The sequence below is a fragment of the Typopeltis vanoorti genome, chromosome 2, assembly GCF_054136105.1.
Source record: "Typopeltis vanoorti isolate ZY-2024b chromosome 2, IOZ_Tvanoo_1.0, whole genome shotgun sequence".
Classification (NCBI taxonomy): domain Eukaryota; kingdom Metazoa; phylum Arthropoda; class Arachnida; order Uropygi; family Thelyphonidae; genus Typopeltis; species Typopeltis vanoorti.
The window spans coordinates 73,058,760-73,188,723 of record NC_143550.1 but is presented as its reverse complement, the minus strand read 5'-3'; the positions used below and the strand labels follow the sequence as shown (position 1 = coordinate 73,188,723).

Genomic DNA, 129,964 nt, shown 5'->3' with positions numbered 1-129,964 from the left:
TCAAACTATAAAGTTGTTTTCACAATTAGTTATAAAATGCAAAACTATCAGAAATAAAATAATATTAACAGAGTCTGGTACTGTATATTCCAATATTAAAAAAATGCTTATAACTTCTAAAATTATCAGCCATTATCTTTGCTGATCTGCATCCACTGTGAGTTCAGTGCGGTTCAAACACCAGGCCGTTTCACATGACCACGATTTCAGCATTTATTTCCTAACCATACAATATGAAAAATTATAAACAAAACGATACCAACCGAAATAAAATAAATCCAGGGATTGAAATATCAGTGCGTGCTGTGTAACTAAAAATATCCCTAAAATCGAAAAAAAAAATTAACCTCCAAAACAATAAATTAAACTACGATGGACAGAAATTCTCCCAATGACTGATCAATGTATCATAAACCTTCAGAGACTGTAGTAATATTGACTACCTAAAAATTGGATATCGAAATAGCCATACTTATTTCAAACCTCAGCGAGATCTCATAGGTAATCAAAGTCCGTACATTTATTTCAATTATTCATTCTTTCATTTTTACAAGTTTCACAGAACTATAAACAGGTTTCTAAAGACAGGTTTTATACATCTAATCGCCAATTACAGGATAAGTTCCTGCAGTGGGCGATTAGAATAGAACATATAAGAATCTCCATACTATGTTTACAGTACAGAGATTCTTATAGGTTCTATTCTAATCGCCCATTACAGGAACTTTTCCAAGTTTTTTTTTTTGGGGGGGGGGGGTGACCTGAGTTACTCGATCTTTGGAGCAGGCGAGAAGAAACTCTGGTCTTTAACCCCCCCCCCCCCCCCAGCTCAAAATCGATTGTAGAACACAAGAGATCATAATGATCAGAAACATCTCCTTCTATCTAGCAATCTTCCACGTCTTCTGGGAATATATTCAATGTAATTGATGGAGAGAAGTGGTGACCAGCTTACTATTGATTTCCTTAAAAAAAGCTAGGATTTAAAAGAGTGGCACATGCTCGATTAGGGGAACAACCACAAATCATAAGAATATTTGTTTATTTGTAATCGACCTGGATTCAAATGGCAGTTTTTAAAAACTAGTAATGATTTTGAGATTTTTAAAATGCACAAAGTTGCTGTCGCTATGAATCTATTTCTAAAAATGTGAATTTTTTTAAGAAAATGCTTTGTGATGTAACATCACTTCAAATATACTTTTTCCCCCTTCTATATTTCTCTCTTGTCCTAGTCACATCCTCCCTTCACTAAGAATGTGATGTTATTTAAGGACGAGCTTTATTTAATTTTAAATAGGGCTCATACTTAAATGATTTAGTTTCCCTATTTCTCCTAGTCCCTATTTAGTTTAATTTAGAAAATTATAACTAGCTATGAATTTCGGCCAAATAACTTCACTTAATTAAATTAATATATTTATTTAACAATATTTATTTGGCGAAAAATCAACGGCTACGAAATTAGCGAAACCTATCTGATATTCTGTTATATATTTGGTCGTGGTTAATAATTATTATTTTCTTGTTATATTCAATTAGAAAAATATACAGCGAAAGGTTAATAAGAAACATATTTGGTAGAAAACAATAACGAGCTTTTCAAAATATCTAAATTAGTCCAACTTAAAAACAAACAAACAAGCAAACAAAAAAAAAAAAAACTAGAGATCAAGGAAAAGTTCGTCGAGCTGTCAACAGTATTTCAACGCGAGACGCAGGACATATATGGCGCAGAGGGTGAAGCTTGACGCTTTTCATATTCCCTGTTGTCTGTTTCGGGAGCAGTGATGGGAGAGATCTGTGAGCTATTTTAGCTCGCCCTGAGTGGGCAGAAGTGGTTATTCGTCGTTGCAAAGTGTTAGGATGGCTTTCGGTCTTTTATTTTTCCAGTGGTCATTACCGTCATAGTTTCCGGCTTGCTGTATTAGTTGATTTGGATGCGTAGATGTCTTCATAAAGAATTTTTCTGCTAGGGAGCGTAGTAATGGAGAGATGTAGGGAATATTTATGTCCCGGTGGATCTGGGCGTTCCTGATGAACTACGGGGAGTCCAGTATCATTCGCAGGCACTTGTTCTGTAGTCTTTGTAGCTTGAGGATGTTTGTCTTGGAGGTATGGCTCCAGGCTAGGGAGGCGTATATAACTGTGGGACGGATCACTGTCTTGTACAGTAGAATTTTGTTTCTTGAGTTTAGTTTATTGTGTCTGTTGATCAACGGGTATAGCTGGGCGATAACCTTTGAAGCTTTGGTGCATATGCTCTTGATGTGGCTGTTGAAGCATAATCGCTTATCGAGAATTATTCCGAGGTATTTTGCTTCAGTTTTCCAGGGAATTTTGGAGTTGAACAGAGTGATGTCTCATTTGGGAGATGCTCGTCTTCTTGGGAAGAGTATCGTTTTGCTTTTCTAGGGGTTTAATTGTAGTCGCCAGTCTTTAACACTTTCATTGCCAAGCTGAAAATTGGAATTTCGTGTGGTGGCCAAATTTGTTTTTTATTTTTTATTCAGTTAGCGACGTACACGCGATAACGCGTGATCGGCCGTTCGGTGAGAACTCGCATCGCGCGATATCGCGTGATTGGCAATGAACATGTTAAACCATTTCTCTAGATTCAGGATGGTGTCTTGTAGTTTTTTGGTAACGAGATATGGTTGTCGAGATCTGGCTAGAATAGCCGTGTCATCTGCATAAAGAGCAATGGTGGATGTGGGAGGATTTTGAGGGATGTCTGCCATATAGATGTTGAACAGGATCGGGGCTAGCAGTGATCCTTGAGGAACTCCAGCGAGGATTTTCCGTTGGGTTAAGACTGTTTCATTGATTTTGACTTGCATCCTCCTGTTGGAGAGGTATGATTTGATCAGGTGTATCATGTTTAGAGGAAGGTTAGCGATGATAAGTTTGTAGAGGAGTCCTTGGTGCCAGATCTTATCGAAGGCCTTTGAGATGTCTAGGAAGACAGCTCCAGTGTGTTGATTCCAGTTAAATCCTGTGGTGATGTATTCTACCACTATATGGATCTGTTGGGTGTTGCTGTGATTTTTACGGAAGCCAAATTTTTCTTGTGGAATGATATTTAGTTGGTTGACATGATCTTGGAGTCTGATGAGGATGATTTTATCAGCTATTTTCCCTAAATTGGATAGCAGGCTGATGGGATAGTAATTTTCAGGTAGGTGTGGGTCTGACTGGTTTGTGAATTGGGATGATGTCAGCTATTTTCCATGACTGGGGAAAGTGCTGCCATTTGAGGATGGAGTTTATGATGTTTGCCAGATGTGCTATGGCTTTGCGTGGTAGTGCCTTGATGACTTGGTTAGTGATGCCGTCAGGACCAGGGGCTTTTTTGATCTTGAGATGGTTGATGATGCCGATTATTTCGGTAGGTGAGGTAGCCATTATAGGGCTTGGATTGACATCGAGACGATTTACTGTGAACCTGACTTTACGATGGATCTTGTATACATGGCTGATGTTTAGGTTCTCATATGCAGGACTGCATTGTTTCTCTAGGTTTCTTGCTATGGCTTCGGCTTTGTCAGCATCTGTGTATGCAGGGTGTTGTTCTGCTTGCAGAGGGGGAGGGATTTGCGCTTGCTCTTGAGGTTGTTTAGGAATTTCCATATGGAATGATCTGCTGTGGAGATGGAGGTGAGCTTGTCCCATTGTTGGTTCCTGTGGTTCTGGAGAGCTTCTCGGACAGATTTGTTTGATCTATTGAGGGCTGTTTTGTCCTGGGGAGCACAAGTGTTGATATCTTTTTCTTTGTCTGTTTTTTTTCCCCTTATTAAGTCCATGATTTCTTCCGGGAGAGGATTTTGCTTGTAGGTAATCGTGGATACTGTGGCTGCTGTTATGGCTTTATTGATTTGATTGGTGAGGTTCATTATTGCCGTGTCTATTTCTTCCTTGGCTTTTATATGGGGAACCGGACCAATGTGTTCTGGTAGCACTTTCCTAAGTTTCTCCCAGACAATGGAGGTTTGGGGGGGGGTAACTGGTCTTTGTTCCCTAAGTGAAGTAGGATTGGGTTGCGGTCTGATGATAATTCGTTCAGTGCTTGAATGCTGTGCTGGTATTTGATGTTGTGTAGGATGGCGATGTCTAGGATGTCGGCTGTGCCAGTTGGGCTGTGGTGGGTTGGTTCAGTGGGTCCTGTTAAGACAACGTTGCTTAATCCTGTGTAGCTGAAGAGGATACGGCCATTTTTATTTGTGGTTCTGCTGTTCCAGGAGGGATGTTTGGAGTTTAAGTCCCCAGCGACGATGATGGATTCATTTGTGCCTAGTACAGCATCCAAGTCAGATAATAGCAGGGTCCTAGCAGGGGAGTTGTAGGTGGCGTAGATTTTAAGTCTTCCAGTTGAGTTTGTGTGGACTTCGACACCGGTGAGTTCTAGGTTGGAGGTTGGGGCGGTGAGTATTCCATTGTGCCTGATGCAGTTCCTGAAAAATATGGCTGTACCACCACCTCTGTAGTCCAGTCGGTCATTTCTATATAGTATGTAGCCTCTCAGTTTTGGATTGTCTGCAGGTCTTAGATGAGTTTCATTAATTAGGATGATGTCAGGGTTGTATCTGTGAGAGAATTGTTGAAGCTCCAGTGTCTTGTTTTTCAGGCAATTGGCGTTCCAAGCGGCGATCTGTAGTGAGCCTGGGAGTAATATAGTTTTATTCATTAACAAGCATTGATAATATGGTTTGAGTTTCTTTTAGAAATCTTTTTGTGGAGTTTGATGAAGGGTTTGACTTACTGACGTCTTGAAGCATGTTTGCCAAATGAGGCTGTGATGACTGTTGTCATGTTTGGAAGAATTTGGTCCTGCTGGATATCTTTGGATGAGCGGGCTACTTAGGCGTATGTCCTGCTTCGACGGTGGCTTTCCAGACTGTTGATATTTTCCATTTGTGAGAGCTGGTATTTTGTTGTCTTTTGTTGTGTGTCACGCAACTGGGGAGCGTCAACTCTGGTGCCTGTGGGCAGGGTTGAGAGATCTGTTTCCTTTTGTTGTCTGTTTTATTCTTAGGGTAGTGACTGCAGCCTCTGTATTTTGCCGGGTGGGGGAACCAGCAGTTCGCGCATTTGGCTGGTGTGGTCCTGGATTTTGAGCAGGTTGCTGTGGGGTGGTTTTGCCCACATTTGAGGCATTTGTAGTCTGCTCTGCAGAGTTTCTGTGCGTGTCCGTACTTCTGACATCTGTAGCACTGGCCAGACGAGGCTCTTTTCTTTAGTGGTTCTGTTGTGATTTTCAGACCACAAATCGTTGTTATGTTGTATATGTTTTTGTGTGCTTTGGGTATCTCAACAAGTACTAGGGGCATTGGACTCTTGTCAGCCCGTAGCATTCTGCTAACCTTGGCAGGTGGGAGATCGTGGAGGCAGAAGTCTTCAGTAATTTCATCTGTGCAGATGTTTTCTGTTACTCCCCTGAGTACAACTTTTAGGTTTTTCTCCGACTTCAGTGAGTAAGTATGATATTTAATATTTAACTCATCCATGGTTTTTGTGAGGACTCTGTAGTCGCCTACTGTGGCAGGCTGGATTTTAACTCCGTCGTCTACGTTTTTTGCCCATGAATAGGCAATTTGGTGGTTTTGCATAATAGGCCTAAGGGCCGTCCAACGTTCTTTTCCCCGTAGAACAATTGGAGGAACTTTTTCGTTGTTGGGTGTGGGGAGGTCAGTGTTGGGGTTATCTTCTTCCATCCCCTCGTTTATCCGAGTCTCCACTGTTTTACGTTTTTTTCCGAGCATGGGTTTCTGTATCATGTTTTGGAGTGGGAGCAGAGATTATCAGGTTCATCTTCCCTTCTTCCCCTGGTGTTGAGTTGTCCCCTTCTGTGGAGTCTTCTGTCGCTGAATATAGGTTTAGAAACCCTGGCTACTCTTCCTCAAATTTCTTCAACAGTTTTTTGAGGAGGTCGAGTGCCAGCTTCTTATTCAACGATTGGATAAAGTCATCGGGACTTAAATTGTTCATGTTTAAAATATTCAAATATATGCTTACCTGAGCTGGATCTCAAGGACTTCCGTATATCGTATAAACACAAAATACATCACACTAAAGGACTATCGTGAGACCGCAATCAACACTCAAAAACACTCGAATGACAATGAAACGCGCGACTTGGAAATATAGACTTTACGGAGAATTCTCATGATAAACGAAGTCTTTACATGTTCCCACGGTAGCTCTAAAACCAGATATCACCATTAATAACATCTAACTTACGATACGAATGCACATCCTATAAAATCTTAACCGAACTCTAACCAGTCGTTTCCAATAGTATTTCAACGCTCTTCGAAATGGCAGATATACGAGATGTATATCCTATTAACTGTGGTATGCACATAAACAAAAGCCGTTTTGATAACATTTTAAGTAGAAAAAAAAAAACAGAAAAAAATTGAATTTTATAACTTAATGATTAAATTTTAATTTTAATCAGTTTTCATTACTTTAAATTGAGTTTAATTTAATTTGCTTCTTAAATTAACTTAAACAACAGACATTTCGAAATAAAAGTTTCTGGTAACTCACTAGACATCCTCTGCGTAGCTCCAAAGTGAGGAAGTATGAAATAGTAAGCTCCCGCATAAAGGAAGCCAAAGATTCCTCCAGATATCCCGCAAGCCCGAAATGCAAATCGTGCGCCATATTTATTCATGACATTACCACCAATGAGACTTCCAGACCCTCTACCTACATATCAATAAATTAGACAGGTTATGAATGATATTCTCGTTGTTTTAAATATTTCAGAATTTGCATATTTTATTCATGTTCGGTCATAAAGTACTATGCTGTTAATAACATAAAGGTTAAAACAAAAGAGTGGAACGGTTAGAATGGATTCGAATTCAACCTTCAAATTCGAATCCAACTTTAGTATGAAGATTTGAAAATGTCTTTCGATGATAGATGATTTTCATTGTTCTATGTGACACCTAATCACTCTACTTACTGGCGGTATGAAAGGGTTTAAAATTGAACGACAGGTTATTCAGTAGGGTATTGAAATCCACAATCATATCAAGCTATGATCATAGCACGAGCGTTAGTAAAAGTTGATAAAGACGCAGGAAGCTTTCGGCTAATAATTTTCACAGGTTCGAGAAAGAAAAGGAAACTGCTGACAAACTTCGTTTCGGATAACCTCAAAATTGTAACAGTCTGCGGCCACAGAAGATGTACTCACATTTACTTTTCAACGTAGCTCAGATTAGAGAATCTGCTTAATTAAAGAACAAAGGTAATGTTATTAACATATACAGTAGATGACATAAAATATGTGATCTTACAAATTTTATAAGTTGCCAGCTATTAATAAAAATGTATCATTAGTAATAAATAAAACTAAGCAAGAATCATGTTACAAGAATCGTTCAAATACAACATACAGTGCTTGGTTTTCATTAAACATTTTATATCATTCAGACTTTGCTTTCTGATGAATACTCCCCTGATCAGCTTATATATAACTGTGGTATTATAATTTTAGGAGCAGCCTTCCAAAAGAAAATAAATTCATATCACTGTATGTAGACGATTTTTATGCAAATCTCACTCATTTATCACCTTTCAAAAAGGTTACAAAGATATAATATTCACCTTACCTAACGACTTTTATTTTCAAGAGTAGACAAAACTTTTTTAGAACTAACATTTTGTTTGGACAAATTTGGACACCCTTAGCTCTCAGTGACACCTGAGCCAAACGCTATCAGTTATTTCATACGTATCAAGGGAAAGAGTACAGCAACCAACCAACTACCTCCACTGGTGGTCAAACCGCTTACAGTCGATTCCATGTTCGATTTTTTTTAGTTGTGAGACTGAAAACCAGTTTCATGGAGATAAAAACGTCTACTTGATTGTCAATGATAGACTAACTGAGGAACAGACTGAAAAAAAAAGCATAGAAAACGCTTTTCCAGTCGAATTTGAACTGATAAAGATCCTTCTTCCGGAGCGACCGTTATAGGTTCGAGAGACTAAACATGGAATATTTTCAAGCTGCTTCTTGCTTCCAGTAGGCAGGAAAGTCTTACACCGGATGATGCCATTGATCTACTACCTAAAGGCATGTACAAACATCCACGACGACTGTGGATTCAAATCCACAGCCTTTGGTTGGATAGTGGAGAAACTATCGCTTTTGTCTAACCAGACTAACCAGACAGGCATAGAATACAATGATTAGACTTGCAAAAAAATTGTGCCCCATGTCGCTGTAGAATTATTACACTATTTCCCTGTTAAACTCTTCAGAGAAGGATTACCTGTTCTTGTTCGACGCATGCCCATTCACAGAAACCTTTTGAAGGATGACATCACATTACATTTCCACACTTCTCTTCTTGACAACACTTACTCTTAGTGGTACACGTCAATTCACGGTTGGTGTAAAGCAGTAGCGTAGCCACAGATACGATCAGGGGCGGCGGAAGCGGACATGCAGGGTATGCGGTGCATGCGGGCGCCGCTACGAAGGAGATGCGCAGTTGGGGCATGGTTCATAAGTTCATTTTTAAGAAACAAATTTTTTATCATAAAAACAAAAAATTCTTTGAATGATCAATATTAAAATAAATAAGACCGGATTCACCGAATAAAAATTAAAAAAATTGTATATTGCCGCCGCTTTGATCAGCCGGCTGTTTACAATTTTGTAGCGAGAGCAGTCTAAATGCTTGCCTGCAGAACGTTTTGTCTACTGAAGTCTATCTAAAGTGAAACGGTGAACGGTTTTCATGCGCAGAAACGAATTTTCGTACATAACATTTGTTGCTAGTTAACCAGTCATATGGTACGCATCTCATAAGGCTACTGACAGTAGTAGCGCAGTGCGGGCTATTATTTCGTCTCTGTGTCGTGTTGTGTAATAATTTCTTGTGGGTATAAAATAGAAATGGAATCAAAAATTAAAAATAACTTATCCCGTGCACAAAATCATAAGTGTCATGCTGCGAAAGAAGCAAATATTAAGAAACGAATTGGGGCTCTTAATAAATTTGTTAAAATATTAAAATATTCTGATGCAGATTGTAACCAACTCGCTACATCAGAAATCAAAGTTGAAGAACCGTGCACATCATCCAGTTTGTATGAAAGTACTATTGCAACTATTGAACAAGATAACAAGACGTGTGATTTAAGTGAAAAACAGTTAGGAGAAGACGTAGTTGACCATGAAACTAACACATTCTTAGTCTCTGTAAATTTAAAAGATGAATAGAGAAATATTGATGAAAAATTACGAGTTGTTTTAATTGAAATGGAGCCTGTTCAAAAGAAAAATATAATATATCCCAGAGATACACATATGGTCGTAAATTTAGCGACACGTATTATAATAGAAAAATGGAAAACGGGGAGCTCGTGCCAAGAACATGGCTCATTTATTCCGAAACTTTAAATTCTGTTTTTTTGCTTTTGTTGCAAACTTTTAGCACCTACTGAATCAAGTAGTCTTGTAGAAGGTTATAACGATTGGAGAAATGTAAGTACAACTTTGCATAGACACGAGCCTAGTTTAACTCACATGAAAAATTTCTTAAAATGGAAGGAACGTGAAAAAATTTAAAAAACAAAACAACTATTGTTTGCCAGACTCAAAGCATGTATGAAATAGAAAAGAAACATTTGACGAGTGATTTAGAACGCTTTATTGAAATTATAAAATTCCTTGGTAGCCAAAATTTAGCTTTTCGCGGATCATCTCATAAATTATATGAAAGGAATAACGGCAATTTTTTTAAATTAGTGGAACTGTTTGCGAAGTTTGATCACGTTACGGAAAATTATGTTGAAAGGGCCCTACAACGAAACAATAGCGTACACTATTTGAGTAAAGACAGTCAAAATGAAATATTGGAAACTTTAAGTAACGCAATCGGGGATACAATTTTATTATCAATTCGAAAATCTAAATATTATTCCATAATTTTCGACTACACACCTCATTCATGTAAAACAAAACAAATGACCATTATCATTCGCTTTGTTTCCTGTGACAATGGAATCGCCAAGATCAGGGAAAACGTTTTAGGTTTTGTAGATATATCAGATTCCACAGGACGTGGTTTATATGTGCAACAATAATGGAACAACTGGACAAAAGGAACATTCCCATTGAAATAATGTAAGGTCAAGAGTATGACAATGGGGAAAATATGAAAGGCAAAAAATATGGGCTCCAAAATTTGCTTTTAAACAAACATCCTCGAGTTTTTACGTGCCGTGTGCTGCTCATTCTCTAAATTTAATCATTAACGATGCAGACAAAGTGAATGCAGATGCAATTAGTTTCTTTGCAATTATTCAAGAAATATGCAATTTCTTTTCATTCTCTTACAAACGTTGGGCAATCCTTTTAGAGTTCGTAAAACATTTAACATTGAAACAGCCATCAGAAACGCGATGGGAAAGTAAAATTAATGCAATCCGCCCTCTACAATATCAGTTAGGAGAAATTCAATGCACGTTTTGAAATTATAAATAATGAACATTTTAATAAAGAAACTCAGCATGAAGCACAGACATTATGTGCTAAAATAAAGGACTACAAATGTATTTGATCTCTTATAACTTGGCATGATTTACTTAACAGAATAAACCCTGTGAGTAAAATGCTTCAAGACAAAAATATGAACATTACACTTGCTTTAGAATCTATCGAAAACTTAAAAATATTCTTACAAGAGTATCGATGAGATACAAATTTTAAAGAAGTTCTAAAACGGCAAAAAGAACTGAGGGAAGAGGTGGACGGAGAACAAGAATTTAAAACTGGTACGGAAGTCTGATGATGAAAGAAGACACGCCAATTTGACTACGAGCATCATGACGAAACGCCACGATCGCCAGAATATAAATTTAGAGTGAATGTGTTTCATCCACTTCTAGACGTTGCAACGTGTTCGTTAATAGAAAGTTTTGAACAACTAAAAACATATTATGATAATTTCAATTTCTTGTATAGATTACTACAAATTAATAACGAAGATTTACGAAAAAATTGTGACGATTTAGACACTGTACTTTCCGGGATATTTTCCGGAAGGATAATTTAAATATTCAAAACCCTTTCGATATTCTTAATTTTATTGTGTCCAATAATTAATCTTTCCCTAACTTTTCAATTTCTTTAAGAATACTATTAACCTTACCTGTTAGTGTAGCGAGCAGTGAACGTTCCTTTTCCAAGTTGAAATTGATTAAAACCTACTTAAGAACAAGAATGTCACAAAAAGACTTGTTAGTTTGGCGTTAATAGTTATTGAAAATTATATATGTGCGGAATTAGACGTTAAGACCATTATTTCTAATTTTGTGAATATGAAATCAAAAACCGTAAAATTTTAATTTAAAAAATTTCAAGTATATTTATGTAATTTAATTTATTTTCTGTTATTCTGTAAATATACTTATATTAAATGTTCTAATTAAGTCTGAATTCTTTTCTTATTTTCTCATCAATCTTGAGTTTCTTTTATTTTCCTACAAGATAGTTTCACTTATAAAAATTATTAAAAATTTTTTACAAGTTACTAAGAATTTAGTGACTTGTAAAATGCAAGAGATTTTTAAACTTTAGTTCAAATAAATTTTAACTTTAATTAAAATTCATTCGAATTTTTGTTAGCGATTCGGGTCGGTGAGAAGGCTATAATCCCTGTATCATTATATTCAACGATTAAGGTGAAGTGTCTTTATCAAAATTTGCTTTAACGTTTCAGAAGTTTTTGAATATTCGGGTTTTTAGCGATTATCCTGCCTAGGTTCTTTACATTTAGTGAACCAACGTGTGGCCGTTCTGTCAAAATTTAAATGTTTATTATCGTTAAAGAACCACACACGCCCGATCGTTACAAGGGGACTTAAATAGAAATTGCATGCGGGCGACAAAGACCCTAGAGCCGATCCTGGATACGATCTAGTCTTTTGGGGTCAACATTCCAATGTAATGTGTAAATCTTACGTAACACTGTACTACAGCCATATGGAGGTTACAAAGTTTACTCAAGACAGTTTACAACAAATAAACGACATACTATTTTAGTCATTCGATATTCAAGGCACCTTCGATGTTGCATGGTGGCCAGCCATAATTACTCAATTAAGATATTTAGAATGTCCGAAAAACCTTCTGTGCCTTACAGAAGTTATTTTAAAGGCAGAAGAGCCTTTGAAAACCACAACTGTACCGAAAGACGTCAAACGAGGCTGCCCACAACAGTCTTGTAGACCAGGTTTCTGAAACATCCAGTACGACTTGTATTCCAACTTTCTTTTACTACTGAAACCAAAGTCATAGATTTTGCCGATGATGATGTGATGACAATGATTTGGGGACGCGACGGCTTATACTTAGAAGTAACGGCCAACTTTTTAAAATTGCGAAGTGGGCGCTTAAGAAGAAAGTTACTTTCAACAGCGCCAAGTTTGAAGGGCTCCACAAAGCGTGCAAACAATCAAAACAGCCTGCAACAGTGTTCCTAAACGGAGATGTTCTAGAGGTAGCCACTGAGTTAAAATATCTAGTAGTATTCCATACCTTCTAGCTAGGTCGGCGAGCATAAACTGGGGACTAAGTCAACGAGCGCTAAAAACAATATATACGGCAGCTATACTACTGATATCGTACGCTGCACCCGTTTGGAAAAATGCACTAAAATTTAAAAAAAAAGTTAAACAAAGTTCAAGTCACACGAATAATTAAAGAATACAGGACAATATCTTACGAAGCAGCTTGCATTATTGCAACCAAACACCGATCTACCGAAGATGAAAGAATTATGTCTACTATATGAAGTCACTTTTGGAAGATATAACAGAAATGCCAACATTTATACAAACTTCTACGAACTCCCAATTTACTACTTAGTAAGTGGCCTCACCCAGCAAAGAAAACATATATTAAAGAGAAGGAAAGCACTGAAAGTGACAGATACCACATATTGTATAGACTACACAGACTGGAGTAAAACAGAAGGAAACGTCGGTTGTTTCCTCATAGTATGTTATAGACAGTTCATTATACAGAAACGCTGTTTTTAGGCTGCATTCCCTCTGTTCAAACAACCAATCAGAACAACATGCTATAGTTGTTCTCCGGGAATTGCAGTAGAACTCAACACCTGTCATCAAAAGACCGCAACAATTTAGAGTGACAGTAGAAGTGCTAATTACGAAAAAAAAATCAGGGATAATAGAATATGAAAGAGCCGATCAGCTGGCTAAAGAAACTGGTAAAAATGAACGATTAAAAATAATTTATCAAACGTATCCAAAATCTGCTATAAAACACTGGCAGAAGAAATAAGCCTAAGCTTAAGCCTAAGAGTGAAGTGTGCTGCAATAAAAACAAAACGTTATTAATTAAAATAATATTAAAACATCGACAGATTTAAAACGAATTTTATAAATGAGATATATACAAAGAGACATTCAAAATAAAACTCTGAAGACGATCCTCAAATTTATTATTCTGAACCATTGATATTCATGAAACGGAAATAGTCCATTTCAAAGGTTTATTTCATCTCTGGAAAATTAATTATCAACCTTTACTTTTTTAATTCTTTAGAAATAAGTTAGAGAGGATTATTAACTAACCTCAAGCATGCATGTTATAACAAGATTGCCTTAGAGTTCATTCTTGGGTAAGAAATTCTTGTGTTTATGTCAGCGCAATAGTTACTTATGACCTATTTAAAAGATGGACATTTGGAGAACTGTCAAGTACTCCAACTTGAAAACCTATATAGATGGCGCTTATGAATAAGTAATGTTAAACCTGTGCTCCCGCATTTTATCATAATTGCAATTGTTTTTTGTGCAAAATAAGCAGTAAAAGGAAAAGTAACAGAAGGTACTAAGCAGCTGATTACTTCAGCACAACTCGCAAGTACCCATAGTCAATTAAATCAGCTATTTGTTACAACTAAAAACAGCCACGTGAAAGCGCTGGGCCTACCGTGCGAAGTAAAGATGACGGCAACAAAGAGCAACGACGGAAGATTACCTCGAGTCCCATCAGCGTAGCTTCGCCGATCACCAACAAACCGAATGACATTACGAAGTGCCACAGCTGTGAAACCGAAGTTAAAGAAAGGAAAAAAGTTAAATTGTGTGATTTTTGTTGCAACTGGCTACATATTTCCTGCGCGAAAAATAAACGAATCGGCGAACTAACAAGCTTTTTAACAATCTTAATCAGCCCTACTTCTGTACGATGTGCCTCCCTTCCGTAAAACAGCTACTAAACCTAAGCAAAAGGTTGAAAAGCTCGAGCAACAGCTTAATACTATGATCAATACTTTCTCCTCCAAATCGGAAAGTCGGAAATTAAGCTCCAGGTGCTAAGTGCGCCCGTGCCTGCTAACGAACTTCGTGAACTAATCGCATCAACGGTACACGAGTCGCTCGAGGAGGAAAATAAGAAACTCAACGCCGTTATCCTGAACTTTCCGACAGAAAACGGTGAATCCTTAAAAGAAGACGTCGGCAAACCAGCAGGAGAATGCAATGTCGATCCTAGAAATATCGTCAAATGCCATCGTTTCGGATCCATGAACAAAAGAAAGGACTGAACGAACTTTCTACGTCTCGTGAAAGTGACCTGCGACACATCAACAAACACATCCAAATTTATAACGGCGATAAACAACAAGATAAAGGACACTTGCCCCCAGTCGCGCATACGTGCTCGACCTTAACCTTTGCCCAGAGAGAACAAAGAAGCCAACTCCGAAGACAACTAGAAGATGGAGACAACAGTTGGATGACAAAATGGAGACAACAGTTGGATGACAGACTACAAACAAACCAAACAGTTCAAAAACCAAGTGATGCCACTAGTAGCCACCAAGGACACCAATATGCAGGCACTGCATAGGAAACGTGTAATACCCTTGAGGTCAAATCTATGCCTCACAGAACCTTGCATATCCACTTCACCAAAATCCGTTTCCTCATCTCCAACCTTAACAGCGTCCACTACCATCTGCAGTCCACCAATCCCAACTTACGCTTTTTAACAGAAACGCAATTCTCACCTTCCCCCAGCACTATTTATCTCACCCTTCCTAACTACTTAACTCCTTTCTCCCCAAGGGTGGCGTCTATGCATATATCGGCTCTGACATATCTTGTCATAGAGCAATTAACTTAAATCGCCCAACTTCGACCATCTTTGGCTGAAGATATCCCTCCCCCACTCAGTCAAATTCATCTGTTGTCTCTATCGCTCTCCTAATACCACCAATCACTCTGAGCTCTTTCATATCCTCTCCTTAAAGGTTGATTTTCTCGAGTTCCACTCTTCTAACAGCGAAATCATCCTCCTGGGTGATTTCAACGTCTACAACAGCAATTGGTTTTCCTCTTGGAAAACCAATTGCTGTTGTAGACGTTGAAATCGCAAATGTTGTAGACGTTGAAATTGCAAATGTTTCAGAATCTCTGCCAATGGCAGAGATGCTGAAACATGTGCAATCACTAATGACTTTATACAAATTGTTGAAAAACCGACCAGAATACCAGATAACCGTAACCACTCCCCCAGATACCCCAGATCTCTTCCTTACTAATGATCCCTCTAAATATGCAGTGAATGTAGTGAGCCCCCTGGGTAATTTTGACCAAAACCCAGTTCTCATCTCCTCCCCCATGCAACAACGCTTACACAGTCACTCCCACACAAGAGTAGTTTGGCATTATAACAGTGCCAAATGGGACAGTCTCCGAGACTACTATGCTTCATTCCCATGGTTGGACTATTGTTTCCGGTCTTCCAGTCCAAACATATGCACCGAACGTATCACCAAAGTAATCCTCACTGGCATGAAAATACTCAGAACTGCCATCCCCTAACTAAACCCTGGATCTCCAAAAGATGTGTCAAGGCTGTACAAAGGAAAAATCAGGCATACCACAACTCGCTCAAATCAAGAACGACATCCTCATTCAATGCCTATACTAAAGCCCGAAACAGATGCAAGAAAATTATCAGTGCTTCTAACACAGAATTTGAAAGGGGCAAAAAGCAAAAAGCTAACTTCCTGCTTTCACATTTTGCCTCCAATGCACACATAACTGACAATGGCAAATGCCCTCCTGTCATTCCAGCTGCCCAACATACAATGCCCCCTGTATCCTTTTACCAAAACGATATCACAAACCTGTTGTCAAAATTAGACACAAAAATATTTCCTGGCCCTGATGGCATTCCTCCAATTATCCTGAAGGTCTGTTCAGCAGAACTGACTCCTATCGTATGCCATCTATACACACTCTCTTACTCCACTGGTGTATATCCCAAAGCCTGATAACTGTCCTATATTCAACCTATTCCTAAAAAAGGGTGACAAATCATTGCCATCTCACTACCGCCCTATCTCACTCACTTCAGTCCTATCTAAAGAATGGAGAAAACCATCAACTCTCAACTCCTAATCTACTTTGAAGGTACTCGGCTATTAAGGGTCCACCAGTACGGATTCCGTCGAAGCCGTTAAACAGGAGATCTGCTCTCATACATCACCCATCGCTGAACAAACGCCATGGAGAAATTCGGTGAATCCCAAGTAGTTGCACTTGATATCTCTAAAGCCTTTGAACGAGTCTGGCACAAAGGCTTACTAAGCAAATTCCCATCATTTCGACTGCCGACTTCTGCAGATGGATTGCCAGCTTCTTATCTGGACGCACACTATGTGCGATGGTAAACGTCTCCCTATCCTCTCACCATCCAACTAATGCTGGGGTTCCACAAGGTTCAGTTCTCTCACCGATCCTATTCCTTCTATATATCAATGACCTACTTCAGTTGACCTCTAATCCAATACACAGTTTTTCAGATGACAGCACATTACAATCCCTTTCATTTAACAAACCCTACTGTACACAACTCACTTCGACTCACAGAACATCAACCACCACTGCCCTTAATTCCGATCTCCAAGCCATCCACCAATGGGCTCAGATGAGCAACTTCAACGCTAGTAAAACCTGTCTTATTTCTCACAAAAAGAATCATTTCCCCCCAGCATTGTTTTCGATAACATTCAAATTCCCAGACGAGATGAAATTTTTCTACTCGGAATTACTCTGACATCAAGTCTCTCCTAGCATAAACACATCACAACCATTGCATCCTCAGCTTCCAAAAAACTGGGTTTTCTCTTTCGCTCAAGACGCTACTTCACCTCTAAACAGCAATTGGTTTTCCTTAGCATTATACAAATCAAAAATCTGCATAGTTATCGAATATTGCTCTCACATCTGGAGTGGGGCTCTCCTAAAAGCTCCCTCAAAACGCTTGACCCAATACAGAGTAGAGCAATTAGACTGATAAGTGACCCATCTCTCACCAGCTCGCTCCTCTCACTTTCACATAGACGCTTGGTCTCTGCAATCTGTGTATTCCATAAATATTTCCATGGAAAATGTTCATCTGAAACAGCATCAATAATCCCCCCAGTCTGTACTAAGCCCATTGGAACACGTACAGCCCGCCCAACATCCTTTCACAGTACATCTTGAAACCCACAGAACGAGTTTCCTTTCCTCCTCATTCATTCCTGCCACTGCTGTTCCACGTACCGCAAGGAATACAACATACAGGCGTTTAAATCAAATGTAAACAAGTTACTCCTTTCCCAACTCATATACGGTACTAACGCACTATAGTTTGACCAGCTAACCTCTCGTATATGGGCCCAACATAAAAAAAAACTCAAATATATTTCATTCTCGTGGAGGAAGTTACCAACATTTATAACTAGTTAACTAAATGCGAGTTAGCCAGATTCCAGGAATGGTGGCAGTGCTTTACTCCAGAAAAGAGGTTTCTACTTCATCCAAACAGACTGCTGGAGAAACAGACTGATTGTTGACAGCCATTATGTTTCTTTGGTATAATTTAAAGAAGCAGACAGTTAACTAAAATGAATGTTGCTGATAACGTCGAATTAAGATCTTACTTATTAAGATCTATATAATATATAGATCTTAATAAGTAGATATATAATAATATATCTACTTATTAAGATATATTAAGATCTTACAGTGCTCATGCACTGTTTCTCCATTACTACTTCAATGACATTTCGAGATGAAAACCCTATGCTAAATTTGAGAGGTATCGAATTATATTCCGTTAGCATATGATTTGAAAAACAGAAAGATGGATAGCTAACAGACCATAAAAATGGAAATAAGAAGGGTAAAATGATTCAGAGAAAAGTAGACAATGAGGAAGTATAGAATTGCAAGTAATAGTGCATGGAAAAAATATAATTACATGACGCAAAACTCTTAGAATACGACATAACGACTTCGTAGAATCTTATAATAGAAATAAAAAGCTGGAAGCACGATCAGGACTTTGAAATTAGACTGAGGATATCTAATTTCAATTTAAAAATACTAAATTGTATATTATCCTGACAGAAAGAATTCCTGTTCATCATCATTTGAAAACATTGGAAATTGGACAATAAACCATAAGGTACTCAAAATTCTTAATTCAAAATTCTTAAATTCAATTGGTAACACTAACTAGTTCTTTTGTTCGTTTCGGAAAACAATTGAGAGTGTGAATGTGTAAAGAAGGTCGAAACAAATACTGACTATAGGTAATTTAATTTACCAATTAAGTTCTTACATATAAGAACTTATATAACTTAAAACAAGTTATATAATTTATGCAATTACATTATGCTATATTATTAGAGAAGTAACTATATAACTTATATAATTTATTAATTTTAATGGTTATAAAATTTCTTGATCATTATAAGAATAAGTGTTATTCTTGTAATTGACTCACTTTATAACATGGTGAATGGAATTTTTTTTTGTCTAATAAGAAACTTGGGGATCTCTAAGTAATAAACTGTTTATGAAGAGTTGTGTTCGTCCTTTGGTCTGTATCTCCCCAACACATAAATATAAATCCACTTGCATTGAACTCAGATGCCGAGATTGGAACGAGTTGTTCGTCTCAGAGATAATTATGCTACAATCTAATTTGAGGCATCTGAGAGATATTATTGAGTCCATAGGATCGGTCAGAATAAGGTTGGCAACGCTTTGGTACCTCATGAAGTCAATGTTTCTGAAAAGGTGAGGTTTCTAAAAGTTGGGAGGGAGGGGGGGATTATGACTCATTAATAGGTAGCTATTAATGAGTCATAATATACTAAATGTATATGTATATCTACTAAACTGCTAATTAATTGTAAAATAACCATTTCCTTTAACATCAGTTGTATTTTCACTTCTATGTTTCGACTAATGTGAGTAAACATTTCACTTCTAGGTTTCAACTAAAGTTACAGGGAGCATATCTTCAGAGATGCTTCCTGTAACTTTCTGCATCAAGACATTGTTTAACCTGTTCCACTTTTAGAAATGCAACTGCAAGAATAATTCTGGACAAAAGAAAAAAAAAAGATGCATGACAGAGACCGCAATGCAAATTACACCATCAGGTATGCGAGCTGCTTCAAACGATTACAATTAAGTTTAGGAAAGGTTCCAAAGTGTGTATCTCTACAAGAGCTCTCTCTCTCTCTCTGACACTTTACAAGAGATGACAACATCTATCTAATGTAACCTAAGCGTTTCAAAAGAATAATTCGGAGATCTTGAAAGAGTTCCAACACGTTCCAGTACGTCCTCTATCAGCACATTCCCATGACTCGGGTTTTACCGATAATACTGAATCGAAACATGGAAATACTGAATTCATGTTTAAGGTTTGACGCATCCTGTGAGACAAAAAAAAAGTAAATAAAATAAAATAATATATGCAGGGTGGTTCAAAATTCCACTTACAAACTTTGAGGGGATATAGAGAACATCAAAAGCAACCATATTTACATAGGAAAGAATGATCGGAAACGCCACCCGAAAGTGATAGGTGGCACTATTCGCCAGCACTCCAGGTGAGCAATTGGGGCTTCCTCATTCAAGCTTTCGACGTCGTACGAAGAACATACGTCATTTTAAGAACGCTGAGATGGCAGACACATGCACCTCGTTTACGGGTTAGCTGACGGTAATGGACGAGCCGCTGTACGAACGTATCACGAAAGGTACCGAAACAGACGTGTACCTCATCACCAAATGTTTGCGCATTTGCACCAGAATTTGTGTGACTATGGATCATTAGTTCAGGAATCGCAGGCATGATAGTGGGCGCCCACGATCGACGCGAAATCCGCCATGGAAGAGATGTTTTTGCATGCGATGGACAATAATTCAGAGACAAGCACACATGATGGCCGAAGATTATCCTCGACATGTGGAATTCGCGCAGTATTTTCTGCAAAAAAGTGCCGTAGACCCGGATTTTCCAACTTGTGTTTTGTTCACGGATGAAGCTTCATTTACCCGCGAATGGGTCCTCAATCACCACAATGCTCAAGTGTGGGCCCATGAGAACCCACACGCTGTGCGATCACATGCTGCACAACAACGCTTCGCCATTAATGCATGGACAGGTATCGTCGCTGACTGTTTAGTCGGCCCATATCTGTTACCACTCCGACTGAGCTCCCAGAAGTATCGGACATTTCTGGAAGAAGTTCTGCAGGATTTACTGAACAATGTTCCAATGACTGTGGATGCGTCAGCAGATGTGGTTCTCTCACGACAGGGCTCCAGCCCATTTTGGCATTTCTGTGCGTCATTTTTTGGACAGGTTCTTTGCCGCTCGATGGATTGGGCATGGTGGACCCTTCGCATGGCCCCGCACTCACCTGATTTATCGAGCATTGCTTTCTTTCTGTGTGGAGGACCCTTAAAGCCATGGTGTACGAAACGCCTATTGCCTCTGACATGGACTTCGTGGCAAGATTCGCCATAGTTTCTGCTAATATCCGGGAAACTCCAGGTATTTTCGAAAATGTACGGCAATCAATGCGTCGTCGGTGTCAGGCATGCATTACTGCTAATGGTCGTAACTTTGAGCACCTGGTGTGAAACCATATTATGTATCCAACTACTACTGAACTGTTCAGTTACATCTAATAAAGTTTTTACACTACTTACTGCCTTGTGTTATTTCTGTATCTTTGTGTCCCTGTTAGTACCTTCCGGTGACGTTTCTGGTCCCGGTCAAGTTTGTGTACCTGGAATTTTAAACCACCGTGTGTATGTACAGTATATATATATAGAACGCTTTTTACTTTGGGTATAATATACGTTAAAGATACCAAGCTATTTTAAACCTGGTTTTAATACGTTTCACAAGCAAGCAAACAGACAAGTAAGCTAGTTTGCGCCTGCAAGTAGTGCAATGATCCGCACGTAGTAAGTCTTAGGCAACTCGTGGTAAAGGTGGAATAAGATCTGATCACACGATCTATCTCTCATCCTGAGATTTTTATTTTTATTTAATAAGATTAAAGCACCTTATGGTAACTTGTTTTGGTAAAATACTTATACGCTCTGTATTACTTAAACCTTGGTATTTCTAAGCCTGGCTCCCACTGATGAGACCTCAATAAAGGTCGAAACCGGTCTGGGTAGTGGCCCCCTGCCTTTAATGCATAGCATCATAAATCTCCTTAAGGGCATCAGAGCTTATTCTACCTTTACCACGAGTTGCCTAAGACTTGCACTACGTGCGGGTCACCCATATATATATATATATATATATATATATATATATATATATATATATATTAGTGCAAGTCAAGGCAACTCATGGTAAAAGTAGAATAAGCTCTGATTACTATTCTTAATATTTACCCTTAATGCACAGCCCATCTCCTTGAGGAGATGTGTATGATGATGTGTATTAAAGGCAAGGTTCTACTTTTACCATGAGTTGCCTTGACTTGCACTACTTATATATATACTTGCACTATATATATATATATCATTGGGGTTTGGCAGGAGTTTCCTTCCGGGAAACACACATATTTTCGTCCCACAAAAAAAGGAAAACTAAGGCTATAGAGGCCAGTTGCTTCCCTCATGATCACAACCAGTTAATCTATCCCGTCCTCAATTCCTGGCGGTTTCTGCCACAAGAACTAGACAGTGTAGTGTTACACAGAGAAGAAGGACTACTCATGCTCAAGCGTATCCTACAGTTGGCTCAGAATTTCCCGAGGAAGATACCTGTCGCTAAGAGTTTGTTCCAACTCATTCCACAGAGACTCAGTTGGCGTGAGATTCAGTGAGTGAGCAGCCCAATGATATGGTAAACTCGCTCTCATATTCTTGGAATAATTGTGAACGATCAGTACCTCTTCTCTCGGAGAGAATTATTCCACTGGAAATATTACCATATGCGTTAACTGGGATCAGGAAGGATACCTGGTCAGAAAAATGCCCAGTTAGATTCAACAAGTTGTCTCGAACTGAAAAGAATGATAGTGGTGGGATGTTTTCTGGTTATTAAATCATTTTCCATATATTCTAGATATTGTTTTGGGTAAGCATCACAGAGGGATGACAGTTTCATGATATTAACACTGAGACATGTGTGCCAACTCTCTTGCTGGTTTTCATTCACTTCAGTCAAACTATTGTTGGTTCATTAATCGTTTTAAACTGAGCACGCACGCGAGCCCACACGGTGAATATATAATATGGGACTGAATATTCTTCGGATCATGCCCATGAAATTCAATGAAAATCTTCAGTTTCGTCTTGTACTATCCAATTCAATTACGAAATGGATAGTATGATAAAAGAATTAACTTCAGATGAAAGGTAATAGTAAAGCTATTACCTTTCATCTGAAGATGAAATGTATCATAATCTTATCACTGGTTAGGTTATCTAACCCAAAAATTCTTTTCCATTACTTAATAATGTAAGTTTATTATTTTTAAAGATGCACTGTAATATTATAACCAGCGCTCTCGCATTACGTAGATGATCTCTTCCGTCTAAAGAAACAATAAAAATATTTATAACTTCATTTCAGTATTATTTAAGAATATAACAGTAATAGTGTAATTAAATTAATCAAAATCTAGATAACTTAAAAACATCAAAATAATTTACAGTGTTTAAATTACTTTTGCTCACCTGCAGACCTGAAAAAAAAAATAGAATTTTTAATGGCACAAGTGGCTTGTTGATTTTCAACCTGTGAAGAATTCCTTTCCATTTCGGAACTTCTGGTGAACTCCACAACAGAAAACTGCAATTATATTGTGCATTTACTCTACGCATTAAAACTAAAGTAAGGCGTTCTCAATGAGGACTGTACACACACACACACACACACACATATATATATATACATGTCATTTCATTCTTTATTATCACAGAGCGAAGTGAAGGAAGTGAAACGAGCCTCTTTTTTTTTTATTATTCTGAGGTCATAATGCACGAGTACTTCTTCGCGGGTCGGAAGGAAATTTCTAACTATGGGAAGCAAGATACTTATTGACTAAACGGGTAATTGGGAAAAATCATGGTGTGTGCGTAATTTTCGGAGTGTATTCATTCACTCAATGATCAGTTAAATTTTTAGATAATTATAAAATATAACAATTAGGTATGCGACATTTTTCTATTTAAATATTACTTAAGAAATTATAAACTTGCTTTTAAAATTTAAGCATAACCAAATTCTTCTGTTATGGTTGTGTGATTCAATATATATTCTAAAGACAGAAAAGTAAAATGTTTATTCTTCCAAACCTTCTGCGCTAACACTTAGGAAGTAAAGGACTACTTTAATCTTGAGGATTATCCGTTCGTATTGGTTTAGCTGAGTTCCTTGTTGAGAACTGTTGACGAAAATATTATTATTATTACATAACACCTCCAGGGAGCACAAAGACTCATCGAGGGAGAGTACCTACTCTACAACTCTTCGTCTCCACCACTCCACCAGCCGTAACTTCCTTCCTCATTTACACTAACGCCATCTACTTGCGACCACCACCACCACCACTAGTATTTTCACAAACAAACATCCATTCGCACGGCGGGATTCGAACCCACAGCCCTTTGACTGGAAAGCGGATACGCTAACCACTTGGCCAACCAGGCCGGCAACCTGGTTGCCGGCCTGGTTGGCTGTATTTTCGTCAATATTAGCTGGAAGAATTTTTTGAACTGGAAGATCAACAACTTCTTCCGACTAATACAATAAAATTGGTTTCTTTATAAATACAAACATTCCTTTCTTAATTAATCTAGGAGGATCAAAAGCATACATTAAATTAATAAGTAACTGTCTTCGTTATTTTAGATAGATTACCGAGAAAATTAATTTTTTAAAAAATTATTTAATTTTCGCAATGTACTTTGCTTTTTTGTCATTAACTTTGTTTTAAATTCGCAAACCTTCACACTCATCTCGTAGATTAGTATTTTCATTGACAATGTTATTATTATTATCTTTTGTAAGGCTCTTATAAAGTGTAAACTTCACAAATTACCAAATACTACTTTGGTTTGAAGCAAACTTAACACTACAAAAGATTTCAAAGTCGGTTTAATGTTTTTCAATGGAGAAAATCAGAAGATGTGCAAAAACAGACCTCAAGACTACAATCTGAGATCGGATAACACAATGCTGGAGTTTTTTAAATAATATAATTAGTATATCTTCACAGATAATTTCCATAAGGATTTATAAATAATAAATGAATCCAATAACGCCTTTTATTCCTCAAGTGTGTGGATATAAAATATAATCTTATACTTACCCTTTTGACTTCCATCGTTCAGTTATTTTGCTAAGAGAAGAAAAATCTACAATTGAAGTTAGGAAAAAATTAACCAAAGTTTATTTACAAAAATAAATAAATGAAGAATTGTTGATTTTAACTGGCTTTAACTGATTTTTTTAAAAAACAAAGAAAAATAAGACAAACGTTTTGCGGTAATTGGAGGATGTCAGGAGAGCGCTACTTGCCAGAATGTGTTGTACCAATGGTGAAGTTTGGTATGGTTGTTTCTGAGGTTGTTTTTAATGGTTCAGGATGGTCTCCTTAGTTCTATTGGCGGGAAATCTAGAAAAATCTGTACTTCCACCTTTGTGACAAAAGTTTGGTAAAGTCCTCCTGTATCAACACAAAAGTGCCCACGTCCACAAAGCGAGGTCTGTGCAGGAATGGTTTGATGAGATGGGTGTTAAAGAACTTAACTGGCCGGCACAGAGTAATCATCTCAACTCTATCCAACACTCCTGAAATGAACTGAAAATGTTTCCATTCATTCAATTCAAATGTTTCAACTTCTAATTCCACTGAAATGAATTGCATAAGTGACAAATCTCATTAATCCTCACAGACCCCACAGCAAAGCACAAAAATCTAGATCCACGCACTAAAGGTTGAAAAACCCTGTAACACGTCAATGCTGTGTGTGTGTGTGTGTGTGTGTGTGTGTGTGTGTGTGTGTGTGTGTGTGTGTGAGAGAGAGAGAGAGAGAGAGAGAGAGAGAGAGAGAGAGAGAAAGAGAGAGAGAAAGAGAAAGAGAGAGAAAGAGAGAGAGAGAGAGAGAAAGAGAGAGAGAGAGAGAGAAAGAGAAAGAGAGAGAGAAAGAGAGTGAGAGATAGAAAGAGAGAGAAAGAGAGAGAGAGAGAGAGAGAGAGAGAGAGAGAGAGAGAGAGAGAGTAGAATTCCGATTTGGATTCTAATATGCCCTCGCCACTAACATACTACTGATGCTCATAACTTCAAAAATAAAATGATCCCCATTAAACTAGAAATCATGCAACTCTCGCCATCAGATAAATTACAATAAAGTCCAATAGATATATCAGATAAAGCGTGACACTATCAGATGAATCAAGAGATAAATGCTGAAGGAAAATCGCTCTTGAAAATGTATCTATAGTACTCTATCTTTGGATTTTAGATATTACATAAAGCAAATGGCTAGCAGATTGTTGTGAATTAACATCATTCCCTAATATAGAGTTGATTTAAGGGGGAAAAAATAGTTTGCGCCCTTAAAATTAAATCCTGGTATTTCCTGGATTAAATATCATAAAATTTATGATATTTAATCCAGGAAAAGGTCTAAAGTTTCTCATAGTCCTCGATCTGCAAGGATTTATCAGCATGGAATTTTTTAGAATTGATCATAAATGGAAATTCAACAAATGAGCGAGAATAATGTTTGACAATTTTTCCCCGATGATATTGTCACATAGACTAATATGTGTGTGGGGGGGGGGGGGTGGCATGCGCGCGCATAATAATAGATGCGTAGAAGGAAGAGCACTCACTAGAGAGACACCATATACTCCACTGTGTTGCATTATTAGACCCATTTCATACTTACTTGATAGATTTAATAATCTGATTTGTTTAAATTCCTTTCTGTTTAATAAAGTTGTGTGGTTTGCTGTTATCTAAAGAGTGTATAACATTATATTGTGTTTCAATGCAACGATAGTTATTTTAGATCTATCTTTGGACCAAATGGTACTTTAAATGGATATTTTTTTCATTTGTTTGTTATGAACACTTGATATGCAAATGCAAATCATTGAGGTAATTATGCGCGGAAGTAAGTTAATTGCATAGAGTTTCTGTTATGGGATAATATATATCGGAATATCAGGGTTTAAAGCTGTATTCTTTGAGACCAGAAGAACAAGGAGGCCCTTAGGCACGTATAGTACCAGCTTTTAAAGTCTTTAATTCCACTAAAGTTTTTTTTTTTTCCTTTTATTATCATGAAACGCAATCTTGATTATTTCGTTTTCATTCTAAAATTAATCACTTAATAATTGATTTAAATTTTATAATCCCTTTCTATATTGTTATTTTGAAATTTTAGAAATATTTTATGATTAGCATACTCACACTTCAGAAATAAGAGCTATTTTCAGATCTTCAGTAATCGTTACGATCTGCGTGTGATTGCCATATTAGTAAAAAAAAAAAAAAAAAAAGCGTTTTTTTTTTTTTCAGAATTAAATAGTGGTTTGTGATTGAAAACTATGAAATTCAAAACAACTGTATTTATTGTTAAATGACTGTATGTATTTCGGCAATAACAAGTCAGAGATGTTAGTTCTTTTTAATAACTTTATTATCAGGTAAACACACCTTTCTTTCATAGCAAACGGGGTAGGGTCGTTTTTCACAAGTGCGTTTATAAATAAATGACACCCCTTTCAAGTGACAAGGCTGATGCAAACGGTCTGTTAAAATGGGTCACCTGATGTGCTCAACTATACTTTGTTTATATGACATCTGCAGCTAATTTTTATTATTATAATTTTTGCAGAAATAGAAATTTTCAGACATAAATCGAATATTAATTTATTTGCGTTTGAGACTGTTTCCTGTAATTTTGCAGTTTTAAAATATTACATTCAGTATTTAAGTGTTTCGGATATTTAATAAAAATTACCAAACACTTGCAGTGAATTAACTGATGCGTACAATTTATGTGATTGTATTTGTTTTCCTGTCTTCAGAATTGTGACTAATGCACTGAAATTATAGTGAGAATAGTGCGATAGGATTATCTGGGAGATGTAAAATTTCACGTGACCAGGATTTCTGACTTATATTTTCAAGAACCGTGTTCATATTTGAGAATTTTAATATAGTAGTAAATAGTCAACTCTTTCTAATAAGATCAGAATTATTTTGCTGGAGTAGCAACATTACAGTGTTAGTTATAGTTAAATTCATCTATCAAAAAGGGTCGAATTCGTAATTCCTTCAATAATAAAGTCAACTGAGAACAGAGAACTTCATACTTTAACATACTTTATATGTTAAAGTATGAAGTGCGTAATTCTAAATGAACTAATAAAAGGCAAACCAAGACAACTCCCATGCCGAAAGTCGTATTTTCATAAAATCTCGGGGAAATTTTAATCTGGCTGTAAAAATTTAAATCAATATATAATATACTTTACATAAATACTATATATTCTATAGAATAACAAATAGGCTTAGATAAAGCATTGAGTCATAAGTTATTTTGTACATTATCTAGGTTATACAGAATAACTATGAACATAACTATAATATAATAACTATGAATTATTTAGAATATATATTTTATATATTGTGTATAATAAATTATATACTTGTAAAATAACTATATGGATTTCGTTAAATAATTTAATGAGTACTTTTTATTGTACAGTTTAACTGAGTATATAAAACATATTTTGTAATCCAAACTTACTCTAGGCATGTGCTAATGACGGCGGATGTGTCAAGCTCTGAATGTTGGTTAATAGTTTCTTGATATACGTATACTATTTGAAGCACCCTATACTCTTTCTTCTTAATTATGATACAGAATTTTAAATAAAAAAAAAATAATAATAAAAATAAATAAATAAATAGAAAAATAATAGAAAAATTTCCGAGATATATTGCCAGCTTTCAAAATTGTATATTGCAATCCAAGGCACAGTCGAAGTCAGGATAGTGTGGAAAGCGCAATCAGGATATTGACAATATAGTGATGACATGGATGTAGGATAATATACTACAGATAAATGGATTAAGACGCTGTCATTCGGCCTATTTATGAAAAATAGGCCCACCACTCGGGTATTGAAATAATTCTCTACGAAACTATGTTCGGCAATGCACTAAAGGTAGGTTTGCGTATTTCAATATTATATCACGATATATTTTGGAGTATAAAAGATGAGGATTTAAACAACGCTTCGATAAACATTCAAAATAAAAACAATTTTCCGATAAACATAAACATGAAGAAAAAAACTTTGAAATTTCTACAGCTGATACAAATATAAATGAAAATGTACATATTGAGACTGATGAAAGTTCTAACAAAATATGAAATGTATAGTGTGCTTTAATGAATGCACATTGGGAAGCATATGTACCGACTGCAAAATGCTGGTGATGCACTAGCAATTTCATGTAATAGTATAGATGTAGATGATGAGTCTGATAGGTTGGGCTCAAAACCGTCTGTGTGTGATTTTATAATAAAAAGAAACTATTTTAAAGTAACGAGTAGAACCAGACCAGACCAGAACAAAGAAGGTTTAATTTTGCAAACAAACAAACAAACAAAAAAAAGAAAAATATTAAAAAAAGACTTTCGACTCTCTAGTCTTCGTAATGCTTGTATAAGTTCAACCTTCCATATTAAAGTTCTTGAATTAGACAGAGGAAAAGTTGAGTTTTGCTCTGTGTTGGTTATCATAATTGGCAAAATCTGAAAATGGTTTTATAAATTAGGCACTAGGATTTAATAATAAAACAATTATACGGAAGGTCATAATTTGGTGTTTGTGAAGAAAAACATTTCCCCCGAAGAACTGCCGCAGAAAAAAAAACATCTCTTCGAACGGTATCTATAAGGCAATCAACTGGTACAGGTCAGGGTTTTGCGAAATGTCTACGCAACAGCAAAGATATCAGACTACAAAATGTTTGTGTGAAAAGAATGCTTCTTGCCGTTCGAAATGCGGTTATAGTTCGTATTTCATGTGCAAATAAACAATTGCTTCTTTTTGCATTATTTATATTAACATATTATTTCATGCTTAATTTGTAATAATCGAAACTATAAATAAATTTAAGAAAGTAAAACACTATGTTGTTTTTTAGAAAGAAAACGGTCCATTGAAACATTTTACCAACTAACATGTATTTTTTTATTCTTCAATTACAACTAATTGAGATATTCAGTAGAGTACCTAGGCATTTCATAAATTACACAGATAAAGAATGAAATGAAATTATTATTTCATACTTTAACTAAACTGATCTGTTATTCTATCTATAGAATAACTGAATTATATAACACAATATACACAGGAGGTACTGGAACTCAAAAAGAAAGAGTGAGTTCCCAAACTTTCTATGCACTTCTTAAAATTTGTACAGTCAGATATATTGATTTTGTTTAATCACTTACTATTTCGTTACTTCATTTATACACTATAATAACTGGTGATTATTTTACAAGATTTTTTTAAAAGGATTAATGAAAAACGTCGGTACTCAAGGTATTACTATATGCATTGTGCATATTGAGAGTGAGGGAATGTCTGTTCAGTTCCAGTAACAGCCGATTTGAATATATTTATTATTTACGGGAACTTCATGCGAACAAATAAACATGTAATCTGACAATATGATTTATCACATCACGCGAAGTCAATGATTTATTTGACCTTTAAAATCAGTGATATTTTATCGGATATTAACAGAAACGATGAGTGAAGAGCTTTTAGATGACTATCATACATAATCCCATTAAGTGTATTAGCGACAGCATTTTATTTTTTTGAAAACATGAAATATTCTAAGAAACTATAATAGCACTTAATAAGTGAAGTTCAAATGAGATTTCCTAACTCAGAATGTTTTCCGAACTCTCATAAACAAATGCAGTTATTTATTGCACTGTTGATGAAGAATCAGTTTCTGATTCTGGTTGGTGATTCATGGTTGATAAAGTAAAAATCAATTCACTTTTTTTTGTGTATAACTTAAAGAATAATGTAAGTTGTTTTCAAAAGAAATAAAGAAATAAACCGCTCAATATGCAGATTTTAGAACAATGAATAAGATAAGCAGCCTTCTCGGAATTTAATTTTATTTTGAATACTGCACGATGAGCCCTCAGAAACTGTCTTTCAGAGGAAAACGATAGTCGGATGTTATTTAGGAAAATGGCCTGTACGTGTTTTGCGCATAACTTAAGTATTCCAGTCCGGTAACACCGAACCCAGGATGCAACTATCTAAGTCTAAAAATACTCATACAAGCCCCGAAACCTCTCTACATACTACACAATACATACTAGAGTATTCTAAATCTGACGACGTGTGGATCTCCAATATATTCCATAGGTTTTTACAAGACACGAAGAGAGTTGAGATGAGAATGTTTGCAAGGAAGCTGCATCCCAAAACCTTTATTAAAAACAACGAATATAAACCATCCATTGGAATGGGACAAGATACAGAGCTTGGACTGTCAAGGAATGGAAATTGATCATATGGAGTGACGAATCAAACTATCTCTCTCTCGAGTCTGAGCGATGATCGGGGAATAATGTTTTATCTGTGTATGTTGTCCAAATGTTGTCCACATGAGTGTTCGTGTTCGACTTGCATTGTACTTGCATAGTTCTATGCAGCAAAATGCAGTAGTGCCAAGAGAACATTACCTAACATAGTGTATTGTTCTTTGTCTTGCATGGTAAAAGTGGCGGTTTTGATATGGGGATACTCCTTCTGGTTTGGACTGTAATATCTTATTTCAAGAAATGGAAAGAAAAAGTTATAGTCCCAGCTCAGAATTCCAATCATGGTCCGCAATCATTAGCATTTTGGGAAGAGTTGGAACGTCAGTTCAAGAGGAGACTGACATCTCCAATTTGACTACATAGCAGAGAACTGGCTGTTTTTTGTTTTGTTTGGTAGAGGAATGACCGAAATGTCCGCGAGAATTTATGTGAAGGAAGAGTGACTGACACCTGCAATCAAGTCCAAAGATTGTTGCAAAACAAAAGTATTTTATGAGACATTCAGGTGTCTTGATAATTTTTGCAACATAATGTGTATTTCCTTAATAAAAGCAAGAGTGTATGTAGCGTATTAGAAATGGGCATAATGTTCAATTAGAATGACACTTAGAACTAGAAAAGAAATGCTTATAAACACTCGACATCCAACTGCTTAAAATATGTCATATCTCATAATAATGTAATTTGGGCGTTTTTATGTATTTATCTCTTTCATTTCTTCATTATAATCACCAGCTATCTGGACAGTCTTTTCTCGTCTGCTTATAACAGATACATTCATTTTGCAGAGTTGTGGTTCTGAATGATCGCAAGATAACAAATCTTGAACATCTGATCTACCAGCTTTCACATCCATTTAGCCTCCCCAAAAGCTGACAGACTCAAACCATTCTTCAGTTTCCATTAGAGAGACGAGGTGTTTCATTATTGTTTCCTGAATAACGGAACGAACACATCAAGACACATCACCCCAAGTATCATGACCTCTACGTAAGGCTTCGTGCGATGAAGGATATATTCAGTATACTCCGGACGATCGTTTATTTATTTCCAGATGTTGTTCTCAATTTGTGTTATATTGAATAAGGCTACTAAATTTCTAGCGCAGCAAGATTATCTCCATCTTCACTAAATGCTGCGCCTGTCCCAATTACAAATTCAGTTAGTCATATGATCCGATTTAAACCACACTGGTTTTGCGTAATTCACTATTTTTTCGACAAAACTCGCATCATCATTCACACGTGAAAAGTGAAAACAATAATAAACGTTTAACGTCCATAACTGGATTTATAATAATTATATCTATAATTATAGATTAGAATTGCCCACTCAGTCTCCAAAAGCTAGATGGGGTTAAAAGGCCTCGCCTACTCCCTATAAGGGAATAAAAGGCGTTAGCTTATTTATTTATTTTTATTATTTATAATTATAAAAATTGTTTCTAAATGAATAATATAGAAAATAATGGTGAACAGGAAAATTACTGGAACCCAAAAAGAAATTTTACTTATTGATATTTTGTGATGCAGATTATTGCACATTGAAAATTCTATTTATCAGTAATACACACACACAGTAGGATTAAAGCACAGCAATCAACCTACGACACAGTAATCCGCTTAGCTGGATCACTGTCCGTTACTTATCACTCGTAACATTAGATCTACAAGATAATAGTAGACCAGGACACTGTTCCCTTCTTATTCAGTTATGACACACATTTAATACTGTTGAGAAGAATACGCACAAAAAGCAACACCATCTGCAAGATTTGAAGATTCGATTTTTAATACAAGTATTTGAATGAAGTTATGAACACAAACATTGGAAATTGAACACAATTTCTAATGTTTATATCTAAAATGCAGAAATATAATAATAATTGAAACTTTAATTGTTTTTATTTATAATTACACTTATCTTCCCAAGTTGCAATCAAACACACGAAGCTTCATTTACCGATAGGAAGATTATCAACAACGCTGCCTTGAATGTTAAAAGCTTGTTCAATTTCTGCTGAATTCGATTTGTGTGCCGACACAAATCGAACTTAAAGGTTCTAGAAAACTCACCACACATTTTAACCATTTATACCGTTTATTGAAATTTTAGAGTGAGCAGAATTCAGGACGATATAATCTGTTCACATTGTTAGGTCACTCTGACCAGCAACAGCATCCCATACAAGCCTATCTGATATCTGAGGTACAAAGTGCATAAAAAGTTTTGATAAGAAATGGATCCAGACGTTATTCACGAGTAAATGAAAACTTCATCAGAGAAATTTCTTAACTATTTGGGGAAACATGATACAGGATAAAGTCACTTTGCTTGTCCTCACATCGGAAATTAAGCTAAAAAAAGCAAATGTATTAACAGAAATAAAATACAGTTAACAAAGGATATGGAAATATAATGGTATATCGCTTTAAATTAGCTTAATGCGTACATTTGTGCTATTTTAGAAATAAATCTGTGCAAAAGTGAACAAAGGGTCTACACAGTTCACAATGACTAAAACGCACAACCATAGACATATAACTACTGCTATATCAAATGTGGTACAAAGATTTTGATTTAGAGTTTTGAAACTTGAGCGAAATCATGCATATACAAACAAAAAAATTCCGAGAGCCCAAAAAATTATCCAAAGTAATTCGATCTGAAGATACATTTAGCACATTTCTCTATTTTCATTATTTCTTTTCTGTAAACGAGATAATTATTCATTAGGTGTGTCAATTATGAATTTATGATTTAAGTAATATGTTGGTTGTGTTTGTTAATTTGTGTTTGTTAAGCAGATCAATCACCTGCAGGTTCTGGTGTATTGGTATTGACCATGACATTGAATCAACAGAAAATTAAAGATGAACATAGGAATTTTGAAGTGAACTGCAAAAGTAAACACTTTTTTTGTTTCTAACAAAAAGCACTTTCATTATGAAAGAATAAGAGGCGTGATTAAAGATGAAACATAAAGAAAAATTTAACAGCTTGGTAGCTGAATTTAGGAAAAATACAATCGTTATTCTGGGAAGTTTCTTTAAGGCTAAGAACAAAATATCTTTAAGAGACACCAGGTTCGCAAAATTTCACATAGTCTGTTTCCGGACTATGTGAAATTAAAAAAAAAATGATATTTAATAAATAACATTAATTTTTCTACTATTGAGAAGAACGATGGCTGAATACAGGTTTATTATTATGATGATTAATTTTCCCTTATCATTTGAAATAAATGTTTCTTGAGATAAATGAGCAAGGTGTAGTTATCTGATGATAAATAAATCGATTCTAGATCTATTTTGATGTGGACATAATGACATACTTTAAGTAGCTTAATTTAAAAATTCAGGAAAAACGTAATTTACTGTCTGGTATGTTTTTGTGTTAAAGTCTTCGAAGTAAAATTATAATTATTAAAATAACTTTTCGTTTTTTAAGATGGCCTGAGATCCCAAGTCTTAAAATCTAAAGCAAAATAATGATATAAAGTATTTCGGGACTCAGTCGGTATTCTCGTAGATGATGCTCTTTGGTTGGAGAACTTAATGAATACCATTTAGTAAGTGAGTGGAACATTCATAATGGATTGTCAACTGAAGACGATGTAGCAGAAATTATAGCATTTTTTTCCTTCCAGAGAATTGGAATTTCCACCCCTTAAACAGGCAAACTCTTCGGAAAAGTGCATTTCGTTCACATAAAGCATTTAAGCAAGCGAAAATAATTTGAATGATTTATCTCTCTATCCTTTTAAACAACACTTTTATGGAAATTTTACAGAAATAAATAATAAATGGGTTAATACAATTATTATTTACAAAATTACATGCTCTTTAACGAAACCAAAATACAGATCTATGATTCAACACGTAATTGACTGTTAACAATGATCACATCATCACCATTTTCAAAGGAATTAAAATTAGCTTTCAGTTTTTATCAATGTTGCAAAACACCAAAAGCAACCATTAACAATCTAATTCTTTAATTCACACACACATCATTAACTGGAATAGACATTCTCCTGAGTATTGTCTGTTATTTTTAATGCTCCAACGGTTGTTACAGGTTCTGAATTTCGGTTTTCGTTGGTCATTTCAATTTCTTCTTTACTCCCGATTCTTCTAATTATCCTCTCTGGTTTCGAATTGTTCTCTTTAACTATAATATAAAATAAAGTGAGACGACAGAAACTATTTTTTTTATGGAATATCATTAATTTGCTGTAAATTATGAATTGGAATATCATTCTATAAGCAGTAACAGATGGTAAGCTAATTTTTCTTTTTCTGCAAGAGTTAAAAAAGATAACATTTTAAAATAGTGTTAAGAAAATTCTAGAATTGCTCATGCTATGCACGGGCTTCATGCTGACATTCCAGTGCATAGCATGAGTAATTCTCTGACATTCCATTACGTAATAATAAACAGATTAAAAATAAAATTAAAAGTAAATATGCATAAATAAGAACCAACACAGGATACATGCTTAACTCTTAATAACAATAAAGAATTGACACCAACTACAGAGATTCCTAGTTACAAATGAAGCTGTAAATTAACCAGGATTTCGGAACACAGAGCATTGCATTACATTCCTTGAATGCTGATTTTTAACTCCTGAATATCTATTCTAAGGAGTATAATACTAGATACTAACAGAGGACAAAGAAATTTCCTTTTATTTTTTGAACAAGCCATCATGAGATTTTGCAAAATTTGTTCATGACCAGTGGTTCATAGCCGATGGATACAAAAAAGTTTCTGTATTTTAAGATTATCATATATTAGAAGGACGAATGTTTTTTCAGTAACAATAGTGTCCAACTTATTTGGAAAAGGGTATCAAATTATCAATGCAAGGTAACATTTTCCCATAACCATCAGTATTCGCAACAATCCTGATCAGCTCGGGAGTCTGTCTGTCTCATGTTATCAGTTACTGAATGGAAAATATATCAGCAATGTACAGCGATCTTTTTTATTTTATTCTGTTTATTATTAGTGATACTGCACAAAACCACTGCTTTCCCATAAGAAAATATAGTCAACACCTTCGTTTTGTTTATAGATGATAATATTTGTATATTTCTAAATATTCAGAAACCCATCATGAATAACATATTTTGAAACATTCAAATTATAAAGTTGTTTTCACAATTAATTATAAAATGCAAAACTATCAGAAGTAAAACAATATTAATAGAGTCTTGTGCTGTATATTACAATATTAAAAAAAAATACATTTTATAACTTCTAAAATTATCAGCCATTAATTTTGCTGATCTGCATCCACTGTGAGTTCAGCCTGGTTCAAAACACTAGGCTGTTTCGCATGACCACGATTTCAGCACTTATTTCCTGACCATCTAAATGAACAATAAGAAATATTATGAACAAAAGGATACCAACCGAAATAAAATAAATCCAGTGATTGAAATATCAGGGCGTGCTGTGTAATGGAAAATATCCCTAAAATCGAAAAAAAAAATTAACTTCCAAAACAATAAATTAAACTGCGATGGACAGAAATTCTCACACTGACTGATCATTGTGCCATGAACTTTCATAGACCGTAGTAATATTGACTACCTAAATACTGGATATCGAAACGACCATACTTATTTAATAAGTATATTCACAGCACTAAATACAGGTTTCTAAAGACATGTTTTGTACATCTATCTTAGGAATAGAAAGACAAAAATTACATCTTTCATCTTACCAGCCAATCAGATTCGTGGTATGTTTTCTCCATTTTTTCTTAAAATTACTTAATATCCTACTTATTTAATGGAAAATTTACTAGCATAAGGTTTGCCGCCACTAGTATTAATTAACTAAGATCAGTATGAACTGCAAGTTAGTTAATTAATGCTAGTTATACATATGTTACAATCAGCATACTGTTCATTAATTTTCAGTCAGGTTGAAACGTTGATAGTCGAAGGCCAAATATACTTGTAACTTTCATTATACTATGTTTACTGTACAGAGATTCTTATAGGTTCTATTCTAATCGCCCATTACAGGAACTTTTCCAAGTTTTTCTTTTGGGGCGAACCTGAGTTACTCGATCTTTTTTTAGCAGACGGCAAGAAACTCAGGTTTTTAACTTCAAAAATCGATTGTAGAACGCAAGAGATCATAATGGTCAGAAACCTCCTTCTATTTAGCAATCTTCCACGTCTTCTGGGAATATATTCAATCTAATTGATGGAGAGAAGTGGTGACCAGCTTACTATCGAATTCCTTAAAAATAGCTAGGATTTAAAAGAGTGGCACATGATTGCTTAGGGGAACAACCACAAAGCATAAGAATATTTGTTTATTTGTAATCGACCTGAATTATTTATTAATGTGGCAGTTTTTAAAACACTTGTAATGATTTTGAGATTTTTAAAATGTACCAAAGTTGCTGTTGCTGTGAATCTAATTCTAAAAATTTGATTTTTTTGAGAAAATGCTTTATGATGTAACATCACTTCAAATATACTCTTTTCCCCTTCTATATTTCTCTCTTGTCACAGTCACATCTTCCCTTCACTAAGAATGTGATGTTATTTAAGGATGAGGTTTATTTAATTTTAATAGGGCTCATACTTAAATGATTTAGTTTCCCTATTTCTCACTATTTAGTTTAATTTAGAAAACTATAACTAGCTATGAATTTCGGCCAAATAACTTCACTTAATTAAATTAATATATTTATTTAACAATATTTACTTGGCGAAAAATCAACGGCTACGAAATTAACTAAACCTATCTGATATTCTGTAATATATTTGGTCGTGGTTAATAATTTTTCATATCTTGTTATATTCAATTAGAAAAATATACAGCAAAAGGTTAATAAGAAACATATTTGGTAGAAAATAATAATCAGCTTTTCAAAATATCTAAATTAGTCCAACTTTAAAACAAACAAACAAGCAAACAAAAATACTAGCGATCAAGGAAAAGTTTGTCGAGCTCTCAATAGTATTTCAACGCTCTTCGAAATGGCGGATATACGAGATGTATATCCTATTAACTGTGGCATGCACATAATCAGAAGCCGTTGTGATAACAACAAAAAAACAACAGAAAACAGAAAAGTAATAACAAGTATAAATTTTATAACTTAATGATTAAATGTAAAGTTTAATCAGTTTTCATTATTTTAAATTGAACTGAGTTTAATTTGCTTCTTAAATTAGCTTAAACAACAGACATTTCGAAATAAAAGTTTCTGGTAACTCACTAGACATCCTCTGCTTAGCTCCAAAGTGAGGAAGTATGAAATAGTACGCTCCCGCATAAAGGAAGCCGAAGATTCCTGCAGCTATCCCGCAAGCCCGAAATGCAAATCGTGCGCCATATTTATTCATTAGATTACCACCAATGAGACTTCCAGACCCTCTACCTACATATCAATAAACACATGAATTAGATAGGTTATGAATGGTATTCTCGTGTTTTAAATATTTCAGAATTAGCATATTTTATTCATGTTCAGTCGTAATGTACTATGCTGGTAATAACAAATAAAAAGGTTAAAACAAAAGAGTAGAACTGTTAGAATGGATTCGAATTCAACCTTCAAATTCGAATCCAACTTTAGTATGAATATTTGAAAATGTCTTTCGATGATAAATGATTTTCATTGTCCTATGTGACACATCATCACTCAACTTACTGGCGGTATGAAAGGGTTTAAAATTGAACGACACGTTATTCATTAGGGTATTGAAATCCACAATCATATCAAGCTATGATCATAGCACGAGCGTTAGTAAAAGTTGATAAAGACGCAGGAAGCTTTCGGCTAATTTTCACAGGTTCGAGAAAGAAAAGGAAACTGCTGACAAACTCCGTTTCGGATAGCCTCAAAATTGTAACAGTCTGCGGTAACAGGTGATGTACTCACATTTATCTTCAAAGTAACTCAGATTAGAGCATCTGCTTAATTAAAGAACAAAGGTAATATTATTAACATATAAATGACATAAAACATGTGATCTTACAAATTTTATAAGTGGCCAGTTCCTAATAAAAATGTATAGTAAACAATAATTGGTAATAAATAAAACTAAGAATGAATTACATTACAAGAATCATTAAAATACAACATACTTCGTTTTCATTAAAAAATTATATCATTCAGACTTTGTTTTCTGACTGAATACTCCCTCTGATCATCTTTTATATAACTGTGATATTATAAGTTTAGGAGCTACCTTCCAAAAGAAAACAAATTCATATCACTGTATGTAAACGATTTGTATGTATGCAAATCTCACTCATTTATCACCTTTCAAAAAGGTTATAAATCTATAATGTCCGCCTTACCTAACGACTTTTATTTTCAAGAGTAGACGAAAATTTTTGAGAACTAACATTTTGTTTGGACAATTTTGGACACCCTTAGCTCTCACTGACACCTGAGCCAAATGCTATAAGTTATTTCATAAGTATCGAGTGAAAGAGTACAACAGGCAACCAACTACCTCCACTGGTGGCCCAAATTCCTAATTCCATAGTCGAATTTTTTAATTGTGAGACTAAAAACCAGTTTCATGGAGATAAGAACGTCTACTTGATTGTCAAAGATAGACTAACTGGTGTACAGACTGAAAAAAAAAAGCATAGAAAAATTTTTTTCCAGTTAGATTTGAACTGATAACAATCCTTCTTCGTGGAGCGACCGTTATAGTTTAGGGAGATCAAACACGGAACATTTTCAAGCCGCTTCTTGCTTCCAGTAAGCAGGAAAGTCTTACACCGGATGATGCCATTTATCTACTACCTAAAGGCATTCACAAACATCCACGACGACTGTCGATTCAAATCCACAGCCTTTCGTTGGATAGAGGAAACACTATCGCTCTCGACTAACCAGACAGGCATAGAATAGAATGATCAGACTTGCAAATAAATTGTGCCCCATATCGCTGTAGAATTATTATGCTATTTACCTGTTAAAATCTCCATTCAGAGAAGGATTACCTGTTCTTTTTCGACGCATGCCCATTCATAGAATGCTTTTGAAGAATGACATCAGATTATATGTCCACACTTCTTTTCTTGACAACACCTCTGCTTAGTGATATACGTCAATTCACGGTTGGTGCAAAGCAGTAGCGTAGCCACAGATCCGATCCAGTCTATTTTTGGGGGTCAACACTCGAACATAATGTGTAAATCTTACGTAAAATCTGTACTGCAGCCACCATATGGAGCAATATGGAGGTTACAACGTTTACTCAAGATAGTTTACAACAAATAAATGACATACTATTGTACTCATTCGATATTCAAGGTACCTCCGATATTGCATGGCGGCCAACCATAATTACTCAATTAAGAGATTTAGAATGTCAAAAAAACCTACTGTGCCTTACAGAAGTTATTTCAAAGTTATTTGAAAGGCAGAAGAGCCTTTTAAAACCACAACTGACTGTAATGAAAAACGTCAAACGAGGCTGCCCACAACTGTCTTGTTGTAGACCAGGTTTTTGAAACACCCTGGACAACATTTCAATATCTTATTAATACTTTTAAGTGTCTGCGCTGTTAGCCTAGTGGCTGTGCGCTTCGCAACAATATGCCTGAGGAAGGAATGTCCTACGTTCGATTCCCGTCAATGACATGAGCTGAAAGTTCTTCCTCAGCCATAGCCAAGTTAGCCGGTCTTGGGCAGTAGGGATTTTTCCCAGTTTATCCTGGGGTTTTTCATCCTGCAAAGCAGGCAAACCGGCCTCGAGAACTCAACACTACAGACATAGGATATAACGGGGCGTAGGGCTGACCACCTTATCCTGTGAACGGTTTGAGGTCCGATGATTAATGAACCCTCAACACCTCAAGGTAAAAGAGGGAAAGGAAGATGAGATGAGATATTTTTAAGTATTAATTAAATTTTCCCTTTTGTGTTAGGCTCAATGTCTGTCACAGTCAAGAGATATGGCTTCTTAGAAACCTACTTATCTTTTACGACAGGGCAGTAAATCCTATCTGTACCATTTGCTATCTGTAAATTTCATGTGTTTATTTGACTGGTTTGCCTGTTTACAGGATGAAAAAAAACCCTGAAAGCTGAGTGTCTTGGAGGAAAAACCTATGTTAGAAGCTTAATGCAAGCAAAGCCCGTGTTAATAGCTTAATTGAGTAAACCAGTGAGAAAGGATTAAGTCTTAACACAAGGGATGAAAAATCCTGATAAAGGTTCTTCACATTCAAGACTGGATTCGAACCCTGGTCTCTCCAACCAGAGTGCATTGTCAATACTCAATCAACTACATAGGCCCACTTTTATCTATTAAAATTTTAATTTGAAATTAGAATACCGAAATGATCCAGACGAAGACAAAGAGCAAAATTGTCATTAATAGTGTGTGTGTTAGCCAGTTAATGATCGAAGAAGAGAATAAACATTGGAAAGACTTTTATTGGGATTATATTGATCAAGTGCATATAATAAACAACAAAGTTATACCAACTAGTTTCACCAACTAAGTCTGTTGACATCTTCAGGGTACATAACTGATGTACGGCATTAAAAGTAAGAAACTGTTACAAACTATAATCAACCGATTCCAATTATATTAAACAAAGAACAGAGCGCGTACAATACATTCATAGAGCGTGGATGATATCACTTGTTGTTATTTAGGAACGTTCTGTAGTTGGCACTATAATTCAGTTCTGGCGAGTTGAAGGATCTGATAAGGGTATTCCAGATCACGAGCAAGATTAGTCCTTGGTTCCTGTTAAGGTTTTGTATACAGCGGGCAACTGTTGTGGCCTCCTTAAAATTTCGGGAGCCGAAGTCCTCCTCCATGTAAGGAATTGTGCTTCTATCCCACTCTATGGTATGGTTCGTTCTTGAGAAATGAAAAGCTAACCCCGATTTTTCTTCTCTGTTATTATTCACATCACCTATGTGTTCGTTTTGCCTAATTTCAAGGCTCCTTGAAGTTTGGCGGATGTAATTCAAGCCGCACGAGCATGGTATGTTATAAACTCCAGCATATTTGGAGAAAGGATAGCTATCTTTTGGAGATCTTAAGAATTGTCTAATCGTTTCTGTGGGTTTAAAGGCCACTCTTATTTTATGTGGTCTAAGGAGTCTAGCAATCTTATTGGAAACTGTCCCTAAGTATGGAATGACGATGGTAGAAATATAACGTTCATCATCTTGTTGTCTTTGTCGGGGTTCCGAGAAAAGTATCTTGTGGACGAGTCTTCGAGGAAATCCATTCATGGTAAGGTTGGTGGATATCAGGGATAGTTCTTCCTGGAGGTGTTGTTGATCTGTTGTAAGGAGAGAGGCACAGTTCTACAACATGTGTACAATACTAAGTTTCTGAGAAATGTGGTGTGAGGAAGTGAAATGTAAATAACGTCCTGTATTGGTAGGTTTTCGGTAAACTGAGAGCTTGATACCACCATTCGGAAGCTTCTTAATTAAAGTGTCCAGAAATGATAATTGGTTATCTTCTTCAAGTTCTAGAGTGAATTTGATTGTGTGGTGGAGAGAGTTGATTTTGTTAAGAAAGTCGAAAGGTCCTTTTTTGTGTGGTTCCAAACGATAAAGATATCATCCACGTATCTCCACCATACTGTGGGTTTAGGGTCTGTTGGAGTTAAGATTTTACTTTCAAAATCCTCCATAAAGAGATCAGCACAAGATGGAGAGAGGGGGCTACCCATTGCAAGGCCAGTCAATTGTTGATATATGGTTTTATTCCATAAGAAAAAGTTTGATGTTAAACAATGACGGAACAGAGAAGTAATGTCTTGTGTGAGCAAACTTCCTAAAATGTTGATGACTTCCCCCACAGGGATGTTAGTGAATAGAGATGTAATATCCAGGCTGGCGAGTAAATCCGTATTGGAGATAGAGATGTTGTTCAGTTTCTCAACGAAATGTTGCGAATTTCGTATATAAGTATCTGAATTATGGATGTGAGGTTTGAGTAGGCCTGCCAGGTGTTTAGATAACAGATAAGTTGGCGAATTGATTCCATCCACAATCGGGCGTAGTGGTATTCCATTTTTGTGTACCTTAGGAGCGCCATATAGTCTTGGTGTTAGTGGATGCATGGATTTCAATCTTCGTTTTAAGTCTATAGACCAGTTCTCCATATGACGTATTAAATCGTTGGTATCATTGTGGTTCTTTAGTGTTGGGTCTGTGACTAGGACACGGTAGTTTGATGTATCCGACAATAAGCTGTTAATCTTATCTTCGTAATCACTGGTGTTTAAAATCACTGTTGAATTTCCCTTATCTGCCTTCAATATGATAATGTCTTTCTTTTTCTTCAAACTATACAATGTTCTTTTTTCCAGAGTAGTGATGTTTTTGTTAGGAGTTCTGGAAGATGAGAGGATGATACTACTTTTTAATCTAATATCATTAGCAATGGGTTCTGGGTTCCGGTAACGACGAGACTGCCTTTTCTATATTACAAATGATATCCACTTTAGGGACATTATGAGGTGTTATCGCAAAATTGAACCCTTTTTTAAGTATATTGATCTCTGGTTTTGTTAATACATGATCCGATAAATTAAAAATAACTTTGCTGTCTGGTAGAGAAGGTTTTGACTTAAAACGTTTTGTATAAAGATCGTTAAATTTTTTGATTTGGATTCGTTTGCTTGTTGTAAAGGCTTTATCATACCTAGTAGTGACCATTCTGTCCAAATGTGACAATATGTCTTGATCAAAAGTACTAGAAATATCGTCATAAATCTGATAACAGTCTAAATCTATTTGGCTTAAAAGAAATCTGGTATGCTGTATCCGTTCACTTAGAAGTGCCAAAGATGTTTTAAAATAAATATGTTTCGCTCGTCTTGAATGGAATTGTTCTTTTAAAAATAGAAACTTTGGAACAATCTTGTTATCTTTACATCTTTTCAAAAACGTGAGGTGATTTAATAGTTTGGCTTTTTTACATTTAAGGAATTCAAAACGGCGTACCTTTCGTTTGGTTTCCCCATGGATTCTATTCATGTTAAAAAAAGTTTAATTTTCTTGACCAAAAAGCTTTGGAAAGACTTTTATATTATATTGATCAAGTGCATATAATAAACAACTAAGTTATACCAACTACTTTCTCCAACTAAGTCTGTTGGCATCTTCAGGGTACATAACTGATGTACGGCACTAAAAAGTAAAAACAAACTGTTACAAACTATAATCAACCGATTCCAATTATATTAAACAAAGAACAGAGCGCGTACAATACATTCATAGAGCGTGGATGATATCACTTGTTGTTATTTAGGAACGTTCTACGGAAGGTTCTGATAAGGGTTTTTATTCTCTCGCCATAACGTTCAAGAAAGTGATCTCACACCAGATAATGGTTTCATTCATCTAAAAATCTTGAAATTAGGCAAAAAGAACACATACGTGACGTCAATAATAACAGAGAAGAAAAATCGGGGTTAGCTTTCATTTCTCAAGAACGAACCATACCATAGAGTGGGATAGAAGCACAATTCCTTACATGGAGGAGGACTTCCGCTCCCTAATTTTTAAGGAGGCCACAACAGTTGCCTGCTGTATACAAAACCTTAACAGGAACCAAGGACTAATCTTGCTTGTGATCTGGAAGACCCTTATCAGATCCTTCAACTCGCCAGAACTGAATTATAGTGCCAACTACAGAACGTTCCTAAATAACAACAAGTGATATCATCCACGCTCTATGAATGTATTGTACGCGCTCTGTTCTTTGTTTAATATAATTGGAATCGGTTGATTATAGTTTGTAACAGTTTTTTACTTTTTAGTGCCGTATATCAGTTATGTACCCTGAAGACGTCAACAGACTTAGTTGGTGAAAGTGGTTGGTATAACTTAGTTGTTTATTATATTCACTTGATCAATATAATCCCAATAAAAGTCTTTCCAGACCTTTTTGGTCATGTTAAAAAACGTTTTTTTAACATGAAGAGACATGTTTTTCATGCTGCTTACCTCAATTAAAACAAGGTAGTGATCTCACGCCAGATAATGGTTTCATCTAAACATTTTCAGAGTCCATGGCACATCAGAATTAGAAACTACTGGTGATTGTACAGCAGAAGCATTATTGCCTCGATTTGACACAATGTCAAATCATATAAGAGAATGTGGATAATCTCGAAACATAATCAGCTAAACTATAAATAGATAAGCAGAAACATTTTTCATCACTAAATTAAAGCAAGCCTCTCAATAATGCATACAAAGAATGTGGTGGTGGTGATGGCTATGCAATGACAAAATTATGTACATAAAGGATAATATCAATTCATGTAGTAAACCCTACAGCACATGAATCAAAAGTACAATTCTCAAATTCATTATTTATAAAGCTGAGTGGTTAGCATATTGGCTCTCCAATCAACAGATCTTTGAATTCTGTTGTGGTCATGAATGTTGGTGATTGTCTTCAGGTGAGAGATGAACCTCATTACCTTGTGTGGGACACCACCACTGTACTTACTGGAGGACTGAAGTGCCGAAAAAGTTTCAGGTTTGGTCTCTAGAGTACAGTTTTTTCCAGACAAGGGGAAAAAATAAAATACAAAAAATGTATAAAATGAATAAATAAAGGAAAAAAAATCCATAGCCCATCTAAGTCAAAATGTACTATAGATTTACAAAAAAAACTTTGATGGGTGGAAGCCACATAAAAAAATAATTTTTTTATGAGAATTAATGGTTTTAGATGGTTTTATGCATTATGATCCTCACCCCTTTCAGATAAGATATTTTGATACTGTATGACTCAGACAAATTCTGCATTCAAATTATACTCCATTCAGATGTGTCATTTTAAGGATATCCTCATAAAATTATTATCATACCCTCAGCTCTTCAAATCTTAACCTTCAATCAACTACAAATCTATCAGTTAGAATTTCCTTCACTTTATTTCATATTTGCTCAGTTTTTACAATAGCATCACAGGAGAGCTGGATTAGGAAAATATACAATTGTACTGCTGGAATTTTGTCAATACATTTGACAGAATTTCACATAACAGGTTATAATACAAACTCAAGTGGATGGTCATGCCAAAATAGGCTTATTACATTGCTAGGAAAGTGGTGGATTTTGGTTGGTTCAAAAACAGCAATGGTCATTCTGTGCCATAGTAAAGGTTACAACAATACATAAATAGTCAGAGACAAAGTAGTAAATAATATGCATGTACAAAAAAACCAAGCCAAGCAATGAGGCCACTGCATATAAATAAAATTACAGCAAAAGATAGAGCAATACATAAAAGTCAAAGAGATATTAATAAGCAATATGCATGCAAAAAAATTAAGTTCAGCAATGCAATATCTATACATAAACAAAGTTACACCAAAGGTTATAGCAATACATAAGGTTAAAAGTCATAGCAATATAAATAGTCAAAGAGATATTAATAAGCAATATGCATGCACAAAAATCAAGTTCAGCAATGCAGTATCTACATATAAACATATAGCAAAGATCACAGCAATACAGTCAACGGCTATAGCAGTGCATAAATAGTCAAAAATAAACAAGTATATAATATATAATATGCATGTATGTACAAAAATGAAGTTAAACAATGCAGTATTCTAAATATAAATATAAAATTACAGCAAAGGTTACAGCACTACATAAGTGCAAATTGAATGGTGTAACTCTGCTGCATAATTACTGCAATCGAGTGGGGATCTGGTTGGAGACAGTAATGTCAGGAAACACAGCAGCACAGTCAACATATTTATAAGTTAAGATGAAAAGCCAAAACGGCTATTTTTTCTGGCGTGGTTGATAAGATAAGAGGATAAAAATCCCTTATTGGTTTTCAGCCAGTAAGCGAAACTAAGATCGAAAACTACGATCTGAACGTTTCATGCCGACGGACTGTCGGAGGATCCAAGCGTAAGTGACCACTTGGTAGTGCCACACCACAGCAACTCGTTGCAAAGGTGGAGCAAGTTCCTTCACTAGTCTTGATATTTTCTCATAATATCCGCCGACAGTCAGTCGGCATGAAACGTTCAGATCGTAGTTTTCGATCTTAGTTTCGCTTACTGGCTGAAAAACAATAAGGGATTTTTATCCCCTTATCTTATCAACCTCGCCTGAAAAAATAGCCATTTTGGCTTTTCATCTTAGTTATCATATGATATAACATAATAGAGTGACACACCTTTCTGGCAATCGTATAGCAAAAGTATGTAAGTTCTTTTCACTTAAACTCTGATATTCTAGGTCTAGCTACTTACTGATGAAGCCTCAAAAAGGGGTGAAACCGGTGGGGGATATTATGATTTTGCTCCCTTGGGGATTTTGCCTTAAGGGAGCAATTTTAGTCTCCGGGGTGAGGGTTCTCCGGCACGGCCCGCTGAGGGGTTCTTGTCGGTGAATTATTTTCTTCGGAATGAGCGGATCGGCTCGGTGGTTGAGTTTCACTGAGTGGAACCAACGCGGAAATTTAGACGGACTTTCGTCCACGAATGAGTGGCCTAGAGATAGAGATCGTCTGATTTTATGAGATTTTACCTCTTTACTTAAACAGAGGGTGAAACCGGTGGGGGCTATTATGAGTTCGCTCTCTTGGGGTTTTTGCCTTAAGGGAGCAATTTGAGTCTCTGGGGATGTGTTCTCTGGCACGGCCCGCTGAAAGGCTTTGTCGGTGAATGATTTTCTTCGGAATTTGAGCGGTTATGCTCGGTAGTGGCATGTGGGTGGAAGGCCATCACTGAGTGGAGCCAACGCTGAGATGGACGGTCTTTCGCCCACGATTGAGTGGCCTAGGGATCGTCCGGATTTTTAGAGACGGCTTTACTTACTCATAAGGCTGAAACCGGTGGGGGCTATTATGAGTTCGCTCCCTTGGGGTTTTTTACTTAAGGGAGCAATTTGAATCTCCGGGGAAAGTGTTCTCCGGCGCGGTCCGCTGAGGGGCTTTGTCGGTGAATGATTTTCTTCGGAATTTGTGCTGTTCTGCTCGGTGGTGGCGTGTGGGTGCAAAGCCATCACTCAGTGGAGCCAACGTTGAGAAGGACGGTCTTTCGCCCACGATTGAGTGGCCTAGAGATCGTCCGAATTTTTAGAGACGGCTTACTCATAAGGCTGAAAAGGGTGAGGGCTAATATGAGTTCCCTCCCTTGGGGTTTTTGCCTTAAGGGAGCAATTTGAGTCTCCGGGGAAAAGTGTTCTCCGGCACGGCCCGTTCAGGAGCTTTGTCGGTGAATGCTTTTCTTCGGAATTTGAGCGGTTCTGCTCGGTGGTGGCGTGTGGGTGGAAGGCCATCACTGAGTGGAGTCAACGCTGAGATGGACGGTCTTTCGCCCACGATGAGTGGCCTAGGGATCATCCGAATTTTTAGAGACGGCTTTACTTATTCATAAGGTTGAAACCGGTCTGGTTAGTGACCTCTCCTCATAATGTAAAACAGTACTACATCTCCTAGGAGCTGTGTGTTTTACATTATGAGAAAATATCAAGAATAGTGAAGGACTTGCTCCACCTTTGCAACGAGTTGCCGTGGTGTGGCTCTACGAAGTGGTCACTTACGCCTGGATCCGCCGACAGTCCGTCGGCATGAAACGTTCAGATCGTAGTTTTCGATCTTAGTTACGCTTACTGGCTGAAAAACAATAAGGGATTTTTATCCCCTTATCTTATATTTATAAGTTCTTGAGCCATCAGTATAGATGGGCAAGAAATCAGAGTGGGATGCTTTGTGTGCATTAAACAATTGCAGGTAGACAGATAATAGAGTATGCAACTTCTGTAATTGTCAAAGAGAGGTTGCAGGATGGAGTGAAAACCTGCCATGGAGGGATACTGTTATGTTTTTTGTAAGCAATGTTTCAACATTCATGCCAGCAGCCTGCACAGTCTCTTTTATACGCATACCAATACAAAATATGGCAGTCTGATGTGTGAGATATAGAGACTTCCAAAAAAAAAAGAGACTAGTCCATGTAGGATGATCTGGAAGAGATTATCTTTAGGACATAACTAAGAGACAACTGTTTCCATCTAAGCAATAGAACCAGTTCATTCAACATAAAATAAAACCTTGAATGGGTGAGGTGCAAAAGGCACAAGTAGCTATCCATATACTCTGATGATGGGTGGGATCCAAACATTGCAGGTTATTCTGCCTTGCAGAACCATAGACTTGAAATGTATAAGCTTTGAACACATAAGCACATGATAAAGAGGAAGCAATAAAGATCATTTAGCATCCCCATTCAGTAGAGAATAGAGTGCAAAGGAGATTCAGTGCTCTCTTTTCCACTTTTCTCTTAGCTGACAAACATATGCAAGTAATGTAAGTTTGCTGTCCATAGCAAGAAGCTACAGAAGCCAAGAACATGGCTTCTGTTACCAAATGCTTTCTCTATGATATCAGTACGTAGTCATGACTTTGTTAGCCCCTAAAACATTTGAAGATGAAGAATTCATACTGAAGGATTTTTTGGTTCGGTGACAGAGCTCCCCAGAGCTGCACACAGATGTCCACTGACTGGCAAGCAATGCCACACTTGGAAGGGGAATGCCAGTGCTACCCCGAATACTGCGTGAAGAGGATAAGTAAGTAAACTAAGGAATGGGCTTGAGGGAAATATCCAGTTATATGTCAATGATTCAAAGTTTGTCAGTTGATAAGGAAATAAATTTGATATACAATCATTGCAGGCAAATGTTAAAAGACTGATTCTATTGGAAAATATAAATAAATATAATTTAATATTGTTAACTGCTAAGTTATAGATTTTGGACTGGGTCAAACCTAGAAGCTGAGTAAGGGTGTGGTCAGGAAGCAGATGACGCCTATTTTCATGTCATCTAATGCGTGAATGGAATAAGCAGACACGGACTGAGGCATGATAAGTCATCAGGCAATGTATGACCTGCAAGACTGCTCCTCTCCAGAATTTCTGGCTCCCTGGAAATGCCAATATAATAATAATGTTTCTAGCAAAATATATACATTTTAAGTGAAGAATCGTCATCCGGATTACCCCCCCCCCCTTTTTTTTTCAAATAAGTCTGCCTGCCAGTGGCTGTAATTATTACTCTAAAATGAAAATGATGTTTTGAGAATACTTGTGCCATAACATTTCTTAGAATTCACATGATAACACAATAAAAGAATAAATAAAATTTAATTAAAAGCCATATATTTCATTTTGAAAATTACAAACTGAAATGTATGATCGAAATTACAAATCGTCAGTGGTATTAAATAATAGAATACAAGGTAAAACTAGAACAATGGACAAATTTAAAACAGAAAACTGAGGAAAATTATGGATGCATATAACTCTGACTCAAATAATAAGGAAACAGTGCACAGAATTCCTATTTCATACATTGCTGGCAGTTCAGAACCTCAAGAATAATCTAGTGAAAATGTTTATTAGTCAACGAACTGTTTTCATAGTTTCCATTTTAAAGATAAATGCTCCTCAAATCTCCCTGACATCTACCAAATTCCAAATGATTGTCACCTCTTTTATTTTGGCTAAACTGGTAATTCAGCAGAGAAAATAATACAAAAACACCAGTCCTACATCATCAACAGGAAACCTGAGAAATCTGGCCTTTAAGATCATGGAATAAATACTGATCACAAGATCTTGTGATCTGAAACATGAATGCTCCATCGGTCTCACCACAAATTCAAACATTTATTTAAAGGAAGTGTCAAAGCCTTAGTCAATCACCTAAAGTTGAATCGGAATGACTACTTTTCACTTTCAAAAATATAGGAAAGTTTTATTCTAATCACATAAGTTTTATAAGTTTCTTTTTTAAAAAAATAATTAATAATACAATTAAGTAATAACTAATAATACTATATTTCCTCAATTTTTACCAAGACATCTTTATGGAGTACAAGTAACACTAATAACAGACATACAAAGACAACACAATTCTCAATGCTACAACTCTCAGTCCTATCTGTGTGTCCTCTATGGGTGTTTGTAGGTAGTCCAGGTTGTAAATTGGGACCTATGATGATTAATCTTTCCCAAATTTTGGGAAGTTTTTTGCATCCATATTTGTTTAAATTCAGTTGATTTCTGAGTACCACTGCAGATTCCAAAAACACTTTCCGTTTAAATTTACTGTGATGGAGCATGGTGGTTTTCTTCCAAAAGATCCTATGAGTGGTATCCAATACATAGTCTTTAATTCTTTCTTAGTGCTGTCAATGTTCCATTAAACATCCCATGATATCTTCTGAGCACTTAAATCTTAATACATGGATACATAAAAACAAAAATTACTGGGAAAGATTTTTGGATCACCTTACAATCATGGAATAATTACAATATCTGCTTTGAAGCTCAAACATTCTATCATTTACAAGAATTAAGAGGACACATTGGGAAGATGGGAAGATAAGCGACTGATAAAACGAGTACAGAAAAATTGAACTGATAAGAAAAGACATGGAATGAACAAGACAGGTAGCAATAAAGAATTTAATCTTACAATCATGGAATAACTACAATATCTGCTTTGAAGCTCAAACATTCTATCATTTACAAGAATTAAGAGGACACATTGGGAAGATGGGAAGATAAGCGACTGATAAAACGAGTACCGAAAAATTGAACTGATAAGAAAAGACATGGAATGAACAAGACAGGTAGCAATAAAGAATTTAACACAAGTTAATGAGCACAGCTTACTTGAGATGTGGCTTATAATAGAGAAAGATTGAGAAACATGGTTGTGGTAGTGGTATTGGATCTAATCATCATCATCTGTTCATTGCTTTTCCACAGATATCGTATGGTCACTGCGATGCTTGGTGATGTACCACACCAGTCCTTGCCATGTGGTCAAATCTCCGAAGATCAGTACTCCACACACACACACACACACACACACACACACACACACACACACACACACACACACACACACACACACACACACACACACACACACACACACACACACACACACACACACACACACACACACACACACACACACACACACACACACACACACACACACACACACACACACACACAATCCTGGATTTCGTTCAAAACCATCTTTCTAGTATAGACCGAGAACATATCATAATAGCTGGAGACTTTAATTGCACTCTTGACCAAGAAAAAGACAGGCGTCAGTGTGCTAAACATCGTAGCAAATTAATAAACAAACTTCAAACACTGGTAAACGATAAAGAATTCATCGACGTCTTTCGGCATCAACATCCTGATAAGAAATCCTACACATGGAGGTCAGTAATCACAGCGACAAATAGGCCACTCTACGAATCACAACTGGACAGATACTACATTTCCAAACACACCTTGCCTCTAGTTAGAAACATCTCACACATCCCTTCCTACATTTCAGATCATTGCTTCGTCAAGCTGCAACTTTCATTATCTTTGGAAGCATCCAAATCAGGAAGTGCCTATTGGATCTTCAACAATACTCTCCTGAAAGATCCAGCTTATATAATAAACACTCAGGCTTTAATAACCAACCTCACTCACTTGAAAGTGGATACAGAATCAATGAAAACATGGTGGCCCCACTTAAAATCACCAATGAAATCCTTTACGGAGATCTACAGTCACCAGAAAAATCAATAGAGGAACATTAGAATTCGACAACTTGAAGAACAGCTCACGTGTTTCCCAGAAGAAAGCCCTGAACATCATTCTGCCTTCCAAGCCATGCAAAGACAGGCAAAAGTATCGGCAAAAGGTGCCCTGGTCAGATTGCGGCATTCGCAAATAAAACTTTCAGACGTCCCCACAAAATATTTTTTCTCTTTGGAAAAAAAATGACAGGCAGCAAATTTCATCTCTGCTATCAGACTTCAAGATGAGAGCATCACAGAAGATCCAAGTAAAATCAGTTCTGAAATCCTACAATACTACAAGAATGCATACAGCACTGCAGAAACATCCCATCATGCCATTCACGAAATACTGAAAGAAACAAAAAAAATCTCTGCAACAGATCGGAACCACTTAGAAAACAAAATCCCGCTAGATGAACTGAAAACTGCATGCACATCTTTGCCAAAGAACAAATTTCCTGGCCTTGATGGTCTCACGTCAGAGTTTTTCCAAGTCTTCTGGAATCAACTCGGACCACTTCTCCTCAAAACACTGCACGAAGCCTACATCAATGGCCTCCCACAATCCGTCACGACCACAGTAGCATGATTGATACCAAAGAAGGGATACCACACGAATATCCGAAACTGGCATCCTATCTCCCTAATTAATACCGATTGCAAAATCATTTCCAAAGTTATAGCAAACCAAATAAAGCCAACACTGCCTGAATTTAATGGCCAACATCAAACGTACACTGTCCCAGGAAGATCAATACATGATAACCTCCATTTAATAAGAGATCTCATCCACATCGCAAACAGCCAATATAAAAACCTAGCACTCGTCAGCCTTGGCTTTCAGCAGGTTAGAGCACGAGTACATTTACGAAGTTCCAAGGGCATTTGGCTATGGTCCTCTCATCATTGAAACAGTGCAATTGCTTTACAGAGGTGCACACTTCTGTTGAAAAATCAACAACAGGCTCACTCGCACTTTGTCATACTCTCGAGAGATCAAGCAAGGATGTCCCCTCTCCGGTCAGTTATACACACTGGCCATAGAACCCTTCTTAAAAAGAGCACACGATACCATCATCTCCAAACGAACCAGGATACTAGAACCACATCAAAAAATTACCCTATTAGCATATGCCGATGACGTCACTGTAATAGTCCTAAATGTTGAAATGGCAGTAATCGAGGAAGTACACAGACTATATGCACAAACCTCAGGAGCCAAATTAAATTCTGAAAAAACCACGGGCTTGTGGTCAGGCAAATGGGAGTCTAGAAATGATTCTCCAATCGAATGTACCTGGTCAAGCGAAGGACAAAGATACTTAGGTGTGCACCTTGGCAACACCAAATATATAACACACTGAACTGGACACAGCTGCACAACCCTTTTAAACAGGTGCTAGGTAAATGGAACAGTGTTTGTTCGATGTCTTCACTTAGAGGAAGAGCACTAATAGTTAACCTGATGGCTGCGAGTGTCTTATGGCATACCCTCAAAGTACTCACACCGCCTGAAGAATTTCTCTACCACATTCAAAAGAAAATCGAATGTTTCGTTTGGAACAAAACTCACTGGACATCATATCGTCAACTCTGCAAGCCACTCAGCAAGGGCGGTCAAAGCCTGATTTCCCTTGAAAACAAGATTAGATCCTTCAGGATAATGCTCCTCCTAAAGCCACTTCAATGCAATGACACTTATGTAACCACCTTCCATTACATCACGAAATCATCCACTAGATGACTTTTCACAATCCCCCTGAATGGCCAGTGCTGCACCATCTCCTCCTAAACTACATCATTTTTACAAAGATGCTCTATAGCGATGGAAAAACACAGGACTTCGTCACACACTTACAGGATCAACAGAGTCAGCTGTACTTACAGAACCACTATTTTCGAACAGAAACATAACAAGTCTCACACCACGCCAGTCTTTTCTTTTCCCTACATGGAACTGGGCAGGAATAAGAGTCATGGGGGACCTCCTAATCCACACCCTAAAGTGGAAAGCATTCACAAGCCTACCAATGAAGAACCCAAAAACTGAAAAGCAATATCAACATCTGCAAGCCTCCATTATGAAAACCTATCCAGATATCGGTACACCTCAGTAAATCCGTATTTCTTCTAGAAACTGCTCGGGGCCGATATTTCAACTTGTACAATCTGAAGCCTCACTTCCAATTCTTCCCTCCAACTACAAGAAAATGTACCACTTCCTCATGTCAGTGTCTCCAATCTCGCCCTTCTTATTTTCATCCTTAACTCTTTCATCTACAAGGCTGCATATGCCACTCAGTTTTCAGTGGGATCTGCCATATAAATCAAAGTGTGCCAAACCAGATTCCGACATACTGTCGAGACTATGGCATAACATCTTGCCAACTCCTTCTAAGCTCTGCAAATTTTAGCTAAGAGAAACGGATCTGTGTCTATTCTGTGACGTTTCAGGTACCTTGGAACACACATATCTGACCTGTCCAGGAAACATAGCGATGATCACCTACGTCCTGAATAATGCCTTTAGTACCTGTAACTACGCACACAGCCAAGAAGAAGACTACTGGTATGTAGTCCACACACAGAAGAAAACAGACACAGAACATGCAATTTCCTCTTTATCTGCGCTAAGACCGTCATCTACAGGTTCTACCTAAAACAGACAAGAAATAACCAGCACCCATCCATCACTGAAACGGCACAAACCCTCATATATATATCCTCCGTCGGAAACTAAAAAGCTGGCTTTTATTGGAACTTGAATACTTCAAAGAAACAAGAACTCGCGAAATTCATCGAGGAGTGGAATCCAACTGGTACCCTCTTCTAGATTGACGACGACAATACGCTTCATCTGAAAGATTACTCAGACTGAAACTGAACTGTAAATTTTGAATTCATTTATTGCATTCTCTGTTATATACCCGAAAGGAAAATGTTTTCTTTCTCTGTAATGTATATACTTATATACTTATAATATGTAAATAGTCCTTGTTACCTATCGTCTAATGTATATTTTAACAAGCTAAATAAAATAAAAAAAATCTTGCTTCACGAAAAAGGTAGGTATTAAACAAGGCTGTCCACTTTCTGGTCCTCTTTACACAATTGCCATTGAACCCTTTTGTGTAGACTCAGCATGCTGCTTAGGGCATCCCGACCTAAACCTCCATACCAAACCATAACCCTGACAGCATATGCTGATGATGTTACAATCATAGCCCGTAAAGAAGAGGACTTCCATAACATACAAATGGCATACCAACAATATCAGGCAGCCTCAGGAGCCAAACTGAACACACATAAAACCACTGGACTGTGGTGTGGCAAATCGACAAACCGAAAGGATTCCCCAATGTCTGGTACCTGATCTGCAGAGGGAAACAAATACCTGGGGATTTACCTAGGAAACACGCCCTCTTATGTGGATTAGAACTGGGAAACACTAAACAAACGTTAAGAACTGGGAAACACTAAACAAACGGTAGAAATACGAGCCTCTGCTCCACAAGAGGGAAAACAATAATCGTTAATAACCAAATAGCCAGCAGTGTCCTTTGGCATACACTAAAGATTTTCACGGCACCAGTGCAATTCATCAAACAAATAAAGTCAACCATCTCTCGATTCATATGGAACAAAACAAACTGGCTTTCCTAGTCCAAGCTATGTACTTCTCTCAAAGATGGAGGACAAAATTTGTCCTCCATTAACAACAGGATAACAACGTTCCGCGCTCAATTTCTCCTTAATACCCTACAAGAAGAAATATCACACAAATGCACCACTGAATATATTTTTAACTTCTGCCACTAGAGGTCTCTCTCTCTCTCCACAACCTTAAGAATGACAACAGCTCAAGTGCCAGTAAATTTAACAAACTTCTACAAAGATGCCCTTCGACGATGGAAGAAGCTAAACCTCCAGCACACAGTGAAGACAGCATCCCTACCTGAAATCCTCATGGAATCCATCTTCCACAACATGATGGTAAGAAGCCCGATCACTCAGAAAGAGATTTTCTTTCCTCCATGGAGCTGGCGATGCGTGAGGGATCTTGGGTGACATTCTTTCTCCAAGCCTCACCTGGTGCTTTCCAAAATCGCTCGAATACCTGGAACATGGAAATCAGTCTGAGCAAATACACACTGTAAAGGCCGCTTTTCAAGCCACAATGCCTGATAGCATAACAGAAGTGGGGCTCAGCCCTCCCAACTCAGAAGATCCAGCCACTATCTTTCTGATAAAAACCAATAACTCATGGGAGAAACTTACACCCAGCAACACCAACAAAATCTACAGCACTCTAAAACAACAGTCGAACCAAAGCATTTTACTGGGAAATCCTGAATCATCTGATCAAATACTATTTCAATGGGACCTACCATATCGCACAAGAGCCATCAAACCTGACGCAGATATTCAGTGGAGAATGTGGCACAATGTATTACCCACTCCTACTATATTACGAAAATTTAACTCAAACGTCTCAGATAACTGCCTGTTCTGCTACCAATTAGGAACAGTCCGGTATATCTACTTGGAATGCCCAGTCAACACTAAATTAATCAGTTTGACTCGGGAAACCGCAGTTCTAACCTGTGGTAGTCTTCATACAGAAGAGGAGTATATCAGTCTCATCCATGCGAGGGCAAATGACCATTCATTCTGCAATTACCACTTCATCACCGTGAAAGCGGTAATATACAACATCTACCTCAGAACCTACAAGACCAGACAGCACAGCAACTTCACAGAGAGAGGCAACTGACCAACTCATTGCAGCCTTCAAACAAAAGGTGGGAAGTCGGATCCTACACGAGCATCACCACAATAGGAAAAACAACACCTTAGATCTTTTCCACCAAGACTGGAATCTACGGCATCAAATCCTGACTGAGCAGGGCAACTGCATCATAGTCCACTTTCCAGCATAGAAGTGACATCATTCCCCCCCGAAAAAAAAAAGTAAGGGAGAGGAAGGATTGTTGTGCTTAACAGTGCGAAAATTAATCAGCTGGCACTCGCACATGTAAATAGATAATATTATGCTATAGTAACTCTTATGTTCTTCCACATTTATGTTCTTATACAGTATCATGTCAAAATAACTTCTAATGGCATTCATTTTTAAAAAACAAAATGTAATTCGCCTTATAAATGACTTCGATGTAACATACTTCAACAAGAGTACGAGTATGTAACCTCTCTGCCTGACTGCAGAGAACCCAAAACTGGTTAATTCTGTATATAAGATTGTTATGTTCACAATAAAAAAACTCGCTTCACCTCACTAGCACGATTGATACCAAAGACCACACGGATATCCGAAACTGGCGTCTAATCTCCCTAATTAACACCGATTGCAAAATCATTTCCAAAGTTATAGCAAACCGAATAAATCCAACGCTGTCGGAAGTTATTGGCCAACATCAAACGTACTCTATCCCAGGAAGATCAATACATGATAACCTCCATTTAATAAGAGATCTCATCAACATCGCAAACAGCCAACATGAAAACCTAGCACTCGTCAGCCTTGATCAGGAGACGGCTTTCGACAGTGTAAAGCACGAGTATACCTTTATGAAATCCTAAAGGCATTTGGCTATGGTCCTCTCATCATTGAAACAGTGCAACTGCTTTACAGAGATGCACAATTCTGTTTAAAAATCAACAACAGGCTCACTCGCACTTTGTCATACTCTCGAGAGATCAAGCAAGGATGTTCCCTCTCCGGACAATTATACACACTGGCCATAGAACCCTTCTTAAAAAGAGCACACGATACCATCATCTCCAAACGAACCAGGATACTAGAACCACATCAAAAAATTACATTATTAGCATATGCCGATGATGTCACTGTAATAGTCCTAAATGTAGAGATGGCAGTAACCGAGGAAGCACACAGACTATATGCACAAGCCTCAGGGGCCAAATTAAATTCTGCAAAAACCAAGGGATTGTGGTCAGGCAAATGGGAGTCTAGAAATGATTCTCCGATCGAATGTACCTGGTCAAGCGAAGGACAAAGATACTTAGGTGTGCACCTTTACAACATCAAAATATATAACACACTGAACTGGACACAGCTGCACAACCGTTTTAAATATGTTCTAGGTAAATGGAACAGCGTTTGTTCGATGTCTTCACTTAGAGGAAGAGCACTAATAGTTAACCTGATGGCTGCGAGTGTCTTATGGCATACCCTCAAAGTACTCACACCGCCTGAAGAATTTCTCTACCACATTCAAAAGAAAGTCGAATGTTTCGTTTGGAACAAAACTCACTGGACATCATATTGTCAACTCTGCAAGCCACTCAGCAAGGGCGGTCAAGGCCTGATTTCCCATGAAAACAAGATTAGATCCTTCAGGATAATGCTCCTCCTAAAGCCACTTCAATGCAATGACACTTATGTAACCACCTTCCATTACATCACGAAATCATCCACCAGAGGACTTTCCACAATCCTCCGAATGACCAGTGCTGCACCATCTCCTCCTAAACTACATCATTTTTACAAAGATGCTCTATAGCGATGGAAAAACACAGGACTTCGTCACACACTTACAGGATCAACAGAGTCAGCTGTACTTACAGAACCACTATTTTCGAACAGAAACATAACAAGTCTCACACCAGCCCTTTCTTTTCCCTACATCGAACTGGGCAAGAATAAGAGTTATAGGGGACCTCCTGACCCAGACCCTAAAGTGGAAAACATTCGCAAGCCTACCAATGAAGAAACCAAAAACTGAAAAGCAATATCAACAGCTGCCAGCCTCCATTATAAAAGCCTATCCAGATATCGCTACACCTCAGGAAATCCGTATTCCTTCTAGAGATTGCTCGGGGCCGATATTTCAACTTGTACAATCTGAAGCCTTACTTCAAATTCTTCCCCCCCACTACAAGAAAATGTACCACTTCCTCATATCAGTGTCTCCAACCCCGCCCTTCTTATATCCATCCTTAACCCTCTCATCTACAAGGCTGTATGTGCCACTCGGTTTTCAGTGGGAGCTTGAATATAAATCGAATTCTGTCAAACCAGATTCCGACATTCAGTGGAGACTATGGCATAACATCTTGCCAACTCCTAAGCTCTGCAAATTTTAGCTAAGAGAAACGGATCTGTGTCTATTCTGTGACGTTTCAGGTACCTTGGAACACATATATCTAATCTGTCTCGCAAACAAAGTGATAATCACCTATGTCCTGAATACTGCATCCAGCACCTGTAACTACGCACACAGCCAAGAAGACTACTGGAATTTAGTCCACGCAGAAGAAAACAGACACAGAACAAGCAATTTCCTCTTCATCTGCGCTAAGGCCTTCATCTGCAGCTTATACCTAAAACAGACAAGAAATAACCAGCACCCATCCATCACTGAAGCTGCACAAACCCTCATATATATATCCTCCGTCGGAAACTAAAAAGCTGGCTTTTATTGGAACTTGAACACTTCAAAGAAACAAGAACTGTCGCGAAATTCATAGAGGAGTGGAATCCAAATGGCTAGATTGACGACGACAATACGCTTCATCTGAAAGATAACTCAGACTGAAACTGAACTGTAAAGTTTGAATTCATTTATTGCAATCTCTGTTGTATACCCGAAAGGAAAATGTTTTCTTTCTCTGTAATATATATACTTATGTACTTATAATATGTAGATATTTCTTGTCACCTATCGTCTAATGTATTTTTTAGAAGTTAAATTTAAAAAAAAATAAAAAAATATCTTGCTTTGTTTATCTCCGCTATTAGACTTCAAGATGGCAGCATCACAGGAGATTCATGTTAAATCACTTTTGAAATCCTACAAGACTACAAGCTACACGAATGCATATATATGTATGCATATGTAGCCCTACAGGAACATATTTTCACGCCATTTACCAAATACTGAAAGAAACAAAAAGAACCTTTGCAACAGATCGGAACCACATAGAAAAAAATCACTCTAGATAAACTGAGAACTGTATGCACAACCTTGCCAAAGAACAATCTCCCGTCCTTTATGGTCTCACCACAGAGTTATTTCAAGTCTTCTGGAATCAACTCGGACCACTTCTTAAAACACTGCAAGAAGCCTACCTCAATGGATCCCACAATCAGTCAGGACCTCATTAGTAGGACTGATACCAATGAAACGAGACCACACGGATATCCGAAACTGGCGTCCTATCTCACTAATTAATACCGATTTCAAAATCATTTCCAAAGTTATAGCGAACCGAATAAAGCCAACACTACTTGACGTTATTGGCCTACATCAAACCTATTCTGTTCCAGGAAGATCAATACATGATAGACTCCATATAATAAGACATCTCATCCACATTGCAAACAGCCAAAATGAAAACCTGGCACTCGTCAGCTTTGATCAGGAGAAGGCTTTCGACAGAGTAGAGCACGAGTACCTTTATGAAGTCCTAAAGGCATTCGGCTATGGTCCTCTCATTACTGAAACAATGCAATCGCTATACAAAGATGCACTCTTCTGTTTAAAAATCAACAACAGGCTCACCCGCACTTTGTCATACTCTCGAGGGATCAAGCAAAGATGTCCTCTCTCTGGACAATTATACACACTGACCGTTGAACCCTTCTTAAAAAGAGTACACAACACCATCGTCTCCAAACGAACCAGCATAATAGAATCACATATAAAAATAACCATGTTGGCATATGCCGATGACTTCACTGTAATAGTCCGAAATGAAAAAGAAATGACAGTAACTGAGGAAGCGCACAGATTATAGGCAGAAGCCTCGGTTCAGTCATCTGTCTGACCACTGGCTTGTGGTCAAGCAGATGGAAGTCTAGAACTGATTCTTCGATCGAATGTAAACTATCTCATTTTTACAAAGATGCTCTATAGCCGTGGAAAAATACAGAACTTCACCACACACTGACAGATCAACAGAGTCAGCTCTCCTTAGAGAACCACAATTTTCGAACAGAAACATTATAGGTCTCGCAACTGACCAACCCTTGATTTTCCCTACATGGAACTGGGCAGGAATAAGAATCATAGGAGACTTCCTGACCCAGAACCTAAAGTGGGAAAACATTCATATGCCTACCACTGAAAAATCCAAAAACTGAAAAGCAACATCAACAGATGAAAGCTGCTATTATAAACGCCTATCTAGATATCGCCACACCTCAGGGATTCCGTATGCCTTCTAGAAACTGCGCGGAGCCTATCTTGTATCGATCACCGGAAGCCTCACTTCCAATTCTTTCATCCAAATATAAGAACATATATACCACTTCTTAATATGAGTGCCTCCAACCCCGCCCTTCGTATGTTCATCCTTCACCCTCTCATCTACAATGCTGCACATACCACCCAGTTTTCAGTGGGATCTTTCATATAAATCGAAGTGTGCCAAAGCAGATTCTGACATATAGTGGAGACTATGGCATGACACACCTTGCCATCCCCTTCTAAGCCCTACAAATTTCAACTTAGAGAAAGGGATCTGTGTCTATTCCGCGAAGTTTCAGATACCTTTTAACACACATATCTAACCTCTCCTGATAATAACGCAACTACGCACACAGCCAAGAAGACTACTGGAATTTAGTCCATACAGAAGAGAACAGACATACAGAATATGCAATTTCCTCTTCATCTGCGCCAAGGCCGTCATTTACGATTTCTGCCTTAAGAAAACGAGAAATAACCAGCACCCATCCATCACTGAATCGGAACAAACCCTGTGTGTGTGTGTGTGTGTGTGTGTGTGTGTGTGTGTGTGTGTGTGTGTGTGTGTGTGTGTGTGTGTGTGTGTGTGTGTGTGTGTGTGGCCTACGTCGGAAAATAAAAAGCAGACTTTCACTGGAACTTCATTATTACAAAGAAACCAGAACTGTCGCAAAATTCACAGAATAATGGAATCCATCTGGTACCTGTTCTGTATTGCCGACGACGAAACACTTCATCTGAAAAGTAACTAAAAGTGATATTGAACTGTAATGTAATATTGATACATTACTGTGATGTACTGTACTGTAATGTAATATTGATAGTACATTAGTACGGGTGGGGTAGAAAAGCCAGTTTGAAAGTGAGTGAGTGGAGTGAATTGGTAAGGGATTGGTCATTAATGACCAATCTCTTACCAATTAGGCACCTCTGTCGTAAGTCAAGTATTGTTAGAGCTCTCTTAGTGGCATCACTCCCAAATGTGAGCGTGCTACTCAATTGTTGGTTAGACAGTTTTTAGTGTTTGTATAGAATTAACAGCTGTTCAGAGTAAAGTATCATCTTGAGTGAAAGAGAGAAAACAATTTTTTGGACATTAGGGAGGCAAAAATGTTAAGCCATTCTGAAATCAAATTTGAATGAGTTGATAATATGTTTAAATCAAGAAAAGTTTTGTTTTTTGCAAAAAATAAGGCAAAAAAGGCAAAAAGAACATATAGGTGACGTCAATAATAACAGAGAAGAAAAATCGGGTTTAGCTTTTCATTTCTCAAGAACGAACCATACCATAGAGTGGGATAGAAGCACAATTCCTTACATGGAGGAGGACTTCCGCTCCCGAATTTTTAAGGAGGCCACAGCAGTTGCCCGCTGTACACAAAACCTTAACAGGAACCAAGGACTAATCTTGCCCGTGATCTGGAAAACCCTTATTAGATCTTTCAACTCGCCAGAACTGAATTATAGTGCCAACTATAGAACGTTCCTAAATAACAACAAGTGAGATCATCCACGCTCTGTGAATGTATTGTACGCGCTCTGTTCTTTGTTTAATATAATTGGAATCGGTTGATTTTAGTGTGTAACAGTTTTTTACTTTTTAGTGCCTTACATCAGTTATGTACCCTGAAGATGCCAACAGACTTAGTTGGTGAAACTAGTTGGTATAACTTAGTTGTTTATTATATACACTTGATCAATATAGTCCCAATAAAAGTTTTTCCAGACAGTATTGAGTTTTACTAGCAGTGAAATTCAGAAGGTTACACCCGATTGAAGAATGGTTTGAAAATCAGAATTTTGGAATTCTGGATACTTGTCAAATGAGAAATAGGAGAGCAGTGCACTGTCATCAGAAAAACCGTGGATTTAAAATGCAATCAAGTGGGAAAATTTGTTAATACAAAAAATGTGAACGAACTGAGTCTTGGTGAAAGCCAGAATTAGTTGTGAAGTTTGAGGATAAAGCTCCGTTATCCTTTACAATTAATGTATGTACAGACAAAAACTAGGATCCCATTGCAGAAGTCAGAAGACAGAACGTTTATTTAGTAGGCCTTTGTCTCAAATGCCATCAAATTCTTTTGACATATCAAGAGCAACATCTTGAGATTCCCCAATTTTTTTTTTCATGACATTTGTTCAAACGAGGTTACATAAAGTAGGAGATTCTTTGTTTTTCGTCAACTGAATCCATGCTAGTGATCATTTATTAACTAAGAGATTTTCAGATAAGGCAGAACATGAGCGTTAATGGTTTCTTCATAATTTTAGAAAGAAATGAAGTGGGAAAAGTTTAAAGGAAGAAATTTGTCTTCTTCACAGGAAAAATTTAAATATGGTCTGATTTACAAAGTACAAGATATATACCCATGGGATTGGATGTAATTAAAAGGAATAAAAAGTCAATCCTGAAGCAAAGATCTTTAGAACAATCGGATAAATACCCGCATGATCAGTAGAATTTTTGGCATCCAATCTGGACAGAATTCTTCTGATCTCTTTCTAGCAAAAAGTCAAACGGGGAAGCGAGTGTTGAATGTTTGGGATTATGTGAAAAATTTGAACTCAGGAGTTCGGCTTATCCTGAAGGTAAGGAAAACAGCAAACCGTTTTGGGAATACCCGAGGTGGGAGTAGTTTTGGTCAAGTGTTACAGGCAATAGTTTTGACAAAAACTAGAATGCGCGATTGCCACCATTTGAACAGATGCAAGTATATGTTTTAGCCCTTCTGAAATCAAATTTGAATGCGTTTATAATTTGCTTGCAGCAATTGTAGGGCTTCTGTATAAACAGAAAAGAAAGATGGAAATTTCGATGAAATCCAACTGTCATACGTCTTGCAGCTTTGTCATACGTCTTGGAGGACGAAGGAATGACAAAGAATAGAAATTTAAAGTGGACTGAGTAATGAATATTTCCATACCATTGACTTATTTAAGTGATTCGTTCAGTGCAGATGTTTAAATAAGATGACTGAAATACTACTGCAACAAAGCAAATGGGCCATAGAGGACATGAAGACCACTCCACCTATATTTTTCTCTGATTGTAGACAACACGAGAGACAAAACCCGCATCGACACTAGATCGTAGTTTGAATTGCCTAGAAGACTAATAACATCTAAAATATGTTCAGAAGGGACACTAGCGTAGAAGAAATCTACACGAGTAGGTCCCTTCTACACTGTTTGGAAAGTGGTTAGGATCATCTAGTTGCTTTCTAAGGACACAGTTTATGCAACGGGATAGCATAAGTGATAGCAATCGAGTCTGCATTTATACCTGCGAGATTGGTGGCGTTGAAGAAAAGAAAACCAGATGCAGTTTTGAGTATTAATTTCTCCAAATTGACTTTCAGACTCAGAAAATTGAGACTGTTGATAAATCAACATTTAAATAAAACTAATTCGCTAATGACTTTTATTCTCCAAACAGAGTAGTAGACTATGTCGTTTTAGCTCTTACTAACTTTCTTTTCAAGACGGATGGCCAGACAATCAGACAATCTCCTTAGTCACGAATGACAGCTGGCCCATGACTATCAGGCTACTGTATTAATGATTCAAAGATATCCTGGAAGGAGAATATGGCAGAAAAGTGTCGCCATCTCGTAGTCCAAGTCTCTAAAATTATATATTATTTTCCGAAATGATGTGAGTTCTGCTGTCGTTTTTCTCGAGTTGCATGGCAAAAACTTGAGTTTAGATGAGGAAAAATCCCTATTTGTTCTTGTTAAAACTCAGGAACCAGCTACAAATTCCAGAAAAAGTTCCTATAGTTGGCAGGTAGAATCGAATATACGGTTGGTGCTAAATTTGCGAAGTGAATCTGAAAAGGTTTTGGAGGTTTGTCAATAGTCGCATGCATATATCTGTTTATTTTTTTCATGACTTTTCAAGATGGTTGTCTTAAAGTGAATCAAGATAAGACCAGGAAAGCCATGGAATATAGTAATTGATTATATACTAAGCAATTCATATGAAGAATTTCATCCAATTCCTCTGAAAATCGTGGTTCCGGCATCACCCTTCTTACAGTACCTCTTTCTGAATCGCTTCCACACATGCGCACAGGCAGAAGTGATGCGGATAGCTTATATTAATAGTAGTAGTAGGATGATTATTCGTAGCTGACTTGGAGCTTCCTAAAGAGTTGTCCAGTCTCCTGTGTATGGATAACGGTCCTTTCTGATCAAAAGGTGAATCCACCTGTTGATTGGAAAGGGAGATACGCTAATAATTTTCTGAGTTCGATCCTTGCCTTGGCCATGAATGTTTATTATGTCTTTAAGTAGGAGACGAATTCGTTCAATTTGAGGAATTCTGCTTACTGGAGACCTGAAGTGGCTTGAAAAACTTCCCTGCTTGGTCTCTAGATGAGAGTTTCGGAATTATCTAGCATTTATCCCCTAACTACCTACTGATATCAATGTACTGTAGACTAACAGTGTTTTGCGGTTGAAAAATGTCCCCCCCCCCAAACAAAAAGAAGCGTTGGGACGCTGTCTTGCCTAACGTAATTCTGAAAACAACATTGATTTGCATACTCGAAGAAATGCAGATGATTAAAGCAGGTGTTTGCTCAGCAGTGTGTAATCATGGTTTCTTAGACACTTCAAGCCCGCAGTAAGCAAAGTGCGACTATGAAATTCTTCTGCGGTACTCTGCATCACAAGTTAGCAGAGTACCACAGAAGTTCAACCCTTTCCTCTGAGGAGTGTAGAAGCCATTCCTACATCCTGGTGAATGTGTTCATTCTTCGATAGTTTCCTGCAGTTTGATAATTTAGTGCCTGCAGATTGGATAAGGGCTATTAACAAGCAAGAGAATGTGAAATTTTAGACAGATGATTTCGTTGCTGCAGACCAATTCAGAGTTCTCCATCAGTGTTTCAGATTTATAAGCTGATATAAATTTCAATTATACAATAGATCTTGTCCATCTTGAGAAGTATATCTTTTAAGCCCATGAGATGAAATTGACTTGCCTCGAATCGGTGGTCAAATGGGCTCAAAATCTTTTGTAATAGATCAAAACTTTTCGACAGCACAGAATTCCCTCATAACGGACCATGCTTTATAGGAGAGAACTATATCATGCTAAAACACTTTGTTTAGCTACAAAATTATCAGAGTATAAGAACTACAATTTCCTGAACAATATCAGTATATGACAAGATCGATGGGTTTTCTGCACTTTGATTAATACTCATCTAGACCTCGAGAAATCTTTCCAACGTCTTTAAATTTAATAGCACATTCTCCATGCATATATTGCAAGTGAGTGGCCAAACTCGAACTTTCATTTTCTTAAGAGGATTCTTAAGGAGAATCCCCAGTTTCCTTTTGAATTACCTTAACAAGTATAATTTGGTACAACGTTATTTTATTAAATTTTAATAATTTTTTATGTTTCATGCAGTACAGCTGGGATAATCGGAGAATCTATATTATTTTAAATTAATTTATTGGTTTTAGTTTTGAATGCATTTTGTTTTGTATCAAGATTTTTTTCTTCAAGAATATTATACTTAGTCTATCTTTAACAGAAGTCGCTTCTTACTCTCCATTTCTCAATTATTCTCCACAGTTGGAAACCAAAATTCTCAGTACTTACCGACTCCAAAATGGATTCCACCTATTAGCCCTTGAACTGTAGCAATTAGCTCTTCAGGTGCTAGCTGATTAGCATAAGTTGCAATAACCACCCACGTGAACTGTGAACACAAAGGTTTGAGTGCTTCGAAGATCAACACTATCCATGGATTAACAATATAGGAAACTCCTATAAAGCGAATCAGGTACACGAAGAAGGCAACTATAACAAGGTTTACATGTCCGAACTTTTTAATGCACCAACCGGAAAATAACATCGCAGGTATTGAAACTAATCCGGCAATGGTATTGATTAATCCTATTACAATTTTCGGGCTGTCGAGATCTACTAAGAACCAACCCAGAAAATTTTCTGAATATCCCCAAAAACATCCCAGGAATAACAGTGCGATAAATAATAACACGGCCTCGGGATTCTTTAAGAGTCGAAGAGCATAACGGAACATGTTTTTAGAAGGTGGCATAGTGTCAAGTTTTAACTTGATCGCCATGATGAATGTGAGAAAAACTAGGCAGTTATACAAGTAGAAGGCGGGAGCATAATCCAGATAGCCTTGGTTTTTGCTATAGACATCTATAAGATAGCCGGACAGAGGAGATAATATCATTGTTGCTATCTGAGCCCCAATTCTTTGGTTTCCGAAGTCTCCTTTGTAGGTGGTGGTCATCAGTAAGATGGCTACGTCCAGGACACGGAAGCAAGTATTTACGAAGGAGAACAGGGAGAGTACAAGGATAAAGGAAAGAGAGAGTGTAAGTATTTTCCCTTTCCTCTCTAGTACACAAATCGTAAATAGGTCGTCTTCCGTAGGCTTGGATTCCATACAGCGACTGACGTTACAATAGAAGGAACAATTTGTTGACTGCACAAGCGGTAGGAACTCACTTCCATTGAACGTACTGTTGCTCCGATGTGTCACTGTTGTGCCATATGCACACGACTTAGAAGAAGAAGAAGACGTGAAGTTATCAATCGTTACATTAAACTTTAACTCGCACGTAGCGTTGGTTTTATCATTAAAGCACCAGTTTTCATTTTGCCACGGTTCAAATTCCGGACAATGTACATCACATTTTAGTAAACGAATATCGTAAGTTTTGTTAATCGGAAGGGGACAGATATCACGTTCTACTATCAAGACAGGGCTTGATTCAGGTGAAATGAATATCTGGGCCGGGACAGGTTCACAAGTTAGAGTAGGTACTGGTGGAATGTAATGAATACTATTTGCCAAGGCTGCCGATATAATCAGCAGACAAAACAACACAGGCTTGTAGCTGCCTATTTTATCTGCGATGATACCCACGAGAGGAGGAGTCAGAATAAGAGGGATTGGAAGGAAAGTTAAAATCATTGATGTCTCTCCTACGGTGATTCCCTTCTGCTTCAGGTGAAGAATGACGTAGGGTATGAGAGAGAAGTGCGCTGCAAAGAAAACAAAACGTTATTCATTAAAATAATATTAAAACATCGACAGATTGAAAATGAATTTTATAAATAAGATATATATATACAGGGTGTTCGGGATAAATTTGACAGTTTCGTAAGGAAAAAGAAAATCTTCTTTGTATCTATTAAATTTAATGAATTGACAAAAAAACATTACAGGCAGAGTTAACTACAATACTATCAACAAGATTTACTCAAAATAACCACCATTAGCATCGATCACAGCTTCAACTCTGCTTCGGAACCTCGAACAAGCTGATGCTACAGTCTCCCTGGGAAGGGCCGCAAAAACTGTTTTAATTTTATCCATTAACTGGGCTATTGTATTACTGGAAGTGCGATTGATGTCTTTTTCAACTGCGCCCCATACAAAATAATCCATGGGGTTAAGGTCTGGGGAGTTTGGAGGCCAAACATTTGGACTGGTGAAGTCGTAGAAATTTTCAGACAACCATTTTTGACTTTTCCCAGAGGTGTGGCAAGGGGCCGAATCCTGCTGCCATACATACGGCCTACCATTGGCTACCCTTGTTATCCAGGGCTTGACTACAGTTAGCAACTCCACGAACAAAGCCCGAATTCCAATGCCAGGGTTCTTCAACACCTGTTCCTGCAGATTTGCGAGGAATTCTGCTGTACGAACGCAATCAGATCGTCTGCTAGGGATCTTTCTTCTTGCTACATCCTCGTAGTTACCATTGCAAGTCTCTAGTTCATGCCTGATTGTTTTTACTGTATTCAGGGAGCATTGGGCAGCAGTCGTAATATCCTTATTTTGATGGCGGGCACGAATCATCATGATACAAGTTATTCTCTTCCATGATTCAGGTGGGTTCCAGCTATCCATCCTTTCTGACATCTTGTATGTGAATGAAGAAGGGTCCAAACTTTTAAATGAAGAGAAGTGTGTGTTAATACATGTAACTTACGGAAAAATATAATTAATTATAAATATGTCAAATTTATCCCGAACACCCTGTATATATATACAAAGGGACATTCAAAACAAAACTCTGAAGACGATCCTCAAATTTATTATTTCTATTTATATAATTGAATATAAATAAGATTTATGAATAATATAATGTATTATTTCAATATTTCTATATTGTGAATATCAATATTCATGAAAGGGAATTAGTTCGTTTCATGAATATAGAATAGTCCACTTCAAAGGTTTATTTAATCTCTGGCAAATTAATTATCAGATTTTTTATAAATTAAGTGAATATCAAATCCAACATTATTTCAAAGCCGAATACAGAAACAATAAAAGTTTCGTGTGAAAATTGACCAGAGAGCTTGCGGGAACACACTCGCCGCCATACTACGAGTTGCCCTAGCCGAACCTTATAGGAGCGACGCACGCTTAAAGCGTCTTCGTATATTCGCTTCCCATTGGTTCATTTAGATAAGGCTTCACTAGTTTGACAGCTGTCAGTGAGTTTGAAAATGAGTTTGAAACAGCTGTCAGACTAGTGAAACCTTATCAAATTGAACCAATGGGAGGCGAATATACGGGCGCTTTTGAGCGTGCGTCGCTCCTATAAGGTTCGGCTAGGGCAACTCGTAGTATGGCGGCGAGTGTGTTCCCGCAAGCTCTCTGGTCAATTTTCACACGAAACTTTTATAGTTTCTGTATTCGGCTCTGAAATGATGTTGGATTTAATATCCACTTAATTTATATAACTTTACATCGCCGAAGTGAAGCCTTTTGGCTCTTTATCTTAAAAAAATTACTTTTTTAATTCTTTAGAAATAAGTTAGAGAGGATTAATAACTAACCTCAAGCATGTATGTTATGACAAGATTGCCTTAGAGTTCATTCTTGGGTAAAAAAAAATTCTCGTGATTATATCAGCGCGATAGTTACTTGAGAACTGTTTAAAAGATGGACATTTGGAGAACTGTCAAGTACTTAAATATATTTCATTCTCGTGGAGGAAGTTAGCAACATTCATAATAAGTTTAATTAAATGCGAGGCGCGTAAGCCATATTAGCCAAATGTAGTTTGCTAGTTAAGTTCTTACATACTGTATAAGTACTTATATAACTTAAAACAGATAAATAGTTATATATATATATATATATATATATATATATATATATATATATATATATATATATATATATAACTAAATTTGCAGTGTATCGAATTACATTCCGTTAGCATATGATTTGAAGAACAGAAAGATGGATAGCTAACAGACCATGAAAATGGAAATAAGAAGCTAAGTGATTCTGAGAAAAGTAGACAATGAGGAAGTATAGAATTGCAAGTCATATTGCATGGAAAGAATATAATTACATGACGCAAAACTCTTCCAATACGACATAAGGACTTCGTAGAATCTTATAATAGAAATAAAAAGCTGGAAGTACGTTCAGGATTTTGAAATTAGATTGAGGATATCTAATTTCAAAATAAAATACTGAATTGTGTATTATCCTCACAGAATGAATTCCTGTTCATCTTCATTTAAAAACTTCCAAAATTGGTCAGCACACCATAAGATACTCTTCTTAAATTCAATTAGTAACACTAACCACTTCACTTCGGAAAACCGTCGAGAGTGTGAATGTATAAAGGATAGGTCGGGACAAATACCGACTCGAGCCAAATGTAGTTTGCTAGTTAAGTTCTTACATATAAGTACTTATATAACTTAAAACAAATTAAATAAGTTATAATTATATTGTGTTATATTATTATAAAAGTTACTATGCATCTTATATAATTTATTGATTTTAATAATTTTAAAAATTTCTTGATGATTATAAGAGTGAGTGCCATTCTTGTATTTGATATAAATCTCTTATCTCTTGGCATCATGGATCACTTTATGATATGGCTAATGAATTTCTTAGTCTCATACGACGCTTTTTTTTTTTGTTGTCCCTTGGTCTACATCTTCCCAACACACAAACATAAATCCACTTTCATTGAATTGAGATGCCGAGATTGGAACGAGTTCTTCGTCTCAGGGTTAGATACCCTGCCGTCCAATTGGAGGCATCTGAGCGATATTATTGAATCCATAGGATCGGCCAGAATAAGGGTGGTAACGCTTTGGTACCTTGTGAAATCAATGTTCCTGAAAAGGTGAGAGTTTTCTAAAAATTGTGTGGAAACGACTCACTAATAGGTAGATGTATATCTACTAAGCTACTCATTAATAGTAAAATAATTGATAACTGTTTATTTTAACATCTCCTTTGTTTCATTTCTATGTTTTGACCAATATGAGATATAAGAGAGAGAGAGAGAGAGAGAGAGAGAGAGAGAGAGAGAGAGAGAGAATAAATTGGTTGGGAATTGTTAATTTCAGCAAGATAGGCCTGATCGCAGGGTCTCGTTTGAGCTTTTGTTCATCTGAAGCATCTCTGAAGATGTCTGTAACTTTATGCGTGACGACATTGCCTAACGTGTTTCACTTCTACAAAAGACAGGTACAAAAATGCAACAGCACGGTAAGAATAATTCCTGGCAAAAGAAAAAATGATGCATGACAGAAATCGCAATGCAAATTACGCCATCAGATATATGAGCTGCTTCAAATGATTACAATTAAGTTTAGGAAAGGTTCCAAAGTGTGTATTTCTACAAGAGCACTTTCTCTCTCTCTCTCTCTCTCTCTCTCTCTCTCTCTCTCTCTCTCTCTCTCTCTCTCTGACACTCTACAAATGATGACGACGTCTATCTAATCTCACCTAAGCGTTTTGAAAACATAATTCGGAGATCATGAAAGAGTTCCAATACATGTCTCTACCAGCACATTCCCGTGACTTGTGTTTTGCATCTGATAATACTGAATCGAAACATGGAAATACTGAATTCATGTTTAAGGTTGAATGCATTCAGCAATGAGACCAATCGAAAAAAAAAATTATATTGATATATTTATTTATTTTGTTCAGCCTCCATAGATCATTCGGTTGAAGACATTTCATTTAGACAGACCTGGGTTAAATCTCGTATAGAAAGAGAAAAATAATTTTTTTTTTCAGTTGAAGATGAACAGCATCATCTTAGATAGTCTCATATGGGGGGGGGGGGTAGAAATTTTTTTACCTCTCTCTCTCTCTCTCTCTCTCTCTCTCTCACACACACACACACACACACACACACACACGTTTTATATTTTACTTATAGATGTAGGGTTAACCTTGTCTTATGGTTATGAATTGGAAGGATACCTTTATTTACCATCGTACATCACTGTGTTGTGTAGGCCAATCACTGGTAAGTGTGTTTATTCTGCTTGATATAAATCCTGAGATTCTGACTGAAAGTTTAATCTCCGCTGTAAATGATTAATTCCTTTCTATATGATATACTATGTATCATTTTATCAGGTATAGTAAATTTAAAGCTCTCTCTCTCTCTCTCTCTCTCTCTCTCTCTCTCTATTTCAGAACAGTTTCGATCCTTTCAATCGAAAGAATGTCCTACATTTGCAATTTGTTTGGAAAGATTTGGGTTAGAATCCTGTATAAGCAGTGAATAGTTTTTATCAGGGATTTCAACGGAGGATCGGTTAGGTCTCATGGATTTTGGCAGGAATTTTCGTCCGGGAAACATGGATATTTTCTTCGTACAAACACCAAAAAATTAAAGCTATAGAGGCCAGTTGCTTCGTTCATGATCACAACCAATTAATCTCTTCCGTACTCAATTCCTGGCGGTTTCCTCCACAAGAGACTAGACAGTGTAGTGTTACACAGAGAAGAGGGACTATTCATGCTCTAGCGCAGTGGTTCCCAAACTTTTTCCACTTGTGTACCGCTTTTAAACCCATTTATATAAATTGTACCCCTTGTTTCTAAAATAACCGTTTTTAAATACTGACACTTTTGTGCAGTGCCTATCTTAATATAACGCACTTACCTATACTAAGTCAATAACTGAACTAATAACGCGTACCCCTGGGGGGGGATACGCGTACCACCAGTTGGGAACCGATGCTCTATCGTATCCTACAGTTGGCTCAGATTTTCCTGAGGAAGATACCTGTCGCTAAGAGTTTGGTCCAACTCATTCCACAAAGACTCAGTTGGGGTTACATTCAGTGAGTCATCAGATCAATGATATGATAAAGTCACTCTCATATTATTGGAATAATTGCAAACGATCAGTAGATCTTCTCTCGGAGAGCATTATTACACTGGAAATATTATTATATGCGTTAACTGGGACCAGGAAGGATACCTGGTCAAAAACAATGTCCAGTTAGATTCAACAAGTTGTCAGAGCTAAAAGAATGGCTTTGACGGGATGTTTCCTGGTTGTTAAAGCATTTTCCATATATTATAGATGTTGTTTTGGGCAAGCATCCCAGTGGGATGAGAGTTTTGTAATATTAACACTGGTACATGTGTGTCGACTCTCATGCTGGGTTTCATTCACTTCAGTCAAACTGCTGTTGGTCCATTAAGCGTTTTGAACTGAGCACACAGGAGAGCAACGGTGGATAGAAAATATGTGACTGAATATTCTTAGTATCATGCCCATGAAATTCAATGAAAATCTTCAGTTTCGTCTTGTACTATCCAATTCCATTACGAAATGGGTAGTATGGTAAAAGAATTAACTTTAGATGAAAGGTAATAGTAAAGCTATTACCTTTCATCTGAAGATGAAATGTATGGTAATCTTATCACTGGGTTTTTCTATTACTTAATAATACTAATTATTATTATTATCATTAAGGGCAACTCCAAGGAGTTCTTAGGCTCATCGAGGGAGGCCCTAAACATCATGTCAACAACTATTCAGCTTCCACTCACAGTCATGGCACCCACAACAGACTCTGGCAACTTATTCCACTCCTTCACCACTCTTCATGCAAAAAACGTAGTTCTAACACCTTTGCTAATCACATTCTTGCCCAGTTTCCATGGATGGATGGCCCCTAGTCCTGATACCACCAGACCTGTTCTGAAAAATATCCTCTGAATTAATCTTATAGATACCTTCAGTAATTTGAATGTCTCGATCATATCACCCCTCTTCCGCCTATCAACCAATGTCTACAACCCACAAATCTTCAACCTGTTCTCATAAGGTGCATTCCATAGACCTGTTATATTCTTGTTCACTCTCCTCTGGATCCTCTCTACCTCCTCCCCATCAAGAAGAAACCCTGGCGCCAAGATCTGGGCACAATAGTCAAGATGGGGTCTTATCAAGGATCGATACAGAGGAACAATAACTTGTTTGTCTCTGCTCGTCAAAGTATTCTTCAGTACCCAAGTGATTTGATGAGCTAATTTACCCATTTTTGCAATGTGGCCCCTAAACTTCAACTCCCTAATCAACCAACACTGTAAGTTTTATTATTTCAATAATGTAAGTTTATCATTTCTCAAGATGCATTGTAATATTATAACCAGCGAGCTCTCGGATCACTTAGATGATCTCTCCGTCTAAAGAGAACACTAAAATATTTATAACTTTGTTTCAGTCTTGTTTACGAATATTCAGAAGAAGTAACAAAAGTTTACTAGTTAACAATAACTGCAATTTATTTATAAATTCACATTATTGTGTCAACATTATTTAGGTAAATAACAGTATAATTAAATTACTCAAAACTAGATAACTCAAGAAACATAAAAAAATAATTTACAGTGTTTAAATTACTTTTGCTCACCTGCAAACCATAATAAAAGTAGAAGTTTTAATGGCACAAGTGGCTTGTTGATTTTCAACCAGTGAAGAATTCCTTTCCATTTGGGAACTGCCGGTGAGTTCTACAATAGAAAAGTGCAATTACATTGTGCATTTACTCTACAAATTAAAACTAAAGTAAGGCATTCTCAATGAGGACTGTACCATTATTCTTTCTATTGATGTTAAGAAGTTTTGCATAATGGGCTAAGTACGAAAGGGGAAGAGTAACAAAGTTATGCTGTTTTCAATATACCAATATTCAATAGGCAACAGAAAACTAAACAATGACTAAGCGAATATTTTGCGCTTACAACCACACCGAACCACGCAGGCCTCAGTAACCTCATACAACCGAATAGGATGATTAATCCTTATTCTCGTAATCTCCTATGTCTGTATATTGAGTGTATTCTTCTGTGTTTGTATGATGAAAATCCTAGTTTCTGGGAGAAGAAATCCTCCCATCTCCGTATGAGACAAGCTAACTCAGATTAAGAGCCCTGATAAAGGTTATTAGACGGGGTTCGAGCCAACCAGAGAGCATCGCCAAAACCGATTGAGTTATGGAGGCAGTACTACGCGAATACGACAATTGTGAATTCAGTCCAAAAGAAAAGGCTTAAAACTATTTTACATAACTTGAATATTATGAAACGCAAAATATATTTATCGCAAATGTACAAATGTGTTAATGACAATGATGCACAATCTGCGATCTCTGTGACCACTTTTGACACGAGAAACTACATCTCAATGTGTCATTTCATCCCTTATTCCCAAAGAGAGAAGTGAATTAAGTGAAATGAGCCCCTTTCTCTTATTCTCGGGTCATAATGCACGAATACTCCTTCGCGGGTCGGAAGGAAATTTCTAACTATAGGAAGCAAGATACTTATTGACCGAACTGACAACTCTGAAAAATCATGGTGAATGTGTTATTTTCGGATTGTATTCATTCACTCAATGATCATTTAGTTTTTTAGATAATTATAACGAATAACAATTAGGATATGCAACGACATATTTTTCTATTTAAATATTAATTAAGAAATTATAAACTTCCTGTTAATATTTAAGTACAGCCAAATTCTTCTGTGATGGTTTTGTGATTTAAAGTTTACTCAATGTATATTCTAACGACAGAAAAGTAAAATGTTTATTGTTTTCCCAACCTTCTTGGGAAAACACTTGGGAAGTAAAGAACTACTTTAATCTTTATGATTATCTCCTTATTGGCTTAAATGAATTGCACGTTTAGGCTTCACCTTTTTTGTTCCCAGTTACATATTAAAAAAAAGTACGAGTTATGGATTAGCGAAAGGCTAGTAAAGTTAATCGCAATAAGAAGTTATGAAATCAACGATAGCGAAAATTTCATTATAGGGAAAATAAAAAAATCTGCGTAATGAAAATATTATTTTTTCGTCAATATTAGCCAGAAAAAGTTGTTGAACTGGAAGATCAACAACTTCTAGCTGATACAATAAAATGGTTTCTTTATAAATACAAGCCATCCTGTCTTAATTAAGTTAGGAGGATCAAAAGCGTACATTAATTTAGTAAGTAATCGTCTTCGCTATTTTAGATAGACTACTGAGAAAATTATTTTTTAAAAATTTATTTAATTTTAGCAATGCATTTTACCTTTTTTTTTTTTATTTAACATTGTTCTAAATTCACAAACCTTCACACTCATCTCATTGATTAGTATTTTCATTGACACTGTTATTATTATTATTATCTACTGTAAATCTCTTATAAAGTATGAACTTCAGGAATTACCAAATACTAAAACAAACTTAACACTGCAAAAGGGTTCAAAGTCGGTTTAATGTTTTTTTTTAACGGAGATCAGAACATGTGCAAAAACGGATCTCAAGACTACAATCCGAGATCGGATAACACGGTGCTGGAGTTTTTTATATATATATATTTTTTTTTTAAACAATATAATTAGTATATCTTCACAGATAATTTCCATGAGGGTTTATAAATAATAAATAAATCCAATAAATACTTTTATTCCTCAAGTGTGTGGATATAAAATATAATCTTTTACTTACCTTTTTGACTTCCATCGTTCCGTTATTTTGCTGAGGGAAGAATAATCTACAAATGAAATTAAGAGAAAAATTAATTAGAGTTTGTTTACAAAAATAAATAAATAAATAAATAAAGTATGAATTAATTCAATTAAATAAATAAATTAATTAATATTTATTAATAAATTTAAAATCTATAATTTATTTAGAATTAATTTAGAATTAATTAATTAAATTAATTAATTAAAATAAATTATTGATTTTAACTGTTGTTGATTTTAAATTGTTGATTTTAAAAAACCAGTTAAAGAATTTATTGATTTTATTTAAACAAAAAAATAAGACCAAATATTTCCATTATTTTATGGTTTTAGTCTTAATATAATGTGAAAAACAATTCGTTTCGAAAAGAGCATTCTTCTGGATATATAGATAATGACTCAACAGATCAATATTATGAACTTAATAACTGTTACGATTTTAAATAAGTATTTCCTAAGGTGTATAATCAAAATTTAAATTAGTTCGTAAGTACATTTGACATTATGATTAATTAAAGGAAGATGTCATGGAACAAATGCAATAAGTAATTAAGTTATCCTAATAGAAAAAAAGTATTGATAAAAAATAAATATACTAAAAGAAGAAAAAAAAGGTCGAAACAACGAAATTGTGCTTCTTTTTTTCAATAAGTTCCAAATTCTGTATTTATTTTCTGATTAAAATTTAACTTTCTTTCACCATGTAAATTGACATGAGAAGGCATCTTTGATTGTATCAGGAACGATTATTATTAAATGATATTGTTATGGTCATAATTATGTTGTTAGTTGTTGTCAGTATTAATGATTATTAAATGTAACAACACTAACAACATTGAACAACATTATTACAAACCATAACAGTATCATTTAACAATTCCCCATCATCAAAATAACATTGACTCTTCATTAAAATTCCTGTTATTAATGATTACAATGAAAATAATTAAAATAATTAGCGATAATCAGAGTACCAACATATTAAAATAATTACTTACAATAACAACTGATTTAGTATACATTAATGCACAAGTTAGGAATATACTACTATAAATGTTATCATCATCGACATGGGTGATTCTTAGGCCAAGATAATCTGGAAATTCTGCTCTATACACGAACATTGAATATTTATTCCAAGTAAGACGAATGATGGCTTTATACCTGATTATGAATTCCATTTAACACTGAGACGTTTACAAACACCAATACCACAGTAGGATTCGAATCTCCAGCTCTCCAGATCTATCCAGATTTTTTGCCTAATCCTACCGTTCACACAGCATAGATCGAAATGGGAAATCTCCTGAAAGGCAACTTTTTTTCGAGTTTTCAACAGTCCAATGACATCTCTAATATGCAAATAGACGATCGTTGATGGTTAGGCGAAAGCATTGGTACGCGGATGTCCGCGCGGTTAGCCTAGTGGCTTTGCGCTTCGCAACCATATGCCTGGGGAAGGAGTGTCCTAGGTTCGATTCTCGTCGGAGACGTGAGGAGCTGAAGGATCTTCCTCAGCCATAGCCAAGTTAGCCGGTCTTGGGCGCGGGCAGTAGGGTTTTTTCCGCAAGTTTATCTGGTGTTTTTCATCCCGCAAGCAGGCAAACCGGCCCCGTGAACACACAGGGATACAGCCAAGAATACCTTCAGGCATAGGAGTGACCATTCTATCCTCGTATTTCGGTTACGAAATCCAAGCATGCTTGGAAGGTTGTGGGCCTTAAAGGCCTGTTAAAGCCATTGGGATAGATAGATAGATTGGTACGCGGATAGGGTGCTTACTTCAGAAACCTATATAGAGATGAGCATTTTGAAATGTAATCTGGAAAATACTGGTATTCACACATTTGTATAAATTGTTACATAGTGGGCCATTCCACAGTTTCTTTTCGTTCTATAATCTTTTCGTTGTGTGTGTGTGTGTGTGTGTGTGTATATATATATATATATATATATATATATATATTTCAATATACCCTCCCCACTATGCGTTGTGTCAACTGTAAAGTTTGGTAGCGGTCTGAGGTTGTTTTACATAGTTCAAGCTGGACTCCTTAGTTCCATTGGAGGAAAAATCTAGAAAAATCCGTGCTTCCTCCTTTATGACAGAAGTGTCCCGTCCACAAAGTGAGGTCTGTGCAGGAATGGTTTGATGAGATGGGTGTTGAAGAACTTGACCTGCCTACACAGAGCCGTGATCTCAACCCTATCAAACAACCTTGAAATGAATTGGAAATGAATTTTCCAATTCCACTGAAATGAATTGCCTCACGACAGACCTCACTAATCCTCTTTTGGAAGAATGGAAAGAAATTACCACTGCAGTGCACAAAACTATGGATCCACGGACGAAGGGTCGAAACACTCTCTAACACATCAATGTGGTGTGTGTGTGTGTGTGTGTGTGTGTGTGTGAGAGAGAGAGAGAGAGAGAAGTAGAATGTAGCATTCCGATTCGGATTCCAATATACCCTCCCCACTATGCCCATTAAACTCGAAAGCATGCAACTCTCGCCATCAGATAAATTACAATAAAGTCCAGTAGATATATCAGATAAAGTGTGACACCATCAGATGAACCAAAAGATAAATGCTGAAAGAAAGTTGCCCTTGAAAATGTATCTATTATACTCTATCTTTTGATTTTAGATATTAGATAAACTTTATCTGATAAAGCAAATGGCCAGCAAATTATTCTGAATTACATCACTTCCTAATATAGAGTTGATTTAAGGACGCAAAAACAGTCTCTTTTTTAACATAAAAAATTATGATATTTTATCTAGGAAAAGATCTAACGTTTCTCATAGTCGTCGTTCTGCATGGGTTTATCAGCATGGCATTGACTCAAAGGCGGGGAGCCATGAATAGTTGCAGATATTTGGATAACTGGTGATTATCAGTTGTGATTATCACATTTTTTCATGTGTTTCGCTCCCTATGTTACTTGAGAAAGAAGGTTAAAATCCTTATAGGTCATGGTGCATTATGGTTTGTTTGAAAGATAATGTATAAAATTATACGCCTGAACGAAGAGAATCGCCACTTGTATACCAACGACCTTAGCGTGATACGTGATTAGATTGATTTATAGAAGAAGCTGTAATTTATTCCTCCTGTTTCTAAGTTTTGCTTAGATAAAATGTTGATAATGTTTAGGAGTTATTATTGTTGTAAATATTTATGATGACTTCATTAAGCGATGAAATGATTCAGAATGAGACTATTCTTCCAAATTTCGTGCCAGGGTTTCCCAATCATTATTTATTTTATTGAGACTTACTCGCCATTACTGACTGAAAGGATACACTTATAAGGAAGTATTTCTTAACCACTCCTGAAAAGATAAGTTAAATTCATATTTAACGTGAAAATATCAGAAAGATGAGAAAGGCCTACTACCTTTTAGCAAGGAGGTCCTTTTCCACGTATAGTACCAGCTTTTAAAGTCTTTATTTCTACTGAAGTTTTTTTTATTATTATTATTAGTCACAATCTTGATTATCTCGTTTTAATTCTTAAGTGATTAATTTTAGTCTTATATCTTCCAAATATGAGAATTCGTACTTCTACCATTTCTTAAACGGTAAAATAGACAGATGAAATAGGAATCAAGCATTAAGTTTCTAAACGTGTACACCAGAGGGTGTCACTAGGCATCATACAAACGAACACAGACACAATACGAATAATGTACTTCATTCAGTATGAGAAGAATGTTTTTCCCATTAATATTTACTATCGGTAAGCTAGTTGATATCAGAAGCCATAATTGTCACGCGTTTCAGTGTTTGAAGTTACGTTAAGATGAATAAAATTGTATAAATCTCAGTAGAAATGAAATAGTTGCAGACCTATTAGTAGAAGAAAATGGGATGCATCATTTTTTTTTTTTAATCGTGAAGTGAAGAGGGTAATGAACTTTTGTAGGATGTATCCATGCTTTATCGGTGTTCCAAAGAACACCGTTCAGTTCATTGCTTGTAATTTACGGAGAGATGACCGAAGTACAATTTTTAACTCGTGATAAACTCTCACTGGATTCCCTTAAAAAGCCTCCAATAAAGCTGTGAATTATACTTTGTTGCTAATTAGCAATTTCTAGTGAAATCAAATTAAACTAGGTTCATTTACAATTTATTTAAATTTTATATTCTTTTCTGTATTTATTTAAAAATTTTAGCGTACTCGCACTTCAGAAACACGAGCTGTTTCATTTAAGATCTTCAGTAATCATTACGATCTGTGTGTGTGTATGTGTGTGTGTGCTTATATGATAACATTACATCTTCGAATTAGTAAAACAAACGTGTTTTTTATTTTTCAGAACTAAAGAATGGCTTGTGATTGAAAACTGCGAAATTAAAAATAATATTTGTTGTTAAATGACCGTGTGCATTTCGACAATAAAAGCAAGTCAGATATGTTAATTCTTTTTATAACCTTATAAATAGGTAAACACACCTTTCTTTCATGGCGAACTGGGTAGGATCGCTTTTCACAAGTGCGTTTATAAGCAAATGACACCCTTTCAAGTGACAAGGCTGATGCAAACGGTCTGTTAAAATGGGTCACCTGATGTGCTCAACTATACTTTGTTTGTTGCGTGTGTGGTTCTTTTACGATAATCTTCTTCTTTCAATACGCTTTATTCCCGCTTCATGCCGCGTGTTACTTAGATGCGACTTCATGTTAGTACCACTCCCAACCGACCAGTCGCCTTCTCTGCCGCTGGGGGGATATATTTTGGACTTTAGAATCGTATGTTCACAGGGCCGGTTTGCCTACTTGCGGGATGAAAAACGCCAGATAAATTGGCGGAAAAAATCCTACTTCCCGCGCCCAAGACCGGCTAACTTGGCTATGGCAGATCCTCAAAATTCCTCACGTCTTCAATGGGAATCGAACCTGGGACACTCCTTCCCCAGGCAAGTGGTTGCGAAGCGCAAAGCCACTAGGCTAACAGCGCGGACTGGTTCTTTTACGATAATAAAAATTTTAATTATTTGAAATTTCTTAAATAAATTTTGACAGAACAGCCACACGTTGGTTCGCTAAATTTAATGAACCGGGGGTGTTGACTAGGCAGGATAATCGTTAAAAACCCGAATATTCAAAAAATTCTCAGAAGTTAAAGCAAATTTTGATAAAGCCACTTCACTTTAATCGTTGAATATAATGATACAGGGATTATTGCCTTCTCACCGACCCGAATCGCTAACAAAATTAAAATGAATTTTAATTAAAGTTAAAATTTATTTGAACTAAAGTTTAAAAAATTCTTGCATTTTACACGTTACTAAATTCTTAGTAGTTTGTAAAAATTGTTTAATAATTTTTATAAGTGGAACTATCTTTTAGGAAAATAAAAGAAACTCAAGATAGACGGGAAAATAAGAAAATTATTCAGAAATAATTAGAACATTTAATATAAGTATTCAAAAAATAACACCTTTACAGAATAACAGAAAATAAATTAAATTGCATAAATATAGTTGAAATTTTTTAAATTAAAATTTTAGGAGTTTTGATTTCATATTCACAAAATTAGAAATAATGGTCTTAAAGTCTAATTCCGCACATATATCATTTTCAATAGCTATTACTAACAAGCTTTTTTGTGACATACTTGTGCTTAAGTAGGTTTTAATCAATTTCAACTTAGAAAAGGAACGTTCACCGCTCGCTACACTAACAGGTAAGGTTAATAGTATTCTTCAAGCAATTGACACAATAAAATTAAGAATATCCAAAGGGTTTGGAATATTTAAATTATCCTTCTGAAAAATATCCCGGAAAGCACATAACTCGTCAAATTAATAACGAAGCTTTACGAAAAAATTGTGACGATTTAGAGATTCTCTTGAAGGACGGCGACAATAAACAGAATCTCTAAATTGCCAAAATTTTTTCGTAAAGCTTCGTTATTAATTTGTAGTAATCTATACAAGAAATTGAAATTATCATAATATGTTTTTAGTTGTTCAAAACGTTCTATTAACGAACACATTGCAACGTCTAGAAGTGTATAAAACACATTCACTCTAATTTATCTTCTGGCGATTGTGGCGTTTCTTAATGATGCTCGTAGTCAAATTGTCGTGTCTTCTTTGGTCGTCGAATTTCCGTACCAGTTTTAAATTCTTGTTCTCCATCCACCTCTTCGCTCAGTTCTTTTGCCGTTTTTAGAACTTCTTTAAAATTTGTATCTGCTCGATACTCTTGTAAGAATATTTTTAAGTTTTCGGTAGATTCTAAAGCAAATGTAATGTTCATATTTTTGTCTTGAAGTATTTTACTCACAGGGTTTATTCTGTTAAGTAAATCACACCAAGTTATAAGGGAGCAAATAAATTTGTAGTCTTTTATTTTAGCACATAATGTTTGTGCTTCATGCTGAGTTTCTTTATTAAAATTTTCATTATTTAAAATTTCAAAGAGTCCATCGTAAATTTCTCCTAACTGATATCGTATAGGCAGGATTACATTAATTTTACTTTCCCATCGCGTTTCAGATGACTGTTTCAATGTTAAATTTTACGAACTTTAAAATGATTGCCTAACGTTTGTGAGAGAATGAAAAGAAATTGTATATTTCTTGAATAATTGCATAAAAACTAATTGTATCTGCATTCATTCTGACTGCATCGTTAATGATTAAATTTAGAGTATGAGCAGCACATGGCACGTAAAAAGCTCGAGAATTTTTGTTCAAAAGCAAATTTTGCAGCCCATATTTTTTTCCTTTCATATTTGCCCCATTGTCATACCCTTGACCTCGCATGTCTTCAATGGGAATGTTCCATTTTTCCAGTTGTTCCATTATTGTTGCACATAAACCACGTCCTGTAAAATCTGATATATCTGCAAAACCTAAAAAGCTTTTCATGATCTTGACAATTCCATTGTCACAGGAAACAAAGCGAATAATAATGATCATTTGTTCTGTTTTACTTGCATCAGGTGTGCAGTCTAAAATTATGGAATAATATTTAGATTTTCGAATTGATACTACAGTTGTATCCCTGAGTGCGTTACTTAAAGTTTCCAATATTTCATTTTGAGTGTATTTACTCAAATAGTGTACTCTATTGTTTCGTTGGAAGGTCTTTTCAACATGATTTTCCATAACGTGAACTAACATAGCAAACAGTTCGACTAATTTTAAAATATTGCCGTTATTCCTTTCATATAATTTATCAGATGATCGGCGAAAAGTGAAATTTTGGCTACCAAGGAATTTTATAAATTTCAATAAAGCGTTCTAAAACACTCGTCCAATGTTTCTTTTCCATTTCATACATGCTTTGAGTCTGGTAATCAATAGTAGTTTTGGTTTTTTTTAAATTTTTATCAAGTTCCTTCCATTTTAAGAAATATTTCATGTGAGTTAAACTAGTCTCATGTCTATGCAAAGTTGTACTTACATTATCCAATCGTTATAACATCTACAAGACTACTTGATTCAGTAGGTGCGAAAAGTTTGCAACAAAAGCAAAAAACAGAATTTAAAGTTTCAGAATAAATGAGTCATGTTCTTGGCTCGAGTTCCCCGTTTTCCATTCTTCTATTATAATACGTGTCGCCAAATTCACGACCATATGTATTTCTTGGATATATTATATTTTTCTTTTGAACAGGCCCCATTTCAATTATAACTACTGGTAATTTTCATCAATATTTCCCCATTCACCTGGATATTCTAAATTTACAGAGACTAACAACGTGTTAGTTTCGTGGTCAACTACAACTAAATCTTCTCTTAACTGTTTTTCACTTAAATCATGCGTCTTGTTATCTTATTCAATAGTTGCAATAGTATTTTATGCAAACTGGATGATGTGCACGGTTCTTCAACTCTGATTTCTGATGTATCGAGTTGGTTACAATCTGCATCAGAATATTTTAATATTTTAACAAATTTATTGAGCTCCAGTTTGCTTCTTAATATCTGTTTCTTTCGCAGCATGACGCTTAAGATTGTGTGCACCGGTTAACTTTTTTTAAAAAAAAATTTTGATTCCATTTCTATTTTATACCCACAAGAAATTATTACACAACACGACACAGAGACGAAATAATAGTCCTCACTGCGCTACTGTCAGTAGCCTACTGAGATGCGTACCATATGACTGGTTAACTAGCAACAAATGTTTTGTACGAAAATTCGTTTCTGCGCATAAAACCGTTCACCGTTTCACTTTAGATAAACTGCAGTAGACACAGCATCTGCAGGGAAGCATTTAGCCTGCTTTCGCTGCCAAATTGTAAACAGCCGGCAATATACTTTTTTTTTTTTTATTCGGCGTATCCGGCCTTATTTATTTTAATATTGATCATTCTAAGAATTTTTTGTTTTTATGGTAAAAATTTTGTTTCTTAAAAATGAACTTATGAACCGTGCTCAGGCGGTGGCGCCCCCTTCGTAACGGCGCCCGCATGCACCGCATACCCTGCATGCCCGCTTCCGGCCCAGGAAGCACCCAAATAGTATACTTTTTCATCTTAATTATAATCCAGAATTTTCATATTAAAGAACGAAAAATTACAAGATATATTGCCAGGTTTGAAAACTAGGACACAGTCGAAGTCAGGATAGTGTAGAAAGAGCAATCAGGATATTGACAATATAGTGATGACATGGATGTAGGATAATAAATGGATTTAGACATTGTCATTTGGCCTATTTATGAAAAATAGGCCGCATCACTCGGGTATTGAAATAATTCTCTATGAAGCTATGTTTGGAAATGCACTAAAGGTAGGTTTGCTTATTTCAATATTATATCAACATATATTTTGGAGTATAAAAGATGAAGATTTAAACAATGCTTTGATAAACATTCAAAATAAAAATAAGTTTTTCGATAAACATCAAGAAGAAAACTTTGAAATTTCTGCAGCTGATACAAATATAAACGAAACTTTATAAATAGAGTCCGATGAAAGTTCAAACAAAATGAAATGTGTAGTGTGTTTTAAAGAATGCACATTGGAAAGCATATGTACAGATTGCAAAATGCTGACGATGTACTAGCATCGTCAGCATTTAATATGTTTAACGAGTAGAACCAGACCAGACCAGAACAAAGAAGGTTTAATTTTGCAAACAAACAAAAAAAAAAAAAAAAAGAAAACTACCGACTCTCTAGACCTCGTGATGCTTGTATAGGTTCAACCTTCCATATTAAAGTTCCCGAATTAGACAGTGGAAAAGTTGATTTTCGCTCTGTGTTGGTTATTATAATTGATAATAACTGAAAATGGTTTCATAAATTGGGCACTAGGACTTAATAATAAAACCGTTATACGCAGTGTCATAATTTGGTGTTTGTGAACAAAAACATTTCCCCTGAAGAACTGTCGCCAGAAAAAAAACTCTTCGAACAGTATCTATAAGGCAATCAACAGGTACAGGTCAGGGTTTTGTGAAATGTTTATGTAACAGTAAAGTTCGTAGTTCATGTGCATATAAACAAATGCTTATTTTTGCACTATTTATATTAATATATTATTTAATGCTTCATTTGTAATAATCGGAACTATAAATAAATTTAAGAAAGCAAAACACTAAATAGTTTTTTTAGAAGAAAACGGGCCATTGCAACATTTTACCAACTAATATTTATTTTTTATATTCTTCAATTACAACTAATGGAGATATTCAATAGAATACTTAGGTATTTCTTAAATTACATAGAAAAAGAATGAAATAAAATTATTATTTCGTTACTTCAGTTACACAGTATAATAACTGGTGGTTATTTTTCAAAATTTGCTTAAAAGGATTAATGAAATTTAATTATTACTAAATACATTGCATATATTGTGAGTGAGGGAATATCTATTCAGTACCAGTAACAACCGATCGGAATATATCTATTATTTTTGTGAACTGAATGTGAACAAATAAACACGTGATCTGAGCATATGATTTATCAATTTATCATATCACACGAAGCCAATGATTTATTTGACCTTTAAAATCAGTGATTTTTTTTTTTGGATATTAACAGAAACGATAAGTGAGCAGCTACTTTTAGATAATTATGATTCATAATCCCATTAAATGTAATAGCTACTGCATTTAACTTTTGAACGAACATGAAATATTCTAAGAAATCGGAATAGCACTTAATAAGTGCAGGTCAAATGAGATTTCCTAACTCATAATGTTGTCCTAACTCTCATAAACAAATACAGTTATTTATTGCACTGTTGATGAAAATTCACTTTCTGATTCTGGTTGGTGATTAATGGTTGATAAAGAAAAAATCGATTCACTTTTTTGTGTGTGTAACTTAAAGAATAATTTAAGTTGTTTTCAAAAGAATTAAGCAAATAAAGTTCTCAATATGCAAATTTTAAAACAATGAATAAGATAAGCAGTCTTCTCGGAATTTAATTTTATTTTAAATACTGCACGATGAGCCCTCAGAAATTGTCTTTCAGAGGAAAATGATAGTCTGATGTTATTTAGGGAAATGGCCTGTTCGTGTTTTGGCAAGAACTTACGTATTCCAGTCCGGTAACACCAAACCCAGGATGAACCCAAGTGTCTAAAAATACTGATAGAAGCCCCGACGCCTCTCTACAAGGGAAGGAACCTCATCTCATCTCATCTCATCTCATCTCATCTCATCTCATCTCATCTCATCATCATCTTACTAGAGTATTATGGATCCCTAGTTATGTTCCATAGGTTTTTCCAAGACACGAAGAGAATGTTTATAAGGGAGCTGCGCCATCCATTGGAATGGGACAAGATACAGAGCTTGGACTGTGAAGGAATGGAAATTGATAATATGGAGGTCGAATCAAACTACCTCTCCTTCGAGTCTGAGCGATGCTTGGGGAAATAACTTTTTACTACCTGAATATGTTGTCCAAATGTTGTCCACATGAATGCTCGTGTTCGACTTGCGTGGTGCGTAGTTCCATGCATGAAAATGCAGTAGTTGCTAAGAGAACATTATCTACCATAGTGTATTGTCCCTTGTCTTGCATGGTAAAAGTGGGGATTTTGATATGGGATGCTACTTCTGGTTTGGACTGTAATATCTTATTTCAAGAAATGGAAAGAAAACGTTATAGTCCCAGCTCATAACTCATAATTCCAATCATGAAGCGCAATCATGAGCACCTTTGGGGAGAGTTGGAACGTCAGTTCAAGAGGAGACTGACATCTCCAATTTGACTACATAGCAGAGAACTGGCTGTTTTTTGTTTTGTTTGGTAGAGGAATGACCGAAATGTCAGCGAGAATTTATGTGAGGGAAGAGTGACTGACACCTGCAATCAAATCCAAAGATTGTTGCAAAAATAAAGTATTTTATGAGACATTCAGGTGTCCTGATAATTTTTGCAACATAATGAGTATTTCCTTAATAAAGGCAAGAGTGTATTTAGCGTATTAGAAATGGGCATAATGTTCAATTAGAATGACACTTACAAACTAGAAAAGAAATGCTTATAAACACTCGATATTCCATTGCTTAAACTATATTATATCTCATAATAATGTGATTGGGCCTTTTTATGTATTTATCTCTTTCATTTCTTCATTATAATCACCAGCTATCTGGACAGTCTTTTCTCGTCTGTTTATAACAGATATATTAATTTTGCAGAGTTGTGGTTCTGAATGATCGCAAGATAACAAATCGTGAACATCTGATCTACCAGCTTTCACATCCATTTAGCCTACTCAAAAGCTGACAGACGCAAACCATTCTTCAGTTTCCATTAGGGAGACGAGGTGTTTCATTATTGTTTCCTGAATAACGGAACGAACACATCAAGACACATCAGCCCAAGTATCATGACCTCTACGTAAAGCTTCGTGACATGAAGGATATATTCAGTATACTCCGGACGATCGTTTATTTATTTCCCGATGTTGTTCTCAATTTGTGTTATATTGAATAAGGCTACTAAATTTCTAGCGCAGCAAGATTATCTCCATCTTCACTAAATGCTGCGCCTGTCCCAGTTGCAAATTCAGTTATCCATATGCTATTTAAACCATACTTTATTGAGTGAAAACTCGCATCATCATTCGCAGTGAAACAATAGTATACGTTTTACTTCCGTAACTAAATTTATAATAATTATTTCTATAATTATAAAAATTGTTTCTAAAAGAATAACATAGAAAATAATGGTGAATAGGAAAATTACTGAACGAAAAAAAGAAATTTCACTTACCAATATTTTGTGATACAGATTATTGCACATTGAAAATTCTATTTATCAGTAATGACACACACACACAGTAGGATCAAAAGCACAGCAATCAACCTACGACACAGTAATCCGCTTAGCTGGATCACTGTCCATGTTACTCATCACTCGTAACATTAGATCTACAAGATAATAGTAGACCAGGACACTGTTCCCTTCTTATTCAGTTATGACACACGTTTAATACTGTTGAGAAGAATACGCACAAAACGCAACACCATCTGCAAGATTTGAAGATTCGATTTTTAATACAAGTATTTGTATTAAGTTATAAACACAAACTTGTATTAATTTCCAATGTTTATATCTAAAATGCAGAAATATGATAATAATTGAAACTTTAATTGTTTTTACTTACACTTATCTTCCGCAATAGCAATCAAATACACGAAATTTCATTTCTCGATAGGAAGATTATCAACAACTCAGCCTTGACATGCTAAACGCTTGCACAATTTCCGCTGAATTCGATTTGTGTGCCGACTCAAATTGAACTTACATGTTTTAGAAACCTCACCCGACACATTTTAACGATTTGCACCGTTTATTGAAATTTTAGAATGAGCAGGACTCGGGTATGATCTGCTTACGTTGATCTCCTTGTATGATCGGTATGATCTGCTTACGTTGTAGGTCACTCTGATCAGCAACATCATCCCATACAAGCCTATCTGATAAGTGAGGTACAAAGTGCATAAAAAGTTTTGATAAGTAATAGATCCAGACGTTATTCACGAGGAAATGAAAACTTCCTGAGAGAAATTTCTTAACTATTTGAAGAAACATGATAAAGTCACTTTGCTTGTCCCCACAACGACAATTAAGCTAAAAAAGCAAATAAATAATTAATAAAGATATGTAGGATATAGTTGATTAAAAAACGTGCAGAATTTAAGAAGGCTACTTTGATTAGCATATCAGAGAATGGGATAAAATGTATTTATTTGAATTTGCTGAAAAAGTGTTTGGTTACACATTAGAACTTAGAGTGTGATCAGAAAGGACAGAACAAAAGTATGTTACGGGAGGTATTTCATGCACAATCCTTATGAGAAATCAGTGGTTCTATTCGACTAACTGCAATTAGCTAATGGCTTGGCATTATTATTTCTAGAATGTGGAGTTACGTTCAAATTGAAAATCATCTGTGCATCGAGGTTTTTTATTAAACACTTTAGGTCATATGCTAACGCTAACGTACGTTTGTGTGTGTGTGTGTGTGTGTGTGTGTGTGTGTGTGTGTGTGTGTGTGTGTGTGTGTGTGTGTGTGTGTGTGTGTGTGTGTGTGTGAGAGAGAGAGAGAGAGAGAGAGAGAGAGAGAGATTTTTTCTTCATGGAATTCCTTAAAATTGCAACCCACATTCGTGTGTATTTCAAATTTTCAAACTAAACAAGAAATCATCAGACTTCACTATTTGAGAGACTGATGCCTTATAAATTACCGAAGTTTAATAATCACAAGTATCGTGAGAAAAAAAAGTCTATACCAGTATTAAAAGCTACTCATTCATATACTAGCAAAATATCCTTGAAAATAGCATAGTGTAACTGTAAGTTAACAATAGCATCAACAATATCACTCGCTTTTACAACCACGAATGTACAAACAGGATATGTTTTGATTCTTTCTGCGCCAATATTTAATGCGTTAAAACGATGTTTATATAGCTGAGATCGATCATATATACGAGTACTTAGAGCTCAATAAGGAGTAGAATAAAATGTGCTATCATCTGAAGGCATGCTGAACAAACACATAGGATTGATAGTGCTCTCTCTCTCTCTCTCTCTCTCTCTCTCTCTCTCTCTCTCTCTCTCTCTCTCTCTCTCTCTCTCTCTCTCTCTCTCTCTCCCTCTATTTTACTATTAGGTCTAGTGTATTATACTGAAATCTCTATTGGGCGACAACATATCTCCTGGCTCTCAAATGCTTTACAGTTCGGCTGAACAAGCGTACAAAGATATTAAGAGAAATAAAGTACAGTTAACACAGGATATGGATATATTAAGGTATGTCGCTTTAAATTAGTTTTATGCTTCAATTTGTGCTATTTTAGAAATAAATCTGCGCAAAAAGTGAATAAAGGGTGTGAATAAAGGAATAACATACTGACTAAAACGCACAACCATAGACATATAACTGTTTCTATAGTTTCAAATGAATACAACGATTTTGATTTAGTCCACTCAATGGAATGATTATATCGATTAGGAAAAAATCAAAGACCCCACAATTAAAAAGATATATCATATTTCATTTAAACTGAATCTATCATTAATTAAGAATGCATTAATACATCGAGATAATACAACAGGAAAATTAGGAAATGACAGAGTTTTTAAACTTGAGCGAAATCGTGTATATGCAAACAAAAAAATAAAGAGAGCCTGAAAAATTATCAAAAGTAATTCGATCTGAAGATACATTTAGTACATTTTTCTATTTTCGTTATTCCTTTTCTGTAAACGAGAGAATTATTCATTAGGTGTGTCAATTATGAAGTTGTTCATCACTAGCTCAGCTACTCTATATCTTAACCATGTGGTTAATGTATTCAACTAATATCCAAAATTATCTTGATTGATAGGGCATATGTTTTAATGGAAGACTAAAAATTAAAAGAAAAATAGTATTTTTGCATTGTTCACTTGAAGCATTTCAAATTTGCTATTCCGCTGTGGAGAAAGTGTTTGCTTTTTGGTCAGTCAGTTTGCTCATTCCCACAGTTTTCTTCTGTTGTTGGTCATTTGTCCTAGTAACGTTAATTTCAAGTAATGACATACCTATTATACGTCATTATAAGTAACGAACTTCATCCGATCCGATCCTGTGGCTTCCTCTCTTTGAGAGCGATGCAGCTGATTACTAGGAAGATAATGACGCAAGGTGGTTTCCCGTTGCCTTCCTTGCCGCATTTCTATGACTGTAGCCTGTGTGCTCACGGGTTCGGTTTGCCTGCTTGTGGGATGAAAAACCGCAGATAAACTGGTGGAAAAAACCCTACTGTCCACGCCGAAGACCGGCTAACTTGGTTATGGCTGAGGAAGATCATTAAGCTCCTCACGTCGTCGACAAAAATCGAACAACTGATTTCATACAGCTTAAAAATTCATTAAAATGTTAGCTCAAATATCCTGAAAACTTGAAAAAGGCACAAGAAAAAAATAAATTGACGATAGAATGATGACTCCTCAGAAAGGGATAGCTTTATTGAAGAATAGAAAATGAAGTCTAAATGGCTGATATTTATGTTTATAAATCCATTTGTCGCCCCTACGCCAATATATTTGATTCTGTAGTGATAAATAGTCGATTATGTACTGTCTTTTTTGTAGAGAGCTTAATAAAATATAACCCAACAAATTTCATAAGTCATCAGACTTCCATCGTCAGGGGTATTAGCAAACGTCGTACAGAAAAGAGACTAGAAACAGTTAATTACACATATCAGATATTATTAGAACTTTACAATTCATACATATAAATAAATAACCAGAGAATAAAAACGTTAATTTGTGTGTTACATTTTTGTAAGATTATTTTTATTTGGTATGATTGCAAGTTGCACTTTTCAAACAATAAAAAGAAAATGTTTCTCTGTTTACAAAAATGTTCTTCCAAATATTTATGATCGATTGTTGTAGAAGATTCATTCTAACAGCTATCTGGAAAAGCTTGAATTTAACCCGTAGCTAGTCATTAACGGAAGCAATGTGTTTTATTCTCCGATGAATCTCTAGAGAATAAATTTGTTGTTAAATTGATAAGTTTTCTTTGCATGTACATGAAACTAGTATAAAGAGGACTTATTCTATTGCGCGGTGTATATTTGGAAATTTATTTTCAGTTTGAGCAGAATTATTATGAACATTTCGAATAATTTCGAAATTTGTATTAATTTTTGAATGCCTAAAACAGTAAGGTTTCTACAGTTATAGATTTAATCTTCTTTTGAAAAGACGTAAGTAGCGATAAAGTCGAATTACGTTGGCGTAAAAAGAAAACAGTGAAACAGAACATCGCGTGATGTTATTTTTTTATTGACTGCAACAAAGCTCAACGAAGCTCATGCCGTGCTTTTATTCAACAATTTAAACTAATACTGCATAAACATACGCAGTTTTACACGCGTTTGCTTTCTCTGCTGCTATAATGCTAATTTTCCAGAACACCTAACCAGTGATATGTAGATAAACATCGCTTCCATTTAGACGATGAAAGGTATTTATTTTCATTAGACCCGAGCGTGCTGTAAGTATAAATTACCGTGGAAAGTGTGGGCTGCTAAAAATATAATTAAATTTACTTGCCTGTTTGCTGTTTACATATTTATTTTTACATAATTTAAGAGTAGTGGGAACGTAATTTAAATTTTTCATTAGTGAAATAATAATTGTTGGCTGATCGAACGCTCTGTTGCCCCACTTTCTCCATTTATAATCTGAAAGTGAAGTTACATCTTGCTATTTTTGTAGTATGAATGGCAGAATTGTTATTTCCATGTTTAAATTTCTTTAGCTGTTGATATGATTCAAAGTTTCGAATAGATATCGAAGTTTCTGGAACGAAAACGAAAACGAAATAGAAAGAAGAAATGGAAATAAATAATTTACTGACTAAAATTAATTATTTTCAACCGACATTTCCTACTTTCACAATGCTAGACGCACACGAACAATTCATAGCCAGGGAAGACAAGGAATGAAAATCCTTTCGTTTTTTTATTTTATTTTATTTGCATACCGTGTCTTCATTGAGTGCGTATTGTTCAAGTGCTTCTAACAATGCTAGATTGAGGTAGAGAAACGTCGGGTGTAAATAGTCAAAAAATTATTTGCATATTACCCTTACGTAGTTTTTGTTCCAGAAACTTCGAAACTCTCTCTCTCTCTCATCATAAATAAACCATAATCAATTTTATACACGCTGAGTTCTAATTACTCATTCAATACACTTTTGAACCACTAGTAGCATCTATGCTTCTTTCCCCACGTAGATTTTCAACTAAATGTTGATTAATATACCCACTTATCCATCCCTCCAGAAAATGATATTTACATTGCACTTCGCCAAACACTGGTATTCTAGCTTTCGATAAATGCTCTGCAAGCTAGCCAGTGTAATATCTGTATTTCCATTTTCTCAATTAGGCTCTGTAGTTTTGTGACTTTTTTTTGTTTGTTTGTGCAATAGCAATATCGGTTTTAATTTTCGCAACATAATATAGCATGCATTACATGTTTATGAATTAGTCAACGATTCCGAAAGGCAAATGTAGCTTGCCTTTCAATCTAAAAAAAAAAAGAACATGGATTAGAATCCTATCAAAGCGCAAACTACAAGTTAGGAATCTTCATATTAACTTTGCAATTGTTCTTTTACTAAAATAATTAATTCTATTGCATTTTGTATGTTAGAAAAGTATTATAAGATAAATTTAAAAAAACAATATTGTTCGAAAATGAAAGATTTTTCACGGCTTCATTTATAAGCGAGTGAAATAAATTAATTTGGTCCTCATCTTAACATGTAGTTCATTTCCTTTTTTTTTTGTTAATTTTTAACAATCTATTCTAATATTAAAAATCTTAATTATAAATAGAGATAATTTGTGCATAATTCATGTAATTTCTATAGAAAAAACTATGTGTAAAAAAAGTAATTAACTTATTCCAAGAACTTTTTCTTATTTATAGGTGAATAAAATGAAGTGCTCACTGGCACTTGATTTTCTCTTGGTATTCCTCTAATAATAGAATTAATATGGACGCTGAAGAAGTAAGTGCATTGGTTGTTGATAAACAAGTATGTTGTTAATCAAAATATATCATTTAAAATATTTCATTTAGCATTAGCAACTACAACGACATCATAACAATTTACAAATTAAGTACACTACGCAGAAATAAGTAGAGCAATCCCTCGATTAATGCGCTTAATGCGTTCTTTAAAACAGGCGCATTGATCGAAAACGCACTCATCGAATATAATAATAACGTATGGGAAAAAGTATAATTCGTTCCTCAAATTTATTTTTTGACCCTTAATTTTTTTTTTTTATACGAGGATGGTCTGAAAAGTTCTCGGCCTCGACTATAGATGACAATACTATCTGCACGATTTTTTTTTTCTCAGTTGGTACATCTGTCATAAGCATCCATGTGAAATTGCAAGAGGTGATTCTATCAAGTAGTTTGTTTTATACAGCTGTCTGAAGCAAATGCGTTGTCTGTATCTCTTGAAATGGATAAAATTGAGTATCGTGAGGTTATAAATTTTTTTGTAAAAGAAGGTTTAACGCCAAAAGAAATTCATTCGAAGTTCATAAAAGTTTAGGGCACTCTTCATCTTCGTTTTCGACAATTAAGAAATGGGTTGCCCAGTTTAAACGTGGCCGTACCAGCCTTGACGATGATCCACGTGAAGGACGTCCAAAAAGTGTAACTACACCAGAAATCATTGATCAAGTGCACGATATGGTGTTGGATGACCGGCGAGTCAAAGTGCGTGAAATTGCTGAGTCTTAGGATATATTTTGCATGAAGAATTGCATATGAAAAAGCTTTGCACAAGATGGTGCTGCGCTTGCTCACAGTAGATCAAAAACGCACTCGCATGAAAATCTCTGAACAGTGCTTGGAGCGTTTTAACAAGAATAAAAATGGTTTTGTGCGTCGATTTATTACTACGGATGAGACTTGGATTCATCATTACACACCAGGATCCAAACAGCAGTCAAAACAATGGACAAAAGCCGGTTGTTCGGTACCAAAGAAGACAAAGTCGTTTCTTCAGGAAAAATCATAGCATCGGCGTTTCGAGATGCTAAAGGCATTTTGTTTATTAATTATATTGAAAAGGGTAAAACAATAACCAGGGAATATTATTCCGATCTTTTAACCAGACCAGATGAAAAAATTCGCGAGAAAAGACCCGGTTTGCAGAAGGAAAAAAAATCATCTTTCGTCAGGATAATGCATCTGCCCACAAAGGTGTTTTGGCAATTGGAAATTAAGGGATCTGCACTATAGATTGTTGGACCATCCATCCTATTTCCCAGATTTGACTCCCTCTGACTGCTATCTCTTCCCCAAACTAAAACTCTTTCTCGCTGGTCAGCGTCTTTCTTCGAATCAAGTGTTGATTGCGGCTGTAGAGGGATATGTTTCAGATCTTACTGAGAACCACTACAGGGACGGGATAATGGCGCTGGAATTAGTGTATTAGTCTTAAGAGAGATTATGTTGACAAATAAAATTAATTTGAAATTATAAATTCGTTTTTGTTTTCATTGTTAGGCCGAGAACATTTCAGACCACCCTCGTGAAAGAATTAGTTTATATCTCAGGGCCTAGTTAAAGGAAAACCATGAAGGTGAAAGAAAATAAAACATATTCAGAGTATAAATTTTTATTCTGCTTCTTAACAAAGAATTGATCTAACGTAGTTTGGCGGACTCTTTTTTTCATATGACGGTATAGTCCTATTGCCTCTTCTACTACTGCAAATTTTATTGGTTCTCTCTTCATCAGGGTCAGCCTCTAAGCATTGCTGCTTATAAACTTCGATTGAACGAAAAATATTTTCGAACTGCTTCTGCGAAATCTCTTTGGGGTTGTCAGTGATTATATTTTCTTCATATTCTTCAGGATCTTCCCGCTATGCATCTAAATTTAGTAGGTTGGAATCACTCAATTTCTCAGAATGAGATTTATTTAATTTGATCTATTTGAAAAGCTTCTAAAAACATTTGCACAATGTGGAAGACTGTACTTCCAAACTGCTAGCATATTGCTAGCAGTAATTTCATTCGACTTTGCGACTTTATAATCAGGCTGAGATTTCTTTGATTTGGCCAGAAAAGTCTTGAAAGGCATTTGCTTCCAACAAGGCCGGTTTCATCGACATTAAATATTTTTTGACCCCGTCTTCTATAATTTTCTTCAAAATCTCTGGATAATGTGCTGCCACCTCCTTATCTGCACTTGCAGCTTCGCCTGTGATTAGAACATTATATAGGCTATTTCTCTTTATGAAACGCTGAGATCACCCAGCATTAACGTAGAATTCTTCTTCTTCTTTTCCATCATTGATAGCCCTTTCTTTCAAGATTGCAAAGAGACTTGATGCTTTTGATTTAATAAGGTCAGTGCTTAGCGGGATCCATTTTTGGTTACAATCTTTGATCCATGTAGAAAGAGGTATCTTTAATTCAGTCATTATAATACTTTGATTTCGATTGGTCCGCATGCATAATGAACTTGAAGCAGCCTTACCTTTCGATTTGAATTCAACAGTTTTGCTTAAATTGCTCTTATAATTGATTCGCCCATTTTTGTGTTCCTTCTCCTATCTTTGCTCTGGACTCGGCTTGTTCATTTTTCTTTATTCTTTAGTTTTTCTTAAAATGAGATTACTTTTCGAATCATTTTCATACTTCCCCTTTTTTGCTCACTAATTCTTCTACTCATGATGAAAGGTTGGAAAAATACTTTAAAATAAAAAAGTAAGGAAATAATTGTAATAAGGCACGAGATATGATCATCAAAATGCTATGTAATTAGCAGACGACATAAAGTTTGGCGGTAAATTTGGAACATAGCGTATAGCGTATGCAAACAGTATAGTACTATATGCCATTAAAATAACTTTGTAAAATGTTTTAAATCGATAACTAAATTATTTCACCTTTTGATTGATTTTTTTTTTAAAATAGTTAGCCATAAACATGTATAGATATGAGATTTTTAAAATCTGTAACATTTATTTTTAAGATGTACATAGAGTAATCGAATTTTAGAGGCTCTCTAATTGAATTTGGGTATAGAAAAAAAATTATAGAAAAAAAAACCGGGTGATTTGTGAGTAGAACGTTGAACGTTCGTAATTCCAATCCAATGAATGAATGGGAGAGAAGGGGGGGGGGATTATTACGGATACATGACAAATGCCTGAAGTCAGAGTGCATCATCCCGATTGTGCAATTCAGTGGTGGATGTTTTGGAACCAAGATGTTTAATTGTACTATCGGGCATGCCACACATCCGTGAAACTGTCAGAGTATACGAAGCACTGCATCCTATACTTTGACAGTTTGACGGAATTAACTTTTGCATCTTTCAACGTAACTCTATAGAAGGCAATGATCTCATAGATTTATCATTTTCTCAAACCAGCAAATTCTTGACTAGTTTCTTTTCGTTAGGCGGAACAGGAAATTTGGCTGAGGGTCAGACCGTTGCATCCATCAACGGAACAATGGCGGTCATGTTCAAGGAAGATTTCTCCAAATTAACTGACTCATACTATCACACACACCGGCAGAGAGCATGACTGTGGCGGTAGCAAGAGTGATCAAGGTCACACCAGGATCCCCGCGATATTCAGATATATGCAGTTCTGGTTCCTTAGAAATATATTGTTGTCTTAATACTTATTTCGGCATGGCTTACGTCCATATCGAAGTACAGTGTTATCTTTAGGATTACTAGAAAAGTATGCATTGTACTATTTAACAGCATCACGCGAGCATTTTTTGATTCCACGAAAGAGCATTGTAGTTACCGGCTGAACTACGGAGACTTAACTTCGCTAGTAAAGCTGAATACTTACGGATTTGGATTATTTGGATAAAACTTCACTTAACAATAAAGTTCTGACGGCAAACTTTTATCCTTCTGCACGTATAAGTGGCTAGTTTTAGCTTCTGTGAAGCGATACGTTAAATATCAAGACCCGACATTTCTTTAGTTTTTGAGGTCTTCTAAGTATGGGCATGTCCAGGGTGAGAAATTATAACTTGACAGCGAAACTGACACGCTCTGGTTCTTCCTTCACAATCCACTTTGTTCATAATTATTAGGTTTGGGAGTACGTTGTCTTTTAATCTTTTCGTCAAAGTTCCTTGATCCGTCTCTGGTCACAAGAGACTTTGCAATTAGGGAAGCGATAAAGCTATGAGACCCTACACGTATGATGTATGCGAACTGCGCGTGTTTTATGGCAGAGAGTTTTCAGGAATATGATTCCTCCTTCATAAACTCACCTACAGCTCAATAACTAGTCTAATGGTTTCTTGAATCCTAGATAGGATTCAAGCCAGGAGAGCATTAGCTCTTTTGGGTGCTCTACGGAGATGCGGTAGTTCTAATCTGCTTTTTTAAACATCCTTTTCCCTCTGTGTATCGAAAATCTTTCGCTATTTCTGAAATAATCGTAATGCTGAAATGTGTCAAAATTTTTGTAAGACTTTCAGATTTTATCTGCGTTAATTTAATTTTTTTTTGTTTTTGAAAAATAAGAAGAAAATATGATGTTATATTTATATTTACAAAATATGCGTTTTATTAATCGAAATGAATATTATTGAATTCTTGTACAGAATTCTTCGTCTAGAAGTTGCCATTGGATCTGCAAATTCTTTAACGTGAACAGACGTCTGATACCAATAAAACTATTACAAGGTTGCTGGTTTGGAGGTAAGATTTATTAGTTTCTGTATAAGCAATAACAGCCATGTTAATTAAGGCAAAAAAATAAACATTTCAGAAAGTATTTATGAGCATTTATTATTGGAACAGTTATTAATTAATAATAAAAACAATTGTGTTAATTGAAATTTTATTTGGAAGTGGAGTAATACCGTTTTTTGTTTGATACCGATTTTTTTTTTTTTTTTTTTTGATAAAATCACACGCACTCAAAAACATTGGGATACATAAATTAAAGCCTGATCGGCTGAAATGTTTGCATTCCCATGAAAGAAATTGATTTTTTTTAAATTAAAGAATTAAGGATAAACGAATTAAATTTAAACTTGGGAGAAATATCACTTCAGATTAGCAAAAGTTTATATTGCAGCCAATCAATAAAATAAAAAATTAAGCATAAATGGAAGTGATCCTCTTCGTACAATTTTATTTCCATAAACTCAATTTTTTTGCGTCCATCCGGGTAATTTATTTTTTCAAGGCCCGAAGAATAGTACAGCGGAGCTGTCTGTGTATAAAACAGGTTTCTGTAAGTACATTTTCACTGTATCCAGTGTCAGTCTTGTCACTTGTTGATTGCGATAGCGAATTCTACCCGTATTGAAAGCTTTCACAGCAATTAAAAAAATGTGTCCGATAAAAAAAAAAAAGTATCTCCTGGTAACAATACAGGTAACCCTCGTATAATGCGGATGTTAGGTTCCGCAGAAATGCCGCGTTATATAAATCGCGTTATGCGAGTCTCAGATCACATAGAAAAAGTAGGGTTATGTTCCGAAATCGTTTTTTTTTTAAATTATATAAACAACAATGACATATCCAACAAAAAAAAATATTTTTATTTAATTCAGGTAATTCATGTAAGTTAAGAAAACATATAAACTATGAAACAAATACGTAGTATAAAAGTATAAAAATTACAAATTGTAATTAAGCTTCATTGTACATAATGCATAAATGTTTTAGACAAAATAAAATAGTGCGTATTTTAATCTTTCATAGCACGAGGATTTGAGGATTGGTTAATAAACATTGGTTTCGACATGTAATCACCTGATGCATTACTACAAAATAGCAGACTAATTCTATCTTTGGAAACTTTGAATCCAGGAGCTGATCTTTCATTTTTCGAAATATAAGTGTTTTTGCACTTTTTTCCAATATAACCCGTATTCATCCGCATTGAACACCTAGTCTGCACTATAAATGTTTATAAACTTTGAGAGTGTTTTGTTTAATAAGATTTCCATCCATAGGAATTTTCATTTGAGGTGCAATCGTCTATCGAAATCATTAGAGATTTCTCCATTTTGCAATTAGAATATCGCGTACACGAGCAACGCGCTTTGCACTTATCGTTGACCCAGCAATAAACACTTTCTCGGATTGTATGTTCATTTTGTTTGATTGGTCGAATTGTTGATTCATTTAAATTCAAAGTCTCTGCAAAAACTCCTGGTTTTTCTCCATGTTTCAACCGATCCAAGATTTCAAATATTTTTCTTCGAGAAAAATTAATTTTGTTTTTAATGTTGGTTTTTCCCTTTCGTTGCAGTTTGTGGCCATTACCATAAAAATAATTTTTTACACAAAAAAGCAAGCATTACATATTGCATGTAACTCACCAGAAAATAAAGTGCTCAGCTGGAGATGAACACACATGATTTTTAATGCACTTTCCTGGCAGAAACGAGGATAATTTTCAACAATAAATGTTTCACGGCAAACAATTGAGGTACATGCGTGCTAAAGGGTATTTCCCCTAATATAAATTAGTTACTTATAATTACATGCGGGATACAGGCAGACACAAATTTAACGAAGATAAAATTTGATTTTTGAGTCGCGTGGTGAAAAACATACGATAAAGGGTTACTACAATTTGTAGTCCGTGTTTTTATCAGGTTACTACAATTTGTATACCGCGTTCAACAAGGGTTACTACAATTTTAGACCGCGTTGTATAAGTACCGCGTTATACGAGGGTTACCTGTACTCGCTTCATTCCGCCTCCCACTCCGTAATTTTCGCTTATCACTTCCAAATATAAGCTTTCAAACCAATTTTATCCTCAGTCAATCCTCAAGGAAGTATCAGAGAAGTTTGTTACTATAGCAACGCTCAATTGTCTAAGCACTGTCTCGTCTCCCATTTCAATAACAAGTTCTCTAATCAACACTTCTATTCTTTCTGAGTGGAAGGATGTACACTGTTGATGACAGCTTGCGATATAAAAATATTAAAAGTAGCATTCGCCTTCTAACCATATATTTTGTCCCTTTTGTCCCTTTTTGGAATCAAATAATTAATTCTCACTGATAGTTTCCTTTGTGACATCTGCATTGTCAGTTTTATAAACGGGATATTCCATAAAATATTAGTGAACCGATGCAGTATCGTTGACTGGTTTAAAGGATGATGCATGCAACGAAAACATTAAAATTTATTTCCTGTAATGAAGCTGCACAAATGTTTGATTTCTAGTTACAAAATAATTACGACACTGAATTCTGTTACATATTTAGACGTTTCTTATGGAACGCCTTTGTTTAATCCAATAAGATTGTTCTTCTAATACACAAAACAAATTAAAGAAGAAATATAGATCCGTTTTAATCACAAAGCAGCCATCTAATCCAGCGGGTGAATTACTGACATGCCGTGTAATCCATTTTCTGTTATGGTATGAAGAATCTCATGCGATGGAAAGGCAAACTTTGGCATGCGTTGCTACTTATTTTAGGTCGAGTCAAGTAAGGAGATCAGAGGCAGCATCTGAACTAAGAAATTGTGTCTATCATCTTTATCCGGGCATAAATGTGAAATAAACTGAATCATATAAAATTTGTGTTTAATGTCGATTGCATAACAGGAGTGCCTGTCTAGGAATTCTAGGTCATTCTCGTCCAAAAAGTTAAGTTCCACAGTTCTCATCACTAGAAACTGCTCTGAAGTTAATTGAAAAACATTAGCTAAAAATCTGATGCAAATAAAGCAACATTCCAACTTTTAACTAATTCACTACCAAATTTAGATTTCTAAATACCTTACAATAAAGTAAAAACACAGCCATTCGTTCGTTTCGAAAAGCTAATTAACCGGATAACTGTTTAAGGTTTAAGGTAAAAGTCTGTTTAAGGTAAAGACTAGTTCCTTTCTTGGATTATATTGTTAGTAGCCAAATCAATGCCAGCATTATTTTTCAATTATTTTTTTATTTTCTAATTTGGGAATATAATCCTTCTTTAGACGTTTTTTAAAATAGCAGTTATTACTTTGGCTTTTTATAAATCATATTAATTTTAATATTTTTATAAATTTAACATTTAAAAAATATTTAATTAAAATTAACGTCATTTATAATAAATTTTCAATTATACAATATTTAAACGAAAACATATTTTACCTTTCATAATATGACATTATAGGCTAAATTAAGATTTTACGTTCTTACTTGTAGGGCAGATCCATGCAGCTCGTTTAAATCAAGCATAGTTTCCACTTAGACTCTGATAAGGTCTTTCGTCAGCATATGGCGCTTGTTTCAAGTTTCCCACGAACTGCCTCGATACGTCCCCGTTACATATTAGGCTTAACAACGTGTCATGGCCAATTGGCTTCATAGAAGCCTAATTAATACTGCGACAGGACAGTTAATCCTGGGGATGAAAACCCAAGTTTTCTAGAGAAAAACCCCTCGGTCTGATGCAAGGCTATTTGTCATCCTGTACAGTTTTTTAGATCAATCATTTAGTGTATTTTTATTATTTCTTTTAATTAGTGTTGTAATGACATTTTAGCACTAGAAATGTTCGCTAACATTGTTACGATCTTGTTTGTTTATTGTTTATATAGCGTACGTTGCCCTCATGCCTTTTTTAGTTATACATTTGAAGGTCAAAGGACTCACAGTGCAGGAGACATCCTACATCTTAGCTTTCTTACCAGTCCCCATGATCTTGGCTCCTACCATAGTGGGTCTGCTCATCGACAAGACAGGGAAGTTGAAGATTGCTTTACTGTTTGTGTTAGGAATATGTGCAACTGTAGCGAATGCCATTTACTTCATTCCAAGCATTCCTCCTCCTCAGTGTACTTCTCTATCAGCAAACAGAACCTTAACATCTACTTCACACGGCTTTATTACACCAAAAGGAGAAGAGTGCTTTCAAGACCTCAACGAAACGTACGACATCAGTGTAATACTATGCAACGCCACCTGCCGGAATTTAGAGATCTGGCGTACTATAAGGCTATGTTTTGGCAAAGACAATTATCGTATATGTGATGAAATTGAGTTAAATTCCAGCACTGCAGAAAAACACAACTTAACTATACACTCCGATGGTTTAATTTCACCCACCGTTTGCCTTTATGAAGTAGATATTGTCAAGCTGAAAAACTGGACTGTCTATGGAGAGATGACGTTCTACCCACGTATGGAAGTTAACGGTTGTTCAGTGTTGTGCAGTTATAAAAAAATCCCAGAAACGACATCATTTAAGAGTGACTTAATGACTGCTTGCATACCTGACACGAAAGGAAAAGTAATTACGGTCTCCCTTTCGTTCTTTCTTCTCCTTGTTCAGTTTACTTTTGCCACCATCTGTTCTTGCATGGTGCACCTTTCTACATTAGTTATGACCAAACTTCAAGGAGGAGATTATGGGAAACAGCACATCTGGGGACAAGCAATGATAACGATCACGTCGCCAATGTCCGGTTACCTTGTTGATGTATACAGTCGGAAAAAGAAACATCTGGACTATGCCCCGGCTTTCTATGTCTACAACGGACTCGTGCTTCTGGCAGTACTCACTACAGTATGGTTAAAGTTAGAAATTCCCCCTTCAACGCGTATGTCCCGAGAAGCCGTGAAGCTTTTAACGAATCCCGAAGTGGTTCTATTTTTCATAGCAGTTTGTCTTCTTGGAGCTCTATTTGGATATTTAGAAAGCTTTCTTGCTTGGTTCTTAGTAGACTTGAGCAGCCCAACACTGACTATAGGACTCATTCAATCCATCGGAGGATTGACTTCAATAGCTGCTTTGTTGTCTTCTGCTTGGGTAATAAGAAAATGTGGCCATGCAAACATTTTAATATTCGCATTCTTTATGTACGTCATTCGCTATGTCGGGATTTCATTTATCAGCAATCCTTGGTGGGTATTGATTTATGAAATGATAAGGCCCCTCTGTTATGAATTTTTGTGGATCGTCATAGCTGGTTATGCTGCAAAACTGTCTCCTTCAGAACTTATTACTACAGTCCAAGGAATTACTATGGGAATCCATTTTGGAATAGGTAAGCATTTCTTAATATTTATTTTTTTATAGAATAAGAAAGAAGATTTTGCTTTCTGTCTGTCTTCTATCTGATATTTATTTTGAATGATTTAAGATCACTTGGTTAATGGAAAGATGTACACAAAGATCAAATCAAATTGTTAACAACGAGTTCGATCCATCTCAGAAATAATGGCTTCAGACTTCGGTTTTCACTGGGTCGTGCTTCTGACAATGAAATTGGGAAGCCAACATTGGTTTATGACAGCTGAATTTAGCCAATGCTTCACATTATACCTCCGAATTCAAATGTAGACCAATGCCATAAGCTAATAGTTAACTATTCCATGAAATACTTTTCAAGTTTTATTTCCTTTTTTTCCCTTTGATCTTTTACCTTTTTTAATTTTTATAGGCTAAAACAGAAAAATTTAACACAAAATTACTATTCTCCAAAAATTACGTTCAATCATCCAGATTGTTAAATTCTTAATATAAGAAGGAAATATTTGTCCCTGATGTAAAATAAAAATATTAAAATAATAAACGTTTCGTAATATATATGCAGATATAAATGCAATGCAAAAATAATGTAGGAAATCCAAATAATAAAATCAAAATTATTAGAGAATAACGCCCAGCTCTCTCTCTCTCTCTCTCTCTCTCTCACACACACACACACACATACACAGACACAAAATCGAAGTTTTCAGTGAATGTCATCACTACTTCAAAATAAAAGAAGTTTTCATTATCATGAAGAATAATGCTACATATTTATAAGAATTGAAGGATTATACACACATATTTTGATTGGTTACACCGTAAGGTGAGATTATGAGACAGATAACATGACTATGTTACTGGTTCTGAAAAGTAGATAATAGAAGTAACACAGAATTCAATAACCCTTCGAATATAGTAAGATTCTAATGAAAGTAGTAATCTCTCATTTGCTCATAAACTGCAAATGTTACTACCCAATATGTATACGAAACTTTGCTCTTAATGAGACAGCATTGAATGCAAGTGACTGAAAAAAAGGTAACGAAGTTGCCATGGAAATGTAAGAACTGAACTCCTTTATGAACTTATTATTAGCTATCATCATGTGTAGTTTTTAGACCAATAAGTTAATGTATTTTTGTTGTTTATTTTAATTAGTATTGTAATGAAAGTTTAGCAGGTTTATTTGGTGCAGAACATAAAAAGCTTATAGAGCTTCGCAATCAAGTAATTCGGTATTTCAATAAAACCTTTTTTTTTTCTTTTGGGCGTTAGTGATATTCTGTGAATTTTAGGAAACAAAACACACTAATCACAAAAATATTAAAACAAAATATCATATTCAAATTCCTCATACGTATCCTCAAGGAGTGTACAGGATATTATGATTGTACTAAATGAAAGGCTTACATTATCAACTTCCTATCGACAAGTTTGCTCCAAATTAATCTCTTATCTGCCAGGTCTTCGATCGAAATATGAGATCTGGCTCCAATATTAGTCTGTTAAGGCACACCTAACTGCATCAATCCACCAAGATCTTGATCTTTTTCTGTGATAATTTTCCTGCCATCCTGGCATTAAATACGTTTTCTTTTTGCTAACATTCATCTTCATCCTATTTAAATGATCATACCACCTTAGATTATTCTTAGTGTTAGGTTATTACTTTGCTAACACATTCTTGAATGCTAACAGTGTTATTTTTCTTCATTAGATCTCAATTTTTAATTTAGCTGATGATACCTGTTCATAATTTCTCTAATATTTCTAAAATCTCGATGTCTATTGTCTCTGGTCATTGATGAAGTGTTTTTTTTAGCCAAGTTCTCAGATCTATAAGTCAAAATTGGTTTGAACGCCTTCTTGCACACAACTGCTTTAGTATTTTGATTAATTTCCCCTTATTTCATATAAATTTATTCAATTGGCTCTCCACCATTAACAGCTTTTATTCTGTTATGCCTATCTTCATATTTAATATGCCATCTTCGCTAAAAATTTTGTCTGGTGTACCGATGTTTTCAAGGTTCCTTCCTACTTTTATAACCACTTCTTTCTCATTTAGGTCGTGGTGTGGGAAGTCTTATTGGAGGAAGCCTCATGGATCACTTTGGAGGAAGAATTGCCTTCCGCGCTTATGGAATAGCTGCTGGAATCTGTGGATTTCTTTATTTAGCAGCATACTACTTGTTATTGCCATTTTGTATTAAAAAACGTCTGCAGATATCAGGTAAGGAAAGCAATTACTTTATAAAATCTTAGTCAATTTTTATATAAATCAGTAACTGTATTTAATATTTGATTTTAAAACGAATATTTTGGTATCATATACTGAAAACGTAGGTTCAGTTTTACATTTAATACAATGAGTATCTTAAAAAAAGGGATCGAGGAAAAATTACCATTTATACATAAAATTTAGTCATGATGTTATCTGTTGACTGGCCAGGAAGACACAATGATTTTCGGAGTCCGTAATGATCGTGAATATATATCATAGAAAAGATCAGCATTGTATTTTTCGATTTATAAAAATTGGGTTTATCTTCAAGTAAGCCACATAAACCAGCTAGACAACACAACTTCTTAAGAGAAAGAGCGCGCTAGAGAGAGAGAGAGAGAGAGAGAGAGAGCAAATTATTTGGCATTAGCATATATGTGGGCTGCAGTTCACATATATGCTAATACAAGTGCACTTGTAATTACTAAATTTTTATTGAACTGTATTTTCTTTATTTCGCCTTTTTAAATTGTATTTTTATTCAAACTTTTTTTTTTCGAAAAAAAAACAAACAAACTTCTACTTTACGAGATGACATTATTTCAGATATGCCGGATCCTTTTTATAGTGTCATACTTCCCGGATGTACACAGGAGAAGAAACCAACAGTTGAGATCATGCGAAAAAAACAACTATGAAGGCAAATTAAAATTAGCTAGGTTAATATTAAAACAAATTACTGAAATTATTGAATATTAAAGCAGTGGTATTTTTAGATGTTTGTTTTAAAAGTCATTTCTGATGATTCATCTACTTAAATCAACAAATATCTGAAGTTATTTAACAGAGAAGAAAAGTTTAGATTAATCAGAATTTGCCAATAGTCGTACAAAGACCTTAACATACATGTGGCGAAGAAAATTTAAGTATGAAAAATCAAATACCCAAATTACGTATCTCCAAATAGAAAATAACAGTAAAATCCTACAATTCATGAGAAAACAATTAGACGTGTGTTGCAAATTTTAAAGAAACGCCGGCTTGAAGTGTGTACACGCAATTAACAGGCATAACACACTGGTCTTACAGCCAGAGTTACTTCTGTACACGATAGCCCAATAGCTCAAAGGCATGTGACGGGCGCTATTGTGAAAGTAGCAGTGAAATTATTACTTTAGTTTGCGTTAGCGACATTAGATGGCACTGCACTCGTTCAGTCTGCGTACAAGCTGTTACATTCATGGATACCACATGTAAAGTGTGCTTTTCGCAAGCACTATATACAGTTTAGCATTATATATAAAGCTTATTATCTAAAAGGGTCCACATACTTTCCAGCATAAAATACAAACATCAATAATCTCACATAATCACCTTCCGTTTCCTTTTTTTCAAAGTGATATTTACAATGATAATCAAACAAAAAATCAAACAAGGCACTAAGATAAATTTAAAGTTCCCTTTTCTTTTGGAAATTCTTTCGCTATTCTTGAGCATCATAGAATAAGTCGTTTCTTTCATGTTTAAATATTTAATCAGAACCAGACTCGCTGCTCAAATGTATTTTCAAGAAACTATCCGTTACTTAGGGAAAACTATATTATCTATTTTTCTTCAGTTTTATCTACATTTTCAACTAAGCGTCCGTTAAAAGGAAATTCGTGCGCTAATTTGGGAAAACTGTTATCTTCTAAGGCTTAAATTTTTTTCTTATACTATATTCATCATCAGAACATCTCCGAAGGACACATTCTTGAACTGAAAAAAAAAAAAAAAAAAAAAGAAAAAAAAAACCTGTAGTCGAAAATTTTAGAATTTTCTTTTCCTGTTATGTTGTCAAGTTCCACAAAGAGAAATTCAGAAATGAGCCCCACCTTTCTTTTTTTTTTTTTTTACTTTCTTGATACCAATAAATACCGCACGCACATTTTAGACGGAAGATGATTTTTATTGCCAAGTGTAAGATTACTTACCTACTTAATGGAGGCGCTAAGTGACTTTAAAAAGTTCTATATTGATCGCTAGTATAGAGTTTTCGGACTATGTAAAAATAAAATAAGAAAGGTAAAAAAATTATAAAAACTAAAATAATACTAATTATATGAAGAGCCAAAGGCTTCAATTCAGCGACATGAACTTATTTAAGTTAAGGGACATTGCATCCCATATTGTTTCTCAGCCGAATAAGAAATTCAAAGAGTTTAATGCCGAATATAGAAACTATATTAAGTTCGGCGATTCCAAAGCAAATACCTGGATAGTGCAGCACCTGACCCATTTGGTAGTGCAAACTGAGGCAACTCATAGTAAGGGGGAAGCAAGCTCTGATCACTATTCTTGGTATTTACCCATAATGTGAACTTAGCTCCTAGGAGCTGTATTACTGTTCTACATTATGAGAGAAGGTCATATTTAAGTTTAAAGTAATATTTTAAAAATATTCTTATCTTACTCACGGTACTAATGTATTACACATTTACAACCTTTTATGGATGGTAGTCACATAAAAATAGTTGTGACAGACGGGAGCTAGATATATACATTTTTTATATAAACTTTATTAGTGAAATATCATCTAAAAAAAGAAATATTAGATTTTTCCTTAAATGTTTACTTATAAAATAAGACTAAATTTTTCCTTTCTTCGTTTTATTTTATTTTATTTTATTTTATTGTAAAAATCAGCCGTTGCTAAATTTAAAAGATTTTAAAATAAACTGATGTTGCTAAATGGCGCAGATATATTACGAACATGCATAATATATATATACACTATTTTGGTCTTTTTTTTTGTAGGTCCATATTTAGCTTATACATTTAATCTAATGAGATAAACTGGAAACGTTGTAGGTACTTCTTCCAAGTTTAATAGGAAATCGATTCTATGGCTTTTACCATAAAATTCATTCCATAATTTATAAGTGCTAGAGCACAACGCCATCCGGAATAGGAAGGTATTTATCCATTAATAGCCTTCATTTCAGAAGAAATGTAGCAAAAACTGAATGCTTTTTTTTTTTTTGAAATATCAATTTTGAAGGTCGTCGGTAGTATAAGACGAAACTCTTGAATTGGCCGGAGAAGAATTATAATTCTTCAAAATGATAACAATAATTATTTTTATCAGTTTGAATACGTTCGAGAATAACAACGCACGTACCATCTACCCAACAAAATCGAAATGTCACAACGTTTAGTCTTCATTTAGAAAAACCTGGATTTGAATCTTATCTAAGATGCGAGAACCATTTAAAATGTGCTATCAGGTGCAAATGAATTATTCAGCATCATATGCATTTTTCTTCCTGAAAATCGTGTTTTCATCCTGCTGAACACACGGCCATAAGAACATGCTTAATTAACAGCCCCTGATCTGGTGTCCTCATTAGTTGCTTTGATCGTAATCCAAAACTAGACTCAGTCAAGAGAAAGAAAATTGTAACAAAAAAATTCTATTCTTTCAACAGGTGGTCTTGGATTGGTTCAACACCAACACACAACACAACACAACACAACACAACACAACACCAATACATAACACGACTAAATGAAGATTAAAGATCATCGTGCTATATGGCGCCCATATAGTACGATGGACACTTCCAGCAAGACCCCAATGTCACATGGCTCGCATGGTTCGAAGAACATATCCAAGCATTCCATGTACTCCCTTAGTAATCTAATTCTCTTGATTGGAATCCACAAAACATTTGTAAAATCATGTGGAACGCAGTCCCCGTAGGGGTGACACCATGCCTTGCACGTTCGCTGACCTCCAGGATGTTATTCTGTCTAGTTGGTCCTCCAGAATACCTTCGGACACCTTCCGTGGTTTAGATGAGTCAATGGTAAGAGATGTGTAAGTCGTTATCTTGGCCAAAGGAGGTCCAACAATGTTAGGCAGGTGGTCATATTTACATACAGTATAGTTTTAAACTGTTCAGGGTTGAGTTTTTAATATACATCCGTTGTTTTCACAAGAATTATTACGATGCTTGTACTTCAAAAGAATTGGCATTATTCAAAGAAGGCTGTCGAATGTTGGCATTTTTGTAAAAATCCAACGAGCGTGTCAAACTTTCCGGGGAACTTATGACGAGGACAAAGTTTTGCCTTATTCTATAAGTTCATATAATTACGGATAATAAAACTGAAACAACTCGATTCATTTAAATATAAATTCAAAATTCCTTTAATTTTTATCCGACAAGTAATGAATTATTAATATTCGTTTTAATATCAGAAATAATGTTAACTAGTTAATGACTTATTCATATCAGTTCGAATCATTTGCAACAAAACGATCCGAATGAAAGCTGAACTAAATCCAATGGAGGAATACACTCTTCTGTGTTTGATCGTAAATCTATCAAGGTTTATTAAATTTCATTGCTTCAGAACTGAGTGATTGCAAGATATAATTTCAACATGTTTGCTCAATTGTACATCTGCGAATAGTTCGATTCACTATTCGTAGAGGTAGAGAAAACAGAGGTACAAATAAGTACTGGAAGATTTTGACAAATGTTTTTGTGGAATGGAAATATTGGATGTCAATAAAATCAATCCCACATTGCTCAGAGATGGAGGTTTGTCGAACAGATTGCTTACATATGGATGGACATAACGAATTTAATTCAATAAGGTGCTCAAATTCATGTTCAAACAGAACCTGTAAAAGTAATATGACTTGAAATGCTAATGATGTTGATAAAAAATTAGAAAATAAAACTCAGCAAAAAACAAATTTTCCGCGGTGTTTAAAACGACGTTTTTAAAGATACCATAAACATTAATCGAATCAGTGTTATTCAGATGTAGTATGGGAAGTCAACAATATCCATTGATTGTGTTTATGATGTTCGCCTATCTCTCTGACGTATTGATTTTTTAAATGGAATTTAATATCTGATATTGTTGATACTTTTTTCCCCCGATTATTCCAAATATGACTTAATCAGAAAACTTGGTGCATAAGCATGAAATTTTATCTTTATTATATGCAGCCATGCGGAATTATATTGCTATTAGCAGTCATTGATTCCTTGTTCTAATAATCAGTTAGCTACTATAGCAAAAAACAGTACTCTCTCAGGGATACTGGATTGTTGCTATGAGAACCGCAAGTCATGACGTAATAATGAATTGGTGAGTCACTTTCATTTCAAAAAATGAGATTGATTCATCAAGACCTCACCGGCGTCATTACAAAAAATCACCATAGAAATATATTGAAATAATGAGTACGTGATATTGAATTCTGTCATTTAAAAAAACTGCAGATGATTGAGCATGGATGAAGAAGCACCACTCTTGAATTCAAATCAGAAGTGGAAGAGCAACTGTTTATTATTTTCAAGTGCTTTACCATTTTATTTCATTTATCCAAAAAATTAATTAAATTTCAAGAAGGGGAGACTTAGAGTTTATTTGATTTTTAATCGTATTTTTACCTGTAATTTTGTAATTTATTAAATTCTAGATATTGAATTATACTTCTTTCATAAAAATACGAATACTTTGTTATTCACAGGCAGAGAAGAGAATGTAACCAACCATGTAGAAGGTGAATGCGCTGAAGAAGACAATTCAGAGAGCAAAAAAGAACTCAAATCAGAAGAAACAACTCAAGCTTCTTCAGGGAATGAAGCTGATAAACTTCAACGATGTCAAGTCTGTAATAAATCCGGTTTTACTTCATTTGAGTATTACCTCCCTGTAATGTAAGACTCCATGAATGAAAAAAAGTTGCGGCTTAAAAATGTGTGATGAAGAAATATTTAGAAGTTGTTAAATTTGTAATAGCACAAACTGAATTTTTTCCCCCCACTTAATTATGTGATAAGTACGTGGTTAACAAACAGATCAGACAGGAATGTCAGTAGTGACGTTGCTACATGCGCAAAAAACGTCCCTCACAAAATTAAGGGCATTTTTTCTTTTTTTCTTTCTTTCTTTGTAATGTCATATACAGGGACGATTCATGAATAGGCACTGCGAAACTGCAACACCCCCAATTTTTCTAGATATATAAATATATTTATTAATTTATTTATATTTGCTTGTAATATTTAATTTTATCATCAAGAATCCTATACAATTCTCTTATTTTGTATAAAAAATAATAAAAATCCATCTTGTAGTAATTAGGAGCACTCATATGCACGTCATAGTGAGATGCGAGCTATTAGCGTAATGCAGCACTGCCCGTCGCGCAGTTCCACTGTTGTTTATATGCAGTCTGCGCCAGTAGTAGAGTGTTAGTAGTGCTTATCGTGTTTACTCCGTCTCTTTAAATATTTGGACATTACAATTAAAGACATAACATTTGTTATCGTTTTTATTTTAGAACATTATTGGGGTTAATGGATTTTATTTTTCAGTAATTTTGAATTATACCAAACTGTATACTTTTATCCATAATAAACAATATTGTTTCATGTTTAATTTTTTTTTAAACTTTTTACTATAATTTTGATATTTTATCTACACACGTATACACTGTACTTACAGTGTGTATATATATTTCGAAAGTTGCAGCACCCCCACGATTTCAAGCCACGAGTCGCCACTGGTCATATATTCATAGTATTTCGCAACACACACATTAGGCATCATAATGTCTGAAACAAGAGCATTTAAGAGAAATTTGAAATCCTTTAAGCACTGAAAGATTAATTTGTTTTAGCAAATTGTTGAGTAATTAATCAAGAAATATATTCGTACTATATATAATGTACACTAAGACGCCCATAAAGCAATTGCACAGCTGCTTGGGACCTCGTTAAATCTGCAAATAAAAATAATTCAAGGCGGTTCTATTTATAGAAGTTTATTTAGTGTCAGACAAACAGAGTTGTGCTAACTTCACAGCAACTTTGTAAAAGAGAGCAAGTGAAGTTGTTTTATGATTATGTTTCATTCTTGTTGTTGTTTCAAGCGATATGCAGCATTCGACTAAAAGAGGGCGTACGCAAAAACTATCCACCTACAGAGAGTGTTTAAATATCTGGTGTTTAAGATATATGGCTCTTCAAAAATGGATTTTAATATGCGAACGAAGTTAGCTGTTTGAAGGGAGAATTTCGAGAATAAATTTGTATTTACTTTTATTAATATGAGGAATGTTCAGAAATTTCGTATTGCATTTTCTCCCTCTAATAAAATACATGCTGTTAGATGTTGTCCAGTAGTTTATGACCTGATACAGATGGTCCACAGTTCGCATTCTTATAGAAAATCTTTGGCAGCGGTGTGATCTAAACATGGTATGTACACTGTTCGATTTGTTTCCATCATGATGATATCAAGAAATCTTCTTTCCATCAGAAAAATTAGTTTTGGTTTAAAAAATGTAAGTCATCAAAATGGGAACGAAGCGTTTTTGGTCCAAAGTTCATGCACACAAAGTCTGCACGCATATCACATGTTCAGCTCTTATATCAAAATTCTAAAATCGAATAGATATTCCAAAATACTATTTGGTTGAAATGACCTGACTCCAGTTCAATTTTGGACCCAAAGAATCTCTGTAAGGAATTTTCAACTTTAGATGAAGTGTCATGTCTCATACGGAGATGGATATAGTTTTCTCCTGTGAAAATATAAATAATGGCCTCATCTGTATTTGCTTCAGCTGTAACAATCAGATGAATGCGATAATCGTGACAAGAAATCATCATAGAAATATATTGAAATGATGAGTACGTGATATTTGTGATCGATTTGAATTCTGTCATTTAAAACATGCTAGGCTAATACATGTAGCCGTGCAGTAAAAAATTAGGAAGTCGAAAAATAAATAACTGATATGCAAAGTGAAAAAAATTCTTAATTAAATCCAACATTTATGTTTCTTAGCTGAATGTCTACACAAGATTAATTATTACTAACTGCTGTCATTCCACTTTTGAACTTGGAAAAGCAAATGAATAGTTCAATGTATTCAATATTTCCTATCCAGAAGCAAAGATTTTACGTCGAAGTTTCTGAAAACTTTTCCCCAGTTTCAAGAAACATTTGACGTGCGTGCTCGCGCACGCACACACGCACGCACGCACGCGCGCGCGCACACACACACACACGCATTGTTCTGTAATGTCAATTATGTTCTGATGGCGCGTAGGAATCTACAAGATCACACACACACACACACACACACACACACACACACACACACACACACACACACACACACACACACACACACACACACACACACACACACACACACACACACACACACACAAACTTATCAGGTTTTCTTCCAAGCTACAAATTGGAAATAAACGAAGAACAACACAGCAGAGTCTACTTCCCACATCATCCTTAGCAGAGGAACTTTGCATTAACTACAACAATGTCAGCTATCGGTCGGAGTGCAAAATCAAGATAATCCCGCAACATTTTCCTTTGTGTTAAAAAGACGTGCATTTCGAATCCTCTAAGACGGAAGGAATCTTTATAATAACGTTTTTCGACTAAAGGTGATGGGGTCGGTTTCAATATGGTGGTGGAAGGGGTTCTTCCTTCCGGAGACTACTAGGGTTTTTGATCCCACAAAGCAGGTAAACTAGGCATAAAACTCATTTCCTTATTCATAGCACATAACCCCCGTAACTGCTTCAGCTGAGGTCATCTACCCGATACTATATTCGAAACATGGGAAGCTGCTCATTTCCTTCATCCGTATTTTCTTAAACGTCACCTGATTTAAGCTGATAAGCTTGCAGTATAGTTTCAACTCTTCCTTGAACCACAATATCAGCATAGAAAGAAAACAATAAATGAAACGAAGTTCTGCATTACAACAATATGATATCGTTACAAAGCAGAAAATGCAATTTACCTCCCGTTTACAATTTGTAGTGCTAAAGGAACGTAATGTACAGTTAAGTGAAAAAGACAGAAATTAATCGTGGAACGAGAAATTCAGGAATTCTTAATCTTCATTCATTTTCATTTGATGAAACTGTCCGAGTTATGAAACGTTCTTGATGTGATGCTCGAGGATTGGAGACATTTTCTTTGATGACGTAATCATTTTTGGCTTTTGTTTAAAGTGAAATTAAAAGAAAAACATAACTAGTAGTTCATTATTTATTTTTGTATCGTTTTTAGTGCTGTTTCTGACAATAAATAATCGAGTTACTTAATTTACAATTTTTTATTCTCATTAAAATCTAAAACAAAGAATGATTTTTTTAGTGATCATTTGGTCGTGAGAATTAAACTTCATATTTTAATATTCAAAATAGTGTAATTCAGCAATACAACAAACAGTGGTATTCGATATGCTTTGAGTACAGCAATCACTACAAGCGAATTGTTTATATTGCTTTGTTACATCATAATCCCATTCAATACAAAACATCGCAATAATAGAAAAAAAAATCAAAGTTTAACTATGTTTACGCGGAAAGGTGACTTTGAAAAGATTGGAAAAGTTCCATGTTTCGTTGTTAGAGCAGTCCGAACAAAATATAAATGAACTCAAATTACAATAAACAAAAAACTAAAAACATGAATGGGAAAAAATCCCAAGTTTTTTTCAGTACTAATGTATTATATTGTATTGATGAGTTCTTGAGTCCATTGTTAGTAAAATCATCATTAAGGAATCGTTGTTATTATGTGTGTGTGTGTGTGTGTGTGTGTGTGTGTGTGTGTGTGTGTGTGTGTGTGTGTGTGTGTGTGTGTGTGTGTGTGAGGTGTCATCCTATTTGTTCTACGTAACATAGACCGCATGAAATTTTCAGTTTATTTCAGAAACTCTCATTTTTTTAAAGGGATAGATGAGGTTGTTCAAGATAATGCAAAACACTTAATGCTTGGAGATGTAGTAAAGGTTTCATTTACGTCATGTAGTCTAAATATTTTTGAAATTTTTTTGTAAAATGTGCAAAAACAAAAAAATAAAAACACTAATCAGGATTAGCCTATCGTACTATCAACAAAGGCCATACTGTGGTATGACAAGAAAGAAATGCCGTACACAGATCATAATTTCTTTGTGAAAAAATTCAAGGAAGCTTCAGAAATGCTTTCCGCTACTCAAAGTAGCAAAAACCAAGGTATCATTTGCATCAAGTCTGGTCATCATTCATCAAAAATCTTGTGCACACACAGTCTCCTGCAGGCCTGGGATTTTTTGCACCTTGTGTTTTAAAACGAGATAATTCCAGCTAAGTGCATATGACATCCGTCCATTGTTTAACCATTTTCAGCTGTTGATTTCATTCCAGATAGCTTTGATAAAGGCCTCCTGTCATTTAACATTTAACACATTTTTAAGAAGTATGCATAAAAACCAAACAAGTACAGAGTTATCGCATTAATATAATTCTCCCCACCCCTAATCAGTTCCGTGCTCCTAATACCGGAACTCTCAAGAATTTAATTTTGACATAACCACAGAAATATCAAAAGCTAAGTTGAATTCAGTTCAAAAAGATTTAATTTGTTGAACAACATTGAATTATTGAATTATTATTAAAAGCCTAACAATGAGCTTATTTATTTCGTATCCAAACACAAGTGGTACAGTAGTAAGTAAGTGGTACAACATGATTTACCAACAAATTTGGATACATTACAATGAGATCAGCTTAGAATTGGTAGGTGAATTATACAGGGAATAATAATTAAATATGAAGAAAAGGAAACTATACATAACTTATATACCATAAACATCGTCAGATGTTTCTCCAGTGTCTTGCATAATCAACTGCTCTTTCTGTGCAGGATATAAGGTCCTCTTTTGCACAAGGCGATGGAAGAAAGGGACAAGAAAGTCGGTGTTCCATGGACTGGGTTGTCCCACACTCGCAATTCTCTGGGTCAGTGAGGTAGCCCCATTTGATAAGGTTTTGTTTGCAGCGTCTTGTCATTCGCAGTCTGTTGAGGCTTTTCCAAGTATTCCAGTCCAAGTGGGCACCATGTGGAAGTTGTTCGGCTGTTGGAATACCAGTATTATTCTCAGGATAGAGTGCAAGCCATTGTTGAAGTTTTGTCTCTGGGAGGTTTTTAGGAGGTTCAACAATTGTCAGGAAGCTATGTCGGGATCTTAGTATTTGGGGCACTGAGGTCTGGCTGAACAGTGGGTGGCGTTCATCGTTCATTTGTCTGCTTCTTTCATCAGCTGAGAATGCAGATCTTCGAATTGAAGGGGATGCAATAACAGCCAAAGTATACAGGTCTTTTAGTAGTGTTGGTTTCAGGCATACTGTAATTAAGCGGCAGCTTTCATTCAATGCTGGATCAAGATTTTCAGCATGGCAGGATCTGGACCATACTGGGCAGGCATATTCAGCAGAAGAATAGCAAAGAGCTAAGGCAGAAGATCTCAGTGTACTAGGATCTGCACCCCATTTGGAGGAAGTGAGCTTTCTTAGTATGTTATTTCTTGCATTCACTTTTGCCTTTGTTTTTTCTATGTGTGTTTTATATGAGAGGGTGCGATTGAGAGTAACACCGAGGTAGATTGGGTTCCAGGAATGTTCTATATTAGAGCCTTCCCAAGAAATCTGGAGTCAAGATAATAGCTTCCTGTTGGCTTCCTTATTGGTAAGGTGGAAAAGGCCAGTCTGGGTTTTCAAGGGGTTTGATTTTAGTTGATTTCTGGTATCGTATGTGGTTAGACTATTTAACACTTGCATTGCCAAGCTGAAAATTGGAATTTCATGTGGTGGCCAACTTTTTTTTATTTTTTTTTATTTAGTTAACGACGTCCACGCGATAACGCGTGATCGGTCGTTTGGTGAGAACTCGCATCGCGCGATATCGCGTGATTGGCAATGAACGTGTTAAGGCAAGTGATAGAGTAGTTTCAATGGACTTGAAATTTTTTGACTGAGTAGCTATGGCAAGGTCATCAGCATACATAAAATTTCTAGGTCCTAAAAAGATGGGGAGATCATTGAGGTAGATGTTAATAAGTAATGGTGATAACACACTTCATGGGGGAGGCCATTTTTTTGGTGGTGCCAGCGGCTCTTCCTACCCCCCCAAGGTCCACGTAAAAGCGTCTGTTTTCCAAGAGTGATTGGATCAGGAGGACAAGGCGATAGTCTCTAGTTATTCTGTATATTTTATTTCTGAGTGTGAGGTGGTTTACGGTATCGTATACTGCAGTTAGGTCTAAAAGACTGCTCCCGTGGCTAGTTTTTGCTCATAACCATTTTCTATATATTGAGCGAGGTTGGGAATTTGTGATGTGTGTGCATGATTTGCCTGGTTTAAAGCCAGCCTGCTCAGAAATAAGATGGGGTTCGATTAGGGGGTTGTAGCCTATTCAAAATTAATCGTTCGTAGAGTTTAAAGAGGTTGCTGAGTAGTGATGTAGGTCTGTAATTTTTTGCTTCGGTTAGGGGTTTCCCTGGTTTCAGAAAGGACACCACTTTGGCATGCCTCCAGATAGTTGGTATCCTTAGGGTTTTGAGGCAAGTGTTGTATGGGTTTAATAACCACTCTTTAGTCCTGGTTCCAGAATGTTCAGACATCATCAAGGCCTGCAGATTTTCTAGGTTTTAATAGGTTTATGGCAGCGTTGAGTTCAGTGATGGTGAAATCTGAGTTAATCATATTTTGTTCCTCACTTGGGGTTCTAAGTATCTTTTTTCTGTGTGTGTTTTTTAGTGAATTTTCCATTCAGCAGCAGCTGGTGAGCAATTTGATTAGCTGTTAACTGCGGATGCTCATATGGCTTAGTGAAATCCTTGCTAATTCTATTGATAAAGTTCCATGCTTTTCTGCTACTATGGGTCATATCAAGGGCTTCTATTTCTTTTTTCCATGAGGAACGCCTTTCCTCTGCCATCTTGGAGCATAATTTTTCTCCTGCTTGGATAGTCTCTTCTGAGAAGGGGTTGGTGTTGTAAAGTTGTAAGTAATCAGCATACTGGGCTTGTATGTCACTGAAAAGGCGTGGAATGTAGGTTGTGCGGCATCCTCGGGGGTGGGGATGTGTTTTGTGAGATTTTCCTGAGTATTTTTATGAATTCTGGATACTCTTGAGGGTTTGGAGGGATTTCTTCTATGGAGAGGTCAAGATCTTCCATGAAACTCTTCCAATTAGCTTTTTGGAAATTAAATTAAATTATCGTCTGTAAGGGACGGTGTTAGGCATAATTGCTGAGGTTGAATTGAAGCATTATAGGTCTATGTTGAGTATGCGGAATCGGATTTAAAACCTTTTTAACACAGATGTTGGATATTTTTGATCTAACAAATATGAGGTCAGGGTTATAGCCTCGCTTCCATCTGCCACTGTTGAAAGATGCAGGGAGTTTTGGATTATGTATCAGGTTTAGAGAAAGGTTTTCAGCCCATTTTTCAACAAGTTCTCCATCTTCGTTGGACTTTGTTTAACCCCAGTTAACACTATAGCTGTTAAAGTCACCTAATACAACATTAGTCATGTATGCATTATTATTAAGGAGGATGTCAGGGAAGAATAAAACTTCTTCTGGTGGTTTATAGACTGAGGTTATTGAGATATTTTTAAATGTGATCGTAATAATCTCAATGTTTCTGTTGTTCGTTGGGTCAATGGACGATGGGATCAAGTTCTCTTTCATAAATATTGCACTGCCATATTTATCGTGGGGTATTTCTTTGATGAGTTTCATGCGATGGTCTTGCAGCACCTTCTCCTCTGTGAGTTTCTTGCAGGTAGAGCACATCGCAGTCATTATCTCTGCAAATATTTGCAATGAGATCTTGTTTGACACTGAAGAAACCTTTAATATTAAATTATATTATTTTTAGGCTTGGTCCCAGGTAGGATCCTTTAGGATAGAAATTTGGGAGCATTTTAGTTCGATCAACTGTTTGGTTGATAGAAGCTTTAGCTTCCCCTAATGGGTACTAACAGAGTGCAGGAACGAGAACCTAGTTGCTGCGCACTCCAAACAATGAGATGAGCTGCAACATTAGCATAGATGGCGAACATAGCATAACAGCTCGATGGCGAACCCTATGGCACGAGTGCCAGAGATGGCACGTCCGAGAATTTTGTTGGCACGTCAACGATTTACAGTTGATGTCCTTATATATGCTTATAAATTATCCAACCCTTTTTTTTTAATTGTTACAACGTACAAGTTAAATTTTGTTTTACACGAGAGAGCAGCTAGGAATACGTGCATATGATTGATGCGATATTAACAAAAGATCACGCGATCCAAAGACAAAGGCAATCGACAATTGTTGAGTTGAAATGCTAATTCTCTTCAACCGAATTCCATAACATCTGAAATTGTCATAACAACATTCACTATGTTGTTATGACAACAAGGGATTTTTATCCCCTTAATTTTAACATTCACTATGTATTTCTTAGTTTTAACACATTCATGACGGGGTATCGTTTATCGTTCCGACAGAACTTCTCATTAGCGGGCTCAACTCACACAAAGTTTTGTGTGAGTTCAGCCTGCCATTCATGTAAATGAAAAATTGGACAGTAGTTTTTAGTTAGATACTGTGTTTCCGGTGCAACACATGGTTTTGCTTGAGTGTATACAGCATAGTTTCTATGGGGGGGGGGGGGGAAGTGATTCATTAGTTAGCGCCGTTTTTATTCCAGCTGTTTGTAATTGCACTATTTGTTGAGAAATATGTTACGCAGACTGCAAAAACCACTGTACCTTATTCAGGGATGCAATAAAAACTACTTGTTTTTCTTGCATCTGCAGTATGGTGGCTGTTGGGGAGGTCTGTTGTTAACCACGGGGAGTGAGTTACTATCGCCTCGACATGAACATGTTTAAACACTGCGCGAGGTAAATGCAAAACATTTTTAATGTCTTTTTTCGTAAAGTAAAATCAGGGGTGCGAGGGCCAGTTATATTCGAGTAAATACTGTAAGCGTTTTGTGACAACTTGACATCCTTCTGCTGTTGTTTTTTTTAAACCAACATCATTAAAATCAATTTAATAATACAATAATCAGTTTTAACCGAATAATATTATAAATTTATATATAAATAAATACACATATACATAAATAAATATATATATATATTATTAATTTTTCCCATATTAAAAACTGCCTGGCACGTCAGCAATTCGATTGGGAAATTTTTGGCACGCGCCGGCATGTCAGCAACTCGATTTTTGAATTTTTGGCACATGCACATAAAATGGTTCGCCACCACTGGGCCATAGAATAATTTGTTTCGAGATGATTGTCGAAAATGAACTTGCACAATGCATTTTAATGGATGGAAAATTTTATTCACACTTGCGAAAAGATAGACATCTCTATTTACTGCAGAAAATGGGAATGAGTTTGAGAAAATTATTTCTTAGGTTGGAATTGATTTATATAACATTTATGAAACTATTAGATCAAAATTTCACTAAATAAATGTTGCGAAATTAATTAATTTTTTTTTAAAACCCGCACTTGTAAGATCTGTGTATCCTATTTATATGTATATCAATTTCTTGTTGTCATTCTGCTAATAGGAAAACGATGCGATAGTTCAAGTTATTTTTGCGAAATATCCATGAGGTTAGCACTTTCCACAACCTTTGTAAAATTCATCCCACAACTGCCTTTATGACAAGTCATTTTCCTTAACGGTCTCTGTTTACTGAAGTGCAAAGAAGTTACATGATAGAAAGAAACTGCATGCATATTGGACCTCGTTAGCGGCACAGGAATATGTATAGCTGCTGTTCATATACATCATGACGTGATTCTGATGACGGTATGTGACGTGTTTTAGGATTAACTGGAACTAATGTCATAGTGCGAAAGGGAGGTACGGTTATTAGGACTGATTCTAGGGAGTTATGAATTCTGTCTATCTTCTGCTGTAAGTTTTGTCAAGCTTTAGCTCACTTATTATGTTTAGACTTTTCGAATTATTATAATCTCTGTAACCTATTTATCACAAGTTATTAAGAATTAATATGACAGTTCATGCCACTGCATATGTTAGCGTCTTCTACATTATCTATTTCAAATCACGTGCTTTCCTAAATAAATATTTTGGTTAATTCCTCTTCTTTATGTGAATTACATACACGAAAGGGTTGTAAACTCTTTATACGTGAAACCTTTTTCTAAGACACTTTACCTCCTCAATAAACGGGGTGATAGTTTCACACGAGGTGCTGAAAGCCATCTATGACATTTAGCCAACTAGACAAACAATATTTAGCCATAACAGATCATGTAAGAAGTCTAATGTAGCCATACACAATAATTTAGAAAGCTCAGTAAGAAAGTTGAACACATGATATTTCGAAGAAACATTCTTATTGTAACTAGATACAAAAATAGAAATAAAACGGATCTGAGATTTTATAGCAGTTTTTGTTTACTGAATGTTTTAGGAAACTAGAAGAGAGAAACGACTAAGAAAACTAATTAAAAGCAAATACCAGTCTAGTGCAGAAATTTCTGACTAGGTCATTAATTAAGTCATCATTGGAATCTACCATTTTATATTAATGTTCTATATATCTTGAAAAAGGCAATGGTAATAACTTCAGGAAAACGAAAGTGTTCAAAATAAAGACATATAGCACAAAAGTGGAGCGATATGCAGCTTGCGCTTAAGGTCATCAGCTCGGTGTAGCGTATTTATGCTAGTATTTCTAGTCAGTGTGGTTCAAAATATTAATAAAAGTCATATATTAAATCTGAAAGTTGAATCCTAAATCATCCAGCAACTTGCAGCGAAAATAAGCAGAAATAAAAAGATAATTTATGAAAAACACGCAGGAAAATGCAAAACCTCAATTGTGTTATGAACAGAAAATGTATTTAACTAGGAGGCAATGTGAATACCTTTATCATGATTAAAATAAATTACTAAAAATGCCACATTAGAAGTATATGATTGCGTGTTTCATTTCCTTGCCTACATTGTTATTTCCATCCCCTCTAACCCAAACGTTTCCAATGAGCACATCTCTGAAACAATTCTTATAACTTTAGATATCCTTTTTCCATTCCAAAAAATTTAAATTCTCATCTCTTATCTAAACTTTGGTTCACTATTCCTCTCCTCTTCTTCTTCAAGGGCGGAATCATCATTCTGCAGCCAATTTTCATCGAAATCTCCATCTTATTTTTTTGCTTATATCAAAGTTTGAAATAATGGCGAATAAATTTTCCACACATTCAAAACTGATTTTAAAAGAACCAGAAGCAAGGAACTTGGCAGCTATTCTTCCACCTCTTTTGTACTGGGATTTTTTTGATACATTGCTATCCAATGAAAAACTAATCTTCTATTTAAAAAAAAAAGTTTCTACTTCACTTCTTACACATCTTATCCTTCAATTCTTATACCGATAGTCTCAGTGAATGTATCTCCTTTAATTTATCTAATTGTGCGGCATTCAGAAGAATGTTACCAATATTTTGCGAATATTGCTCAAATACAATTGATTTGGACATTGCATTATTACAAAAAATAACGGATAGATTGATCAGATTACTGAGTAAAACATTAAAGAATGAGAATTCTAATAACAGAAAATGTATTAAATAAATAAGTCAACTGCATCTCAATGCAGTTGACGTATTTAAGAATGTTTATTGACTTTACTCTTTGCACCATTTTTTCATTAAATGTTTCATTAATTTTTTCAGTAAATTTGTTTTACCAAAACTAATTTACTAATTAGTAATAATTATCTTGACTAATTAAATACTAAATAGTAAAACCAATTAGTCTTTAATTAGCCAAGATAATTATGACTAATTAGCAAATTTATTATTATTTAATAGTAATGCCATTGAACTCAGTGGCCTTACGATTTGAATTGCCTGAGAAAAAAAAAATTTTTATTAATTTTATAACAGATTAATTAATTAATCTATCCGAGATCCATGAACAGCCGAAGAAACTGTTCAGAGGACTAGTTTCAAGGTAAAACTCAAAATACTTCAGGTTAACAAATTTATTTATTTATTTACTTATAATCGAAATCCTTCTTTGCAAAATAACAACACTATAAGTGTTGTTATTTTGCCAAGAAGGATTTCGATATTTCTTAGGTCATATATTTATTTACTTTTCTGTAAACTCAAAGAATAATAATAAAATAAATAAAAATCGGAAGTCCTCTAAATAATTAATAACATTCATGATTATACGAATAAGGAGCATCATGTTTTAATATTTCATTATAAATTAGATTATAATTATAAACCAAGTTACATCGTTTGCTGATGTCTCAATTGGCATTGGATCTAAAGGGAGAATGGGAATGTAAAGTGAATTCACCTCCCACACACACAATATATATATATATATATATAACATCATCATATATATATATATATGATTATCTTATAAAATCATATATATATATATATATGATTTTGTAAGAAAGTGAAGGAAAGATAGTGGTGAGATCAGTATAGTACTGTACGTTAAAATATCGGTACGGAAACTGAAAGACTTCGGGTGAGGGAATCCATTGGATCCATGAGAATGATCATTAATTAACCGGACAGCCCTTTTCTGGATAGTTGAACCAATTTCTAGCAATATTAGATATTGGTGTAGCACTCCAAATATGTGAACAATATTTCACGTTTGGTCAGATTTGGGATTTGTATATAGACTTACAGTTGTAAATGTGCGAAGTAGTTTCTTGAGAGGAAAAGCACACCGAGTTTTATGGCGGTTGCAGAAGTGTTTGAGATGTGTTTCCAACCAGGAACGGTTGAAAGTGTAAGTCAGTCTAAGCAGGGAAATTTGTTCAAGTTTGGATATCATAGTATTACTGAAAGTAATACTATGATATCTTATGTTAAGGAAAGGGATGTGAGCTCTTTCTTACAATCACATAGGACTGAATTTTGGTGACGATGAAGTCTAAAAAGTTGTTCTCGCTCTATTGAAATATAGGTAGGAGATCGCAATTCAAGCCATCATGATGGATCTGGAGGGTTCCTGATTGGGCACCTTTTTTTTAATAAAAAGAAGGAATATACTGTCATTTTCGAAGCTGTGGATAGGATTTGTAATCTGCGAGAGCAGATCCTGTATATAAAGAAGGAAACGAGTGGATGAAAGTATAGAACCCTGTGACACGCTTACACTGGAACGAAAATATGAGGAGAGGAAATCATCTACTATTACTCATGCGATCAGTGTGAAAGCGATTCAGTTGTAGATGGTGGACGGAAGACATTATTGCAGCAGTTTGCTAAGTAGACTCCTTGTGTCACATCCTATCAAATGCTTTTGAGATGTTGAGAGCGACTACGGGAGGTTCTTCGAATTTTTCTACGGCATGAGTCCAGAGGTGGATGATGAAAGGTAAAAGATCGATTGTTCATCAAGAGTATCAAGTGTGGCAGAATCCATGTTGCTGGTCACTGATCAGTTGGCAGGTTTCCAAGTGGTGAAGAAATTGGCTGTTGATTACCTTCTTCATAGTTTTGGAGAGAACAAAAGTGAGAGCAACTAATCGAGAGTTTGTTGGCTGAACTGTTTCACCTTTCTTTGCAATGGGCTGGATGTGGGCCTACTGCGAAAGCTGCGTTATTTAGCGATGAATCACGCTACTCCCACTATCGAGCCAATGGACGGGTGTGTTTGTGGCGGTTGCCCGGTGAACGTCTGTTACTAGAATGTGTAACACCAACTGTGAAATTCGGAGGTGGCGATGTGATGGTATGGGATGGTCCTGTTTTTCCTGGTTTGATCTCGGACCTCTCTCTCTGTGGTGCCACGAGAATTAAACTCCGAAGAAGCCACAAAGAAGGAAGCATTGCAATGCTTCCTTCTTCGCGGCGTTTCTATGGAACGGATCATTGTCTCTTTCAGCAAGCCATTGCATTTTGTCATAAAGCTGCTGCTGTAGCTGCGTGGTTTGTGGACATGAACGTCACCAGACTTGACTAGCCTCCACAAAACCCTGATCTCAACCCTATTGTACACCGTTGACGGCAGAGATATTGTTCCTCACCTCTGATTATGAATATTTTATGATCGGTTTTCATTTTCAAGAATTGCATTCTTTTATGTAACAAACCATGGTGGCATTTTCACAATAAGTAAATGTAACGCATAACTACTAAGTCGAAGCATCACTTTAGAAGACCTCTATTGAAGTTACGATTTTCAATTAAAGAAAAACCGAAAAAAATATTGAAGATATTTAAGTCGGATCAGCTTTGTTCATCGAAGAGTTATTCAACTGATGTTCTGTTATTCGGTTTCACACAGCAGTGACATCATGTTTCTTCGAAAAGTCCATGTTTAGGCAGAAAAAGAGGAACCGTCAGCAAGTAAAGCAGTCGAAATATCAACAATAGTCTTAGAGCTCTATGATTGAAATTTTCTGGATAATAAATCCTAGATTACCAGGTTCTCGCCGGGATTTCTATCTTGCTGACTTGTGCGAAATAAGGCAGGACACACAGTTCTGTGTGAACATGTTAGGAAAGAACTACTCAACTAAAATCATCATAAAAGCAGATCTATTCATCTATCACGACAGCAAAATCTTTTTTTTAAGAAATGCGAATTTTATGTATCCTAAAAGAATTCTCATGCTTCCTATTTATTAAGATGAAAGAATATAATAATAGCAAGCGGTACTTTCGGGTCCTGAAGACCTTTCCAGATTGGCCTTCCCAACCATACTTTTAGGATTAGGATGTTATGTATAAATATTCATTCTTGTGTGTAAATTGCATGTGGTCTGCTTGCGCAATGAAACCACTCAGGTTTTCGGGAAAAGCAAATCAGATGAAACTAGCTAAATAATCGTCTTTTGAGAAGATTCGCATCATAGATGGGATTCGAACCCACGTCTTTTCAACCAAAGTTCTTCATATCCATCGCATTCTTAATGGACGTTGAAAAATCCGTACTTCTCAGGATACGTAAAATGACTGTTCTTCTGGTGAAATATCAGAGTGCGTTACAGCAAGGAACTTTATATGCTGTCGAGTAGTTTTTCAGTCTATATATATATATATAAGACCATACTCATAAATAAATAAAAAAAAACGTACTCGCCGAAACCAGACAGAAGTTTAGTAAAGCGATTAGTGATACTGTCTCGTTGTTTAAAGAATATTTCCATTGTGGGAAGTCAATAAATAACAAGAATCGTAAGAATAGCAAAAAAGCCTTTAAAAATGTAATTTGTTACATTAATTTTTGTTACTAGAATCTTGATTAGAGTTATGTTTTGATAAAAAAATATCTCTTTTGTACAGTCTTCAGCTATTCTTCAGCTGACAAAACTTACTCTTTACAGGCGAGTGGACGAGCTGGGTGTAAGGATATTATAATCTGAAAAATGTAACTTGAAAGAACGAACTGTGGATTCAATGTAGGGGGAATTGCATTCAGGTTGAGAATACATTTTTAAAACATATTTTACCATACAGTAGTATGTCGGATAATGTTAAAAGGCTATAATGCTTTAATTATAATTTTATAGTTTTGTTCCGGTAATGGAGACCATTTGAAGATGACGTTTGATGGCTTCGGGCTTTGTAAAACCTCATGTGCTCTGGATATATCTTCTTCTTTCAAGATAATGGCTAAAAGCCTCTTTCGGCATCCTCAGGAGTAGATGATTTTCATTCATTCTCTTTCGAGGTCTTTCTACATCTCTTTTCCCCTTCAGTTTACTTCTTAGCCTTTAAAACAGGTAGCCTTTCTTATTTTTCCATTTCTCCTACATGCTCTCTCCAATTCGTCGGATGCTCTTTTCTTTTATCATTTATTGCTTGCATTTGTAATTCCTTCATGATTTCACCATTTTGTATTCTATCCATTCTTGTACATCATTTAACTGCTCTACGAAATTTCTTTTCGGCTGCTTGTATTCTACTTTTATCTTTCTTTTACTCTATCCAACTTTCTGACCCAAATAGTATTACCGGTACTGTCATGACTTACTTTATAAACCTTTAATTGTGTTTCCTTCCTTGTTTTTCCTTTTTTTTCATCTTATAGTACTGAATATTGCTTGAAAACGGTAACATTGTCTCTATCATTATATCAAGTTTTATGTCGCATCCTAAAT

General features: G+C 35.6%; 2 protein-coding genes across 4 annotated transcripts; one reads left to right on the top strand and one right to left on the bottom strand.

Moving 5' to 3' along the window:
• Positions 1–34,769: 34,769 nt before the first annotated feature.
• On the bottom strand, positions 34,770–90,409 carry LOC150109175 (major facilitator superfamily domain-containing protein 6-like). The gene is made up of 7 exons (XM_090405914.1): positions 90,291–90,409; positions 89,897–90,153; positions 77,670–77,715; positions 75,587–75,686; positions 67,484–68,908; positions 38,258–38,419; positions 34,770–35,175 (listed from the first exon to the last, which is right to left on the bottom strand). The coding sequence occupies exons 3-7, from the start codon at positions 77,682–77,684 to the stop codon at positions 35,018–35,020; spliced, it is 1,860 nt and encodes a 619-aa protein (XP_090262040.1). The 5' UTR covers positions 77,685–77,715; positions 89,897–90,153; positions 90,291–90,409; the 3' UTR covers positions 34,770–35,017.
• A 1,353-nt stretch (positions 90,410–91,762) lies between these two features.
• Positions 91,763–114,385, top strand: LOC150109174 (major facilitator superfamily domain-containing protein 6-like). 3 transcript variants are annotated; one of them, XM_090411853.1, is made up of 6 exons: positions 91,763–91,942; positions 95,630–95,711; positions 100,315–100,411; positions 104,279–105,727; positions 107,783–107,947; positions 113,472–114,385. In XM_090411853.1, the coding sequence occupies exons 2-6, from the start codon at positions 95,697–95,699 to the stop codon at positions 113,663–113,665; spliced, it is 1,920 nt and encodes a 639-aa protein (XP_090267979.1). In that variant the 5' UTR covers positions 91,763–91,942; positions 95,630–95,696; the 3' UTR covers positions 113,666–114,385. The 3 variants fall into 3 exon arrangements, with proteins under 3 accessions (XP_090267979.1, XP_090267997.1, XP_090267987.1); XM_090411871.1 differs by lacking the exon at positions 91,763–91,942 and adding an exon at positions 94,026–94,154; XM_090411861.1 differs by lacking the exon at positions 91,763–91,942 and adding an exon at positions 94,033–94,184.
• Positions 114,386–129,964: the final 15,579 nt, after the last annotated feature.

Coding starts and splice junctions, on each gene's coding strand:
- LOC150109175 (XM_090405914.1), bottom strand. Junction 68,909..75,586: donor ACTTTTATTATGGTTTGCAG/GTGAGCAAAAGT, acceptor TTTTCTTTGCAG/CGCACTTCTCTCTCATACCC. Junction 38,420..67,483: donor TGGAATCCATTTTGGAGTCG/GTAAGTACTGAG, acceptor ATTGATATGTAG/GTAGAGGGTCTGGAAGTCTC.
- LOC150109174 (XM_090411853.1), top strand. Junction 100,412..104,278: donor ACAAGGTTGCTGGTTTGGAG/GTAAGATTTATT, acceptor TTGTTTATATAG/CGTACGTTGCCCTCATGCCT. Junction 107,948..113,471: donor AAAACGTCTGCAGATATCAG/GTAAGGAAAGCA, acceptor TGTTATTCACAG/GCAGAGAAGAGAATGTAACC.